Source organism: Chlorocebus sabaeus, chromosome X (assembly GCF_047675955.1).
Source record: "Chlorocebus sabaeus isolate Y175 chromosome X, mChlSab1.0.hap1, whole genome shotgun sequence".
In the NCBI taxonomy this organism is placed as follows: Eukaryota; Metazoa; Chordata; class Mammalia; order Primates; family Cercopithecidae; genus Chlorocebus; species Chlorocebus sabaeus.
This window is the reverse complement of record NC_132933.1, coordinates 94,048,210-94,192,388: the sequence shown is the minus strand read 5'-3', so window position 1 is coordinate 94,192,388 and position 144,179 is coordinate 94,048,210.

The following is a 144,179-nucleotide window of genomic DNA, read 5'->3' as shown; positions in this document are numbered from 1 at the left end:
TTAACAGAACACAAAGCAGTTTCTCAGAAAGCATCTTTCCAGTATTTAAGGGAAGATATTTCCTTTTCACCATAGCCCTCTAGGGGCTTCCAAATATCACTTTGCCAATTCCACAAAAACAGTCTTAGCGAAAGGCTTCTTCAGGGGAAAGATGTAAGTCGGTGAGCTGAATTAACAGAACACAAAGCAGATTCTCAGAAATCTTCTTTTCAGTTTTTATCTTAGGATGTTTCCTTTTTCACCATAGCCCTCTATGGGCTTCCAAATATCACTTTGCAATTTCCACAAGGACAGCCTTAGCGAAAGGCTTCTTGAGGGGAAAGCTGTAACTCTTTGGGATGAATTAACAGAACACATAGCAGTTTCTCAGAAAGCTTCTTTCCAGTTTGTAAGGGACGATATTTCCTTTTACACCATAGCCCTCTATGGGCTTCCAGGTATCACTTTGCAAATTCCACAAGAAGAGTCCTAGGGAAAGGATTCTTGAGGGGAAAGCTGTAACTCTGTGAGATGAATTAATAGAACACAAAGCCGTTTCTCAGAAAGCTTCTTTCCAGTATTTAAGTGAAGATATTTCCTTTTTCACCGTAACCCTCTATGCGCTTCCAAATATCACTTTTCGAATTCCACAAGAAAAGCCTTAGCTAAAGGCTTCTTCAGGGGAAAGCTGTATCTCTGTGAGATGAATTAACAGAACACAAGCAGTTACTCAGAAAGCTTCTTTCCAGTTTTTAACGGAAGATATTTCCTTTTTCACCATAGCCGTCCAAGGGCTTCTAAATATCACTTTGAAAATGCGACAACAACAGTCTTAGCGAAATGCTTCTTGAGGGGAAAGCTGTAACTCTGTGAGATGTATTAACAAAACACAAAGCAGTTTCTCAGAAATCTTCTTTTCAGTTTTTATCTAAGGATATTTCCTTTTTCACCATAGCACTCTATGGGCTTCAAAATATCACTTTGCAACTTCCACAAGAACAATCTTAGCGAAAGGCTTCTTGTGGGGAAAGCTGTAACTCTGTGAGATCAATTGACAGAACACAGAGTAGTTTCCCCGAAAGCTTCTTTCCAGTATTTAACTGAAGATGTTTCCTTTTTCACCGTTGCCTTCTATGGGGTTCCATATATCACTTTTGAAATTCCAAAAGAACAGTCTTAGCGAAAGGCTTCCTGAAGGGAAAGCTGTAACTCTGAGAGATGAATTATAAGAACAGAGTGCAGTTTGTGAGAAAGCTTCTTTTCAGTTTTTAACTGAAGATATTTTCTTTTTTACCATTGCCCTCTATGGGCTTCCAAATATCACTTTTCAAATTCACAGGAACAGTCTTAGCGCAAGGCTTCTTAAAGGGAAAGCTGTAACTCTGTGAGATGAATTAACAGAACAGAGTGCAGTTTCTCAGAAAGCATCTTTCAAGTTTTAAACTTAAGATGTTTCCTTTTTCACCATAGCCCTCCATGGGCTTCCAAATATCACTCTTCAAATTCCAAAAGAACAGTCTTAGCGAAAGGCTTCTTGAAGGGAAATCTTTTACTCTGTGAGATGAATTAACAGAACACAGAGCAGTTTCTCTGAATGCTTCTTTCCAGTTTTTAACTGAAGATATTTCCTTTTTCACCATTGCCCTCTATGGGCTTCCAAATATCTCTTTTCAAATTCCACAAGAACAGTCTTATCTAAAGACTTCTTAAAGGGAAAGCTGTAACTCGGTGAGATGAATTCACAGAACAGAGTGCACTTTCTCAGAAAGCTTCTTTCCAGTTTTAAAATGAAGATGTTTCCTTTTTCACCATTGCCCTCTATGGGCTTCCAAATATCACTCTTCAAATTCCACAAGAACAGTCTTAGAGAAAGGCTTCTTGAGGGGAAAGTTGTAACTCTGTGAGATGAATTAACAGAACACAGAGCAGTTTCTCAGAAAGCTTCTTTTCAGTTTTTAAATGAAGATATTTCCTTTTTCACCATTGCCCTCTATGGGCTTCCAATATAACTCTTCAAATTCCACAAGAACAGTCTTAGCGAAAGGCTTCTCGAAGGGAAATCTGTAACTCTGTGAGATGAATTAACAGAACAGAGTGAAGTTTCTCAGAAAGCTTCTTTCCAGTTTTTAACTGTAGATATTTCCTTTTTCACCATTGCCCTCTATGGGCTAACAAATATCACTCTTCAAATTCCACAGGAACCGTCTTAGCGAAAGGCTTCTTGAGGGGAAAGCTGTAACTCTGTGAGATGAATTAACAGAACAGAGTGCAGTTTCTCCGAAAGCTTCTTTTCAGTTTTTTTTGTTTGTTTTTTGTTTTTTTCGTTTTTTTTTTAAATTTATTTATTGTTATTAAACTTCAAGTTGTAGGGTACATTTGCACAACGTGCAGGTTTGCTACATATGTATACTTGTACAATGTTGGTGTTTTGCACCCATCAACTCGTCATTTACATCAGGTATAACTCCCAATGCAAACCCTCACCCCTCCCCCCTCCCCATGATAGGCCCCGGTGTGTGATGTTCCCCTTCCCGAGTCCAAGTGATCTCATTGTTCAGTTCCCGCCTATGAGTGAGAACATGCGGTGTTTGGTTTTCTGTTCTTGTGATAGTTTGCTGAGAATGATGGTTTCCAGCTGCATCCATGTCCCTACAAAGGACACAAACTCATCCTTTTTTATGGCTGCATAGTATTCCATGGTGTATATGTGCCACATTTTCTTAATCCAATCTGTCACTGATGGACATTTGGGTTGATTCCCAGTCTTTGCTATTGTGAATAGTGCTGCAATAAACATACATGTGCATGTGTCTTTATAGCAGCATAATTTATAATCCTTTGGGTATATACCCAGTAATGGGATGGCTGGGTCATATGGTACATCTAGTTCTAGATCCTTGAGGAATCGCCATACTGTTTTCCATAATGGTTAAACTAGTTTACACTCCCACCGACAGTGTAAAAGTGTTCCTATTTCTCCACATCCTCTCCAGCACCTGTTGTTTCCTGACTTTTGAATGATCGCCATTCTAACTGGTGTGAGATGGTATCTCATTGTGGTTTTGATTTGCATTTCTCTGATGGCCAGTGATGATGAGAATTTTTTCATGTGTCTGTTGGCTGTATGAATGTCTTCTTTTCAGAAATGTCTGTTCATATCCTTTGACCACTTTTTGATGGGGTTGTGTGTTTTTTTCTTGTAAATTTGTTTGAGTTCTTTGTAGGTTCTGGATATTAGCCCTTTGTCAGATGAGTAGATTGCAAACATTTTCTCCCATTCTGTAGGTTGCCAATTCACTCTGATGGTAGTTTCTTTTCAGTTTTTAACTGAAGATATTTCCTTTTTCACCATTGCCCACTATGGGATTCCAAATATCACTTTTCAAATTCCAAAAGAACAGTCTTAGCGTAAGGCTTCTTGAGGGGAAAGCTGTAACTCTGCGAGACGAATTAACAGAACAGAGTGCACTTTCTCAGAAAGCTTCTTTCCAGTTTTAAACTGAAGATGTTTCCTTTTTCACCATTGCCCTCTAAGGGATTCCAAATATCACTCTTCAAATTCCCCAAGAACAGTCTTAGCGAAAGGCATCTTGAGGGGAAAGCTGTAACTCTGTGAGATGAATTAACAGAACACAGAGCAGTTTCCCCGAAAGCTTCTTTCCAGTTTTTAACTGAAGATATTTCCTTTTTAACCATTGCCCTCTATGGGCTTCCAAATATCACTTTTCAAATTACACAGGAACAGTCTTAGCGAAAGGCTTCTTAAAGGGAAAGCTGTAACTCGGTGAGATGAATTAACAGAAGAGAGTGCAGTTTGTCAGAAAGCTTCTTTTCAGTTTTTCACTGAAGATATTTCCTTTTTCACCATAGCCCTCTATGGGATTCCAAATATCCCTTTGTCAATTCCAAAAGAACAGTCTTAGCGAAAGGCTTCTTGAGGAGAAAGCTGTAACTCTGTGAGACGAATTAACAGAACAGAGTGCAGTTTCTCAGAAAGCTTCTTTCCAGTTTTTAGCTGAAGATATTTCCTTTTTCACCATAGCCCTCTAAGGGCTTCCAAATATCGCTTTGCAAATTCCACAAGAACAGTCTTAGCAAACGGCTTCTTGACGGGAAAGATGTAACTCTGTGAGATGAGTTCACAGAACAGAGTGCAGTTTCTCAGAAAGCTTCTTTCCAGTTTTAAACTGAAGGTGTTTCCTTTTTCACCTTTGCCCTCTATGGGCTTCCAAATATCACACTTCATATTCCACAAGCACAGTCTTAGCGAAAGTCTTCTTGAGGGGAAAGCTGTAGCTCTGCGAGATGAATTAACAGGACACAGAGCAGTTTCCCCAAGGCTTCTTTCCAGTTTTTAACTGAAGATATTTCCTTTTTCACCATAGCCCTCTATGGGCTTCCAAATATCGCTTTGCAAATTCCACAAGAACAGTCTTAGCGAACGGCTTCTTGAGGGGAAAGCTGTAACTCTTTGAGATGAATTAACAGAACAGAGTGCAGTTTCTCAGGAAGCTTCTTTCCAGTTTGAAACTGAAGATGTTTCCTTTTTCAAAATTGCCCTCAATGGGCTTCAAATATCACTCTTCAAATTCCACAAGAACAGACTTAGCGAAAGGCTTCGTGAAGGGAAAGCTGTAACTCTGTGAGACGAATTAACAGAACAGAGTGCAGTTTGTCAGAAAGCTTCTTTTCAGTTTTTAACTGAAGGTATTTCCTTTTTCACCATTGCCCTGTAAGGTATTCCAAATATCGCTTTTCAAATTCAAAAAGAACAGTCATAGCGAAAGGCTTCTTGAGGGGAAAGATGTAACTTTGTGAGACGAATTAACAGAACAGAGTGCGGTTTCTCAGAAAGCTTCTTTCCAGTTTTAAACTGAAGATGTTTCCTTTTTCACCATTGCCCTCTATGGGCTTGCAAATATCACTTTCAAATTCCACAAGAGCAGTCTTAGCGAAAGGCTTCTTGAGGGGAAAGCTGTAAGTCTGTGAGATGAATTCGCAGAACTCAAAGCAGTTTCTCAGAAAGCTTCTTTCCAGTTTTTAACTGAAGATATTTCCTTTTTCACCATTTCCCTCTATGGGTTCCCAAATATCACTCTTCAAATTCCACAAGAACAGTCTTAGCGAAAGGCTTCTTGAGGGAAAGCTGTAACTCTGTGACATGAATTAACAGAACACAGAGCAGTTTTCCCGAAAGCTTCTTTCCAGTTTTTAACTGAAGATATTTCCTTTTTCACCATTGCCCTCTTTGGGCTACCAAATATCACTCTTCAAATTCCACAAGAACCGTCATAGCGAAAGGCTTCTTGAAGGAAAAGCTGTAACTCTGTGAGATGAATTAACAGAACAGAGTGCAGTTTGTCAGAAAGCTTCTTTTCACTTTTTAACCGAAGATGTCACCTTTTTCACCGTTGCCCTCTATGGGATTCAAAATATCGCTTTGCAAATTCCACAAGAACAGTCTCAGCGAACGGCTTCTTGAGGGGAAAGCTGTAACTCTGTGAGACGAATTAACAGAACAGAGTGCAGTTTCTCAGAAAGTTTCTTTCCAGTTTTTAACTGAAGATATTTCCTTTTTCACCATAGCCTTCTATGGGCTTCCAAATATCGCTTTGCAAATTCCACAAGAACACTCTTAACGAACGGCTTCTTGAGGGGAAAGATGTAACTCTGTGAGATGAATTAACAGAACACAGAGCAGTTTCTCAGAAAGCTTCTTTCCAGTTTTGAACGGAAGATATTTCCTTTTTCACCATAGCCCTCTATGGGCTTCCAAATATCACTTTGCCAATTCCACAAGAACAGCCTTAGCGAAAGGCTTCTTGAAGGGAAATATGTAACTCTGTGAGATGAATTAACAGAACCCAGACTAGTTTCTCAGAAAGCTTCTTTCCAGTTTTGAACGGAAGATATTTCCTTTTTCACCGTAGCCCTCTATGGGCTTCCAAATATCACTTTGCCAATTCCACAAGAACAGCCTTAGCGAAAGGCTTCTTGAAGGGAAATATGTAACTCTGTGAGATGAATTAACAGAACACAGAGCAGTTTCTCAGAAAGCTTCTTTCCAGTTTTGAACGGAAGATATTTCCTTTTTCACCCTAGCCCTCTATGGGCTTCCAAATATTCCTTTGCCAATTCCACAAGAACAGCCTTAGCGAAAGGCTTCTTGAAGGGAAAGATGTAACTCTGTGATATGAATTAAGAGAACACAGAGCAGTTTCTCAGAATGCTTCTTTCCAGTTTTGAATGGAAGATATTTCCTTTTTCACCATAGCCCTCTATGGGCTTCCAAATATCACTCTGCCAATTCCACAAGAACAGCCTTAGCGAAAGGCTTCTTGAAGGGAAAGATGTAACTCTGTGAGATGAATTAACAGAACACAGAGCAGTTTCTCAGAAAGCTTCTTTCCAGTTTTGAACGGAAGATATTTCCTTTTTCACCCGAGCCCTCTATGGGCTTCCAAATATCCCTAGGCCAATTCCACAAGAACACCCTTAGCGAAAGGCTTCTTGAAGGGAAAGATGTAACTTTGTGAGATGAATTAACAGAAAACAGAGCAGTTTCTCAGAAAGCTTCTTTCCAGTTTTGAACGGAAGATATTTCCTTTTTCACCATAGCCCTCTATGGGCTTCCAAATATCACTTTGCCAATTCCACAAGAACAGCCTTAGCGAAAGGCTTCTTGAAGGGAAAGATGTAACTCTGTGAGATGAATTAACAGAACACAGAGCAGTTTCTCAGAAAGCTTCTTTCCAGTTTTGAACGGAAGATATTTCCTTTTTCACCATAGCCCTCTATGGGCTTCCAAATATCACTTTGCCAATTACACAAGAACAGCCTTAGCGAAAGGCTTCTTGAAGGGAAAGATGTGACTCTGTGAGATGAATTAACAGAACACAGAGCAGTTTCTCAGAAAGCCTCTTTCCAGTTTTGAACGGAAGATAATTCCTTTTTCACCCTAGCCCTCTATGGGCTTCCAAATATCACTTTGCCAATTCCACAAGAACAGTCTTAGCGAAAGGTTTCTTGAAGGGAAATATGTAACTCTGTGAGATGAATTAACAGAACACAGAGCAGTTTCTCAGAAAGCTTCTTTCCAGTTTTGAACGGAAGATATTTCCTTTTTCACCATAGCCCTCTATGGGCTTCCAAATATCACTTTGCCAATTCCACAAGAACGCCTTAGCGAAAGGCTTCTTGAATTGAAAGATGTAACTGTGTGAGATGAATTAGCAGAACACAGAGCAGTTTCTCAGAAAGCTTCTTTCCAGTTTTTAACGGAAGATATTTCCTTTTTCACCATAGCCCTCTATGGGCTTCCAAATATCACTTTGCCAATTCCACAAGAACAGCCTTAGCGAAAGGCTTCTTGAAGGGAAAGATGTAACTCTGTGAGATGAATTAACAGAACACAGAGCAGTTTCTCAGAAAGTTTCTTTCCAGTTTTGAACGGAAGATATTTCATTTTTCACCATAGCTCTCTATGGGCTTCCAAATATCACTTTGCCAATTCCACAAGAACAGCCTGTGTCTTTATAGCAGCATAATTTATAATCTTTTGGGTATATACCTAGTAATGGGATGGTGGGTCATATGGTACATCTAGTTCTAGATGCTTGAGGAATCGCCATACTGTTTTCCATAATGGTTGAACTAGTTTACATTGCAGCACTAATCACAATAGCAAAGACTTGGAATCTACCCAAATGTCCATCAGTGACAGATTAGATTAAGAGAATGTGGCACATATACACCATGGAATACTATGCAGCCATAAAAAAGGATGAGTTTGTGTCCTTTGTAGGGACATGGATGCATCTGGAAACCTTCATTCTCAGCAAACTATCACAAGAACAGAAAACCAAACACCGCATGTTCTCACTCATAGGCGGGAACTGAACAATGAGATCACTTGGACTCTGGAAGGGGATCATCACACACCGGGGCCTATCATGGGGAGGGGGGAGGGGGGAGGGATTGCATTGGGAGTTAAACCTGATGTAAATGAGGAGTTGATGGGTGCAGCACACCAACATGGCACAAGTATACATATGTAGCAAACCTGCACGTTCTGCAGATGTACCCTACAACTTGAAGTTTAATAATAAAAAAAAAAAAAAAAAAAAACAGTCTTAGCGAAAGGCTTCTTGAAGGGAAAGATGTAACTCTGTGAGATGAATTAACAGAACACAGAGCACTTTCTCAGAAAGCTTCTTTCCAGTTTTGAACGGAAGATATTTCCTTTTTCACCATAGCCCTCTATGGGCTTCCAAGTATCCCTTTGCCAATTCCACAAGGAAAGCCTTAGCGAAAGGCTCCTTGAAGGGAATGATGTAACTCTGTGAGATGAATTAACAGAACACAGAGCAGTTTCTCAGAAAGCTTCTTTCCAGTTTTGAACGGAAGATATTTCCATTTTCACCCAAGCCCTCTCTGAGCTTCCAAATATCCCTTTGCCAATTCCACAAGAACAGCCTTAGCGAAAGGCTTCTTGAAGGGAAAGATGTAACTCTGTGAGATGAATTAACAGAACACAGAGCAGTTTCTCAGAAAGCTTCTTTCCAGTTTTGAACGGAAGATATTTCCTTTTTCACCATAGCCCTCTATGGGCTTCCAAATATCACTTTGCCAATTCCACAAGAACAGCCTTAGCGAAAGGCTTCTTTAAGGGAAAGATGTAAATCTGTGAGATGAATTAACAGAACACAGAGCAGATTCTCAGAAAGCTTCTTTCCAGTTTTCAACGGAAGATATTTCCTTTTTCACCATAGCCCTCTATGGGCTTCCAAATATCACTTTGCCAATTCCACAAGAACAGCCTTAGCGAAAGGCTTCTTGAAGAGAAAGATGTAACTCTGTGAAATGAATTAACAGAACACAGAGCAGTTTCTCAGAAAGCCTCTTTCCAGTTTTGAACGGAAGATAATTCCTTTTTCACCCTAGCCCTCTATGGGCTTCCAAATATCACTTTGCCAATTCCACAACAACAGCCTTAGCGAAAGGCTTCTTGAAGGGAAAGATGTAACTCTGTGAGATGAATTAACAGAACACAGAGCAGTTTCTCAGAAAGCTTCTTTCCAGTTTTGAACGGAAGATATTTCCTTTTTCACCATAGCCCTCTAAGGGCTTCCAAATATCACTTTGCCAATTCCACAAGAACAGCCTTAGCGAAAGGTTTCTTGAAGGGAAAGATGTAACTCTGTGAGATGAATTAACAGAACACAGAGCAGTTTCTCAGAAAGCTTCTTTCCAGTTTTGAACGGAAGATATTTCCTTTTTCACCATAGCCCTCTATGGGCTTCCAAATATCACTTTGCCAATTCCACAAGAACAGCCTGTGTCTTTATAGCAGCATAATTTATAATCCTTTGGGTATATACCTAGTAATGGGATGGCTGGGTCATATGGTTCATCTAGTTCTAGATCCTTGAGGAATCACCATACTGTTTTAAATAATGGTTGAAATAGTTTATATTGCAGCACTATTCAAAATAGCAAAGACTTGGAATCAACCCAAATGTCCATCAGTGACAGATTGGATTAAGAGAATGTGGCACATATACAACATGGAATACTATGCAGCCATAAAAAAGGATGAGTTTGTGTCCTTTGTAGGGACATGGATGCAGCTGGAAACCATCATTCTCAGCAAACTATCACAAGAACAGAAAACCGAACACCGCATGTTCTCACTCATAGGCGGGAACTGAACAATGAGATCACTTGGATTCGGGAAGGGGATCATCACACACCGGGGCCTATCATGGGGAGGGGGGAGGGGGGAGGGATTGCACTGGGAGTTATACCTGATGTAAATGACGAGTTGATGGGTGCAGCACACCAACATGGCACAAGTATCCATATGTAGCAAACCTGCACGTTCTGCACATGTACCCTACAACTTGAAGTTTAATAAAAAAAAAAAAAAAAAAAAAAAAGAGCAGCCTTAGCGAAAGGCTTCTTGAAGGGAAAGATGTAACTCTGTGAGATGAATTAACAGAACACAGAGCAGTTTCTCAGAAAGCTTCTTTCCAGTTTTGAACAGAAGATATTTCCTTTTTCACCATAGCCCTCTATGGGCTTCCAAATATCACTTTGCCAATTCCACAAGAACAGTCTTAGCGAAAGGCTTCTTTAACGGAAAGATGTAACTCTGTGAGATGAATTAACAGAACACAGAGCAGTTTCTCAGAAAGCTTCTTTCCAGTTTTGAACGAAAGATATTTCCTTTTTCACATTAGCCGTGTATGGGCTTCCAAATATCACTTTGCCAATTCCACAAGAACAGCCTTAGCGAAAGGCTTCTTGAAGGGAAAGATGTAACTCTGTGAGATGAATTAACAGAACACAGAGCAGTTTCTCAGAAAGCTTCTTTCCAGTTTTGCACGGAAGATATTTCCTTTTTCACACTAGCCCTCTATGGGCTTCCAAATATCACTTTGCGAATTCCACAAGAACAACCTTAGCAAAAGGCTTCTTGAAGGGAATGATATAACTCTGTGAGATGAATTAACAGAACACAGAGCAGTTTCTCAGAAAGCTTCTTTCCAGTTTTGAACGGAAGATATTTCCTTTTTCACCCTACCCCTCTATGGGCTTCCAAATATCACTTTGCCAATTCCACAAGAACAGCCTTACCGAAAGGCTTCTTGAAGGGAAATATGTAACTCTGTGAGATGAATTAACAGAACACAGAGCAGTTTCTCAGAAAGCTTTTTTCCAGTTTTGAACGGAAGATATTTCCTTTTTCACCATAGCCCTGTATGGGCTTCCAAATATCACTTTGCCAATTCCACAAGAACAGCCTTAGCGAAAGGCTTCTTGAAGGGAAAGATGTAACTCTGTGAGATGAATTAACAGAACACAGAGCAGTTTCTCAGAAAGCTTCTTTCCAGTTTTGAACGGAAGATATTTCCTTTTTCACCCTAGCCCTCTATGGGCTTCCAAATATTCCTTTGCCAATTCCACAAGAACAGCCTTAGCGAAAGGCTTCTTGAAGGGAAAGATGTAACTCTGTGATATGAATTAAGAGAACACAGAGCAGTTTCTCAGAATGCTTCTTTCCAGTTTTGAACGGAAGATATTTCCTTTTTCACCATAGCCCTCTATGGGCTTCCAAATATCACTCTGCCAATTCCACAAGAACAGCCTTAGCGAAAGGCTTCTTGAAGGGAAAGATGTAACTCTGTGAGATGAATTAACAGAACACAGAGCAGTTTCTCAGAAAGCTTCTTTCCAGTTTTGAACGGAAGATATTTCCTTTTTCACCATAGCCCTCTATGGGCTTCCAAATATCACTTTGCCAATTCCACAAGAACAGCCTGTGTCTTTATAGCACCATAATTTATAATCTTTTGGGTGTATACCTAGTAATGGGATGGTGGGTCATATGGTACATCAAGTTCTAGATCCTTGAGGAATCGCCATACTGTTTTCCATAATGGTTGAACTAGTTTACATTGCAGCACTATTCACAATAGCAAAGACTTGGAATCTACCCAAATGTCCATCAGTGACAGATTAGATTAAGAGAATGTGGCACATATGCACCATGGAATACTATGCAGCCATAAAAAAGGATGAGTTTATGTCCTTTGTAGGGACATGGATGCGTCTGGAAACCTTCATTCTCAGCAAACTATCAAAAGAACAGAAAACCAAACACCGCATGTTCTCACTCATAGGCGGGAACTGAACAATGAGATCACTTGGACTCGGGAAGGGGATCATCACACACCGGGGCCTATCATGGGGAGGGGGGAGGGGGGAGGGATTGCACTGGGAGTTAAACCTGATGTAAATGACGAGTTGATGGGTGCAGCACACAAACATGGCACAAGTATACATATGTAGCAAACCTGCACGTTCTGCAGATGTACCCTACAACTTGAAGTTTAATAATAATAAAAAAAAAAAAAAAAAAAAAGAACAGTCTTAGCGAAAGGCTTCTTGAAGGGAAAGATGTAACTCTGTGAGATGAATTAACAGAACACAGAGCACTTTCACAGAAAGCTTCTTTCCAGTTTTGAACGGAAGATATTTCCTTTTTCACCCTAGCCCTCTATGGGCTTCCAAATATTCCTTTGCCAATTCCACAAGAACAGCCTTAGCGAAAGGCTTCTTGAAGGGAAAGATGTAACTCTGTGATATGAATTAAGAGAACACAGAGCAGTTTCTCAGAATGCTTCTTTCCAGTTTTGAACGGAAGATATTTCCTTTTTCACCATAGCCCTCTATGGGCTTCCAAATATCACTCTGCCAATTCCACAAGAACAGCCTTAGCGAAAGGCTTCTTGAAGGGAAAGATGTAACTCTGTGAGATGAATTAACAGAACACAGAGCAGTTTCTCAGAAAGCTTCTTTCCAGTTTTGAACGGAAGATATTTCCTTTTTCACCCGAGCCCTCTATGGGCTTCCAAATATCCCTAGGCCAATTCCACAAGAACACCCTTAGCGAAAGGCTTCTTGAAGGGAAAGATGTAACTCTGTGAGATGAATTAACAGAACACAGAGCAGTTTCTCAGAAAGCTTCTTTCCAGTTTTGAACGGAAGATATTTCCTTTTTCACCATAGCCCTCTATGGGCTTCCAAATATCACTTTGCCAATTCCACAAGAACAGCCTTAGCGAAAGGCTTCTTGAAGGGAAAGATGTAACTCTGTGAGATGAATTAACAGAACACAGAGCAGTTTCTCAGAAAGCTTCTTTCCAGTTTTGAACGGAAGATATTTCCTTTTTCACCATAGCCCTCTATGGGCTTCCAAATATCACTTTGCCAATTCCACAAGAACAGCCTTAGCGAAAGGCTTCTTGAGGGGAAAGATGAAATTCTGTGAGATGAATTAACAGAACACAGAGCACTTTCTCAGAAAGCTTCTTTCCAGTTTTGAACGGAAGATATTTCCTTTTTCACCATAGCCCTCTAAGGGCTTCCAAATATCACTTTGCCAATTCCATAAGAACAGCCTTAGCGAAAGGCTTCTTGAAGGGAAAGATGTAACTCTGTGAGATGAATTAACAGAACACAGAGCAGTTACTCAGAAAGCTTCTTTCCAGTTTTGAACGGAAGATATTTCCTTTTCAACCATAGCCCTCTATGGGCTTCCAAATATCACTTTGCCAATTCCACAAGAACAGCCTGTGTCTTTATAGCACCATAATTTATAATCTTTGGGTATATACCTAGTAATGGGATGGTGGGTCATATGGTACATCTAGTTCTAGATGCTTGAGGAATCGCCATACTGTTTTCCATAATGGTTGAACTAGTTTACATTGCAGCACTAATCACAATAGCAAAGACTTGGAATCTACCCAAATGTCCATCAGTGACAGATTAGATTAAGAGAATGTGGCACATATACACCATGGAATACTATGCAGACATAAAAAAGGATGAGTTTGTGTCCTTTGTAGGGACATGGATGCATCTGGAAACCTTCATTCTCAGCAAACTATCACAAGAACAGAAAACCAAACACCGCATGTTCTCACTCATAGGCGGGAACTGAACAATGAGATCACTTGGACTCGGGAAGGGGATCATCACACACCGGGGCCTATCATGGGGAGGGGGGAGGGGGGAGGGATTGCATTGGGAGTTAAACCTGATGTAAATGAGGAGTTGATGGGTGCAGCACACCAACATGGCACAAGTATACATATGTAGCAAACCTGCACGTTCTGCAGATGTACCCTACAACTTGAAGTTTAATAATAAAAAAAAAAAAAAAAAAAAAAGAACAGTCTTAGCGAAAGGCTTCTTGAAGGGAAAGATGTAACTCTGTGAGATGAATTAACAGAACACAGAGCACTTTCTCAGAAAGCTTCTTTCCAGTTTTGAACGGAAGATATTTCCTTTTTCACCATAGCCCTCTATGGGCTTCCAAGTATCCCTTTGCCAATTCCACAAGGAAAGCCTTAGCGAAAGGCTCCTTGAAGGGAATGATGTAACTCTGTGAGATGAATTAACAGAACACAGAGCAGTTTCTCAGAAAGCTTCTTTCCAGTTTTGAACGGAAGATATTTCCATTTTCACCCAGGCCCTCTCTGAGCTTCCAAATATCCCTTTGCCAATTCCACAAGAACAGCCTTAGCGAAAGGCTTCTTGAAGGGAAAGATGTAACTCTGTGAGATGAATTAACAGAACACAGAGCAGTTTCTCAGAAAGCTTCTTTCCAGTTTTGAACGGAAGATATTTCCTTTTTCACCATAGCCCTCTATGGGCTTCCAAATATCACTTTGCCATTTCCACAAGAACAGCCTTAGCGAAAGGCTTCTTTAAGGGAAAGATGTAAATCTGTGAGATGAATTAACGGAACACAGAGCAGATTCTCAGAAAGCTTCTTTCCAGTTTTCAACGGAAGATATTTCCTTTTTCACCATAGCCCTCTATGGGCTTCCAAATATCACTTTGCCAATTCCACAAGAACAGCCTTAGCGAAAGGCTTCTTGAAGAGAAAGATGTAACTCTGTGAAATGAATTAACAGAACACAGAGCAGTTTCTCAGAAAGCCTCTTTACAGTTTTGAACGGAAGATATTTCCTTTTTCACCATAGCCCTCTATGCGCTTCCAAATATCACTTTGCCAATTCCACAACAACAGCCTTAGCGAAAGGCTTCTTGAAGGGAAAGATGTAACTCTGTGAGATGAATTAACAGAACACAGAGCAGTTTCTCAGAAAGCTTCTTTCCAGTTTTGAACGGAAGATATTTCCTTTTTCACCATAGCCCTCTAAGGGCTTCCAAATATCACTTTGCCAATTCCACAAGAACAGCCTTAGCGAAAGGTTTCTTGAAGGGAAAGATGTAACTCTGTGAGATGAATTAACAGAACACAGAGCAGTTTCTCAGAAAGCTTCTTTCCAGTTTTGAACGGAAGATATTTCCTTTTTCACCATAGCCCTCTATGGGCTTCCAAATATCACTTTGCCAATTCCACAAGAACAGCCTGTGTCTTTATAGCAGCATAATTTATAATCCTTTGGGTATATACCTAGTAATGGGATGGCTGGGTCATATGGTTCATCTAGTTCTAGATCCTTGAGGAATCGCCATACTGTTTTAAATAATGGTTGAACTAGTTTATATTGCAGCACTATTCAAAATAGCAAAGACTTGGAATCAACCCAAATGTCCATCAGTGACAGATTGGATTAAGAGAATGTGGCACATATACAACATGGAATACTATGCAGCCATAAAAAAGGATGAGTTTGTGTCCTTTGTAGGGACATGGATGCAGCTGGAAACCATCATTCTCAGCAAACTATCACAAGAACAGAAAACCGAACACCGCATGTTCTCACTCATAGGCGGGAACTGAACAATGAGATCACTTGGATTCGGGAAGGGGATCATCACACACCGGGGCCTATCATGGGGAGGGGGGAGGGGGGAGGGATTGCACTGGGAGTTATACCTGATGTAAATGACGAGTTGATGGGTGCAGCACACCAACATGGCACAAGTATACATATGTAGCAAACCTGCACGTTCTGCACATGTACCCTACAACTTGAAGTTTAATAAAAAAAAAAAAAAAAAAAAAAAAAAGAACAGCCTTAGCGAAAGGCTTCTTGAAGGGAAAGATGTAACTCTGTGAGATGAATTAACAGAACACAGAGCACTTTCTCAGAAAGCTTCTTTCCAGTTTTGAACGGAAGATATTTCCTTTTTCACCATAGCCCTCTATGGGCTTCCAAATATCCCTTTGCCAATTCCACAAGAAAAGGTTAGCGAAAGGTTCCTTGAAGGGAAAGATGTAACTCTGTGAGATGAATTAACAGAACACAGTGCACTTTCTCAGAAAGCTTCTTTCCAGTTTTGAACGGAAGACACTTCCGTTTTCACCCTGGCCCTCTATGGGCTTCCAAATATCACTTTGCCAATTCCACAAGAACAGCCTTAGCGAAAGGCTTCTTGAAGGGAAAGATGTAACTGTGTGAGATGAATTAACAGAACACAGAGCAGTTTCTCAGAAAGCTTCTTTCCAGTTTTGAACGGAAGATATTTCCTTTTTCACCATAGCCCTCTATGGACTTCCAAATATCACTTTGCCAATTCCACAAGAACAGCCCTAGCGAAAGGCTTCTTGAAGGGAAAGATGTAACTCTGTGAGATGAATTAAGAGAACACAGAGTAGTTTCTCAGAATGCTTCTTTCCAGTTTTGAACGGAAGATATTTCCTTTTTCACCATAGCCCTCTATGGGCTTCCAAATATCACTTTGCCAATTCCACAAGAACGCCTTAGCGAAAGGCTTCTTGAATTGAAAGATGTAACTCTGTGAGATGAATTAACAGAACACAGAGCAGTTTCTCAGAAAGCTTCTTTCCAGTTTTGAACGGAAGATATTTCCTTTTTCACCATAGCCCTCTATGGGCTTCCAAATATCACTTTGCCAATTCCACAAGAACAGCCTTAGCGAAAGGCTTCTTGAAGGGAAAGATGTAACTCTGTGAGATGAATTAACAGAACACAGAGCAGTTTCTCAGAAAGTTTCTTTCCAGTTTTGAACGGAAGATATTTCGTTTTTCACCATAGCTCTCTATGGGCTTCCAAATATCACTTTGCCAATTCCACAAGAACAGCCTGTGTCTTTATAGCAGCATAATTTATAAACCTTTGGGATATACCTAGTAATGGGATGGCTGGGTCATATGGTTCATCTAGTTCTAGATCCTTGAGGAATCGCCATACTGTTTTCCATAATGGTTGAACTAGTTTATATTGCAACACTATTCAAAATAGCAAAGACTTTGAGTCAACCCAAATGTCCATCAGTGACAGATTGAATTAAGAGAATGTGGCACATATACAACATGGAATACTATGCAGCCATAAAAAAGGATGAGTTTGTGTCCTTTGTAGGGACATGGATGCAGCTGGAAATCATCATTCTCAGCAAACTATCACAAGAAAAGAAAACCAAACACCGCATGTTCTCACTCATAGGCGGGAACTGAACAATGTGATCACTTGGACTCGGGAAGGGGATCATCACACACCGGGGCCTATCATGGGGAGGGGGGAGGGGGGAGGGAATGCATTGGAGTTATACCTGATGTAAATGACGAGTTGATGGGTGCAGCACACCAACATGGCACAAGTATACATATGTAGCAAACCTGCACGTTCTGCACATGTACCCTACACCTTGAAGTTTAATAAAAAAAAAAAAAAAAAAAAAAAAAGAACAGCCTTAGCGAAAGGCTTCTTGAAGGGAAAGATGTAACTCTGTGAGATGAATTAACAGAACACAGAGCAGTTTCTCAGAAAGCTTCTTTCCAGTTTTGAACGGAAGATATTTCCTTTTTCACCATAGCCCTCTATGGGCTTCCAAATATCACTTTTCCAATTCCACAAGAACAGCCTTAGCGAAAGGCTTCTTGAAGTGAAAGATGTAACTCTGTGAGATGAATTAACAGAACACAGAGCACTTTCTCAGAAAGCTTCTTTCCAGTTTTGAACGGAAGATATTTCCTTTTTCACCATAGCCCTCTATGGGCTTCCAAATATCCCTTTGCCAATTCCACAAGAAAAGCCTTAGCGAAAGGTTCCTTGAAGGGAAAGATGTAACTCTGTGAGATGAATTAACAGAACACAGAGCACTTTCTCAGAAAGCTTCTTTCCAGTTTTGAACGGAAGATACTTCCGTTTTCACCCTGGCCCTCTATGGGCTTCCAAATATCACTTTGACAATTCCACAAGAACAGCCTTAGCGAAAGGCTTCTTGAAGGGAAAGATGTAACTCTGTGAGATGAATTAACAGAACCCAGACTAGTTTCTCAGAAAGCTTCTTTCCAGTTTTGAACGGAAGATATTTCCTTTTTCACCGTAGCCCTCTATGGCTTCCAAATATCACTTTGCCAATTCCACAAGAACAGCCTTAGCGAAAGGCTTCTTGAAGGGAAAGATTTAACTCTGTGATATGAATTAAGAGAACACAGAGCAGTTTCTCAGAAAGCTTCTTTCCAGTTTTGAACGGAAGATATTTCCTTTTTCACCATAGCCCTCTATGGGCTTCCAAATATCACTTTGCCAATTCCACAAGAACAGCCTTAGAGAAAGGCTTCTTGAAGGGAAAGATGTAACTCTGTGAGATGAATTAACAGAACACAGAGCAGTTTCTCAGAAAGCTTCTTTCCAGTTTTGAACGGAACATATTTCCTTTTTCACCATAGCTCTCTATGGGCTTCCAAATATCACTTTGCCAATTCCACAAGAACAGCCTGTGTCTTTATAGCAGCATAATTTATAAACCTTTGGGTATATACCTAGTAATGCAATGGCTGGGTCATATGGTTCATCTAGTTCTAGATCCTTGAGGAATACCCATACTGTTTTCCATAATGGTTGAACTAGTTTATATTGCAACACTATTCAAAATAGCAAAGACTTGGAGTCAACCCAAATGTCCATCAGTGACAGATTGAATTAAGAGAATGTGGCACATATACAATATGGAATACTATGCAGCCATTAAAAAGGATGAGTTTGTGTCCTTTGTAGGGACATGGATGCAGCTGGAAACCATCATTCTCAGCAAACTATCACAAGAACAGAAAACCAAACACCGCATGTTCTCACTCATAGGCGGGAACGGAACAATGTGATCACTTGGACTCGGGAAGGGTATCATCACACACCGGGGCCTATCATGGGGAGGGGGGAGGGGGGAGAGAATGCATTGGGAGTTATACCTGATGTAAATGACGAGTTGATGGGTGCAGCACACCAACATGGAACAAGTATACATATGTAGCAAACCTGCACGTTCTGCACATGTACCCTACAACTTGAAGTTTAATAAAAAAAAAAAAAAAAAAAAAAAAAAGAACAGCCTTAGCGAAAGGCTTCTTGAAGGAAAAGATGTAACTCTGTGAGATGAATTAACAGAAAACAGAGCAGTTTCTCAGAAAGATTCTTTCCAGTTTTGAACGGAAGATATTTCCTTTTTCACCATAGCCCTCTATGGGCTTCCAAGTATCCCTTTGCCAATTCCACAAGAAAAGCCTTAGCGAAAGGCTCCTTGAAGGGAAAGATATAACTCTGTGAGATGAATTAACAGAACACAGAGCAGTTTCTCAGAAAGCTTCTTTCCAGTTTTGAACGGAAGATATTTCCATTTTCACCCTAGCCCTCCATGAGCTTCCAAATATCACTTTGCCAGTTAAACAGCAACAGCCTTAGCGAAAGGCTTCTTGAAGGGAAAGATGCAACTCTGTGAGATGAATTAACAGAACACAGAGCAGTTTCTCAGAAAGCTTCTTTCCCGTTTTGAACGGAAGATATTTCCTTTTTCACCCTAGCCCTCTATGGGCTTCCAAATATCACTTTTCCAATTCCATAACAACAGCCTTAGCGAAAGGCTTCTTGAAGGGAAAGATGTAAATCTGTGAGATGAATTAACAGAACACAGAGCAGTTTCTCAGAAAGCTTCTTTCCAGTTTTGAAAGGGAGATATTTCCTTTTTCACCATAGCCCTCTATGGGCTTCCAAATATCACTTTGCGAATTCCACAAGAACAGCCATAGCGAAAGGCTTCTTGAAGGGAAAGATGTAACTCTGTGAGATGAATTAACAGAACACAGAGCAGTTTCTCAGAAAGCTTCTTTCCAGTTTTGAACGGAAGATATTTCCTTTTTCACCATAGCCCTCTATGGGCTTCCAAATATCACTTTGCCAATTCCACAAGAACAGGCTTAGCGAAAGGTTTCTTGAAGGGAAATATGTAACTCTGTGAGATGAATTAACAGAACACAGAGCAGTTTAACAGAAAGCTTCTTTCCAGTTTTGAACGGAAGATATTTCCTTTTTCACCATAGCCCTCTATGGGCTTCCAAATATCACTTTGCCAATTCCATAAGAACAGCCTTAGCGAAAGGCTTCTTGAAGGGAAAGATGTAACTCTGTGAGATGAATTAACAGAACACAGAGCAGTTTCTCAGAAAGCTTCTTTCCAGTTTTGAACGGAAGATATTTCCTTTTTCACCATAGCCCTCTATGGGCTTCCAAATATCACTCTGCCAATTCCACAAGAACAGCTTTAGCGAAAGGCTTCTTGAAGGGAAAGATGTAACTCTGTGAGATGAATTAACAGAACACAGAGCAGTTTCTCAGAAAGCTTCTTTCCAGTTTTGAACGGAAGATATTTCCTTTTTCACCCTAGCCCTCTATGGGCTTCCAAATATCACTTTGCCAATTCCACAAGAACAGCCTTAGCGAAAGGCTTCTTGAAGGGAAATATGTAACTCTGTGAGATGAATTAACAGAACACAGAGCAGTTTCTCAGAAAGCTTCTTTCCAATTTTGAACGGAAGACATTTCCTTTTTCACCATAGCCCTCTGTGGGATTCCAAATATCACTTTGCCAATTCCACAAGAACAGCCTTAGCGAAAGGCTTCTTGAAGGGAAAGATGTAACTCTGTGAGATGAATTAACAGAACACAGAGCAGTTTCTCATTAAGCTTCTTTCCAGTTTTGAACGGAAGATATTTCCTTTTTCACCATAGCCCTCTATGGGCTTCCAAATATCACTTTGCCAATTCCACAAGAACAGCCTTAGCGAAAGGATTCTTGAAGGGAAAGATGTAACTCTGTGATATGAATTAAGAGAACACAGAGCAGTTTCTCAGAAAGCTTCTTTCCAGTTTTGAACGGAAGATATTTCCTTTTTCACCATAGCCCTCTATGGGCTTCCAAATATCACTCTGCCAATTCCACAAGAACAGCCTTAGCGAAAGGCTTCTTGAAGGGAAAGATGTAACTCTGTGAGATGAATTAACAGAACACAGAGCAGTTTCTCAGAAAGCTTCTTTCCAGTTTTGAACGGAAGATATTTCCTTTTTCACCCTAGCCCTCTATGGGCTTCCAAATATCACTTTGCCAATTCCACAAGAACAGCCTTAGCGAAAGGCTTCTTGAAGGGAAATATGTAACTCTGTGAGATGAATTAACAGAACACAGAGCAGTTTCTCAGAAAGCTTCTTTCCAATTTTGAACGGAAGATATTTCCTTTTTCACCATAGCCCTCTGTGGGCTTCCAAATATCACTTTGCCAATTCCACAAGAACAGCCTTAGCGAAAGGCTTCTTGAAGGGAAAGATGTAACTCTGTGAGATGAATTAACAGAACACAGAGCAGTTTCTCAGAAAGCTTCTTTCCAGTTTTGAACGGAAGATATTTCCTTTTTCACCATAGCCCTCTATGGGCTTCCAAATATCACTTTGCCAATTCCACAAGAACAGCCTTAGCGAAAGGCTTCTTGAAGGGAAAGATGTAACTCTGTGATATGAATTAAGAGAACACAGAGCAGTTTCTCAGAAAGCTTCTTTCCAGTTTTGAACGGAAGATATTTCCTTTTTCACCATAGCCCTCTATGGGCTTCCAAATATCACTCTGCCAATTCCACAAGAACAGCCTTAGCGAAAGGCTTCTTGAAGGGAAAGATGTAACTCTGTGAGATGAATTAACAGAACACAGAGCAGTTTCTCAGAAAGCTTCTTTCCAGTTTTGAACGGAAGATATTTCCTTTTTCACCCGAGCCCTCTATGGGCTTCCAAATATCCCTATGCCAATTCCACAAGAACACCCTTAGCAAAAGGCTTCTTGAAGGGAAAGATGCAACTTTGTGAGATGAATTAACAGAACACAGAGCAGTTTCTCAGAAAGCTTCTTTCCAGTTTTGAACGGAAGATATTTCCTTTTTCACCATAGCCCTCTATGGGCTTCCAAATATCACTTTGCCAATTCCACAAGAACAGCCTTAGCGAAAGGCTTCTTGAAGGGAAAGATGTAACTCTGTGAGATGAATTAACAGAACACAGAGCAGTTTCTCAGAAAGCTTCTTTCCAGTTATGAACGGAAGATATTTCCTTTTTCACACTAGCCCTCTATGGGCTTCCAAATATCACTTTGCGAATTCCACAAGAACAACCTTAGCAAAAGGCTTCTTGAAGGGAAAGATGTAACTCTGTGAGATGCATTAACAGAACACAGAGCAGTTTCTCAGAAAGCTTCTTTCCAGTTTTGAACGGAAGATATTTCCTTTTTCACCATAGCCCTCTATGGGCTTCCAAATATCACTTTGCCAATTCCACAAGAACAGCCTTAGCGAAAGGCTTCTTGAAGGGAAAGATGTAACTCTGTGAGACGAATTAACAGAACACAGAGCAGTTTCTCAGAAAGCTTCTTTCCAGTTTTGAACGGAAGATATTTCCTTTTTCAAGATAGCCCTCTATGGGTTTCCAAATATCCCTTTGCCAATTCCGCAAGAACAGCCTTAGCGAAAGGCTTCTTGAAGGGAAAGATGTAACTCTGTGAGATGAATTAACAGAACACAGAGCAGTTTCTCAGAAATCTTTTTTCCAGTTTTGAACAGAAGATATTTCCGTTTTCAACATAGCCCTCTATGGGCTACCAAATATCACTTTGCCAATTCCACAAGAACAGCCTTAGCGAAAGGCTTCTTTAACGGAAAGATGTAAATCTGTGAGATGAATTAACAGAACACAGAGCAGTTTCTCAGAAAGCTTCTTTCCAGTTTTGAACGGAAGATATTTCCTTTTTCACCATAGCCCTCTATGGGCTTCCAAATATCACTTTGCCAATTCCACAAGAACAGCCTTAGCGGAAGGCTTCTTGAAGAGAAATATGTAACTCTGTGAGATGAATTAACAGAACCCAGACTAGTTTCTCAGAAAGCTTCTTTCCAGTTTTGAACGGAAGATATTTCCTTTTTCACCGTAGCCCTCTATGGGCTTCCAAATATCACTTTGCCAATTCCACAAGAACAGACTTAGCGAAAGGCTTCTTGAAGGGAAAGATGTAACTCTGTGAGATGAATTAACAGAACACAGAGCAGTTTCTCAGAAAGCTTCTTTCCAGTTTTGAACGGAAGATATTTCCATTTTCACCGTAACCCTCTATGGGCATCCAAATATCATTTTGCCAATTCCACAAGAACTGCTTTAGCGAAAGGCTTCTTGAAGGGAAAGATGTAAATTTGTGAGATGAATTAACAGAACACACAGCAGTTTCTCAGAAAGCTTCTTTCCAGTTTTGAACGGAAGATATTTCCTTTTTCACCATAGCCCTCTACGGGCTTCCAAATATCACTTTGCCAATTCCACAAGAACAGCCTTAGCGAAAGGCTTCTTGAAGGGAAAGATGTAACTCTGTGAGACGAATTAACAGAACACAGAGCAGTTTCTCTGAAAGCTTCTTTCCAGTTTTGAACGGAAGATATTTCCTTTTTCAAGATAGCCCTCTATGGGTTTCCAAATATCCCTTTGCCAATTCCACAAGAACAGTCTTAGCGAAAGGCTTCTTGAAGGGAAAGATGTAACTCTGTGAGATGAATTAACAGAACACAGAGCAGTTTCTCAGAAATCTTTTTTCCAGTTTTCAACAGAAGATATTTCCGTTTTCAACATAGCCCTCTATGGGCTTCCAAATATCACTTTGCCAATTCCACAAGAACAGCCGTAGCGAAAGGCTTCTTGAAGGGAAATATGTAACTCTGTGAGATGAATTAACAGAACCCAGACTAGTTTCTCAGAAAGCTTCTTTCCAGTTTTGAACGGAAGACATTTCCTTTTTCACCGTAGCCCTCTATGGGCTTCCAAATATCACTCTGCCAATTCCACAAGAACAGCCTTAGCGAAAGGCTTCTTGAAGGGAAAGATGTAAATCTGTGAGATGAATTAACAGAACACAGAGCAGTTTCTCAGAAAGCTTCTTTCCAGTCTTGAACGGAAGATATTTCCTTTTTCACCATAGCCCTCTACGGGCTTCCAAATATCACTTTGCCAATTCCACAAGAACAGCCTTAGCGAAAGGCTTCTTGAAGGGAAAGATGTAACTCTGTGGGATCAATTAACAGAACACAGAGCAGTTTCTCAGAAAGCTTCTTTCCAGTTTTGAACGGAAGATATTTCCTTTTTCACCCTAGCCCTCTATGGGCTTCCAAATATCACTTTGCCAATTCCACAAGAACAGCCTTAGCGAAAGGCTTCTTGAAGGGAAATATGTAACTCTGTGAGATGAATTAACAGAACACAGAGCAGTTTCTCAGAAAGCTTTTTTCCAGTTTTGAACTGAAGATATTTCCTTTTTCACCATAGCCCTGTATGGGCTTCCAAATATCACTTTGCCAATTCCACAAGAACAGCCTTAGCGAAAGGCTTCTTGAAGGGAAAGATGTAACTCTGTGAGATGAATTAACAGAACACAGAGCAGTTTCTCAGAAAGCTTCTTTCCAGTTTTGAACGGAAGATATTTCCTTTTTCACCCTAGCACTCTATGGGCTTCCAAATATTCCTTTGCCAATTCCACAAGAACAGCCTTAGCGAAAGACTTCTTGAAGGGAAAGATGTAACTCTGTGATATGAATTAAGAGATCACAGAGCAGTTTCTCAGAATGCTTCTTTCCAGTTTTGAACGGAAGATATTTCCTTTTTCACCATAGCCCTCTATGGGCTTCCAAATATCACTCTGCCAATTCCACAAGAACAGCCTTAGCGAAAGGCTTCTTGAAGGGAAAGATGTAACTCTGTGAGATGAATTAACAGAACACAGAGCAGTTTCTCAGAAAGCTTCTTTCCAGTTTTGAACGGAAGATATTTCCTTTTTCACCCGAGCCCTCTATGGGCTTCCAAATATCCCTATGCCAATTCCACAAGAACACCCTTAGCGAAAGGCTTCTTGAAGGGAAAGATGTAACTTTGTGAGATGAATTAACAGAACACAGAGCAGTTTCTCAGAAAGCTTCTTTCCAGTTTTGAACGGAAGATATTTCCTTTTTCACCATAGCCCTCTATGGGCTTCCAAATATCCCTTTGCCAATTCCACAAGAACAGCCTTAGCGAAAGGCTTCTTGAAGGGAAAGATGTAACTCTGTGAGATGAATTAACAGAACACAGAGCAGTTTCTCAGAAAGCTTCTTTCCAGTTTTGAACGGAAGATATTTCCTTTTCAACCATAGCCCTCTATGGGCTTCCAAATATCACTTTGCCAATTCCACAAGAACAGCCTGTGTCTTTATAGCAGCATAATTTATAATCCTTTGGGTATATACCTAGTAATGGGATGGCTGGGTCATATGGTTCATCTAGTTCTAGATCCTTGAGGAATCGCCATACTGTTTTAAATAATGGTTGAACTAGTTTATATTGCAGCACTATTCAAAATAGCAAAGACTTGGAGTCAACCCAAATGTCCATCAGTGACAGATTGGATTAAGAGAATGTGGCACATATACAACATGGAATACTATGCAGCCATAAAAAAGGATGAGTTTGTGTCCTTTGTAGGGACATGGATGCAGCTGGAAACCATCATTCTCAGCAAACTATCACAAGAACAGAAAACCAAACACCGCATGTTCTCACTCATAGGCGGGAACTGAACAATGAGATCACTTGGATTCGGGAACGGGATCATCACACACCGGGGCCTATCATGGGGAGGGGGGGAGGGGGAGGGATTGCATTGGGAGTTATACCTGATGTAAATGACGAGTTGATGGGTGTAGCACAACAACATGGCACAAGTATACATATGTAGCAAACCTGCACTTTCTGCACATGTACCCTACAACTTGAAGTTTAATAATAAAAAAAAAAAAAAAAAAAAAGAACAGCCTTAGCGAAAGGCTTCTTGAAGGGAAAGATGTAACTCTGTGAGATGAATTAACAGAACACAGAGCAGTTTCTCAGAAAGCTTCTTTCCAGTTTTGAACGGAAGATATTTCCTTTTTCACCGTAACCCTCTATGGGCATCCAAATATCATTTTGCCAATTCCACAAGAACAGCTTTAGCGAAAGGCTTCTTGAAGGGAAAGATGTAAATTTGTGAGATGAATTAACAGAACACAGAGCAGTTTCTCAGAAAGCTTCTTTCCAGTTTTGAACGGAAGATATTTCCTTTTTCACCATAGCCCTCTATGGGCTTCCAAATATCACTTTGCCAATTCCACAAGAACAGCCTTAGCGAAAGGCTTCTTGAAGGGAAATATGTAACTCTGTGAGATGAATTAACAGAACCCAGACTAGTTTCTCAGAAAGCTTCTTTCCAGTTTTGAACGGAAGATATTTCCTTTTTCACCGTAGCCCCCTATGGGCTTCCAAATATCACTTTGCCAATTCCACAAGAACAGCCTTAGCGAAAGGCTTCTTGAAGGGAAAGATGTAAATCTGTGAGATGAATTAACAGAACACAGAGCAGTTTCTCAGAAAGCTTCTTTCCAGTTTTGAACGGAAGATATTTCCTTTTTCACCATAGCCCTCTACGGGCTTCCAAATATCACTTTGCCAATTCCACAAGAACAGCCTTAGCGAAAGGCTTCTTGAAGGGAAAGATGTAACTCTGTGGGATCAATTAACAGAACACAGAGCAGTTTCTCAGAAAGCTTCTTTCCAGTTTTGAACGGAAGATATTTCCTTTTTCACCCTAGCCCTCTATGGGCTTCCAAATATCACTTTGCCAATTCCACAAGAACAGCCTTAGAGAAAGGCTTCTTGAAGGGAAATATGTAACTCTGTGAGATGAATTAACAGAACACAGAGCAGTTTCTCAGAAAGCTTTTTTCCAGTTTTGAACGGAAGAGATTTCCTTTTTCACCATAGCCCTGTATGGGCTTCCAAATATCACTTTGCCAATTCCACAAGAACAGCCTTAGCGAAAGGCTTCTTGAAGGGAAAGATGTAACTCTGTGAGATGAATTAACAGAACACAGAGCAGTTTCTCAGAAAGCTTCTTTCCAGTTTTGAACGGAAGATATTTCCTTTTTCACCCTAGCACTCTATGGGCTTCCAAATATTCCTTTGCCAATTCCACAAGAACAGCCTTAGCGAAAGACTTCTTGAAGGGAAAGATGTAACTCTGTGATATGAATTAAGAGAACACAGAGCAGTTTCTCAGAATGCTTCTTTCCAGTTTTGAACGCAAGATATTTCCTTTTTCACCATAGCCCTCTATGGGCTTGCAAATATCACTCTGCCAATTCCACAAGAACAGCCTTAGCGAAAGGCTTCTTGAAGGGAAAGATGTAACTCTGTGAGATGAATTAACAGAACACAGAGCAGTTTCTCAGAAAGATTCTTTCCAGTTTTGAACGGAAGATATTTCCTTTTTCACACGAGCCCTCTATGGGCTTCCAAATATCCCTATGCCAATTCCACAAGAACACCCTTAGCGAAAGGCTTCTTGAAGGGAAAGATGTAACTTTGTGAGATGAATTAACAGAACACAGAGCAGTTTCTCAGAAAGCTTCTTTCCAGTTTTGAACGGAAGATATTTCCTTTTTCACCATAGCCCTCTATGGGCTTCCAAATATCACTTTGCCAATTCCACAAGAACAGCCTTAGCGAAAGGCTTCTTGAAGGGAAAGATGTAACTCTCTGAGATGAATTAACAGAACACAGAGCAGTTTCTCAGAAAGCTTCTTTCCAGTTTTGAACGGAAGATATTTCCTTTTTCACCATAGCCCTCTATGGGCTTCCAAATATCACTTTGCCAATTCCACAAGTACAGCCTTAGCGAAAGGCTTCTTGAGGGGAAAGATGAAATTCTGTGAGATGAATTAACAGAACACAGAGCACTTTCTCAGAAAGCTTCTTTCCAGTTTTGAACGGAAGATATTTCCTTTTTCACCATAGCCCTCTAAGGGCTTCCAAATATCACTTTGCCAATTCCACAAGAACAGCCTTAGCGAAAGGCTTCTTGAAGGGAAAGATGTAACTCTGTGAGATGCATTAACAGAACACAGAGCAGTTTCTCAGAAAGCTTCTTTCCAGTTTTGAACGGAAGATATTTCCTTTTTCACCATAGCCCTCTATGGGCTTCCAAATATCACTTTGCCAATTCCACAAGAACAGCCTTAGCGAAAGGCTTCTTGAAGGGAAAGATGTAACTCTGTGAGATGAATTAACAGAACACAGAGCAGTTTCTCAGAAAGCTTCTTTCCAGTTTTGAACGGAAGATATTTCCTTTTCAACCATAGCCCTCTATGGGCTTCCAAATATCACTTTTCCAATTCCACAAGAACAGCCTGTGTCTTTATAGCAGCATAATTTATAATCCTTTGGGTATATACCTAGTAATGGGATGGCTGGGTCATATGGTTCATCTAGTTCTAGATCCTTGAGGAATCGCCATACTGTTTTAAATAATGGTTGAACTAGTTTATATTGCAGCACTATTCAAAATAGCAAAGACTTGGAGTCAACCCAAATGTCCATCAGTGACAGATTGGATTAAGAGAATGTGGCACATATACAACATGGAATACTATGCAGCCATAAAAAAGGATGAGTTTGTGTCCTTTGTAGGGACATGGATGCAGCTGGAAACCACCATTCTTAGCAAACTATCACAAGAACAGAAAACCAAACACCGCATGTTCTCACTCATAGGCGGGAAATGAACAATGAGATCACTTGGATTCGGGAAGGGGATCATCACAAACCGGGGCCTATCATGGGGAGGGGGGAGGGGGGAGGGATTGCATTGGGAGTTATACCTGATGTAAATGACGAGTTGATGGGTGCAGCACACCAACATGGCACAAGTATACATATGTAGCAAACCTGCACGTTCTGCACATGTACCCTACAACTTGAAGTTTAATAAAAAAAAAAAAAAAAAAAAAAAAAGAACAGCCTTAGCGAAAGGCTTCTTGAAGGGAAAGATGTAACTCTGTGAGATGAATTAACAGAACACAGAGCAGTTTCTCAGAAAGCTTCTTTCCAGTTTTGAACGGAAGATATTTCCTTTTTCACCATAGCCCTCTATGGGCTTCCAAATATCACTTTGCCAATTCCACAAGAACAGCCTGTGTCTTTATATCAGCATAATTTATAATCCTTTGGGTATATACCTAGTAATGGGATGGCTGGGTCATATGGTTCATCTAGTTCTAGATCCTTGAGGAATCGCCATACTGTTTTAAATAATGGTTGAACTAGTTTATATTGCAGCACTCTTCAAAATAGCAAAGACTTGGAGTCAACCCAAATGTCCATTAGTGACAGATTGGATTAAGAGAATGTGGCACATATACAACATGGAATACTATGCAGCCATAAAAAAGGATGAGTTTGTGTCCTTTGTAGGGACATGGATGCAGCTGGAAACCATCATTCTCAGCAAACTATCACAAGAACAGAAAACCAAACACCGCATGTTCTCACTCATAGGCGGGAACTGAACAATGAGATCACTTGGATTCGGGAAGGGGATCATCACACACCGGGGCCTATCATGGGGAGGGGGCAGGGGGGAGGGATTGCATTGGGAGTTATACCTGATGTAAATGACGAGTTGATGGGTGCAGCACAACAACATGGCACAAGTATACATATGTAGCAAACCTGCACTTTCTGCACATGTACCCTACAACTTGAAGTTTAATAATAAAAAAAAAAAAAAAAAAAAAAGAACAGCCTTAGCGAAAGGCTTCTTGAAGGGAAAGATGTAACTCTGTGAGATGAATTAACAGAACACAGAGCAGTTTCTCAGAAAGCTTCTTTCCAGTTTTGAACGGAAGATATTTCCTTTTTCACCGTAGCCCTCTATGGGCATCCAAATATCATTTTGCCAATTCCACAAGAACTGCTTTAGCGAAAGGCTTCTTGAAGGGAAAGACGTAAATTTGTGAGATGAATTAACAGAACACACAGCAGTTTCTCAGAAAGCTTCTTTCCAGTTTTGAACGGAAGATATTTCCTTTTTCACCATAGCCCTCTACGGGCTTCCAAATATCACTTTGCCAATTCCACAAGAACAGCCTTAGCGAAAGGCTTCTTGAAGGGAAAGATGTAACTCTGTGAGACGAATTAACAGAACACAGAGCAGTTTCTCAGAAAGCTTCTTTCCAGTTTTGAACGGAAGATATTTCCTTTTTCAAGATAGCCCTCAATGGGTTTCCAAATATCCCTTTGCCAATTCCACAAGAACAGCCTTAGCGAAAGGCTTCTTGAAGGGAAAGATGTAACTCTGTGAGATGAATTAACAGAACACAGAGCAGTTTCTCAGAAATCTTTTTTCCAGTTTTGAACAGAAGATATTTCCGTTTTCAACATAGCCCTCTATGGGCTTCCAAATATCACTTTGCCAATTCCACAAGAACAGCCTTAGCGAAAGGCTTCTTTAACGGAAAGATGTAAATCTGTGAGATGAATTAACAGAACACAGAGCAGTTTCTCAGAAAGCTTCTTTCCAGTTATGAACGGAAGATATTTCCTTTTTCACACTATCCCTCTACGGGCTTCCAAATATCACTTTGCGAATTCCACAAGAACAACCTTAGCAAAAGGCTTCTTGAAGGGAATGATGTAACTCTGTGAGATGAATTAACAGAACACAGAGCAGTTTCTCAGAAAGCTTCTTTCCAGTTTTGAACGGAAGATATTTCCTTTTTCACCCTAGCCCTCTATGGGCTTCCAAATAACACTTTGCCAATTCCACAAGAACAGCCTTAGCGAAAGGCTTCTTGAAGGGAAATATGTAAGTCTGTGAGATGAATTAACAGAACACAGAGCAGTTTCTCAGAAAGCTTCTTTCCAGTTTTGAACGGAAGATATTTCCTTTTTCACCATAGCCCTCTATGGGCTTCCAAATATCACTTTGCCAATTCCACAAGAACAGCCTTAGCGAAAGGCTTCTTGAAGGGAAATATGTAACTCTGTGAGATGAATTAACAGAACCCAGACTAGTTTCTCAGAAAGCTTCTTTCCAGTTTTGAACGGAAGATATTTCCTTTTTCACCGTAGCCCCCTATGGGCTTCCAAATATCACTTTGCCAATTCCACAAGAACAGCCTTAGCGAAAGGCTTCTTGAAGGGAAAGATGTAAATCTGTGAGATGAATTAACAGAACACAGAGCAGTTTCTCAGAAAGCTTCTTTCCAGTTTTGAACGGAAGATATTTCCTTTTTCACCATAGCCCTCTATGGGCTTCCAAATATCACTTTGCCAATTCCACAAGAACAGCCTTAGCGAAAGGCTTCTTGAAGGGAAAGATGTAACTCTCTGAGATGAATTAACAGAACACAGAGCAGTTTCTCAGAAAGCTTCTTTCCAGTTTTGAACGGAAGATATTTCCTTTTTCACCATAGCCCTCTATGGGCTTCCAAATATCACTTTGCCAATTCCACAAGTACAGCCTTAGCGAAAGGCTTCTTGAGGGGAAAGATGAAATTCTGTGAGATGAATTAACAGAACACAGAGCACTTTCTCAGAAAGCTTCTTTCCAGTTTTGAACGGAAGATATTTCCTTTTTCACCATAGCCCTCTAAGGGCTTCCAAATATCACTTTGCCAATTCCACAAGAACAGCCTTAGCGAAAGGCTTCTTGAAGGGAAAGATGTAACTCTGTGAGATGCATTAACAGAACACAGAGCAGTTTCTCAGAAAGCTTCTTTCCAGTTTTGAACGGAAGATATTTCCTTTTTCACCATAGCCCTCTATGGGCTTCCAAATATCACTTTGCCAATTCCACAAGAACAGCCTTAGCGAAAGGCTTCTTGAAGGGAAAGATGTAACTCTGTGAGATGAATTAACAGAACACAGAGCAGTTTCTCAGAAAGCTTCTTTCCAGTTTTGAACGGAAGATATTTCCTTTTCAACCATAGCCCTCTATGGACTTCCAAATATCACTTTGCCAATTCCACAAGAACAGCCTGTGTCTTTATAGCAGCATAATTTATAATCCTTTGGGTATATACCTAGTAATGGGATGGCTGGGTCATATGGTTCATCTAGTTCTAGATCCTTGAGGAATCGCCATACTGTTTTAAATAATGGTTGAACTAGTTTATATTGCAGCACTATTCAAAATAGCAAAGACTTGGAGTCAACCCAAATGTCCATCAGTGACAGATTGGATTAAGAGAATGTGGCACATATACAACATGGAATACTATGCAGCCATAAAAAAGGATGAGTTTGTGTCCTTTGTAGGGACATGGATGCAGCTGGAAACCACCATTCTTAGCAAACTATCACAAGAACAGAAAACCAAACACCGCATGTTCTCACTCATAGGCGGGAAATGAACAATGAGATCACTTGGATTCGGGAAGGGGATCATCACAAACCGGGGCCTATCATGGGGAGGGGGGAGGGGGGAGGGATTGCATTGGGAGTTATACCTGATGTAAATGACGAGTTGATGGGTGCAGCACACCAACATGGCACAAGTATACATATGTAGCAAACCTGCACGTTCTGCACATGTACCCTACAACTTGAAGTTTAATAAAAAAAAAAAAAAAAAAAAAAAAGAACAGCCTTAGCGAAAGGCTTCTTGAAGGGAAAGATGTAACTCTGTGAGATGAATTAACAGAACACAGAGCAGTTTCTCAGAAAGCTTCTTTCCAGTTTTGAACGGAAGATATTTCCTTTTTCACCATAGCCCTCTATGGGCTTCCAAATATCACTTTGCCAATTCCACAAGAACAGCCTGTGTCTTTATATCAGCATAATTTATAATCCTTTGGGTATATACCTAGTAATGGGATGGCTGGGTCATATGGTTCATCTAGTTCTAGATCCTTGAGGAATCGCCATACTGTTTTAAATAATGGTTGAACTAGTTTATATTGCAGCACTCTTCAAAATAGCAAAGACTTGGAGTCAACCCAAATGTCCATTAGTGACAGATTGGATTAAGAGAATGTGGCACATATACAACATGGAATACTATGCAGCCATAAAAAAGGATGAGTTTGTGTCCTTTGTAGGGACATGGATGCAGCTGGAAACCATCATTCTCAGCAAACTATCACAAGAACAGAAAACCAAACACCGCATGTTCTCACTCATAGGCGGGAACTGAACAATGAGATCACTTGGATTCGGGAAGGGGATCATCACACACCGGGGCCTATCATGGGGAGGGGGCAGGGGGGAGGGATTGCATTGGGAGTTATACCTGATGTAAATGACGAGTTGATGGGTGCAGCACAACAACATGGCACAAGTATACATATGTAGCAAACCTGCACTTTCTGCACATGTACCCTACAACTTGAAGTTTAATAATAAAAAAAAAAAAAAAAAAAAGAACAGCCTTAGCGAAAGGCTTCTTGAAGGGAAAGATGTAACTCTGTGAGATGAATTAACAGAACACAGAGCAGTTTCTCAGAAAGCTTCTTTCCAGTTTTGAACGGAAGATATTTCCTTTTTCACCGTAGCCCTCTATGGGCATCCAAATATCATTTTGCCAATTCCACAAGAACTGCTTTAGCGAAAGGCTTCTTGAAGGGAAAGACGTAAATTTGTGAGATGAATTAACAGAACACACAGCAGTTTCTCAGAAAGCTTCTTTCCAGTTTTGAACGGAAGATATTTCCTTTTTCAAGATAGCCCTCAATGGGTTTCCAAATATCCCTTTGCCAATTCCACAAGAACAGCCTTAGCGAAAGGCTTCTTGAAGGGAAAGATGTAACTCTGTGAGATGAATTAACAGAACACAGAGCAGTTTCTCAGAAATCTTTTTTCCAGTTTTGAACAGAAGATATTTCCGTTTTCAACATAGCCCTCTATGGGCTTCCAAATATCACTTTGCCAATTCCACAAGAACAGCCTTAGCGAAAGGCTTCTTTAACGGAAAGATGTAAATCTGTGAGATGAATTAACAGAACACAGAGCAGTTTCTCAGAAAGCTTCTTTCCAGTTATGAACGGAAGATATTTCCTTTTTCACACTATCCCTCTACGGGCTTCCAAATATCACTTTGCGAATTCCACAAGAACAACCTTAGCAAAAGGCTTCTTGAAGGGAATGATGTAAATCTGTGAGATGAATTAACAGAACACAGAGCAGTTTCTCAGAAAGCTTCTTTCCAGTTTTGAACGGAAGATATTTCCTTTTTCACCCTAGCCCTCTATGGGCTTCCAAATAACACTTTGCCAATTCCACAAGAACAGCCTTAGCGAAAGGCTTCTTGAAGGGAAATATGTAAGTCTGTGAGATGAATTAACAGAACACAGAGCAGTTTCTCAGAAAGCTTCTTTCCAGTTTTGAACGGAAGATATTTCCTTTTTCACCATAGCCCTCTATGGGCTTCCAAATATCACTTTGCCAATTCCACAAGAACAGCCTTAGCGAAAGGCTTCTTGAAGGGAAAGATGTAACTCTGTGAGATGAATTAACAGAACCCAGACTAGTTTCTCAGAAAGCTTCTTTCCAGTTTTGAACGGAAGATATTTCCTTTTTCACCGTAGCCCCCTATGGGCTTCCAAATATCACTTTGCCAATTCCACAAGAACAGCCTTAGCGAAAGGCTTCTTGAAGGGAAAGATGTAAATCTGTGAGATGAATTAACAGAACACAGAGCAGTTTCTCAGAAAGCTTCTTTCCAGTTTTGAACGGAAGATATTTCCTTTTTCACCATAGTCCTCTACGGGCTTCCAAATATCACTTTGCCAATTCCACAAGAACAGCCTTAGCGAAAGGCTTCTTGAAGGGAAAGATGTAACTCTGTGGGATCAATTAACAGAACACAGAGCAGTTTCTCAGAAAGCTTCTTTCCAGTTTTGAACGGAAGATATTTCCTTTTTCACCCTAGCCCTCTATGGGCTTCCAAATATCACTTTGCCAATTCCACAAGAACAGCCTTAGCGAAAGGCTTCTTGAAGGGAAATATGTAACTCTGTGAGATGAATTAACAGAACACAGAGCAGTTTCTCAGAAAGCTTTTTTCCAGTTTTGAACGGAAGATATTTCCTTTTTCACCATAGCCCTGTATGGGCTTCCAAATATCACTTTGCCAATTCCACAAGAACAGCCTTAGCGAAAGGCTTCTTGAAGGGAAAGATGTAACTCTGTGAGATGAATTAACAGAACACAGAGCAGTTTCTCAGAAAGCTTCTTTCCAGTTTTGAACGGAAGATATTTCCTTTTTCACCTTGGCACTCTATGGGCTTCCAAATATTCCTTTGCCAATTCCACAAGAACAGCCTTAGCGAAAGACTTCTTGAAGGGAAAGATGTAACTCTGTGATATGAATTAAGAGAACACAGAGCAGTTTCTCAGAATGCTTCTTTCCAGTTTTGAACGGAAGATATTTCCTTTTTCACCATAGCCCTCTATGGGCTTCCAAATATCACTCTGCCAATTCCACAAGAACAGCCTTAGCGAAAGGCTTCTTGAAGGGAAAGATGTAACTCTGTGAGATGAATTAACAGAACACAGAGCAGTTTCTCAGAAAGCTTCTTTCCAGTTTGGAACGGAAGATATTTCCTTTTTCACCCGAGCCCTCTATGGGCTTCCAAATATCCCTATGCCAATTCCACAAGAACACCCTTAGCGAAAGGCTTCTTGAAGGGAAAGATGTAACTTTGTGAGATGAATTAACAGAACACAGAGCAGTTTCTCAGAAAGCTTCTTTCCAGTTTTGAACGGAAGATATTTCCTTTTTCACCATAGCCCTCTATGGGCTTCCAAATATCACTTTGCCAATTCCACAAGAACAGCCTTAGCGAAAGGCTTCTTGAAGGGAAAGATGTAACTCTCTGAGATGAATTAACAGAACACAGAGTAGTTTCTCAGAAAGCTTCTTTCCAGTTTTGAACGGAAGATATTTCCTTTTTCACCATAGCCCTCTATGGGCTTCCAAATATCACTTTGCCAATTCCACAAGTACAGCCTTAGCGAAAGGCTTCTTGAGGGGAAAGATGAAATTCTGTGAGATGAATTAACAGAACACAGAGCACTTTCTCAGAAAGCTTCTTTCCAGTTTTGAACGGAAGATATTTCCTTTTTCACCATAGCCCTCTAAGGGCTTCCAAATATCACTTTACCAATTCCACAAGAACAGCCTTAGCGAAAGGCTTCTTGAAGGGAAAGATGTAACTCTGTGAGATGCATTAACAGAACACAGAGCAGTTTCTCAGAAAGCTTCTTTCCAGTTTTGAACGGAAGATATTTCCTTTTTCACCATAGCCCTCTATGGGCTTCCAAATATCACTTTGCCAATTCCACAAGAACAGCCTTAGCGAAAGGCTTCTTGAAGGGAAAGATGTAACTCTGTGAGACGAATTAACAGAACACAGAGCAGTTTCTCAGAAAGCTTCTTTCCAGTTTTGAAGGGAAGATATTTCCTTTTTCAAGATAGCCCTCTATGGGTTTCCAAATATCCCTTTGCCAATTCCGCAAGAACAGCCTTAGCGAAAGGCTTCTTGAAGGGAAAGATGTAACTCTGTGAGATGAATTAACAGAACACAGAGCAGTTTCTCAGAAATCTTTTTTCCAGTTTTGAACAGAAGATATTTCCGTTTTCAACATAGCCCTCTATGGGCTTCCAAATATCACTTTGCCAATTCCACAAGAACAGCCTTAGCGAAAGGCTTCTTTAACGGAAAGATGTAAATCTGTGAGATGAATTAACAGAACACAGAGCAGTTTCTCAGAAAGCTTCTTTCCAGTTTTGAACGGAAGATATTTCCTTTTTCACCATAGCCCTCTATGGGCTTCCAAATATCACTTTGCCAATTCCACAAGAACAGCCTTAGCGAAACGCTTCTTGAAGGGAAATATGTAACTCTGTGAGATGAATTAACAGAACCCAGACTAGTTTCTCAGAAAGCTTCTTTCCAGTTTTGAACGGAAGATATTTCCTTTTTCACCGTAGCCCTCTATGGGCTTCCAAATATCACTTTGCCAATTCCACAAGAACAGCCTTAGCGAAAGGCTTCTTGAAGGGAAAGATGTAAATCTGTGAGATGAATTAACAGAACACAGAGCAGTTTCTCAGAAAGCTTCTTTCCAGTTTTGAACGGAAGATATTTCCTTTTTCACCATAGCCCTCTACGGGCTTCCAAATATCACTTTGCCAATTCCACAAGAGCAGCCTTAGCGAAAGGCTTCTTGAAGGGAAAGATGTAACTCTGTGGGATCAATTAACAGAACACAGAGCAGTTTCTCAGAAAGCTTCTTTCCAGTTTTGAACGGAAGATATTTCCTTCTTCACCCTAGCCCTCTATGGGCTTCCAAATATCACTTTGCCAATTCCACAAGAACAGCCTTAGCGAAAGGCTTCTTGAAGGGAAATATGTAACTCTGTGAGATGAATTAACAGAACACAGAGCAGTTTCTCAGAAAGCTTTTTTCCAGTTTTGAACGGAAGATATTTCCTTTTTCACCATAGACCTGTATGGGCTTCCAAATATCACTTTGCCAATTCCACAAGAACAGCCTTAGCGAAAGGCTTCTTGAAGGGAAAGATGTAACTCTGTGAGATGAATTAACAGAACACAGAGCAGTTTCTCAGAAAGCTTCTTTCCAGTTTTGAACGGAAGATATTTCCTTTTTCACCCTAGCACTCTATGGGCTTCCAAATATTCCTTTGCCAATTCCACAAGAACAGCCTTAGCGAAAGACTTCTTGAAGGGAAAGATGTAACTCTGTGATATGAATTAAGAGATCACAGAGCAGTTTCTCAGAATGCTTCTTTCCAGTTTTGAACGGAAGATATTTCCTTTTTCACCATAGCCCTCTATGGGCTTCCAAATATCACTCTGCCAATTCCACAAGAACAGCCTTAGCGAAAGGCTTCTTGAAGGGAAAGATGTAACTCTGTGAGATGAATTAACAGAACACAGAGCAGTTTCTCAGAAAGCTTCTTTCCAGTTTTGAACGGAAGATATTTCCTTTTTCACCCGAGCCCTCTATGGGCTTCCAAATATCCCTATGCCAATTCCACAAGAACACCCTTAGCGAAAGGCTTCTTGAAGGGAAAGATGTAACTTTGTGAGATGAATTAACAGAACACAGAGCAGTTTCTCAGAAAGCTTCTTTCCAGTTTTGAACGGAAGATATTTCCTTTTTCACCATAGCCCTCTATGGGCTTCCAAATATCACTTAGCCAATTCCACAAGAACAGCCTTAGCGAAAGGCTTCTTGAAGGGAAAGATGTAACGCTGTGAGATGAATTAACAGAACACAGAGCAGTTTCTCAGAAAGCTTCTTTCCAGTTTTGAACGGAAGATATTTCCTTTTCAACCATTGCCCTCTATGTGCTTCCAAATATCACTTTGCCAATTCCACAAGAACAGCCTGTGTCTTTATAGCAGCATAATTTATAATCCTTTGGGTATATACCTAGTAATGGGATGGCTGGGTCATATGGTTCATCTAGTTCTAGATCCTTGAGGAATCGCCATACTGTTTTAAATAATGGTTGAACTAGTTTATATTGCAGCACTATTCAAAATAGCAAAGACTTGGAGTCAACCCAAATGTCCATCAGTGACAGATTGGATTAAGAGAATGTGGCACATATACAACATGGAATACTATGCAGCCATAAAAAAGGATGAGTTTGTGTCCTTTGTAGGGACATGGATGCAGCTGGAAACCATCATTCTCAGCAAACTATCACAAGAACAGAAAACCAAACACCGCATGTTCTCACTCATAGGCGGGAACTGAACAATGAGATCACTTGGATTCGGGAAGGGGATCATCACACACCGGGGCCTATCATGGGGAGGGGGGAGGGGGGAGGGATTGCATTGGGAGTTATACCTGATGTAAATGACGAGTTGATGGGTGCAGCACAACAACATGGCACAAGTATACATATGTAGCAAACCTGCACTTTCTGCACATGTACCCTACAACTTGAAGTTTAATAATAAAAAAAAAAAAAAAAAAAAAAAGAACAGCCTTAGCGAAAGGCTTCTTGAAGGGAAAGATGTAACTCTGTGAGATGAATTAACAGAACACAGAGCAGTTTCTCAGAAAGCTTCTTTCCAGTTTTGAACGGAAGATATTTCCTTTTTCACCGTAGCCCTCTATGGGCATCCAAATATCATTTTGCCAATTCCACAAGAACTGCTTTAGCGAAAGGCTTCTTGAAGGGAAAGACGTAAATTTGTGAGATGAATTAACAGAACACACAGCAGTTTCTCAGAAAGCTTCTTTCCAGTTTTGAACGGAAGATATTTCCTTTTTCACCATAGCCCTCTACGGGCTTCCAAATATCACTTTGCCAATTCCACAAGAACAGCCTTAGCGAAAGGCTTCTTGAAGGGAAAGATGTAACTCTGTGAGATGAATTAACAGAACACAGAGCAGTTTCTCAGAAAGCTTCTTTCCAGTTTTGAACGGAAGATATTTCCTTTTTCAAGATAGCCCTCAATGGGTTTCCAAATATCCCTTTGCCAATTCCACAAGAACAGCCTTAGCGAAAGGCTTCTTGAAGGGAAAGATGTAACTCTGTGAGATGAATTAACAGAACACAGAGCAGTTTCTCAGAAATCTTTTTTCCAGTTTTGAACAGAAGATATTTCCGTTTTCAACATAGCCCTCTATGGGCTTCCAAATATCACTTTGCCAATTCCACAAGAACAGCCTTAGCGAAAGGCTTCTTTAACGGAAAGATGTAAATCTGTGAGATGAATTAACAGAACACAGAGCAGTTTCTCAGAAAGCTTCTTTCCAGTTATGAACGGAAGATATTTCCTTTTTCACACTAGCCCTCTATGGGCTTCCAAATATCACTTTGCGAATTCCACAAGAACAACCTTAGCAAAAGGCTTCTTGAAGGGAATGATGTAACTCTGTGAGATGAATTAACAGAACACAGAGCAGTTTCTCAGAAAGCTTCTTTCCAGTTTTGAACGGAAGATATTTCCTTTCTCACCCTAGCCCTCTATGGGCTTCCAAATAACACTTTGCCAATTCCACAAGAACAGCCTTAGCGAACGGCTTCTTGAAGGGAAAAATGTAACTCTGTGAGATGAATTAACAGAACACAGAGCAGTTTCTCAGAAAGCTTTTTTCCAGTTTTGAACGGAAGATATTTCCTTTTTCACCATAGCCCTGTATGGGCTTCCAAATATCACTTTGCCAATTCCACAAGAACAGCCTTAGCGAAAGGCTTCTTGAAGGGAAAGATGTAACTCTGTGAGATGAATTAACAGAACACAGAGCAGTTTCTCAGAAAGCTTCTTTCCAGTTTTGAACGGAAGATATTTCCTTTTTCACCCTAGCACTCTATGGGCTTCCAAATATTCCTTTGCCAATTCCACAAGAACAGCCTTAGCGAAAGACTTCTTGAAGGGAAAGATGTAACTCTGTGATATGAATTAAGAGAACACAGAGCAGTTTCTCAGAATGCTTCTTTCCAGTTTTGAACGGAAGATATTTCCTTTTTCACCATAGCCCTCTATGGGCTTCCAAATATCACTCTGCCAATTCCACAAGAACAGCCGTAGCGAAAGGCTTCTTGAAGGGAAAGATGTAACTCTGTGAGATGAATTAACAGAACACAGAGCAGTTTCTCAGAAAGCTTCTTTCCAGTTTTGAACGGAAGATATTTCCTTTTTCACCCGAGCCCTCTATGGGCTTCCAAATATCCCTATGCCAATTCCACAAGAACACCCTTAGCGAAAGGCTTCTTAAAGGGAAAGATGTAACTTTGTGAGATGAATTAACAGAACACAGAGCAGTTTCTCAGAAAGCTTCTTTCCAGTTTTGAACGGAAGATATTTCCTTTTTCACCATAGCCCTCTATGGGCTTCCAAATATCACTTTGCCAATTCCACAAGAACAGCCTTAGCGAAAGGCTTCTTGAAGGGAAAGATGTAACTCTCTGAGATGAATTAACAGAACACAGAGCAGTTTCTCAGAAAGCTTCTTTCCAGTTTTGAACGGAAGATATTTCCTTTTTCACCATAGCCCTCTATGGGCTTCCAAATATCACTTTGCCAATTCCACAAGTACAGCCTTAGCGAAAGGCTTCTTGAGGGGAAAGATGAAATTCTGTGAGATGAATTAACAGAACACAGAGCAGTTTCTCAGAAAGCTTCTTTCCAGTTTTGAACGGAAGATATTTCCTTTTTCACCATAGCCCTCTAAGGGCTTCCAAATATCACTTTGCCAATTCCACAAGAACAGCCTTAGCGAAAGGCTTCTTGAAGGGAAAGATGTAACTCTGTGAGATGCATTAACAGAACACAGAGCAGTTTCTCAGAAAGCTTCTTTCCAGTTTTGAACGGAAGATATTTCCTTTTTCACCATAGCCCTCTATGGGCTTCCAAATATCACTTTGCCAATTCCACAAGAACAGCCTTAGCGAAAGGCTTCTTGAAGGGAAAGATGTAACTCTGTGAGATGAATTAACAGAACACAGAGCAGTTTCTCAGAAAGCTTCTTTCCAGTTTTGAACGGAAGATATTTCCTTTTCAACCATAGCCCTCTATGGGCTTCCAAATATCACTTTGCCAATTCCACAAGAACAGCCTGTGTCTTTATAGCAGCATAATTTATAATCCTTTGGGTATATACCTAGTAATGGGATGGCTGGGTCATATGGTTCATCTAGTTCTAGATCCTTGAGGAATCGCCATACTGTTTTAAATAATGGTTGAACTAGTTTATATTGCAGCACTATTCAAAATAGCAAAGACTTGGAGTCAACCCAAATGTCCATCAGTGACAGATTGGATTAAGAGAATGTGGCACATATACAACATGGAATACTATGCAGCCATAAAAAAGGATGAGTTTGTGTCCTTTGTAGGGACATGGATGCAGCTGGAAACCATCATTCTTAGCAAACTATCACAAGAACAGAAAACCAAACACCGCATGTTCTCACTCATAGGCGGGAAATGAACAATGAGATCACTTGGATTCGGGAAGGGGATCATCACAAACCGGGGCCTATCATGGGGAGGGGGGAGGGGGGAGGGATTGCATTGGGAGTTATACCTGATGTAAATGACGAGTTGATGGGTGCAGCACACCAACATGGCACAAGTATACATATGTAGCAAACCTGCACGTTCTGCACATGTACCCTACAACTTGAAGTTTAATAAAAAAAAAAAAAAAAAAAAAAGAACAGCCTTAGCGAAAGGCTTCTTGAAGGGAAAGATGTAACTCTGTGAGATGAATTAACAGAACACAGAGCAGTTTCTCAGAAAGCTTCTTTCCAGTTTTGAACGGAAGATATTTCCTTTTTCACCATAGCCCTCTATGGGCTTCCAAATATCACTTTGCCAATTCCACAAGAACAGCCTGTGTCTTTATAGCAGCATAATTTATAATCCTTTGGGTATATACCTAGTAATGGGATGGCTGGGTCATATGGTTCATCTAGTTCTAGATCCTTGAGGAATCGCCATACTGTTTTAAATAATGGTTGAACTAGTTTATATTGCAGCACTCTTCAAAATAGCAAAGACTTGGAGTCAACCCAAATGTCCATCAGTGACAGATTGGATTAAGAGAATGTGGCACATATACAACATGGAATACTATGCAGCCATAAAAAAGGATGAGTTTGTGTCCTTTGTAGGGACATGGATGCAGCTGGAAACCATCATTCTCAGCAAACTATCACAAGAACAGAAAACCAAACACCGCATGTTCTCACTCATAGGCGAGAACTGAACAATGAGATCACTTGGATTCGGGAAGGGGATCATCACACACCGGGGCCTATCATGGGGAGGGGGGAGGGGGGAGGGATTGCATTGGGAGTTATACCTGATGTAAATGACGAGTTGATGGGTGCAGCACACCAACATGGCACAAGTATACATATGTAGCAAACCTGCACTTTCTGCACATGTACCCGACAACTTGAAGTTTAATAATAAAAAAAAAAAAAAAAAAAAAAGAACAGCCTTAGCGAAAGGCTTCTTGAAGGGAAAGATGTAACTCTGTGAGATGAATTAACAGAACACAGAGCAGTTTCTCAGAAAGCTTCTTTCCAGTTTTGAACGGAAGATATTTCCTTTTTCACCCTAGCACTCTATGGGCTTCCAAATATTCCTTTGCCAATTCCACAAGAACAGCCTTAGCGGAAGACTTCTTGAAGGGAAAGATGTAACTCTGTGATATGAATTAAGAGAACACAGAGCAGTTTCTCAGAATGCTTCTTTCCAGTTTTGAACGGAAGATATTTCCTTTTTCACCATAGCCCTCTATGGGCTTCCAAATATCACTCTGCCAATTCCACAAGAACAGCCTTAGCGAAAGGCTTCTTGAAGGGAAAGATGTAACTCTGTGAGATGAATTAACAGAACACAGAGCAGTTTCTCAGAAAGCTTCTTTCCAGTTTTGAACGGAAGATATTTCCTTTTTCACCCGAGCCCTCTATGGGCTTCCAAATATCCCTATGCCAATTCCACAAGAACACCCTTAGCGAAAGGCTTCTTGAAGGGAAAGATGTAACTTTGTGAGATGAATTAACAGAACACAGAGCAGTTTCTCAGAAAGCTTCTTTCCAGTTTTGAACGGAAGATATTTCCTTTTTCACCATAGCCCTCTATGGGCTTCCAAATATCACTTTGCCAATTCCACAAGAACAGCCTTAGCGAAAGGCTTCTTGAAGGGAAAGATGTAACTCTCTGAGATGAATTAACAGAACACAGAGCAGTTTCTCAGAAAGCTTCTTTCCAGTTTTGAACGGAAGATATTTCCTTTTTCACCATAGCCCTCTATGGGCTTCCAAATATCACTTTGCCAATTCCACAAGTACAGCCTTAGCGAAAGGCTTCTTGAGGGGAAAGATGAAATTCTGTGAGATGAATTAACAGAACACAGAGCAGTTTCTCAGAAAGCTTCTTTCCAGTTTTGAACGGAAGATATTTCCTTTTTCACCATAGCCCTCTAAGGGCTTCCAAATATCACTTTGCCAATTCCACAAGAACAGCCTTAGCGAAAGGCTTCTTGAAGGGAAAGATGTAACTCTGTGAGATGCATTAACAGAACACAGAGCAGTTTCTCAGAAAGCTTCTTTCCAGTTTTGAACGGAAGATATTTCCTTTTTCACCATAGCCCTCTATGGGCTTCCAAATATCACTTTGCCAATTCCACAAGAACAGCCTTAGCGAAAGGCTTCTTGAAGGGAAAGATGTAACTCTGTGAGATGAATTAACAGAACACAGAGCAGTTTCTCAGAAAGCTTCTTTCCAGTTTTGAACGGAAGATATTTCCTTTTCAACCATAGCCCTCTATGGGCTTCCAAATATCACTTTGCCAATTCCACAAGAACAGCCTGTGTCTTTATAGCAGCATAATTTATAATCCTTTGGGTATATACCTAGTAATGGGATGGCTGGGTCATATGGTTCATCTAGTTCTAGATCCTTGAGGAATCGCCATACTGTTTTAAATAATGGTTGAACTAGTTTATATTGCAGCACTATTCAAAATAGCAAAGACTTGGAGTCAACCCAAATGTCCATCAGTGACAGATTGGATTAAGAGAATGTGGCACATATACAACATGGAATACTATGCAGCCATAAAAAAGGATGAGTTTGTGTCCTTTGTAGGGACATGGATGCAGCTGGAAACCATCATTCTTAGCAAACTATCACAAGAACAGAAAACGAAACACCGCATGTTCTCACTCATAGGCGGGAAATGAACAATGAGATCACTTGGATTCGGGAAGGGGATCATCACAAACCGGGGCCTATCATGGGGAGGGGGGAGGGGGGAGGGATTGCATTGGGAGTTATACCTGATGTAAATGACGAGTTGATGGGTGCAGCACACCAACATGGCACAAGTATACATATGTAGCAAACCTGCACGTTCTGCACATGTACCCTACAACTTGAAGTTTAATAAAAAAAAAAAAAAAAAAAAAAGAACAGCCTTAGCGAAAGGCTTCTTGAAGGGAAAGATGTAACTCTGTGAGATGAATTAACAGAACACAGAGCAGTTTCTCAGAAAGCTTCTTTCCAGTTTTGAACGGAAGATATTTCCTTTTTCACCATAGCCCTCTATGGGCTTCCAAATATCACTTTGCCAATTCCACAAGAACAGCCTGTGTCTTTATAGCAGCATAATTTATAATCCTTTGGGTATATACCTAGTAATGGGATGGCTGGGTCATATGGTTCATCTAGTTCTAGATCCTTGAGGAATCGCCATACTGTTTTAAATAATGGTTGAACTAGTTTATATTGCAGCACTCTTCAAAATAGCAAAGACTTGGAGTCAACCCAAATGTCCATCAGTGACAGATTGGATTAAGAGAATGTGGCACATATACAACATGGAATACTATGCAGCCATAAAAAAGGATGAGTTTGTGTCCTTTGTAGGGACATGGATGCAGCTGGAAACCATCATTCTCAGCAAACTATCACAAGAACAGAAAACCAAACACCGCATGTTCTCACTCATAGGCGAGAACTGAACAATGAGATCACTTGGATTCGGGAAGGGGATCATCACACACCGGGGCCTATCATGGGGAGGGGGGGAGGGGGGAGGGATTGCATTGGGAGTTATACCTGATGTAAATGACGAGTTGATGGGTGCAGCACAACAACATGGCACAAGTATACATATGTAGCAAACCTGCACTTTCTGCACATGTACCCGACAACTTGAAGTTTAATAATAAAAAAAAAAAAAAAAAAAAAAAAGAACAGCCTTAGCGAAAGGCTTCTTGAAGGGAAAGATGTAACTCTGTGAGACGAATTAACAGAACACAGAGCAGTTTCTCAGAAAGCTTCTTTCCAGTTTTGAACGGAAGATATTTCCTTTTTCAAGATAGCCCTCAATGGGTTTCCAAATATCCCTTTGCCAATACCACAAGAACAGCCTTAGCGAAAGGCTTCTTGAAGGGAAAGATGTAACTCTGTAAGATGAATTAACAGAACACAGAGCAGTTTCTCAGAAATCTTTTTTCCAGTTTTGAACAGAAGATATTTCCGTTTTCAACATAGCCCTCTATGGGCTTCCAAATATCACTTTGCCAATTCCACAAGAACAGCCTTAGCGAAAGGCTTCTTTAACGGAAAGATGTAAATCTGTGAGATGAATTAACAGAACACAGAGCAGTTTCTCAGAAAGCTTCTTTCCAGTTATGAACGGAAGATATTTCCTTTTTCACACTAGCCCTCTACGGGCTTCCAAATATCACTTTGCGAATTCCACAAGAACAACCTTAGCAAAAGGCTTCTTGAAGGGAATGATGTAACTCTGTGAGATGAATTAACAGAACACAGAGCAGTTTCTCAGAAAGCTTCTTTCCAGTTTTGAACGGAAGATATTTCCTTTTTCACACTGCCCTCTATGGGCTTCCAAATAACACTTTGCCAATTCCACAAGAACAGCCTTAGCGAAAGGCTTCTTGAAGGGAAATATGTAAGTCTGTGAGATGAATTAACAGAACACAGAGCAGTTTCTCAGAAAGCTTCTTTCCAGTTTTGAACGGAAGATATTTCCTTTTTCACCATAGCCCTCTATGGGCTTCCAAATATCACTTTGCCAATTCCACAAGAACAGCCTTAGCGAAAGGCTTCTTGAAGGGAAATATGTAACTCTGTGAGATGAATTAACAGAACCCAGACTAGTTTCTCAGAAAGCTTCTTTCCAGTTTTGAACGGAAGATATTTCCTTTTTCACCGTAGCCCCCTATGGGCTTCCAAATATCACTTTGCCAATTCCACAAGAACAGCCTTAGCGAAAGGCTTCTTGAAGGGAAAGATGTAAATCTGTGAGATGAATTAACAGAACACAGAGCAGTTTCTCAGAAAGCTTCTTTCCAGTTTTGAACGGAAGATATTTCCTTTTTCACCATAGTCCTCTACGGGCTTCCAAATATCACTTTGCCAATTCCACAAGAACAGCCTTAGCGAAAGGCTTCTTGAAGGGAAAGATGTAACTCTGTGGGATCAATTAACAGAACACAGAGCAGTTTCTCAGAAAGCTTCTTTCCAGTTTTGAACGGAAGATATTTCCTTTTTCACCCTAGCCCTCTATGGGCTTCCAAATATCACTTTGCCAATTCCACAAGAACAGCCTTAGCGAAAGGCTTCTTGAAGGGAAATATGTAACTCTGTGAGATGAATTAACAGAACACAGAGCAGTTTCTCAGAAAGCTTTTTTCCAGTTTTGAACGGAAGATATTTCCTTTTTCACCATAGCCCTGTATGGGCTTCCAAATATCACTTTGCCAATTCCACAAGAACAGCCTTAGCGAAAGGCTTCTTGAAGGGAAAGATGTAACTCTGTGAGATGAATTAACAGAACACAGAGCAGTTTCTCAGAAAGCTTCTTTCCAGTTTTGAACGGAAGATATTTCCTTTTTCACCCTAGCACTCTTTGGGCTTCCAAATATTCCTTTGCCAATTCCACAAGAACAGCCTTAGCGAAAGACTTCTTGAAGGGAAAGATGTAACTCTGTGATATGAATTAAGAGGACACAGAGCAGTTTCTCAGAATGCTTCTTTCCAGTTTTGAACGGAAGATATTTCCTTTTTCACCATAGCCCTCTATGGGCTTCCAAATATCACTCTGCCAATTCCACAAGAACAGCCTTAGCGAAAGGCTTCTTGAAGGGAAAGATGTAACTCTCTGAGATGAATTAACAGAACACAGAGCAGTTTCTCAGAAAGCTTCTTTCCAGTTTTGAACGGAAGATATTTCCTTTTTCACCCGAGCCCTCTATGGGCTTCCAAATATCCCTATGCCAATTCCACAAGAACACCCTTAGCGAAAGGCTTCTTGAAGGGAAAGATGTAACTTTGTGAGATGAATTAACAGAACACAGAGCAGTTTCTCAGAAAGCTTCTTTCCAGTTTTGAACGGAAGATATTTCCTTTTTCACCATAGCCCTCTATGGGCTTCCAAATATCACTTTGCCAATTCCACAAGAACAGCCTTAGCGAAAGGCTTCTTGAAGGGAAAGATGTAACTCTCTGAGATGAATTAACAGAACACAGAGCAGTTTCTCAGAAAGCTTCTTTCCAGTTTTGAACGGAAGATATTTCCTTTTTCACCATAGCCCTCTATGGGCTTCCAAATATCACTTTGCCAATTCCACAAGAACAGCCTTAGCGAAAGGCTTCTTGAGGGGAAAGATGAAATTCTGTGAGATGAATTAACAGAACACAGAGCACTTTCTCAGAAAGCTTCTTTCCAGTTTTGAACGGAAGATATTTCCTTTTTCACCATAGCCCTCTAAGGGCTTCCAAATATCACTTTGCCAATTCCACAAGAACAGCCTTAGCGAAAGGCTTCTTGAAGGGAAAGATGTAACTCTGTGAGATGCATTAACAGAACACAGAGCAGTTTCTCAGAAAGCTTCTTTCCAGTTTTGAACGGAAGATATTTCCTTTTTCACCATAGCCCTCTATGGGCTTCCAAATATCACTTTGCCAATTCCACAAGAACAGCCTTAGCGAAAGGCTTCTTGAAGGGAAAGATGTAACTCTGTGAGATGAATTAACAGAACACAGAGCAGTTTCTCAGAAAGCTTCTTTCCAGTTTTGAACGGAAGATATTTCCTTTTCAACCATAGCCCTCTATGGGCTTCCAAATATCACTTTGCCAATTCCACAAGAACAGCCTGTGTCTTTATAGCAGCATAATTTATAATCCTTTGGGTATATACCTAGTAATGGGATGGCTGGGTCATATGGTTCATCTAGTTCTAGATCCTTGAAGAATCGCCATACTGTTTTAAATAATGGTTGAACTAGTTTATATTGCAGCACTATTCAAAATAGCAAAGACTTGGAGTCAACCCAAATGTCCATCAGTGACAGATTGGATTAAGAGAATGTGGCGCATATACAACATGGAATACTATGCAGCCATAAAAAAGGATGAGTTTGTGTCCTTTGTAGGGACATGGATGCAGCTGGAAACCATCATTCTTAGCAAACTATCACAAGAACAGAAAACCAAACACGGCATGTTCTCACTCATAGGCGGGAAATGAACAATGAGATCACTTGGATTCGGGAAGGGGATCATCACAAACCGGGGCCTATCATGGGGAGGCGGGAGGGGGGAGGGATTGCATTGGGAGTTATACCTGATGTAAATGACGAGTTGATGGGTGCAGCACACCAACATGGCACAAGTATACATATGTAGCAAACCTGCACGTTCTGCACATGTACCCTACAACTTGAAGTTTAATAAAAAAAAAAAAAAAAAAAAAAAAAAAGAACAGCCTTAGCGAAAGGCTTCTTGAAGGGAAAGATGTAACTCTGTGAGATGAATTAACAGAACACAGAGCAGTTTCTCAGAAACCTTCTTTCCAGTTTTGAACGGAAGATATTTCCTTTTTCACCATAGCCCTCTATGGGCTTCCAAATATCACTTTGCCAATTCCACAAGAACAGTCTTAGCGAAAGGCTTCTTTAATGGAAAGATGTAACTCTGTGAGATGAATTAACAGAACACAGAGCAGTTTCTCAGAAAGCTTCTTTCCAGTTTTGAACGAAAGATATTTCCTTTTTCACATTAGCCCTGTATGGTCTTCCAAATATCACTTTGCCAATTCCACAAGAACAGCCTTAGCGAAAGGATTCTTGAAGGGAAAGATGTAACTCTGTGAGATGAATTAACAGAACACAGAGCAGTTTCTCAGAAAGCTTCTTTCCAGTTTTGCACGGAAGATATTTCCTTTTTCACCATAGCCCTCTATGGGCTTCCAAATATCACTTTGCCAATTCCACAAGAACAGCCTTAGCGAAAGGCTTCTTTAACGGAAAGATGTAAATCTGTGAGATGAATTAACAGAACACAGAGCAGTTTCTCAGAAAGCTTCTTTCCAGTTTTGAAGGGAAGATATTTCCATTTTCACCCTAGACCTCTATGGGCTTCCAAATATCACTTTGCCAATTCCACAAGAACAGCCTTAGCGAAAGGCTTCTTGCAGGGAAAGATGTAACTCTGTGAGATGAATTAACAGAACACAGAGCAGATTCTCAGACAGCTTCTTTCCAGTTTTGAACGGAAGATATTTCCTTTTTCACCCGAGCCCTCTATGGGTTTCCAAATATCCCTATGCCAATTCCACAAGAACACCCTTAGCAAAAGGCTTCTTGAAGGGAAAGATGTAACTTTGTGAGATGAATTAACAGAACACACAGCAGTTTCTCAGAAAGCTTCTTTCCAGTTTTGAACGGAAGATATTTCCTTTTTCACCATAGCCCTGTATGGGCTTCCAAATATCACTTTGCCAATTCCACAAGAACAGCCTTAGCGAAAGGCTTCTTGAAGGGAAAGATGTAACTCTGTGAGATGAATTAACAGAACACAGAGCAGTTTCTCAGAAAGCTTCTTTCCAGTTTTGAACGGAAGATATTTCCTTTTTCACCATAGCCCTCTATGGGCTTCCAAATATCACTTTGCCAATTCCACAAGAACAGCCTTAGCGAAAGGCTTCTTCAAGAAAAAGATGTAACTCTGTGAGATGAATTAACAGAACACAGAGCACTTTCTCAGACAGCTTCTTTCCAGTTTTGAACGGAAGATATTTCCTTTTTCACACTAGCCCTCTATGGGCTTCCAAATATCACTTTGGGAATTCCACAAGAACAACCTTAGCAAAAGGCTTCTTGAAGGGAATGATGTAACTCTGTGAGATGAATTAACAGAACACAGAGCAGTTTCTCAGAAAGCTTCTTTCCAGTTTTGAACGGAAGATATTTCCTTTTTCACCCTAGCCCTCTATGGGCTTCCAAATAACACTTTGCCAATTCCACAAGAACAGCCTTAGCGAAAGGCTTCTTGAAGGGAAATATGTAACTCTGTGAGATGAATTAACAGAACACAGAGCAGTTTCTCAGAAAGCTTCTTTCCAGTTTTGAACGGAAGATATTTCCTTTTTCACCATAGTCCTCTATGGGCTTCCAAATATCACTTTGCCAATTCCACAAGAACAGCCTTAGCGAAAGGCTTCTTGAAGGGAAAGATGTAACTCTGTGAGATGAATTAACAGAACACAGAGCAGTTTCTCAGAAAGCTTCTTTCCAGTTTTGAACGGAAGATATTTCCTTTTCAACCATAGCCCTCTATGGGCTTCCAAATATCACTTTGCCAATTCCACAAGAACAGCCTGTGTCTTTATAGCAGCATAATTTATAATCCTTTGGGTATATACCTAGTAATGGGATGGCTGGGTCATATGGTTCATCTAGTTCTAGATCCCTGAGGAATCGCCATACTGTTTTAAATAATGGTTGAACTAGTTTATATTGCAGCACTATTCAAAATAGCAAAGACTTGGAGTCAACCCAAATGTCCATCAGTGACAGATTGGATTAAGAGAATGTGGCACATATACAACATGGAATACTATGCAGCCATAAAAAAGGATGAGTTTGTGTCCTTTGTAGGGACACGGATGCAGCTGGAAACCATCATTCTCAGCAAACTATCACAAGAACAGAAAACCAAACACCGCATGTTCTCACTCATAGGCGGGAACTGAACAATGACATCACTTGGATTCGGGAAGGGGATCATCACACACCGGGGCCTATCATGGGGAGGCGGGAGTGGGGAGGGATTGCATTGGGAGTTATACCTGATGTCAATGACGAGTTGATGGGTGCAGCACACCAACATGGCACAAGTATACATATGTAGCAAACCTGCACTTTCTGCACAAGTACCCTACAACTTCAAGTTTAATAATAAAAAAAAAAAAAAAAAAAAAAGAACAGCCTTAGCGAAAGGCTTCTTGAAGGGAAAGATGTAACTCTGTGAGATGAATTAACAGAACACAGAGCAGTTTTTCAGAAAGCTTCTTTCCAGTTTTGAACGGAAGATATTTCCTTTTTCACCGTAGCCCTCTATGGGCTTCCAAATATCATTTTGCCAATTCCACAAGAACTGCTTTAGCGAAAGGCTTCTTGAAGGGAAAGATGTAAATTTGTGAGATGAATTAACAGAACACACAGCAGTTTCTCAGAAAGCTTCTTTCCAGTTTTGAACGCAAGGTATTTCCTTTTTCACCATAGCCCTCTACGGGCTTCCAAATATCACTTTGCCAATTCCACAAGAACAGCCTTAGCGAAAGGCTTCTTGAAGGGAAAGATGTAACTCTGTGAGATAAATTAACAGAACACAGAGCAGTTTCTCAGAAAACTTCTTTCCAGTTTTGAACGGAAGATATTTCCTTTTTCACCATAGCCCTCTATGGGCTTCCAAATATCACTTTGCCAATTCCACAAGAACAGCCTTAGCGAAAGGATTCTTGAAGGGAAAGATGCAACTCTGTGAGATGAATTAACAGAACACAGAGCAGTTTCTCAGAAAGCTTTTTTCCAGTTTTGAACGGAAGATATTTCCTTTTTCACCATAGCCCTCTATGGGCTTCCAAATATCACTTTGCCAATTTCACAAGAACAGCCTTAGCGAATGTCTTCTTTAACGGAAAGATGTAACTCTGTGAGATGAATTAACAGAACACAGAGCAGTTTCTCAGAATGCTTCTTTCCAGTTTTGAACGAAAGATATTTCCTTTTTCACATTAGCCCTGTATAGGCTTCCAAATATCACTTTGCCAATTCCACAAGAACAGCCTTAGCGAAAGGCTTCTTGAAGGGAAAGATGTAACTCTGTGAGATGAATTAACAGAACACAGAGCAGTTTCTCAGAAAGCTTCTTTCCAGTTTTGCACGGAAGATATTTCCTTTTTCACCATAGCCCTCTATGGGCTTCCAAATATCACTTTGCCAATTCCACAAGAACAGCCTTAGCGAAAGGCTTCTTTAACGGAAAGATGTAAATCTGTGAGATGAATTAACAGAACACAGAGCAGTTTCTCAGAAAGCTTCTTTCCAGTTTTGAACGGAAGATATTTCCTTTTTCACCATAGCCATCTATGGGCTTCCAAATATCTCTCTGCCAATTCCACAAGAACAGCCTTAGCGAAAGGCTCCTTGAAGGGAAAGATGCAACTCTGTGAGATGAATTAACAGAACACACAGCAGTTTCTCAGAAAGCTACTTTCCAGTTTTGAACGGAAGATATTTCCTTTTTCACCGTAGCCCTCTATGGGCTTCCAAGTATCACTTTGCTAATTCCACAGGAACAGCCTTAGCGAAAGACTTCTTGAAGGGAAAGATGTAACTCTGTGAGATGAGTTAACAGAACACAGAGCAGTTTCTCAGAAAGCTTCTTTCCAGTTTTGAACGGAAGATATTTCCTTTTTCACCATAGCCCTCTATGGGCTTCCAAATATCACTTTGCCAATTCCACAAGAACAGCCTTAGCGAAAGGCTTCTTGAAGGGAAAGATGTAACTCTGTGAGATGAATTGACAGAACACAGAGCAGTTTCTCAGAAAGCTTCTTTCCAGTTTTGCACGGAAGATATTTCCTTTTTCACCATAGCCCTCTATGGGCTTCCAAATATCACTTTGCCAATTCCACAAGAACAGCCTTAGCGAAAGGCTTCTTTAACGGAAAGATGCAACTCTGTGGGATGAATTAACAGAACACAGAGCAGTTTCTCAGAAAGCGTCTTTCCAGTTTTGAACGGAAGATATTTCCTTTTTCACCATAGCCCTCTATGGGCTTCCAAATATCACTTTGCCAATTCCACAAGAACAGCCTTAGCGAAAGGCTTCTTCAAGAAAAAGATGTAACTCTGTGAGATGAATTAACAGAACACAGAGCACTTTCTCAGAAAGCTTCTTTCCAGTTTTGAACGGAAGATACTTCCTTTTTCACCATAGCCCTCTATGGGCTTCCAGATATCCCTATACCAATTCCGCAAGAAAAGCCTTAGCGAAAGGCTCCTTGAAGGGAAAGATGTAACTCTGTGAGATGAATTAACAGAACACAGAGCAGTTTCTCAGAAAGCTTCTTTCCAGTTTTGAAGGGAAGATATTTCCATTTTCACCCTAGACCTCTATGGGCTTCCAAATATCACTTTGCCAATTCCACAAGAACAGCCTTAGCGAAAGGCTTCTTGCAGGGAAAGATGTAACTCTGTGAGATGAATTAACAGAACACAGAGCAGATTCTCAGACAGCTTCTTTCCAGTTTTGAACGGAAGATATTTCCTTTTTCACCCGAGCCCTCTATGGGTTTCCAAATATCCCTATGCCAATTCCACAAGAACACCCTTAGCAAAAGGCTTCTTGAAGGGAAAGATGTAACTTTGTGAGATGAATTAACAGAACACACAGCAGTTTCTCAGAAAGCTTCTTTCCAGTTTTGAACGGAAGATATTTCCTTTTTCACCATAGCCCTGTATGGGCTTCCAAATATCACTTTGCCAATTCCACAAGAACAGCCTTAGCGAAAGGCTTCTTGAAGGGAAAGATGTAACTCTGTGAGATGAATTAACAGAACACAGAGCAGTTTCTCAGAAAGCTTCTTTCCAGTTTTGAACGGAAGATATTTCCTTTTTCACCATAGCCCTCTATGGGCTTCCAAATATCACTTTGCCAATTCCACAAGAACAGCCTTAGCGAAAGGCTTCTTCAAGAAAAAGATGTAACTCTGTGAGATGAATTAACAGAACACAGAGCACTTTCTCAGACAGCTTCTTTCCAGTTTTGAACGGAAGATATTTCCTTTTTCACACTAGCCCTCTATGGGCTTCCAAATATCACTTTGGGAATTCCACAAGAACAACCTTAGCAAAAGGCTTCTTGAAGGGAATGATGTAACTCTGTGAGATGAATTAACAGAACACAGAGCAGTTTCTCAGAAAGCTTCTTTCCAGTTTTGAACGGAAGATATTTCCTTTTTCACCCTAGCCCTCTATGGGCTTCCAAATAACACTTTGCCAATTCCACAAGAACAGCCTTAGCGAAAGGCTTCTTGAAGGGAAATATGTAACTCTGTGAGATGAATTAACAGAACACAGAGCAGTTTCTCAGAAAGCTTCTTTCCAGTTTTGAACGGAAGATATTTCCTTTTTCACCATAGTCCTCTATGGGCTTCCAAATATCACTTTGCCAATTCCACAAGAACAGCCTTAGCGAAAGGCTTCTTGAAGGGAAAGATGTAACTCTGTGAGATGAATTAACAGAACACAGAGCAGTTTCTCAGAAAGCTTCTTTCCAGTTTTGAACGGAAGATATTTCCTTTTCAACCATAGCCCTCTATGGGCTTCCAAATATCACTTTGCCAATTCCACAAGAACAGCCTGTGTCTTTATAGCAGCATAATTTATAATCCTTTGGGTATATACCTAGTAATGGGATGGCTGGGTCATATGGTTCATCTAGTTCTAGATCCCTGAGGAATCGCCATACTGTTTTAAATAATGGTTGAACTAGTTTATATTGCAGCACTATTCAAAATAGCAAAGACTTGGAGTCAACCCAAATGTCCATCAGTGACAGATTGGATTAAGAGAATGTGGCACATATACAACATGGAATACTATGCAGCCATAAAAAAGGATGAGTTTGTGTCCTTTGTAGGGACACGGATGCAGCTGGAAACCATCATTCTCAGCAAACTATCACAAGAACAGAAAACCAAACACCGCATGTTCTCACTCATAGGCGGGAACTGAACAATGACATCACTTGGATTCGGGAAGGGGATCATCACACACCGGGGCCTATCATGGGGAGGCGGGAGTGGGGAGGGATTGCATTGGGAGTTATACCTGATGTCAATGACGAGTTGATGGGTGCAGCACACCAACATGGCACAAGTATACATATGTAGCAAACCTGCACTTTCTGCACAAGTACCCTACAACTTCAAGTTTAATAATAAAAAAAAAAAAAAAAAAAAAAGAACAGCCTTAGCGAAAGGCTTCTTGAAGGGAAAGATGTAACTCTGTGAGATGAATTAACAGAACACAGAGCAGTTTTTCAGAAAGCTTCTTTCCAGTTTTGAACGGAAGATATTTCCTTTTTCACCGTAGCCCTCTATGGGCTTCCAAATATCATTTTGCCAATTCCACAAGAACTGCTTTAGCGAAAGGCTTCTTGAAGGGAAAGATGTAAATTTGTGAGATGAATTAACAGAACACACAGCAGTTTCTCAGAAAGCTTCTTTCCAGTTTTGAACGCAAGGTATTTCCTTTTTCACCATAGCCCTCTACGGGCTTCCAAATATCACTTTGCCAATTCCACAAGAACAGCCTTAGCGAAAGGCTTCTTGAAGGGAAAGATGTAACTCTGTGAGATAAATTAACAGAACACAGAGCAGTTTCTCAGAAAACTTCTTTCCAGTTTTGAACGGAAGATATTTCCTTTTTCACCATAGCCCTCTATGGGCTTCCAAATATCACTTTGCCAATTCCACAAGAACAGCCTTAGCGAAAGGATTCTTGAAGGGAAAGATGCAACTCTGTGAGATGAATTAACAGAACACAGAGCAGTTTCTCAGAAAGCTTTTTTCCAGTTTTGAACGGAAGATATTTCCTTTTTCACCATAGCCCTCTATGGGCTTCCAAATATCACTTTGCCAATTTCACAAGAACAGCCTTAGCGAATGTCTTCTTTAACGGAAAGATGTAACTCTGTGAGATGAATTAACAGAACACAGAGCAGTTTCTCAGAATGCTTCTTTCCAGTTTTGAACGAAAGATATTTCCTTTTTCACATTAGCCCTGTATAGGCTTCCAAATATCACTTTGCCAATTCCACAAGAACAGCCTTAGCGAAAGGCTTCTTGAAGGGAAAGATGTAACTCTGTGAGATGAATTAACAGAACACAGAGCAGTTTCTCAGAAAGCTTCTTTCCAGTTTTGCACGGAAGATATTTCCTTTTTCACCATAGCCCTCTATGGGCTTCCAAATATCACTTTGCCAATTCCACAAGAACAGCCTTAGCGAAAGGCTTCTTTAACGGAAAGATGTAAATCTGTGAGATGAATTAACAGAACACAGAGCAGTTTCTCAGAAAGCTTCTTTCCAGTTTTGAACGGAAGATATTTCCTTTTTCACCATAGCCATCTATGGGCTTCCAAATATCTCTCTGCCAATTCCACAAGAACAGCCTTAGCGAAAGGCTCCTTGAAGGGAAAGATGCAACTCTGTGAGATGAATTAACAGAACACACAGCAGTTTCTCAGAAAGCTACTTTCCAGTTTTGAACGGAAGATATTTCCTTTTTCACCGTAGCCCTCTATGGGCTTCCAAGTATCACTTTGCTAATTCCACAGGAACAGCCTTAGCGAAAGACTTCTTGAAGGGAAAGATGTAACTCTGTGAGATGAGTTAACAGAACACAGAGCAGTTTCTCAGAAAGCTTCTTTCCAGTTTTGAACGGAAGATATTTCCTTTTTCACCATAGCCCTCTATGGGCTTCCAAATATCACTTTGCCAATTCCACAAGAACAGCCTTAGCGAAAGGCTTCTTGAAGGGAAAGATGTAACTCTGTGAGATGAATTAACAGAACACAGAGCAGTTTCTCAGAAAGCTTCTTTCCAGTTTTGCACGGAAGATATTTCCTTTTTCACCATAGCCCTCTATGGGCTTCCAAATATCACTTTGCCAATTCCACAAGAACAGCCTTAGCGAAAGGCTTCTTTAACGGAAAGATGCAACTCTGTGGGATGAATTAACAGAACACAGAGCAGTTTCTCAGAAAGCGTCTTTCCAGTTTTGAACGGAAGATATTTCCTTTTTCACCATAGCCCTCTACGGGCTTCCAAATATCACTTTGCCAATTCCACAAGAACAGCCTTAGCGAAAGGCTTCTTGAAGGGAAAGATGTAACTCTGTGAGACGAATTAACAGAACACAGAGCAGTTTCTCAGAAAGCTTCTTTCCAGTTTTGAACGGAAGGTATTTCCTTTTTCAAGATAGCCCTCTATGGGTTTCCAAATATCCCTTTGCCAATTCCACAAGAACAGCCTTAGCGAAAGGCTTCTTGAAGGGAAAGATGTAACTCTGTGAGATGAATTAACAGAACACAGAGCAGTTTCTCAGAAATCTTTTTTCCAGTTTTGAACAGAAGATATTTCCGTTTTCAACATAGCCCTCTATGGGCTTCAAAATATCACTTTGCCAATTCCACAAGAACAGCCTTAGCGAAAGGCTTCTTTAACGGAAAGATGTAAATCTGTGAGATGAATTAACAGAACACAGAGCAGTTTCTCAGAAAGCTTCTTTCCAGTTTTGAACGGAAGATATTTCCTTTTTCACCCTAGCCCTCTATGGGCTTCCAAATAACACTTTGCGAATTCCACAAGAACAACCTTAGCAAAAGGCTTCTTGAAGGGAATGATGTAACTCTGTGAGATGAATTAACAGAACACAGAACAGTTTCTCAGAAAGCTTCTTTCCAGTTTTGAACGGAAGATATTTCCTTTTTCACCCTAGCCCTCTATGGGCTTCCAAATAACACTTTGCCAATTCCACAAGAACAGCCTTAGCGAAAGGCTTCTTGAAGGAAAATATGTAACTCTGTGAGATGAATTAACAGAACACAGAGCAGTTTCTCAGAAAGCTTCTTTCCAGTTTTGAACGGAAGATATTTCCTTTTTCACCATAGCCCTCTATGGGCTTCCAAATATCACTTTGCCAATTCCACAAGAACAGCCTTAGCGAAAGGCTTCTTGAAGGGAAAGATGTAACTCTGTGAGATGAATTAACAGAACACAGAGCAGTTTCTCAGAAAGCTTCTTTCCAGTTTTGAACGGAAGATATTTCCTTTTCAACCATAGCCCTCTATGGGCTTCCAAATATCACTTTGCCAATTCCACAAGAACAGCCTGTGTCTTTATAGCAGCATAATTTATAATCCTTTGGGTATATACCTAGTAATGGGATGGCTGGGTCATATGGTTCATCTAGTTCTAGATCCCTGAGGAATCGCCATACTGTTTTAAATAATGGTTGAACTAGTTTATATTGCAGCACTATTCAAAATAGCAAAGACTTGGAGTCAACCCAAATGTCCATCAGTGACAGATTGGATTAAGAGAATGTGGCACATATACAACATGGAATACTATGCAGCCATAAAAAAGGATGAGTTTGTGTCCTTTGTAGGGACATGGATGCAGCTGGAAACCATCATTCTCAGCAAACTATCACAAGAACAGAAAACCAAACACCGCATGTTCTCACTCATAGGCGGGAACTGAACAATGAGATCACTTGGATTCGGGAAGGGGATCATCACACACCGGGGCCTATCATGGGGAGGGGGGAGTGGGGAGGGATTGCATTGGGAGTTATACCTGATGTAAATGACGAGTTGATGGGTGCAGCACAACAACATGGCACAAGTATACATATGTAGCAAACCTGCACTTTCTGCACATGTACCCTACAACTTCAAGTTTAATAATAAAAAAAAAAAAAAAAAAAAAAAAGAACAGCCTTAGCGAAAGGCTTCTTGAAGGGAAAGATGTAACTCTGTGAGATGAATTAACAGAACACAGAGCAGTTTCTCAGAAAGCTTCTTTCCAGTTTTGAACGGAAGATATTTCCTTTTTCACCGTAGCCCTCTATGGGCATCCAAATATCATTTTGCCAATTCCACAAGAACTGCTTTAGCGAAAGGCTTCTTGAAGGGAAAGATGTAAATTTGTGAGATGAATTAACAGAACACACAGCAGTTTCTCAGAAAGCTTCTTTCCAGTTTTGAACGGAAGATATTTCCTTTTTCACCATAGCCCTCTACGGGCTTCCAAATATCACTTTGCGAATTCCACAAGAACAGACTTAGCGAAAGGCTTCTGAAGGGAAAGATGTAACTCTGTGAGATGAATTAACAGAACACAGAGCAGTTTCTCAGAAAACTTCTTTAAAGTTTTGAACGGAAGGTATTTCCTTTTTCATCATAGCCCTCTATGGGCTTCCAAATATCACTTTGCCAATTCCACAAGAACAGCCTTAGCGAAAGGCTTCTTGAAGGGAAAGATGCAACTCTGTGACATGAATTAACAGAACACAGAGCAGTTTCTCAGAAAGCTTTTTTCCAGTTTTGAACGGAAGATATTTCCTTTTTCACCATAGCCCTCTATGGGCTTCCAAATATCACTTTGCCAATTCCACAAGAACAGCCTTAGCGAAAGGCTTCTTTAACGGAATGATGTAACTCTGTGAGATGAATTAACAGAACACAGAGCAGTTTCTCAGAAAGCTTCTTTCCAGTTTTGAACGAAAGATATTTCCTTTTTCACATTAGCCCTGTATGGGCTTCCAAATATCACTTTGCCAATTCCACAAGAACAGCCTTAGCGAAAGGCTTCTTGAAGGGAAAGATGTAACTCTGTGAGATGAATTAACAGAACACAGAGCAGTTTCTCAGAAAGCTTCTTTCCCGTTTTGCACGGAAGATATTTCCTTTTTCACCATAGCTCTCTATGGGCTTCCAAATATCCCTTTGCCAATTCCACAAGAACAGCCTTAGCGAAAGGCTTCTTTAACGGAAAGATGTAACTCTGTGAGATGAATTAACAGAGCACAGAGCAGTTTCTCAGAAAGCTTCTTTCCAGTTTTGAACGAAAGATATTTCCTTTTTCACATTAGCCCTGTATGGGCTTCCAAATATCACTTTGCCAATTCCACAAGAACAGCCTTAGCGAAAGGCTTCCTGAAGGGAAAGATGTAACTCTGTGAGATGAATTAACAGAACACAGAGCAGTTTCTCAGAAAGCTTCTTTCCAGTTTTGCACGGAAGATATTTCCTTTTTCACCATAGCCCTCTATGGGCTTCCAAATATCACTTTGCCAATTCCACAAGAACAGCCTTAGCGAAAGGCTTCTTTAACGGAAAGATGTAAATCTGTGAGATGAATTAACAGAACACAGAGCAGTTTCTCAGAAAGCTTCTTTCCAGTTTTGAACGGAAGATATTTCCTTTTTCACCATAGCCCTCTATGGGCTTCCAAATATCACTTTGCCAATTCCACAAGAACAGCCTTAGCGAAAGGCTTCTTCAAGAAAAAGATGTAACTCTGTGAGATGAATTAACAGAACACAGAGCACTTTCTCAGAAAGCTTCTTTCCAGTTTTGAACGGAAGATACTTCCTTTTTCACTATAGCCCTCTATGGGCTTCCAAATATCCCTATACCAATTCCGCAAGAAAAACCTTAGCGAAAGGCTCCTTGAAGGGAAAGATGCAACTCTGTGAGATGAATTAACAGAACACAGAGCAGTTTCTCAGAAAGCTTCTTTCCAGTTTTGAACGGAAGATATTTCCTTTTTCACCATAGCCCTCTACGGGCTTCCAAATATCACTTTGCCAATTCCACAAGAACAGCCTTAGCGAAAGGCTTCTTGAAGGGAAAGATGTAACTCTGTGAGACGAATTAACAGAACACAGAGCAGTTTCTCAGAAAGCTTCTTTCCAGTTTTGAACGGAAGGTATTTCCTTTTTCAAGATAGCCCTCTATGGGTTTCCAAATATCCCTTTGCCAATTCCACAAGAACAGCCTTAGCGAAAGGCTTCTTGAAGGGAAAGATGTAACTCTGTGAGATGAATTAACAGAACACAGAGCAGTTTCTCAGAAATCTTTTTTCCAGTTTTGAACAGAAGATATTTCCGTTTTCAACATAGCCCTCAATGGGCTTCCAAATATCACTTTGCCAATTCCACAAGAACAGCCTTAGCGAAAGGCTTTTTAACGGAAAGATGTAAATCTGTGAGATGAATTAACAGAACACAGAGCAGTTTCTCAGAAAGCTTCTTTCCAGTTTTGAACGGAAGATATTTCCTTTTTCACACTAGCCCTCTATGGGCTTCCAAACATCACTTTGCGAATTCCACAAGAACAACCTTAGCAAAAGGCTTCTTGAAGGGAATGATGTAACTCTGTGAGATGAATTAACAGAACACAGAACAGTTTCTCAGAAAGCTTCTTTCCAGTTTTGAACGGAAGATATTTCCTTTTTCACCGTAGCCCTCTATGGGCTTCCAAATAACACTTTGCCAATTCCACAAGAACAGCCTTAGCGAAAGGCTTCTTGAAGCAAAATATGTACCTCTGTGAGATGAATTAACAGAACACAGAGCAGTTTCTCAGAAAGCTTCTTTCCAGTTTTGAACGGAAGATATTTCCTTTTTCACCATAGCCCTCTATGGGCTTCCAAATATCACTTTGCCAATTCCACAAGAACAGCCTTAGCGAAAGGCTTCTTGAAGGGAAAGATGTAACTCTGTGAGATGAATTAACAGAACACAGAGCAGTTTCTCAGAAAGCTTCTTTCCAGTTTTGAACGGAAGATATTTCCTTTTCAACCATAGCCCTCTATGGGCTTCCAAATATCACTTTGCCAATTCCACAAGAACAGCCTGTGTCTTTATAGCAGCATAATTTATAATCCTTTGGGTATATACCTAGTAATGGGATGGCTGGGTCATATGGTTCATCTAGTTCTAGATCCTTGAGGAATCGCCATACTGTTTTAAATAATGGTTGAACTAGTTTATATTGCAGCACTATTCAAAATAGCAAAGACTTGGAGTCAACCCAAATGTCCATCAGTGACAGATTGGATTAAGAGAATGTGGCACATATACAACATGGAATACTATGCAGCCATAAAAAAGGATGAGTTTGTGTCCTTTGTAGGGACATGGATGCAGCTGGAAACCATCATTCTCAGCAAACTATCACAAGAACAGAAAACCAAACACCGCATGTTCTCACTCATAGGCGGGAACTGAACAATGAGATCACTTGGATTCGGGAAGGGGATCATCACACACCGGGGCCTATCATGGGGAGGGGGGAGGGGGGAGGGATTGCATTGGGAGTTATACCTGATGTCAATGACGAGTTGATGGGTGCAGCACACCAACATGGCACAAGTATACATATGTAGCAAACCTGCACTTTCTGCACAAGTACCCTACAACTTCAAGTTTAATAATAAAAAAAAAAAAAAAAAAAAAGAACAGCCTTAGCGAAAGGCTTCTTGAAGGGAAAGATGTAACTCTGTGAGATGAATTAACAGAACACAGAGCAGTTTCTCAGAAAGCTTCTTTCCAGTTTTGAACGGAAGATATTTCCTTTTTCACCGTAGCCCTCTATGGGCTTCCAAATATCATTTTGCCAATTCCACAAGAACTGCTTTAGCGAAAGGCTTCTTGAAGGGAAAGATGTAAATTTGTGAGATGAATTAACAGAACACACAGCAGTTTCTCAGAAAGCTTCTTTCCAGTTTTGAACGCAAGGTATTTCCTTTTTCACCATAGCCCTCTACGGGCTTCCAAATATCACTTTGCCAATTCCACAAGAACAGCCTTAGCGAAAGGCTTCTTGAAGGGAAAGATGTAACTCTGTGAGATAAATTAACAGAACACAGAGCAGTTTCTCAGAAAACTTCTTTCCAGTTTTGAACGGAAGATATTTCCTTTTTCACCATAGCCCTCTATGGGCTTCCAAATATCACTTTGCCAATTCCACAAGAACAGCCTTAGCGAAAGGATTCTTGAAGGGAAAGATGCAACTCTGTGAGATGAATTAACAGAACACAGAGCAGTTTCTCAGAAAGCTTTTTTCCAGTTTTGAACGGAAGATATTTCCTTTTTCACCATAGCCCTCTATGGGCTTCCAAATATCACTTTGCCAATTTCACAAGAACAGCCTTAGCGAATGTCTTCTTTAACGGAAAGATGTAACTCTGTGAGATGAATTAACAGAACACAGAGCAGTTTCTCAGAATGCTTCTTTCCAGTTTTGAACGAAAGATATTTCCTTTTTCACATTAGCCCTGTATAGGCTTCCAAATATCACTTTGCCAATTCCACAAGAACAGCCTTAGCGAAAGGCTTCTTGAAGGGAAAGATGTAACTCTGTGAGATGAATTAACAGAACACAGAGCAGTTTCTCAGAAAGCTTCTTTCCAGTTTTGCACGGAAGATATTTCCTTTTTCACCATAGCCCTCTATGGGCTTCCAAATATCACTTTGCCAATTCCACAAGAACAGCCTTAGCGAAAGGCTTCTTTAACGGAAAGATGTAAATCTGTGAGATGAATTAACAGAACACAGAGCAGTTTCTCAGAAAGCTTCTTTCCAGTTTTGAACGGAAGATATTTCCTTTTTCACCATAGCCATCTATGGGCTTCCAAATATCTCTCTGCCAATTCCACAAGAACAGCCTTAGCGAAAGGCTCCTTGAAGGGAAAGATGCAACTCTGTGAGATGAATTAACAGAACACACAGCAGTTTCTCAGAAAGCTACTTTCCAGTTTTGAACGGAAGATATTTCCTTTTTCACCGTAGCCCTCTATGGGCTTCCAAGTATCACTTTGCTAATTCCACAGGAACAGCCTTAGCGAAAGACTTCTTGAAGGGAAAGATGTAACTCTGTGAGATGAGTTAACAGAACACAGAGCAGTTTCTCAGAAAGCTTCTTTCCAGTTTTGAACGGAAGATATTTCCTTTTTCACCATAGCCCTCTATGGGCTTCCAAATATCACTTTGCCAATTCCACAAGAACAGCCTTAGCGAAAGGCTTCTTGAAGGGAAAGATGAAACTCTGTGAGATGAATTAACAGAATACAGAGCAGTTTCTCAGAAAGCTTCTTTCCAGTTTTGCACGGAAGATATTTCCTTTTTCACCATAGCCCTCTATGGGCTTCCAAATATCACTTTGCCAATTCCACAAGAACAGCCTTAGCGAAAGGCTTCTTTAACGGAAAGATGTAAATCTGTGGGATGAATTAACAGAACACAGAGCAGTTTCTCAGAAAGCGTCTTTCCAGTTTTGAACGGAAGATATTTCGTTTTTCACCAAAGCCCTCTATGGGCTTCCAAATATCACTTTGCCAATTCCACAAGAACAGCCTTAGCGAAAGGCTTCTTCAAGAAAAAGATGTAACTCTGTGAGATGAATTAACAGAACACAGAGCACTTTCTCAGAAAGCTTCTTTCCAGTTTTGAATGGAAGATACTTCCTTTTTCACTATAGCCCTCTATGGGCTTCCAAATATCCCTATACCAATTCCGCAAGAAAAGCCTTAGCGAAAGGCTCCTTGAAGGGAAAGATGCAACTCTGTGAGATGAATTAACAGAACACAGAGCAGTTTCTCAGAAAGCTTCTTTCCAGTTTTGAACGGAAGATATTTCCTTTTTCACCATAGCCCTCTACGGGCTTCCAAATATCACTTTGCCAATTCCACAAGAACAGCCTTAGCGAAAGGCTTCTTGAAGGGAAAGATGTAACTCTGTGAGACGAATTAACAGAACACAGAGCAGTTTCTCAGAAAGCTTCTTTCCAGTTTTGAACGGAAGGTATTTCCTTTTTCAAGATAGCCCTCTATGGGTTTCCAAATATCCCTTTGCCAATTACACAAGAACAGCCTTAGCGAAAGGCTTCTTGAAGGGAAAGATGAAACTCTGTGAGATGAATTAACAGAACACAGAGCAGTTTCTCAGAAATCTTTTTTCCAGTTTTGAACAGAAGGTATTTCCGTTTTCAACATAGCCCTCTATGGGCTTCAAAATATCACTTTGCCAATTCCACAAGAACAGCCTTAGCGAAAGGCTTCTTTAACGGAAAGATGTAAATCTGTGAGATGAATTAACAGAACACAGAGCAGTTTCTCAGAAAGCTTCTTTCCAGTTTTGAACGGAAGATATTTCCTTTTTCACACTAGCCCTCTATGGGCTTCCAAATAACACTTTGCGAATTCCACAAGAACAACCTTAGCAAAAGGCTTCTTGAAGGGAATGATGTAACTCTGTGAGATGAATTAACAGAACACAGAACAGTTTCTCAGAAAGCTTCTTTCCAGTTTTGAACGGAAGATATTTCCTTTTTCACCCTAGCCCTCTATGAGCTTCCAAATAACACTTTGCCAATTCCACAAGAACAGCCTTAGCGAAAGGCTTCTTGAAGGAAAATATGTAACTCTGTGAGATGAATTAACAGAACACAGAGCAGTTTCTCAGAAAGCTTCTTTCCAGTTTTGAACGGAAGATATTTCCTTTTTCACCATAGCCCTCTATGGGCTTCCAAATATCACTTTGCCAATTCCACAAGAACAGCCTTAGCGAAAGGCTTCTTGAAGGGAAAGATGTAACTCTGTGAGATGAATTAACAGAACACAGAGCAGTTTCTCAGAAAGCTTCTTTCCAGTTTTGAACGGAAGATATTTCCTTTTCAACCATAGCCCTCTATGGGCTTCCAAATATCACTTTGCCAATTCCACAAGAACAGCCTGTGTCTTTATAGCAGCATAATTTATAATCCTTTGGGTATATACCTAGTAATGGGATGGCTGGGTCATATGGTTCATCTAGTTCTAGATCCTTGAGGAATCGCCATACTGTTTTAAATAATGGTTGAACTAGTTTATATTGCAGCACTATTCAAAATAGCAAAGACTTGGAGTCAACCCAAATGTCCATCAGTGACAGATTGGATTAAGAGAATGTGGCACATATACAACATGGAATACTATGCAGCCATAAAAAAGGATGAGTTTGTGTCCTTTGTAGGGACATGGATGCAGCTGGAAACCATCATTCTCAGCAAACTATCACAAGAACAGAAAACCAAACACCGCATGTTCTCACTCATAGGCGGGAACTGAACAATGAGATCACTTGGATTCGGGAAGGGGATCATCACACACCGGGGCCTATCATGGGGAGGGGGGAGGGGGGAGGGATTGCATTGGGAGTTATACCTGATGTCAATGACGAGTTGATGGGTGCAGCACACCAACATGGCACAAGTATACATATGTAGCAAACCTGCACTTTCTGCACAAGTACCCTACAACTTCAAGTTTAATAATAAAAAAAAAAAAAAAAAAAAAAGAACAGCCTTAGCGAAAGGCTTCTTGAAGGGAAAGATGTAACTCTGTGAGATGAATTAACAGAACACAGAGCAGTTTCTCAGAAAGCTTCTTTCCAGTTTTGAACGGAAGATATTTCCTTTTTCACCGTAGCCCTCTATGGGCTTCCAAATATCATTTTGCCAATTCCACAAGAACTGCTTTAGCGAAAGGCTTCTTGAAGGGAAAGATGTAAATTTGTGAGATGAATTAACAGAACACACAGCAGTTTCTCAGAAAGCTTCTTTCCAGTTTTGAACGCAAGGTATTTCCTTTTTCACCATAGCCCTCTACGGGCTTCCAAATATCACTTTGCCAATTCCACAAGAACAGCCTTAGCGAAAGGCTTCTTGAAGGGAAAGATGTAACTCTGTGAGATAAATTAACAGAACACAGAGCAGTTTCTCAGAAAACTTCTTTCCAGTTTTGAACGGAAGATATTTCCTTTTTCACCATAGCCCTCTATGGGCTTCCAAATATCACTTTGCCAATTCCACAAGAACAGCCTTAGCGAAAGGATTCTTGAAGGGAAAGATGCAACTCTGTGAGATGAATTAACAGAACACAGAGCAGTTTCTCAGAAAGCTTTTTTCCAGTTTTGAACGGAAGATATTTCCTTTTTCACCATAGCCCTCTATGGGCTTCCAAATATCACTTTGCCAATTTCACAAGAACAGCCTTAGCGAATGTCTTCTTTAACGGAAAGATGTAACTCTGTGAGATGAATTAACAGAACACAGAGCAGTTTCTCAGAATGCTTCTTTCCAGTTTTGAACGAAAGATATTTCCTTTTTCACATTAGCCCTGTATAGGCTTCCAAATATCACTTTGCCAATTCCACAAGAACAGCCTTAGCGAAAGGCTTCTTGAAGGGAAAGATGTAACTCTGTGAGATGAATTAACAGAACACAGAGCAGTTTCTCAGAAAGCTTCTTTCCAGTTTTGAACGGAAGATATTTCCTTTTTCACCATAGCCCTCTATGGGCTTCCAAATATCACTTTGCCAATTCCACAAGAACAGCCTTAGCGAAAGGCTTCTTTAACGGAAAGATGTAAATCTGTGAGATGAATTAACAGAACACAGAGCAGTTTCTCAGAAAGCTTCTTTCCAGTTTTGAACGGAAGATATTTCCTTTTTCACCATAGCCATCTATGGGCTTCCAAATATCTCTCTGCCAATTCCACAAGAACAGCCTTAGCGAAAGGCTCCTTGAAGGGAAAGATGCAACTCTGTGAGATGAATTAACAGAACACACAGCAGTTTCTCAGAAAGCTACTTTCCAGTTTTGAACGGAAGATATTTCCTTTTTCACCGTAGCCCTCTATGGGCTTCCAAGTATCACTTTGCTAATTCCACAGGAACAGCCTTAGCGAAAAACTTCTTGAAGGGAAAGATGTAACTCTGTGAGATGAGTTAACAGAACACAGAGCAGTTTCTCAGAAAGCTTCTTTCCAGTTTTGAACGGAAGATATTTCCTTTTTCACCATAGCCCTCTATGGGCTTCCAAATATCACTTTGCCAATTCCACAAGAACAGCCTTAGCGAAAGGCTTCTTGAAGGGAAAGATGTAACTCTGTGAGATGAATTAACAGAATACAGAGCAGTTTCTCAGAAAGCTTCTTTCCAGTTTTGCACGGAAGATATTTCCTTTTTCACCATAGCCCTCTATGGGCTTCCAAATATCACTTTGCCAATTCCACAAGAACAGCCTTAGCGAAAGGCTTCTTTAACGGAAAGATGTAAATCTGTGGGATGAATTAACAGAACACAGAGCAGTTTCTCAGAAAGCGTCTTTCCAGTTTTGAACGGAAGATATTTCGTTTTTCACCAAAGCCCTCTATGGGCTTCCAAATATCACTTTGCCAATTCCACAAGAACAGCCTTAGCGAAAGGCTTCTTCAAGAAAAAGATGTAACTCTGTGAGATGAATTAACAGAACACAGAGCACTTTCTCAGAAAGCTTCTTTCCAGTTTTGAACGGAAGATACTTCCTTTTTCACTATAGCCCTCTATGGGCTTCCAAATATCCCTATACCAATTCCGCAAGAAAAGCCTTAGCGAAAGGCTCCTTGAAGGGAAAGATGCAACTCTGTGAGATGAATTAACAGAACACAGAGCAGTTTCTCAGAAAGCTTCTTTCCAGTTTTGAACGGAAGATATTTCCTTTTTCACCATAGCCCTCTACGGGCTTCCAAATATCACTTTGCCAATTCCACAAGAACAGCCTTAGCGAAAGGCTTCTTGAAGGGAAAGATGTAACTCTGTGAGACGAATTAACAGAACACAGAGCAGTTTCTCAGAAAGCTTCTTTCCAGTTTTGAACGGAAGGTATTTCCTTTTTCAAGATAGCCCTCTATGGGTTTCCAAATATCCCTTTGCCAATTCCACAAGAACAGCCTTAGCGAAAGGCTTCTTGAAGGGAAAGATGTAACTCTGTGAGATGAATTAACAGAACACAGAGCAGTTTCTCAGAAATCTTTTTTCCAGTTTTGAACAGAAGGTATTTCCGTTTTCAACATAGCCCTCTATGGGCTTCAAAATATCACTTTGCCAATTCCACAAGAACAGCCTTAGCGAAAGGCTTCTTTAACGGAAAGATGTAAATCTGTGAGATGAATTAACAGAACACAGAGCAGTTTCTCAGAAAGCTTCTTTCCAGTTTTGAACGGAAGATATTTCCTTTTTCACACTAGCCCTCTATGGGCTTCCAAATAACACTTTGCGAATTCCACAAGAACAACCTTAGCAAAAGGCTTCTTGAAGGGAATGATGTAACTCTGTGAGATGAATTAACAGAACACAGAACAGTTTCTCAGAAAGCTTCTTTCCAGTTTTGAACGGAAGATATTTCCTTTTTCACCCTAGCCCTCTATGGGCTTCCAAATAACACTTTGCCAATTCCACAAGAACAGCCTTAGCGAAAGGCTTCTTGAAGGAAAATATGTAACTCTGTGAGATGAATTAACACAACACAGAGCAGTTTCTCAGAAAGCTTCTTTCCAGTTTTGAACGGAAGATATTTCCTTTTTCACCATAGCCCTCTATGGGCTTCCAAATATCACTTTGCCAATTCCACAAGAACAGCCTTAGCGAAAGGCTTCTTGAAGGGAAAGATGTAACTCTGTGAGATGAATTAACAGAACACAGAGCAGTTTCTCAGAAAGCTTCTTTCCAGTTTTGAACGGAAGATATTTCCTTTTCAACCATAGCCCTCTATGGGCTTCCAAATATCACTTTGCCAATTCCACAAGAACAGCCTGTGTCTTTATAGCAGCATAATTTATAATCCTTTGGGTATATACCTAGTAATGGGATGGCTGGGTCATATGGTTCATCTAATTCTAGATCCCTGAGGAATCGCCATACTGTTTTAAATAATGGTTGAACTAGTTTATATTGCAGCACTATTCAAAATAGCAAAGACTTGGAGTCAACCCAAATGTCCATCAGTGACAGATTGGATTAAGAGAATGTGGCACATATACAACATGGAATACTATGCAGCCATAAAAAAGGATGAGTTTGTGTCCTTTGTAGGGACATGGATGCAGCTGGAAACCATCATTCTCAGCAAACTATCACAAGAACAGAAAACCAAACACCGCATGTTCTCACTCATAGGCGGGAACTGAACAATGAGATCACTTGGATTCGGGAAGGGGATCATCACACACCGGGGCCTATCATGGGGAGGGGGGGAGGGGGGGAGGGATTGCATTGGGAGTTATACCTGATGTAAATGACGAGTTGATGGGTGCAGCACACCAACAGGGCACAAGTATACATATGTAGCAAACCTGCACTTTCTGCACATGTACCCTACAACTTCAAGTTTAATAATAAAAAAAAAAAAAAAAAAAAGAACAGCCTTAGCGAAAGGCTTCTTGAAGGGAAAGATGTAACTCTGTGAGATGAATTAACAGAACACAGAGCAGTTTCTCAGAAAGCTTCTTTCCAGTTTTGAACGGAAGATATTTCCTTTTTCACCGTAGCCCTCTATGGGCTTCCAAATATCATTTTGCCAATTCCACAAGAACTGCTTTAGCGAAAGGCTTCTTGAAGGGAAAGATGTAAATTTGTGAGATGAATTAACAGAACACACAGCAGTTTCTCAGAAAGCTTCTTTCCAGTTTTGAAAGGAAGATATTTCCTTTTTCACCATAGCCCTATACGGGCTTCCAAATATCACTTTGCCAATTCCACAAGAACAGCCTTAGCGAAAGGCTTCTTGAAGGGAAAGATGTAACTCTGTGAGATGAATTAACAGAACACAGAGCAGTTTCTCAGAAAACTTCTTTCCAGTTGTGAACGGAAGATATTTCCTTTTTCACCATAGCCCTCTATGGGCTTCCAAATATCACTTTGCCAATTCCACAAGAAGAGCCTTAGCGAAAGGCTTCTTGAAGGGAAAGATGCAACTCTGTGAGATGAATTAACAGAACACAGAGCAGTTTCTCAGAAAGCTTTTTTCCAGTTTTGAACGGAAGATATTTCCTTTTTCACCATAGCCCTCTATGGGCTTCCAAATATCACTTTGCCAATTCCACAAGAACAGCCTTAGCGAAAGTCTTCTTTAACGGAAAGATGTAACTCTGTGAGATGAATTAACAGAACACAGAGCAGTTTCTCAGAAAGCTTCTTTCCAGTTTTGAACGAAAGATATTTCCTTTTTCACATTAGTCCTGTATGGGCTTCCAAATATCACTTTGCCAATTCCACAAGAACAGCCTTAGCGAAAGGCTTCTTGAAGGGAAAGATGTAACTCTGTGAGATGAATTAACAGAACACAGAGCAGTTTCTCAGAAAGCTTCTTTGCAGTTTTGCACGGAAGTTATTTCCTTTTTCACCATAGCCCTCTATGGGCTTCCAAATATCACTTTGCCAATCCACAAGAACAGCCTTAGCGAAAGGCTTCTTTAACGGAAAGATGTAAATCGGTGAGATGAATTAACAGAACACAGAGCAGTTTCTCAGAAAGCTTCTTTCCAGTTTTGAACGGAAGATATTTCCTTTTTCACCATAGCCATCTATGGGCTTCCAAATATCACTCTGCCAATTCCACAAGAACAGCCTTAGCGAAAGTCTTCTTTAACGGAAAGATGTAACTCTGTGAGATGAATTAACAGAACACAGAGCACTTTCTCAGAAAGCTTCTTTCCAGTTTTGAACGGAAGATACTTCCTTTTTCACCATAGCCCTCAATGGGCTTCCAAATATTCCTATACCAATTCCGCAAGAAAAGCCTTAGCGAAAGGCTCCTTGAAGGGAAAGATGCAACTCTGTGAGATGAATTAACAGAACACACAGCAGTTTCTCAGAAAGCTTCTTTCCAGTTTTGAACGGAAGATATTTCCTTTTTCACCATAGCCCTCTATGGGCTTCCAAATATCACTTTGCCAATTCCACAAGAACAGCCTTAGCGAAAGGCTTCTTGAAGGGAAAGATGTAACTCTGTGAGATGAATTAACAGAACACAGAGCAGTTTCTCAGAAAGCTTCTTCCCAGTTTTGAACGGAAGATATTTCCTTTTTCACCATAGCCCTCTATGGGCTTCCAAATATTCCTTTGCCAATTCCACAAGAACAGCCTTAGCGAAAGGCTTCTTGAAGGGAAAGATGTAACTCTGTGATATGAATTAAGAGAACACAGAGCAGTTTCTCAGAAAGCTTCTTTCCAGTTTTGAACGGAAGATATTTCCTTTTTCACCATAGCCCTCTATTTGCTTCCAAATATCACTCTGCCAATTCCACAAGAACAGCCTTAGCGAAAGGCTTCTTGAAGGGAAAGATGTATCTCTGTGAGATGAATTAACAGAACACAGAGCAGTTTCTCAGAAAGCTTCTTTCCAGTTTTGAACGGAAGATATTTCCTTTTTCACCCTAGCCCTCTATGGGCTTCCAAATATCACTTTGCCAATTCCACAAGAACACCCTTAGCGAAAGGCTTCTTGAAGGGAAAGATGTAACTCTGTGAGATGAATTAACAGAACACACAGCAGTTTCTCAGAAAGCTTCTTTCCAGTTTTGAACGGAAGATATTTCCTTTTTCACCATAGCCCTCTACGGGCTTCCAAATGTCACTTGGCGAATTCCACAAGAACAGCCTTAGCGAAAGGCTTCTTGAAGGGAAAGATGTAACTCTGTGAGATGAATTAACAGAACACAGAGCAGTTTCTCAGAAAGCTGCTTTCCAGTTTTGAACGGAAGATATTTCCTTTTTCACCATAGCCCTCTATGGGCTTCCAAATAACACTTTGCCAATTCCACAAGAACGGCCTTAGCGAAAGGTTTCTTGAAGGGAAGGATGTAACTCTGTGAGATGAATTAACAGAACACAGAGCAGTTTCTCAGAAAACTTCTTTCCAGTTTTGAACGGAAGATATTTCCTTTTTCACCCGCGCCCTCTATGGGTTTCCAAATATCCCTATGCCAATTCCACAAGAACACCGTTAGCAAAAGGCTTCTTGACGGGAAAGATGTAACTCTGTGAGATGAATTAACAGAACACAGAGCAGTTTCTCAGAAAGCTTCTTTCCAGTTTTGAACGGAAGATATTTCCTTTTTCACCATAGCCCTCTATGGGCTTCCAAATATCACTTTGCCAATTCCACAAGAACAGCCTTAGCGAAAGGCTTCTTGAAGGGAAAGATGTAACTCTGTGAGATGAATTAACAGAACACAGAGCAGTTTCTCAGAAAGTTCTTTCCAGTTTTGAACGGAAGATATTTCCTTTTTCACCCTAGCCCTCTATGGGCTTCCAAATATCACTTTGCCAATTCCACAAGAACAGCCTTAGCGAAAGGCTTCTTGAAGGGAAAGATGTCACTGTGTGAGATGAATTAACAGAACACACAGCAGTTTCTCAGAAAGCTTCTTTCCAGTTTTGAACGGAAGATATTTCCTTTTTCACCATAGCCCTCTACGGGCTTCCAAATATCACTTGGCGAATTCCACAAGAACAGCCTTAGCGAAAGGCTTCTTGAAGGGAAAGATGTAACTCTGTGAGATGAATTAACAGAACACAGAGCAGTTTCTCAGAAAGCTTCTTTCCAGTTTTGAACGGAAGATATTTCCTTTTTCACCATAGCCCTCTATGGGCTTCCAAATAACACTTTGCCAATTCCACAAGAACAGCCTTAGCGAAAGGTTTCTTGAAGGGAAAGATGTAACTCTGTGAGATGAACTAACAGAACACAGAGCAGTTTCTCAGAAAACTTCTTTCCAGTTTTGAACGGAAGATATTTCCTTTTTCACCCGCGCCCTCTATGGGTTTCCAAATATCCCTATGCCAATTCCACAAGAACACCCTTAGCAAAAGGCTTCTTGACGGGAAAGATGTAACTCTGTGAGATGAATTAACAGAACACAGAGCAGTTTCTCAGAAAGCTTCTTTCCAGTTTTGAACGGGAGATATTTCCTTTTTCACCATAGCCCTCTATGGGCTTCCAAATATCACTTTGCCAATTACACAAGAACAGCCTTAGCGAAAGGCTTCTTGAAGGGAAAGATGTAACTCTCTGAGATGAATTAACAGAACACAGAGCAGTTTCTCAGAAAGGTTCTTTCCAGTTTTGAACGGAAGATATTTCCTTTTTCACCATAGCCCTCTATGGGCTTCCAAATATCACTTTGCCAATTCCACAAGAACAGCCTTAGCGAAAGGCTTCTTGAAGGGAAAGATGAAATTCTGTGAGATGAATTCACAGAACACAGAGCAGTTTCTCAGAAAGCTTCTTTCCAGTTTTGCACGGAAGATATTTCCTTTTTCACCATAGCCCTCTATGGGCTTCCAAATATCCCTATGCCAATTCCACAAGAACACCCTTAGCAAAAGGCTTCTTGAAGGGAAAGATGTAACTCTGTGAGATGAATTAACAGAACACAGAGCAGTTTCTCAGAAAGCTTCTTTCCAGTTTTGAACGGAAGATATTTCCTTTTTCACCATAGCCCTCTATGGGCTTCCAAATATCACTTTGCCAATTCCACAAGAACAGCCTTAGCGAAAGGCTTCTTGAAGGGAAAGATGTAACTCTGTGAGATGAATTAACAGAACACAGAGCAGTTTCTCAGAAAGGTTCTTTCCAGTTTTGAACGGAAGATATTTCCTTTTTCACCATAGCCCTCTATGGGCTTCCAAATATCACTTTGCCAATTCCACAAGAACAGCCTTAGCGAAAGGCTTCTTGAAGGGAAAGATGAAATTCTGTGAGATGAATTCACAGAACACAGAGCAGTTTCTCAGAAAGCTTCTTTCCAGTTTTGAAGGGAAGATAATTCCTTTTTCACCATAGCCCTCTATGGGCTTCCAAATATCACTTTGCCAATTCCACAAGAACAGCCTTAGCGAAAGGTTTCTTGAAGGGAAAGATGTAACTCTGTGAGATGAATTAACAGAACTCAGAGCAGTTTCTCAGAAAGCTTCTTTCCAGTTTTGAACGGAAGATATTTCCTTTTCAAACATAGCCCTCTATGGGCTTCCAAATATCACTTTGCCAATTCCACAAGAACAGCCTGTGTCTTTATAGCAGCATAATTTATAATCCTTTGGGTATATACCTAGTAATGGGATGGCTGGGTCATATGGTTCATCTAGTTCTAGATCCTTGAGGAATCGCCATACTGTTTTAAATAATGGTTGAAATAGTTTATATTGCAGCACTATTCAAAATAGCAAAGACTTGGAGTCAACCCAAATGTCCATCAGTGACAGATTGGATTAAGAGAATGTGGCACATATACAACATAGAATACTATGCAGCCATAAAAAAGGATGAGTTTGTGTCCTTTGTAGGGACATGGATGCAGCTGGAAACCATCATTCTCAGCAAACTATCAAAAGAACAGAAAACCAAACACCGCATGTTCTCACTCATAGGCGGGAACTGAACAATGAGATCACTTGGACTCGGGAAGGGGATCATCACACACCGGGGCCTATCATGGGGAGGGGGGAGGGGGGAGGGATTGCATTGGGAGTTATACCTGACGTAAATGACGAGTTGATGGGTGCAGCACACCAACATGGCACAAGTATACATATGTAGCAAACCTGCACTTTCTGCACATGTACCCTACAACTTGAAGTGTAATAATTAAAAAAAAAAAAAAAAAAAAAGAACAGCCTTAGCGAAAGGCTTCTTGAAGGGAAATATGTAACTCTGTGAGATGAATTAACAGATCACAGAGCAGTTTCTCAGAAAGCTTCTTTCCAGTTTTGAACGGAAGATATTTCCTTTTTCACCATAGGCCTCTATGGGCTTCCAAGTATCCCTTTGCCAATTCCACAAGAATAGCCTTAGCGAAAGGCTCCTTGAAGGGAAAGATGTAACTCTGTGAGATGAATTAACAGAACACAGAGCAGTTTCTCAGAAAGCTTCTTTCCAGTTTTGAACGGAAGTTATTTCCTTTTTCACCATAGCACTCTATGGGCTTCCAAATATCACTTTGCCGTTTCCACAAGAACAGCCTTAGCTAAAGGCTTCTTGAAGGGAAAGATGTAACTCTGTGAGATGAATTAACAGAACACAGAGCAGTTTCTCAGAAAGCTTCTTTCCAGTTTTGAACGGAAGATATTTCCTGTTTCACCATAGCCCTCTAAGGGCTTCCAAATATCAATTTGCCAATTCCACAAGAACAGCCTTAGCGAAAGGCTTCTTGAAGGGAAAGATGTAACTCTGTGAGATGAATTAAGAGAACACAGAGCAGTTTCTCAGAAAGCTTCTTTCCAGTTTTGAACGGAAGATATTTCCTTTTTCACCATAGCCCTCTATGGCCTCTCAAATATCACTTTGCCAATTCCACAAGAAGAGCCTTAGCGAAAGGCTTCTTGAAGGGACAGATGTAACTCTGTGAGATGAATGAACAGAACACAGAGCACTTTCTCAGAAAGCTTCTTTCCAGTTTTGAACTTAAGATATTTCCTTTTTCACCGTAGCCCTCTATGGGCTTCCAAATATCAATATACCAATTCCACAAGAAAAGCCTTAGCGAAAGGCTCCTTGAAGGGAAAGATGTAACTCTGTGAGATGAATTAACAGAACACAGAGCAGTTTCTCAGAAAGCTTCTTTCCAGTTTTGAACGGAAGATATTTCTTTTTTCACCATAGCCCTCTATGGGCTTCCAAATATCCCTTTGCCAATTCCTCAAGAACATCCTTAGCGAAAGGATTCTTGAAGGGAAAGATGTAACTCTGTGAGATGAATTAACAGAACACGGAGCAGTTTCTCAGAAAGCTTCTTTCCAGTTTTGAACGAAAGATATTTCCTTTTTCACCCTAGTCCTCTATGGGCTTCCAAATATCACTTTGCCAATTCCACAAGAACAGCCTTAGCGAAAGGATTCTTGAAGGGAAAGATGTAACTCTGTGAGATGAATTAACACAACACAGAGCAGTTTCTCAGAAAGCTTCTTTCCAGTTTTGAACGGAAGATATTTCCTTTTTCACCATAGCCCTCTATGGGCTTCCAAATATCACTTTGCCAATTCCACAAGAACAGCCTTAGCGAAAGGCTTCTTGAAGGGAAAGATGTAACTCTGTGAGATGAATTAACAGAACACAGAGCAGTTTCTCAGAAAGCTTCTTTCCAGTTTTGAACGGAAGATATTTCCTTTTCAACCATAGCCCTCTATGGGCTTCCAAATATCACTTTGCCAATTCCACAAGAACAGCCTGTGTCTTTATAGCAGCATAATTTATAATCCTTTGGGTATATACCTAGTAATGGGATGGCTGGGTCATATGGTTCATCTAGTTCTAGATCCTTGAGGAATCGCCATACTGTTTTAAATAATGGTTGAACTAGTTTATATTGCAGCACTATTCAAAATAGCAAAGACTTGGAGTCAACCCAAATGTCCATCAGTGACAGATTGGATTAAGAGAATGTGGCACATATACAACATGGAATACTATGCAGCCATAAAAAAGGATGAGTTTGTGTCCTTTGTAGGGACATGGATGCAGCTGGAAACCATCATTCTCAGCAAACTATCACAAGAACAGAAAACCAAACACCGCATGTTCTCACTCATAGGCGGGAACTGAACAATGAGATCACTTGGACTCGGGAAGGGGATCATCACACACCGGGGCCTATCATGGGGAGGGGGGAGGGGGGAGGGATTGCATTGGGAGTTATACCTGACGTAAATGACGAGTTGATGGGTGCAGCACACCAACATGGCACAAGTATACATATGTAGCAAACCTGCACTTTCTGCACATGTACCCTACAACTTGAAGTGTAATAATAAAAAAAAAAAAAAAAAAAAGAACAGCCTTAGCGAAAGGCTTCTTGAAGGGAAAGATGCAACTCTGTGAGATGAATTAACAGAACACAGAGCAGTTTCTCAGAAAGCTTTTTTCCAGTTTTGAACGGAAGATATTTCCTTTTTCACCATAGCCCTCTATGGGCTTCCAAATATCACTTTGCCAATTCCACAAGAACAGCCTTAGCGAAAGTCTTCTTTAACGGAAAGATGTAACTCTGTGAGATGAATTAACAGAACACAGAGCAGTTTCTCAGAAAGCTTCTTTCCAGTTTTGAACGAAAGATATTTCCTTTTTCACATTAGCCCTGTATGGGCTTCCAAATATCACTTTGCCAATTCCAAAAGAACAGCCTTAGCGAAAGGCTTCTTGAAGGGAAAGATGTAACTCTGTGAGATGAATTAACAGAACACAGAGCAGTTTCTCAGAAACCTTCTTTCCAGTTTTGCACGGAAGTTATTTCCTTTTTCACCATAGCCCTCTATGGGCTTCCAAATATCACTTTGCCAATTCCACAAGAACAGCCTTAGCGAAAGGCTTCTTTAACGGAAAGATGTAAATCTGTGAGATGAATTAACAGAACACAGAGCAGTTTCTCAGAAAGCTTCTTTCCAGTTTTGAACGGAAGATATTTCCTTTTTCACCGTAGCCATCTATGGGCTTCCAAATATCACTCTGCCAATTCCACAAGAACAGCCTTAGCGAAAGTCTTCTTTAACGGAAAGATGTAACTCTGTGAGATGAATTAACAGAACACAGAGCACTTTCTCAGAAAGCTTCTTTCCAGTTTTGAACGGAAGATACTTCCTTTTTCACCATAGCCCTCAATGAGCTTCCAAATATCCCTATACCAATTCCGCAAGAAAAGCCTTAGCGAAAGGCTCCTTGAAGGGAAAGATGCAACTCTGTGAGATGAATTAACAGAACACAGAGCAGTTTCTCAGAAAGCTTCTTTCCAGTTTTGAACGGAAGGTATTTCCTTTTTCACCATAGCCCTCTATGGGCTTCCAAATATCACTTTGCCAATTCCACAAGAACAGCCTTAGCGAAAGGCTTCTTGAAGGGAAAGATGTAACTCTGTGAGATGAATTAACAGAACACAGAGCAGTTTCTCAGAAAGCTTCTTTCCAGTTTTGCACGGAAGATATTTCCTTTTTCACCATAGCCCTCTATGGGCTTCCAAATATCCCTATGCCAATTCCACAAGAACACCCTTAGCAGAAGGCTTCTTGAAGGGAAAGATGTAACTCTGTGAGATGAATTAACAGAACACAGAGCAGTTTCTCAGAAAGCTTCTTTCCAGTTTTGAACGGAAGATATTTCCTTTTTCACCATAGCCCTCTATGGGCTTCCAAATATCACTTTGCCAATTCCACAAGAACAGCCTTAGCGAAAGGCTTCTTGAAGGGAAAGATGTAACTCTGTGAGATGAATTAACAGAACACAGAGCAGTTTCTCAGAAAGGTTCTTTCCAGTTTTGAACGGAAGATATTTCCTTTTTCACCATAGCCCTCTATGGGCTTCCAAATATCACTTTGCCAATTCCACAAGAACAGCCTTAGCGAAAGGCTTCTTGAAGGGAAATATGTAACTCTGTGAGATGAATTAACAGATCACAGAGCAGTTTCTCAGAAAGCTTCTTTCCAGTTTTGAACGGAAGATATTTCCTTTTTCACCATAGGCCTCTATGGGCTTCCAAGTATCCCTTTGCCAATTCCACAAGAATAGCCTTAGCGAAAGGCTCCTTGAAGGGAAAGATGTAACTCTGTGAGATGAATTAACAGAACACAGAGCAGTTTCTCAGAAAGCTTCTTTCCAGTTTTGAACGGAAGTTATTTCCTTTTTCACCATAGCACTCTATGGGCTTCCAAATATCACTTTGCCGTTTCCACAAGAACAGCCTTAGCTAAAGGCTCCTTGAAGGGAAAGATGCAAGTCTGTGATATGAATTAAGAGAACACAGAGCAGTTTCTCAGAAAGCTTCTTTCCAGTTTTGAACGGAAGATATTTCCTTTTTCACCATAGCCCTCTATTTGCTTCCAAATATCACTCTGCCAATTCCACAAGAACAGCCTTAGCGAAAGGCTTCTTGAAGGGAAAGATGTAACTCTGTGAGATGAATTAACAGAACACAGAGCAGTTTCTCAGAAAACTTCTTTCCAGTTTTGAACGGAAGATATTTCCTTTTTCAAGATAGCCTTCTATGGGTTTCCAAATATCCCTATGCCAATTCCACAAGAACACCCTTAGCAAAAGGCTTCTTGAAGGGAAAGATGTAACTCTGTGAGATGAATTAACAGAACACAGAGCAGTTTCTCAGAAAGCTTCTTTCCAGTTTTGATCGGAAGATATTTCCTTTTTCACCATAGCCCTCTATGGGCTTCCAAATATCACTTTGCCAATTCCACAAGAACAGCCTTAGCGAAAGGCTTCTTGAAGGGAAAGATGTAACTCTGTGAGATGAATTAACAGAACACAGAGCAGTTTCTCAGAAAGGTTCTTTCCAGTTTTGAACGGAAGATATTTCCTTTTTCACCATAGCCCTCTATGGGCTTCCAAATATCACTTTGCCAATTCCACAAGAACAGCCTTAGCGAAAGGCTTCTTGAAGGGAAAGATGAAATTCTGTGAGATGAATTCACAGAACACAGAGCAGTTTCTCAGAAAGCTTCTTTCCAGTTTTTAACGGAAGATAATTCCTTTTTCACCATAGCCCTCTATGGGCTTCCAAATATCACTTTGCCAATTCCACAAGAACAGCCTTAGCGAAAGGTTTCTTGAAGGGAAAGATGTAACTCTGTGAGATGAACTAACAGAACTCAGAGCAGTTTCTCAGAAAGCTTCTTTCCAGTTTTGAACGGAAGATATTTCCTTTTCAACCATAGCCCTCTATGGGCTTCCAAATATCACTTTGCCAATTCCACAAGAACAGCCTGTGTCTTTATAGCAGCATAATTTATAATCCTTTGGGTATATACCTAGTAATGGGATGGCTGGGTCATATGGTTCATCTAGTTCTAGATCCTTGAGGAATCGCCATACTGTTTTAAATAATGGTTGAACTAGTTTATATTGCAGCACTATTCAAAATAGCAAAGACTTGGAGTCAACCCAAATGTCCATCAGTGACAGATTGGATTAAGAGAATGTGGCACATATACAACATGGAATACTATGCAGCCATAAAAAAGGATGAGTTTGTGTCCTTTGTAGGGACATGGATGCAGCTGGAAACCATCATTCTCAGCAAACTATCACAAGAACAGAAAACCAAACACCGCATGTTCTCACTCATAGGCGGGAACTGAACAATGAGATCACTTGGACTCGGGAAGGGGATCATCACACACCGGGGCCTATCATGGGGAGGGGGGAGGGGGGAGGGATTGCATTGGGAGTTATACCTGACGTAAATGACGAGTTGATGGGTGCAGCACACCAACATGGCACAAGTATACATATGTAGCAAACCTGCACTTTCTGCACATGTACCCTACAACTTGAAGTGTAATAATAAAAAAAAAAAAAAAAAAAAAAGAACAGCCTTAGCGAAAGGCTTCTTGAAGGGAAAGATGCAACTCTGTGAGATGAATTAACAGAACACAGAGCAGTTTCTCAGAAAGCTTTTTTCCAGTTTTGAACGGAAGATATTTCCTTTTTCACCATAGCCCTCTATGGGCTTCCAAATATCACTTTGCCAATTCCACAAGAACAGCCTTAGCGAAAGTCTTCTTTAACGGAAAGATGTAACTCTGTGAGATGAATTAACAGAACACAGAGCAGTTTCTCAGAAAGCTTCTTTCCAGTTTTGAACGAAAGATATTTCCTTTTTCACATTAGCCCTGTATGGGCTTCCAAATATCACTTTGCCAATTCCAAAAGAACAGCCTTAGCGAAAGGCTTCTTGAAGGGAAAGATGTAACTCTGTGAGATGTATTAACAGAACACAGAGCAGTTTCTCAGAAACCTTCTTTCCAGTTTTGCACGGAAGTTATTTCCTTTTTCACCATAGCCCTCTATGGGCTTCCAAATATCACTTTGCCAATTCCACAAGAACAGCCTTAGCGAAAAGCTTCTTTAACGGAAAGATGTAAATCTGTGAGATGAATTAACAGAACACAGAGCAGTTTCTCAGAAAGCTTCTTTCCAGTTTTGAACGGAAGATATTTCCTTTTTCACCGTAGCCATCTATGGGCTTCCAAATATCACTCTGCCAATTCCACAAGAACAGCCTTAGCGAAAGTCTTCTTTAACGGAAAGATGTAACTCTGTGAGATGAATTAACAGAACACAGAGCACTTTCTCAGAAAGCTTCTTTCCAGTTTTGAACGGAAGATACTTCCTTTTTCACCATAGCCCTCAATGAGCTTCCAAATATCCCTATACCAATTCCGCAAGAAAAGCCTTAGCGAAAGGCTCCTTGAAGGGAAAGATGCAACTCTGTGAGATGAATTAACAGAACACAGAGCAGTTTCTCAGAAAGCTTCTTTCCAGTTTTGAACGGAAGGTATTTCCTTTTTCACCATAGCCCTCTCTGGGCTTCCAAATATCACTTTGCCAATTCCACAAGAACAGCCTTAGCGAAAGGCTTCTTGAAGGGAAAGATGTAACTCTGTGAGATGAATTAACAGAACACAGAGCAGTTTCTCAGAAAGCTTCTTTCCAGTTTTGCACGGAAGATATTTCCTTTTTCACCATAGCCCTCTATGGGCTTCCAAATATCCCTATGCCAATTCCACAAGAACACCCTTAGCAGAAGGCTTCTTGAAGGGAAAGATGTAACTCTGTGAGATGAATTAACAGAACACAGAGCAGTTTCTCAGAAAGTTTCTTTCCAGTTTTGAACGGAAGATATTTCCTTTTTCACCATAGCCCTCTATGGGCTTCCAAATATCACTTTGCCAATTCCACAAGAACAGCCTTAGCGAAAGGCTTCTTGAAGGGAAAGATGTAACTCTGTGAGATGAATTAACAGAACACAGAGCAGTTTCTCAGAAAGGTTCTTTCCAGTTTTGAACGGAAGATATTTCCTTTTTCACCATAGCCCTCTATGGGCTTCCAAATATCACTTTGCCAATTCCACAAGAACAGCCTTAGCGAAAGGCTTCTTGAAGGGAAATATGTAACTCTGTGAGATGAATTAACAGATCACAGAGCAGTTTCTCAGAAAGCTTCTTTCCAGTTTTGAACGGAAGATATTTCCTTTTTCACCATAGGCCTCTATGGGCTTCCAAGTATCCCTTTGCCAATTCCACAAGAATAGCCTTAGCGAAAGGCTCCTTGAAGGGAAAGATGTAACTCTGTGAGATGAATTAACAGAACACAGAGCAGTTTCTCAGAAAGCTTCTTTCCAGTTTTGAACGGAAGTTATTTCCTTTTTCACCATAGCACTCTATGGGCTTCCAAATATCACTTTGCCGTTTCCACAAGAACAGCCTTAGCTAAAGGCTTCTTGAAGGGAAAGATGTAACTCTGTGAGATGAATTAACAGAACACAGAGCAGTTTCTCAGAAAGCTTCTTTCCAGTTTTGAACGGAAGATATTTCCTGTTTCACCATAGCCCTCTAAGGGCTTCCAAATATCAATTTGCCAATTCCACAAGAACAGCCTTAGCGAAAGGCTTCTTGAAGGGAAAGATGTAACTCTGTGAGATGAATTAAGGGAACAAGGAGCAGTTTCTCAGAAAGCTTCTTTCCAGTTTTGAACGGAAGATATTTCCTTTTTCACCATAGCCCTCTATGGCCTCTCAAATATCACTTTGCCAATTCCACAAGAAGAGCCTTAGCGAAAGGCTTCTTGAAGGGACAGATGTAACTCTGTGAGATGAATGAACAGAACACAGAGCACTTTCTCAGAAAGCTTCTTTCCAGTTTTGAACTTAAGATATTTCCTTTTTCACCGTAGCCCTCTATGGGCTTCCAAATATCAATATACCAATTCCACAAGAAAAGCCTTAGCGAAAGGCTCCTTGAAGGGAAAGATGTAACTCTGTGAGATGAATTAACAGAACACAGAGCAGTTTCTCAGAAAGCTTCTTTCCAGTTTTGAACGGAAGATATTTCTTTTTTCACCATAGCCCTCTATGGGCTTCCAAATATCCCTTTGCCAATTCCTCAAGAACATCCTTAGCGAAAGGATTCTTGAAGGGAAAGATGTAACTCTGTGAGATGAATTAACAGAACACAGAGCAGTTTCTCAGAAAGCTTCTTTCCAGTTTTGAACGGAAGATATTTCCTTTTTCACCCTAGTCCTCTATGGGCTTCCAAATATCACTTTGCCAATTCCACAAGAACAGTCTTAGCGAAAGGCTTCTTGAATGGAAAGATGTAACTCTGTGAGATGAATTAACAGAACACAGAGCAGTTTCTCAGAAAGCTTCTTTCCAGTTTTTAACGGAAGATATTTCCTTTTTCACCATAGCCCTCCACGGGCTGCCAAATATCACTTTGCCAATTCCACAAGAACAGCCTTAGCGAAAGGATTCTTGAAGGGAAAGATGTACCTCTGTGAGATGAATTAACAGAACACAAAGCAGTTTCTCAGAAATCTTCTTTCCAGTTTTGAACGGAAGATATTTCCTTTTCAACCATAGCCCTCTATGGGCTTCCAAATATCACTTTGCCAATTCCACAAGAACAGCCTGTGTCTTTATAGCAGCATAATTTATAATCCTTTGGGTATATACCTAGTAATGGGATGGCTGGGTCATATGGTTCATCTAGTTCTAGATCCTTGAGGAATCGCCATACTGTTTTAAATAATGGTTGAACTAGTTTATATTGCAGCACTATTCAAAATAGCAAAGACTTGGAGTCAACCCAAATGTCCATCAGTGACAGATTGGATTAAGAGAATGTGGCACATATACAACATGGAATACTATGCAGCCATAAAAAAGGATGAGTTTGTGTCCTTTGTAGGGACATGGATGCAGCTGGAAACCATCATTCTCAGCAAACTATCACAAGAACAGAAAACCAAACACCGCATGTTCTCACTCATAGGCGGGAACTGAACAATGAGATCACTTGGATTCGGGAAGGGGATCATCACACACCGGGGCCTATCATGGGGAGGCGGGAGGGGGGAGGGATTGCATTGGGAGATATACCTGATGTCAATGACGAGTTGATGGGTGCAGCACACCAACATGGCACAAGTATACATATGTAGCAAACCTGCACTTTCTGCACATGTACCCTACAACTTCAAGTTTAATAATAAAAAAAAAAAAAAAAAAAGAACAGCCTTAGCGAAAGGCTTCTTGAAGGGAAAGATGTAACTCTGTGAGATGAATTAACAGAACACAGAGCAGTTTCTCAGAAAGCTTCTTTCCAGTTTTGAACGGAAGATATTTCCTTTTTCACCGTAGCCCTCTATGGGCTTCCAAATATCATTTTGCCAATTCCACAAGAACTGCTTTAGCGAAAGGCTTCTTGAAGGGAAAGATGTAAATTTGTGAGATGAATTAACAGAACACACAGCAGTTTCTCAGAAAGCTTCTTTCCAGTTTTGAACGCAAGATATTTACTTTTTCACCATAGCCCTATACGGGCTTCCAAATATCACTTTGCCAATTCCACAAGAACAGCCTTAGCGAAAGGCTTCTTGAAGGGAAAGATGTAACTCTGTGAGATGAATTAACAGAACACAGAGCAGTTTCTCAGAAAACTTCTTTCCAGTTTTGAACGGAAGATATTTCCTTTTTCACCATAGCCCTCTATGGGCTTCCAAATATCACTTTGCCAATTCCACAAGAACAGCCTTAGCAAAAGGCTTCTTGAAGGGAAAGATGCAACTCTGTGAGATGAATTAACAGAACACAGAGCAGTTTCTCAGAAAGCTTTTTTCCAGTTTTGAACGGAAGATATTTCCTTTTTCACCATAGCCCTCTATGGGCTTCCAAATATCACTTTGCCAATTCCACAAGAACAGCCTTAGCGAAAGTCTTCTTTAACGGAAAGATGTAACTCTGTGAGATGAATTAACAGAACACAGAGCAGTTTCTCAGAAAGCTTCTTTCCAGTTTTGAACGAAAGATATTTCCTTTTTCACATTAGCCCTGTATGGGCTTCCAAATATCACTTTGCCAATTCCACAAGAACAGCCTTAGCGAAAGGCTTCTTGAAGGGAAAGATGTAACTCTGTGAGATGAATTAACAGAACACAGAGCAGTTTCTCAGAAACCTTCTTTCCAGTTTTGCACGGAAGTTATTTCCTTTTTCACCATAGCCCTCTATGGGCTTCCAAATATCACTTTGCCAATTCCACAAGAACAGCCTTAGCGAAAGGCTTCTTTAACGGAAAGATGTAAATCTGTGAGATGAATTAACAGAACACAGAGCAGTTTCTCAGAAAGCTTCTTTCCAGTTTTGAACGGAAGATATTTCCTTTTTCACCATAGCCCTCTATGGGCTTCCAAATATCACTTTGCCAATTCCACAAGAACAGCCTTAGCGAAAGGCTTCTTGAAGGGAAAGATGTAACTCTGTGAGATGAATTAACAGAACACAGAGCAGTTTCTCAGAAAGCTTCTTTCCAGTTTTGAACGGAAGATATTTCCTTTTTCACCATAGCCCTCTATGGGCTTCCAAATATTCCTTTGCCAATTCCACAAGAACAGCCTTAGCGAAAGGCTTCTTGAAGGGAAAGATGTAAGTCTGTGATATGAATTAAGAGAACACAGAGCAGTTTCTCAGAAAGCTTCTTTCCAGTTTTGAACGGAAGATATTTCCTTTTTCACCATAGCCCTCTATTTGCTTCCAAATATCACTCTGCCAATTCCACAAGAACAGCCTTAGCGAAAGGCTTCTTGAAGGGAAAGATGTAACTCTGTGAGATGAATTAACAGAACACAGAGCAGTTTCTCAGAAAACTTCTTTCCAGTTTTGAACGGAAGATATTTCCTTTTTCAAGATAGCCCTCTATGGGTTTCCAAATATCCCTATGCCAATTCCACAAGAACACCCTTAGCAAAAGGCTTCTTGAAGGGAAAGATGTAACTCTGTGAGATGAATTAACAGAACACAGAGCAGTTTCTCAGAAAGCTTCTTTCCAGTTTTGATCGGAAGATATTTCCTTTTTCACCATAGCCCTCTATGGGCTTCCAAATATCACTTTGCCAATTCCACAAGAACAGCCTTAGCGAAAGGCTTCTTGAAGGGAAAGATGTAACTCTGTGAGATGAATTAACAGAACACAGAGCAGTTTCTCAGAAAGGTTCTTTCCAGTTTTGAACGGAAGATATTTCCTTTTTCACCATAGCCCTCTATGGGCTTCCAAATATGACTTTGCCAATTCCACAAGAACAGCCTTAGCGAAAGGCTTCTTGAAGGGAAAGATGAAATTCTGTGAGATGAATTCACAGAACACAGAGCAGTTTCTCAGAAAGCTTCTTTCCAGTTTTTAACGGAAGATAATTCCTTTTTCACCATAGCCCTCTATGGGCTTCCAAATATCACTTTGCCAATTCCACAAGAACAGCCTTAGCGAAAGGTTTCTTGAAGGGAAAGATGTAACTCTGTGAGATGAACTAACAGAACTCAGAGCAGTTTCTCAGAAAGCTTCTTTCCAGTTTTGAACGGAAGATATTTCCTTTTCAACCATAGCCCTCTATGGGCTTCCAAATATCACTTTGCCAATTCCACAAGAACAGCCTGTGTCTTTATAGCAGCATAATTTATAATCCTTTGGGTATATACCTAGTAATGGGATGGCTGGGTCATATGGTTCATCTAGTTCTAGATCCTTGAGGAATCGCCATACTGTTTTAAATAATGGTTGAACTAGTTTATATTGCAGCACTATTCAAAATAGCAAAGACTTGGAGTCAACCCAAATGTCCATCAGTGACAGATTGGATTAAGAGAATGTGGCACATATACAACATGGAATACTATGCAGCCATAAAAAAGGATGAGTTTGTGTCCTTTGTAGGGACATGGATGCAGCTGGAAACCATCATTCTCAGCAAACTATCACAAGAACAGAAAACCAAACACCGCATGTTCTCACTCATAGGCGGGAACTGAACAATGAGATCACTTGGACTCGGGAAGGGGATCATCACACACCGGGGCCTATCATGGGGAGGGGGGAGGGGGGAGGGATTGCATTGGGAGTTATACCTGACGTAAATGACGAGTTGATGGGTGCAGCACACCAACATGGCACAAGTATACATATGTAGCAAACCTGCACTTTCTGCACATGTACCCTACAACTTGAAGTGTAATAATAAAAAAAAAAAAAAAAAAAAAGAACAGCCTTAGCGAAAGGCTTCTTGAAGGGAAATATGTAACTCTGCGAGATGAATTAACAGAACACAGAGCAGTTTCTCAGAAAGCTTCTTTCCAGTTTTGAACGGAAGATATTTCCTTTTTCACCATAGCCCTCCACGGGCTGCCAAATATCACTTTGCCAATTCCACAAGAACAGCCTTAGCGAAAGGATTCTTGAAGGGAAAGATGTAACTCTGTGAGATGAATTAACAGAACACAGAGCAGTTTCTCAGAAAGCTTCTTTCCATTTTTGAACGGAGGATATTTCCTTTTTCAAGATAGCCCTCTATGGGCTTCCAAATATCCCTTTGCCAATTCCACAAGAAAAGCCTTAGCGAAAGTCTTCTTGAAGGGAAAGATGTAACTCTGTGAGATGAATTAACAGAACACAGAGCAGTTTCTCAGAAAACTTCTTTCCAGTTTTGAACGGAAGATATTTCCTTTTCCACCATAGCCCTCTATGGGCTTCCAAATATCACTTTGCCAATTCCACAAGAACAGCCGTAGCGAAAGGCTTCTTTAACGGAAAGATGTAACTCTTTGAGATGAATTAACAGAACACAGAGCAGTTTCTCAGAAAGCTTCTTTCCAGTTTTGAACGAAAGATATTTCCTTTTTCACATTAGCCCTGTATGGGCTTCCAAATATCACTTTGCCAATTCCACAAGAACAGCCTTAGCGAAAGGCTTCTTGAAGGGAAAGATGTAACTCTGTGAGATGAATTTACAGAACACAGAGCAGTTTCTCAGAAAGCTTCTTTCCAGTTTTGCACGGAAGATATTTCCTTTTTCACCATAGCCCTGTATGGGGTTCCAAATATCACTTTGCCAATTCCACAAGAACAGCCTTAGCGAAAGGCTTCTTTAACGGAAAGATGTAAATCTGTGAGATGAATTAACAGAACACAGAGCAGTTTCTCAGAAAGCTTCTTTCCAGTTTTGAACGGAAGATATTTCCTTTTTCACCATAGCCCTCTATGGGCTACCAAATATCACTTTGCCAATTCCACAAGAACAGCCTTAGCGAAAGGCTTCTTCAAGAAAAAGATGTAACTCTGTGAGATGAATTAACAGAACAAAGAGCACTTTCTCAGAAAGCTTCTTTCCAGTTTTGAACGGAAGATACTTCCTTTTTCACCATAGCCCTCTATGGGCTTCCAAATATCCCTATACCAATTCCGCAAGAAAAGCCTTAGCGAAAGGCTCCTTGAAGGGAAAGATGCAACTCTGTGAGATGAATTAACAGAACACAGAGTAGTTTCTCAGAAAGCTTCTTTCCAGTTTTGCACGGAAGATATTTCCTTTTTCACCCTAGCCCTCTATGGGCTTCCAAATAACACTTTGCCAATTCCACAAGAACAGCCTTAGCGAAAGGCTTCTTGAAGGGAAATATGTAACTCTGTGAGATGAATTAACAGAACACAGAGCACTTTCTCAGAAAGCTTCTTTCCAGTTTTGAACGGAAGATATTTCCTTTTTCACCATAGCCCTCTATGGGCTTCCAAATATCACTTTGCCAATTCCACAAGAACAGCCTTAGCGAAAGGCTTCTTGAAGGGAAAGATGTAACTCTTTGAGATGAATTAACAGAACACAGAGCATTTTCTCAGAATGCTTCTTTCCAGTTTTGAACGGAAGATATTTCCTTTTTCACCATAGCCCTCTATGGGCTTCCAAATATCACTTTGCCAATTCCACAAGAACAGCCTTAGCGAAAGGCTTCTTTAACGGAAAGATGTAACTCTGTGAGATGAATTCACAGAACACAGAGCTCTTTCTCAGAAAGCTTCTTTGCAGTTTTGAACGAAAGATATTTCCTTTTTCACATTAGCCCTGTATGGGCTTCCAAATATCACTTTGCCAATTCCACAAGAACAGCCTTAGCGAAAGGCTTCTTTTAGGGAAAGATGTAACTCTGTGAGATGAATTAACAGAACACAGAGCAGTTTCTCAGAAAGCTTCTTTCCAGTTTTGAACGGAAGATATTTCCTTTTTCACCATAGCCCTCTATGGGCTTCCAAATATCACTTTGCCAATTCCACAAGAACAGCCTTAGCGAAAGGCTTCTTGAAGGGAAAGATGAAATTCTGTGAGATGAATTCACAGAACACAGAGCAGTTTCTCAGAAAGCTTCTTTCCAGTTTTGAAGGGAAGATAATTCCTTTTTCACCATAGCCCTCTATGGGCTTCCAAATATCACTTTGCCAATTCCACAAGAACAGCCTTAGCGAAAGGTTTCTTGAAGGGAAAGATGTAACTCTGTGAGATGAATTAGCAGAACTCAGAGCAGTTTCTCAGAAAGCTTCTTTCCAGTTTTGAACGGAAGATATTTCCTTTTCAAACATAGCCCTCTATGGGCTTCCAAATATCACTTTGCCAATTCCACAAGAACAGCCTGTGTCTTTATAGCAGCATAATTTATAATCCTTTGGGTATATACCTAGTAATGGGATGGCTGGGTCATATGGTTCATCTAGTTCTAGATCCTTGAGGAATCGCCATACTGTTTTAAATAATGGTTGAACTAGTTTATATTGCAGCACTATTCAAAATAGCAAAGACTTGGAGTCAACCCAAATGTCCATCAGTGACAGATTGGATTAAGAGAATGTGGCACATATACAACATAGAATACTATGCAGCCATAAAAAAGGATGAGTTTGTGTCCTTTGTAGGGACATGGATGCAGCTGGAAACCATCATTCTCAGCAAACTATCAAAAGAACAGAAAACCAAACACCGCATGTTCTCACTCATAGGCGGGAACTGAACAATGAGATCACTTGGACTCGGGAAGGGGATCATCACACACCGGGGCCTATCATGGGGAGGGGGGAGGGGGGAGGGATTGCATTGGGAGTTATACCTGACGTAAATGACGAGTTGATGGGTGCAGCACACCAACATGGCACAAGTATACATATGTAGCAAACCTGCACTTTCTGCACATGTACCCTACAACTTGAAGTGTAATAATAAAAAAAAAAAAAAAAAAAAGAACAGCCTTAGCGAAAGGCTTCTTGAAGGGAAATATGTAACTCTGTGAGATGAATTAACAGATCACAGAGCAGTTTCTCAGAAAGCTTCTTTCCAGTTTTGAACGGAAGATATTTCCTTTTTCACCATAGGCCTCTATGGGCTTCCAAGTATCCCTTTGCCAATTCCACAAGAATAGCCTTAGCGAAAGGCTCCTTGAAGGGAAAGATGTAACTCTGTGAGATGAATTAACAGAACACAGAGCAGTTTCTCAGAAAGCTTCTTTCCAGTTTTGAACGGAAGTTATTTCCTTTTTCACCATAGCACTCTATGGGCTTCCAAATATCACTTTGCCGTTTCCACAAGAACAGCCTTAGCTAAAGGCTTCTTGAAGGGAAAGATGTAACTCTGTGAGATGAATTAACAGAACACAGAGCAGTTTCTCAGAAAGCTTCTTTCCAGTTTTGAACGGAAGATATTTCCTGTTTCACCATAGCCCTCTAAGGGCTTCAAAATATCAATTTGCCAATTCCACAAGAACAGCCTTAGCGAAAGGCTTCTTGAAGGGAAAGATGTAACTCTGTGAGATGAATTAAGAGAACACAGAGCAGTTTCTCAGAAAGCTTCTTTCCAGTTTTGAACGGAAGATATTTCCTTTTTCACCATAGCCCTCTATGGCCTCTCAAATATCACTTTGCCAATTCCACAAGAAGAGCCTTAGCGAAAGGCTTCTTGAAGGGACAGATGTAACTCTGTGAGATGAATGAACAGAACACAGAGCACTTTCTCAGAAAGCTTCTTTCCAGTTTTGAACTTAAGATATTTCCTTTTTCACCGTAGCCCTCTATGGGCTTCCAAATATCACTTTGCCAATTCCACAAGAACAGCCTTAGCGAAAGGCTTCTTGAAGGGAAAGATGTAACTCTGTGAGATGAATTAACAGAACACAGAGCAGTTTCTCAGAAAGCTTCTTTCCAGTTTTGCACGGAAGATATTTCCTTTTTCACCATAGCCCTCTATGGGCTTCCAAATATCACTTTGCCAATTCCACAAGAACAGCCTTAGCGAAAGGCTTCTTGAAGGGAAATATGTAACTCTGTGAGATGAATTAACAGATCACAGAGCAGTTTCTCAGAAAGCTTCTTTCCAGTTTTGAACGGAAGATATTTCTTTTTTCACCATAGCCCTCTATGGGCTTCCAAATATCCCTTTGCCAATTCCTCAAGAACATCCTTAGCGAAAGGATTCTTGAAGGGAAAGATGTAACTCTGTGAGATGAATTAACAGAACACAGAGCAGTTTCTCAGAAAGCTTCTTTCCAGTTTTGAACGGAAGATATTTCCTTTTTCACCCTAGTCCTCTATGGGCTTCCAAATATCACTTTGCCAATTCCACAAGAACAGTCTTAGCGAAAGGCTTCTTGAATGGAAAGATGTAACTCTGTGAGATGAATTAACAGAACACAGAGCAGTTTCTCAGAAAGCTTCTTTCCAGTTTTGAACGGAAGATATTTCCTTTTTCACCATAGCCCTCCACGGGCTGCGAAATATCACTTTGCCAATTCCACAAGAACAGCCTTAGCGAAAGGATTCTTGAAGGGAAAGATGTACCTCTGTGAGATGAATTAACAGAACACAGAGCAGTTTCTCAGAAATCTTCTTTCCAGTTTTGAACGGAAGATATTTCCTTTTCAACCATAGCCCTCTATGGGCTTCCAAATATCACTTTGCCAATTCCACAAGAACAGCCTGTGTCTTTATAGCAGCATAATTTATAATCCTTTGGGTATATACCTAGTAATGGGATGGCTGGGTCATATGGTTCATCTAGTTCTAGATCCTTGAGGAATCGCCATACTGTTTTAAATAATGGTTGAACTAGTTTATATTGCAGCACTATTCAAAATAGCAAAGACTTGGAGTCAACCCAAATGTCCATCAGTGACAGATTGGATTAAGAGAATGTGGCACATATACAACATGGAATACTATGCAGCCATAAAAAAGGATGAGTTTGTGTCCTTTGTAGGGACATGGATGCAGCTGGAAACCATCATTCTCAGCAAACTATCACAAGAACAGAAAACCAAACACCGCATGTTCTCACTCATAGGCGGGAACTGAACAATGAGATCACTTGGATTCGGGAAGGGGATCATCACACACCGGGGCCTATCATGGGGAGGCGGGAGGGGGGAGGGATTGCATTGGGAGTTATACCTGATGTCAATGACGAGTTGATGGGTGCAGCACACCAACATGGCACAAGTATACATATGTAGCAAACCTGCACTTTCTGCACATGTACCCTACAACTTCAAGTTTAATAATAAAAAAAAAAAAAAAAAAAAAAAAGAACAGCCTTAGCGAAAGGCTTCTTGAAGGGAAAGATGTAACTCTGTGAGATGAATTAACAGAACACAGAGCAGTTTCTCAGAAAGCTTCTTTCCAGTTTTGAACGGAAGATATTTCCTTTTTCACCGTAGCCCTCTATGGGCTTCCAAATATCATTTTGCCAATTCCACAAGAACTGCTTTAGCGAAAGGCTTCTTGAAGGGAAAGATGTAAATTTGTGAGATGAATTAACAGAACACACAGCAGTTTCTCAGAAAGCGTCTTTCCAGTTTTGAACGCAAGATATTTACTTTTTCACCATAGCCCTATACGGGCTTCCAAATATCACTTTGCCAATTCCACAAGAACAGCCTTAGCGAAAGGCTTCTTGAAGGGAAAGATGTAACTCTGTGAGATGAAATAACAGAACACAGAGCAGTTTCTCAGAAAACTTCTTTCCAGTTTTGAACGGAAGATATTTCCTTTTTCACCATAGCCCTCTATGGGCTTCCAAATATCACTTTGCCAATTCCACAAGAACAGCCTTAGCGAAAGGCTTCTTGAAGAGAAAGATGCAACTCTGTGAGATGAATTAACAGAACACAGAGCAGTTTCTCAGAAAGCTTTTTTCCAGTTTTGAACGGAAGATATTTCCTTTTTCACCATAGCCCTCTATGGGCTTCCAAATATCACTTTGCCAATTCCACAAGAACAGCCTTAGCGAAAGTCTTCTTTAACGGAAAGATGTAACTCTGTGAGATGAATTAACAGAACACAGAGCAGTTTCTCAGAAAGCTTCTTTCCAGTTTTGAACGAAAGATATTTCCTTTTTCACATTAGCCCTGTATGGGCTTCCAAATATCACTTTGTCAATTCCACAAGAACAGCCTTAGCGAAAGGCTTCTTGAAGGGAAAGATGTAACTCTGTGAGATGAATTAACAGAACACAGAGCAGTTTCTCAGAAACCTTCTTTCCAGTTTTGCACGGAAGTTATTTCCTTTTTCACCATAGCCCTCTATGGGCTTCCAAATATCACTTTGCCAATTCCACAAGAACAGCCTTAGCGAAAGGCTTCTTTAACGGAAAGATGTAAATCTGTGAGATGAATTAACAGAACACAGAGCAGTTTCTCAGAAAGCTTCTTTCCAGTTTTGAACGGAAGATATTTCCTTTTTCACCGTAGCCATCTATGGGCTTCCAAATATCACTCTGCCAATTCCACAAGAACAGCCTTAGCGAAAGGCTTCTTGAAGGGAAAGATGTAACTCTGTGAGATGAATTAACAGAACACGGAGCACTTTCTCAGAAAGCTTCTTTCCAGTTTTGAACGGAAGATACTTCCTTTTTCACCATAGCCCTCAATGAGCTTCCAAATATCCCTATACCAATTCCGCAAGAAAAGCCTTAGCGAAAGGCTCCTTGAAGGGAAAGATGCAAGTCTGTGATATGAATTAAGAGAACACAGAGCAGTTTCTCAGAAAGCTTCTTTCCAGTTTTGAACGGAAGATATTTCCTTTTTCACCATAGCCCTCTATTTGCTTCCAAATATCACTCTGCCAATTCCACAAGAACAGCCTTAGCAAAAGGCTTCTTGAAGGGAAAGATGTAACTCTGTGAGATGAATTAACAGAACACAGAGCAGTTTCTCAGAAAACTTCTTTCCAGTTTTGAACGGAAGATATTTCCTTTTTCAAGATAGCCTTCTATGGGTTTCCAAATATCCCTATGCCAATTCCACAAGAACACCCTTAGCAAAAGGCTTCTTGAAGGGAAAGATGTAACTCTGTGAGATGAATTAACAGAACACAGAGCAGTTTCTCAGAAAGCTTCTTTCCAGTTTTGATCGGAAGATATTTCCTTTTTCACCATAGCCCTCTATGGGCTTCCAAATATCACTTTGCCAATTCCACAAGAACAGCCTTAGCGAAAGGCTTCTTGAAGGGAAAGATGTAACTCTGTGAGATGAATTAACAGAACACAGAGCAGTTTCTCAGAAAGGTTCTTTCCAGTTTTGAACGGAAGATATTTCCTTTTTCACCATAGCCCTCTATGGGCTTCCAAATATCACTTTGCCAATTCCACAAGAACAGCCTTAGCGAAAGGCTTCTTGAAGGGAAAGATGAAATTCTGTGAGATGAATTCACAGAACACAGAGCAGTTTCTCAGAAAGCTTCTTTCCAGTTTTTAACGGAAGATAATTCCTTTTTCACCATAGCCCTCTATGGGCTTCCAAATATCACTTTGCCAATTCCACAAGAACAGCCTTAGCGAAAGGTTTCTTGAAGGGAAAGATGTAACTCTGTGAGATGAACTAACAGAACTCAGAGCAGTTTCTCAGAAAGCTTCTTTCCAGTTTTGAACGGAAGATATTTCCTTTTCAACCATAGCCCTCTATGGGCTTCCAAATATCACTTTGCCAATTCCACAAGAACAGCCTGTGTCTTTATAGCAGCATAATTTATAATCCTTTGGGTATATACCTAGTAATGGGATGGCTGGGTCATATGGTTCATCTAGTTCTAGATCCTTGAGGAATCGCCATACTGTTTTAAATAATGGTTGAACTAGTTTATATTGCAGCACTATTCAAAATAGCAAAGACTTGGAGTCAACCCAAATGTCCATCAGTGACAGATTGGATTAAGAGAATGTGGCACATATACAACATGGAATACTATGCAGCCATAAAAAAGGATGAGTTTGTGTCCTTTGTAGGGACATGGATGCAGCTGGAAACCATCATTCTCAGCAAACTATCACAAGAACAGAAAACCAAACACCGCATGTTCTCACTCATAGGCGGGAACTGAACAATGAGATCACTTGGACTCGGGAAGGGGATCATCACACACCGGGGCCTATCATGGGGAGGGGGGAGGGGGGAGGGATTGCATTGGGAGTTATACCTGACGTAAATGACGAGTTGATGGGTGCAGCACACCAACATGGCACAAGTATACATATGTAGCAAACCTGCACTTTCTGCACATGTACCCTACAACTTGAAGTGTAATAATAAAAAAAAAAAAAAAAAAAAGAACAGCCTTAGCGAAAGGCTTCTTGAAGGGAAAGATGCAACTCTGTGAGATGAATTAACAGAACACAGAGCAGTTTCTCAGAAAGCTTTTTTCCAGTTTTGAACGGAAGATATTTCCTTTTTCACCATAGCCCTCTATGGGCTTCCAAATATCACTTTGCCAATTCCACAAGAACAGCCTTAGCGAAAGTCTTCTTTAACGGAAAGATGTAACTCTGTGAGATGAATTAACAGAACACAGAGCAGTTTCTCAGAAAGCTTCTTTCCAGTTTTGAACGAAAGATATTTCCTTTTTCACATTAGCCCTGTATGGGCTTCCAAATATCACTTTGCCAATTCCAAAAGAACAGCCTTAGCGAAAGGCTTCTTGAAGGGAAAGATGTAACTCTGTGAGATGAATTTACAGAACACAGAGCAGTTTCTCAGAAAGCTTCTTTCCAGTTTTGCACGGAAGATATTTCCTTTTTCACCATAGCCCTCTATGGGCTTCCAAATATCACTTTGCCAATTCCACAAGAACAGCCTTAGCGAAAGGCTTCTTTAACGGAAAGATGTAAATCTGTGAGATGAATTAACAGAACACAGAGCAGTTTCTCAGAAAGCTTCTTTCCAGTTTTGAACAGAAGATATTTCCTTTTTCACCATAGCCATCTATGGGCTTCCAAATATCACTTTGCCAATTCCACAAGAACAGCCTTAGCGAAAGGCTTCTTGAAGGGAAAGATGTAACTCTGTGAGATGAATTAACAGAACACAGAGCAGTTTCTCAGAAAGCTTCTTTCCAGTTTTGAAAGGAAGATATTTCCTTTTTCACCATAGCCCTCTATGGGCTTCCAAATATCACTTTGCCAATTCCACAAGAACAGCCTTAGCGAAAGGCTTCTTGAAGGGAAAGATGTAACTCTGTGAAATGAATTAACAGAACACAGAGCAGTTTCTCAGAAAGCTTCTTTCCAGTTTTGAACGGAAGATATTTCCTTTTCAACCATAGCCCTCTATGGGCTTCCAAATATCACTTTGCCAATTCCACAAGAACAGCCTGTGTCTTTATAGCAGCATAATTTATAATCCTTTGGGTATATACCTAGTAATGGGATGGCTGGGTCATATGGTTCATCTAGTTCTAGATCCTTGAGGAATCGCCATACTGTTTTAAATAATGGTTGAACTAGTTTATATTGCAGCACTATTCAAAAGAGCAAAGACTTGGCGTCAACCCAAATGTCCATCAGTGACAGATTGGATTAAGAGAATGTGGCACATATACAACATGGAATACTATGCAGCCATAAAAAAGGATGAGTTTGTGTCCTTTGTAGGGACATGGATGCAGCTGGAAACCATCATTCTCAGCAAACTATCACAAGAACAGAAAACCAAACACCGCATGTTCTCACTCATAGGCGGGAACTGAACAATGAGATCACTTGGATTCGGGAAGGGGATCATCACACACCGGGGCCTATCATGGGGAGGGGGGAGGGGGGAGGGATTGCATTGGGAGTTATACCTGATGTAAATGACGAGTTGATGGGTGCAGCACACCAACATGGCACAAGTATACATATGTAGCAAACCTGCATTTTCTGCACATGTACCCTACAACTTCAAGTTTAATAATAAAAAAAAAAAAAAAAAAAAAAAGAACAGCCTTAGCGAAAGGCTTCTTGAAGGGAAAGATGTAACTCTGTGAGATGAATTAACAGAACACAGAGCAGTTTCTCAGAAAGCTTCTTTCCAGTTTTGAACGGAAGATATTTCCTTTTTCACCGTAGCCCTCTATGGGCTTCCAAATATCATTTTGCCAATTCCACAAGAACTGCTTTAGCGAAAGGCTTCTTGAAGGGAAAGATGTAAATTTGTGAGATGAATTAACAGAACACACAGCAGTTTCTCAGAAAGCTTCTTTCCAGTTTTGAACGGAAGATATTTCCTTTTTCACCACAGCCCTCTACGGGCTTCCAAATATCACTTTGCCAATTCCACAAGAACAGCCTTAGCGAAAGGCTTCTTGAAGGGAAAGATGTAACTCTGTGAGATGAATTAACAGAACACAGAGCAGTTTCTCAGAAAGCTTTTTTCCAGTTTTGAACGGAAGATATTTCCTTTTTCACCATAGCCCTCTATGGGCTTCCAAATATCACTTTGCCAAATCCACAAGAACAGCCTTAACGAAAGGCTTCTTTAACGGAAAGATGTAACTCTGTGAGATGAATTAACAGAACACAGAGCACTTTCTCAGAAAGCTTCTTTCCAGTTTTGAACGAAAGATATTTCCTTTTTCACATTAGCCCTGTATGGGCTTCCAAATATCACTTTGCCAATTACACAAGAACAGCCTTAGCGAAAGGCTTCTTGAAGGGAAAGATGTAACTCTGTGAGATGAATTAACAGAACACAGAGCAGTTTCTCAGAAAGCTTCTTTCCAGTTTTGCACGGAAGATATTTCCTTTTTCACCATAGCCCTCTATGGGCTTCCAAATATCACTTTGCCAATTCCACAAGAACAGCCTTAGCGAAAGGCTTCTTTAACGGAAAGATGTAACTCTGTGAGATGAATTAACAGAACACAGAGCAGTTTCTCAGAAAGTTTCTTTCCAGTATTGAACGGAAGATATTTCCTTTTTCCCATAACCCTCTATGGGCTTCCAAATATCACTTTGCCAATTCCACAAGAACAGCCTTAGCGAAAGGCTTCTTGAAGGGAAAGATGTAACTCTGTGAGATGAATTAACAGAACACAGAGCAGTTTCTCAGAAAGCTTCTTTCCAGTTTTGAACGGAAGATATTTCCTTTTTCACCATAGCCCTCTAAGGGCTTCCAAATATCAATTTGCCAATTCCACAAGAACAGCCTTAGCGAAAGTCTTCTTGAAGGGAAAGATGTAACTCTGTGAGATGAATTAACAGAACACAGAGCAGTTTCTCAGAAAGCTTCTTTCCAGTTTTCAACGGAAGATATTTCTTTTTTCACCATAGCCCTCTATGGGCTTCCAAATATCACTTTGCCAATTCCACAAGAATAGCCTTAGCGAAAGGCTTCTTGAAAGGAAAGATGTAACTCTGTGAGATGCATTAACAGAACACAGAGCATTTTCTCAGAAAGCTTCTTTCCAGTTTTGAACGGAAGATATTTCCTTTTTCACCATAGCCCTCTACGGGCGTCAAAATATCACTTTGCCAATTACACATGAACAGCCTTAGCGAAAGGCTTCTTGAAGGGAAAGATGTAACTCTGTGAGATGAATTAACAGAACCCAGACTAGTTTCTCAGAAAGCTTCTTTCCAGTTTTGAACGGAAGATATTTCCTTTTTCACCATAGCCCTCTATGGGCTTCCAAAAATCTCATTGCCAATTCCACAAGAACAGCCTTAGCGAAAGGCTTCTTGAAGGGAAAGATGTAACTCTGTGAGATGAATTAACAGAACACAGAGCAGTTTCTCAGAAAGCTTCTTTCCAATTTTGAACGGAAGATATTTCCTTTTTCACACTAGCCCTCTATGGGCTTCCAAATATAACTTTGCGAATTCCACAAGAACAGCCTTAGCGAAAGGCTTCTTGAAGGGAAAGATGTAACTCTGTGAGATGAATTAACAGAACACAGAGCAGTTTCTCAGAAAGCTTCTTTTCAGTTTTGCACGGAAGATATTTCCTTTTTCACCATAGCCCTCTATGGTTTCCAAATATCACTTTGCCGTTTCCACAAGAACAGCCTTAGCGAAAGGCTTCTTTAACGGAAAGATGTAACTCTGTGAGATGAATTAACAGAACACAGAGCAGTTTCTCATAAAGCTTCTTTCCAGTTTTGAACGGAAGATATTTCCTTTTTCACCATAGCCCTCTAGGGGCTTCCAAATATCACTTTGCCATTTCCACAAGAACACCCTTTGCTAAAAGCTTCTTTAACGGGAAGATGTAAGTCTGTGAGATGAATTAACAGAATACAGAGCAGTTTCTCAGAAAGCTTCTTTCCAGTTTTGAACGGAAGATATTTCCTTTTTCACAATGGCCCTCTATGGGCTTCCAAATATCACTTTGCCAATTCCACAAGAACAGCCTTAGCGAAAGGCTTCTTCAAGAGAAAGATGTAACTCTGTGAGATGAATTAACAGAACACAGAGCAGTTTCTCAGAAAGCTTCTTTCCAGTTTTGAACGGAAGATACATCCTTTTTCACTATAGCCCTCTATGGGCTTCCAAATATCCCTTTGCCAATTCCACAAGAAAAGCCTTAGCGAAAGATTCCTTGAAGGGAAAGATGTAACTCTGTGAGATGAATTAACAGAACACAGAGCCGTTTCTCAGAAAGCTTCTTTCCAGTTTTGAACGGAAGATATTTCCGTTTTCACCCTAGCCCTCTATGGGCTTCCAAATATCATTTTGCCGATTCCACAAGAACAGCCTTAGCGAAAGGCTACTTGAAGGAAAAGATGTAACTCTGTGAGATGAATTAACAGAACACAGAGCAGTTTCTCAGAAAGCTTCTTTCCAGTTTTGAACGGAAGATATTTCCTTTTTCACCATAGCCCTCTATGGGCTTCCAAATATCACTTTGCCAATTCCACAAGAACAGCCTTAGCGAAAGGCTTCTTGAAGGGAAAGATGTAACTCTGTGAGATGAATTAACAGAACACAGAGCAGTTTCTCAGAAAGGTTCTTTCCAGTTTTGAACGGAAGATATTTCCTTTTTCACCATAGCCCTCTATGGGCTTCCAAATGTTCCTTTGCCAATTCCACAAGAACAGCCTTAACGAAAGGCTTCTTGAAGGGAAAGATGTAACTCTGTGAGATGAATTAAGAGAACACAGAGCAGTTTCTCAGAATGCTTCTTTCCAGTTTTGAACGGAAGATATTTCCTTTTTCACCATAGCCCTCTATGGGCTTCCAAATATCACTCTGCCAATTCCACAAGAACAGCCTTAGCGAAAGGCTACTTGAAGGGAAAGATGTAACTCTGTGAGATGAATTAACAGGACACAGAGCAGTTTCTCAGAAAGCTTCTTTCCAGTTTTGGACGGAAGATATTTCCTTTTCCACCCGAGCCCTCTATGGGTTTCCAAATATCCCTATGCCAATTCCACAAGAACACCCTTAGCAAAAGGCTTCTTGAAGGGAAAGATGTAACTTTGTGAGATGAATTAACAGAACACAGAGCAGTTTCTCAGAAAGCTTCTTTCCAGTTTTGAACGGAAGTTATTTCCTTTTTCACAATAGCCCTCTATGGGCTTCCAAATATCACTTTGCCAATTCCACAAGAACAGCCTGTGTCTTTATGGCAGCATAATTTATAATCCTTTGGGTATATACCTAGTAATGGGATGGCTGGGTCATATGGTTCATCTAGTTCTAGATCCTTGAGGAATCGCCATACTGTTTTCCATAATGGTTGAACTAGTTTATATTGCAGCACTATTCAAAATAGCAAAGACTTGGAGTCAACCCAAATGTCCATCAGTGACAGATTGGATTAAGAGAATGTGGCACATATACAACATGGAATACTATGCAGCCATAAAAAAAGGATGAGTTTGTGTCCTTTGTAGGGACATGGCTGCAGCTGGAAACCCTTATTCTCAGCAAACTATCACAAGAACAGAAAACCAAACACCGCATGTTCTCACTCATAGGCGGGAACTGAAAAATGAGATCACTTGGACTCGGGAAGGGGATCATCACACACCGGGGACTATCATGGGTAGGGGTGAGGGGGTGGGATTGCATTGGGAGTTATACCTGACGTAAATGACGAGTTGATGGGTGCAGCACACCAACATGGCACAAGTATACATATGTAGAAAACCTGCACGTTCTGCACATGTACCCTACAACTTGAAGTTTAATAAAAAAAAAAAAGAAAGAACAGCCTTAGCGAAAGGCTTCTTGAAGGGAAAGATGTAACTCTGTGAGATGAATTAACAGAACACAGAGCAGTTTCTCAGAAAGCTTCTTTCCAGTTTTGAACGGAAGATATTTCCTTTTTCACCGTAGCCCTCTATGGGCTTCCAAATATCACTATACCAATTCCACAAGAAAAGCCTTAGCGAAAGGCTCCTTGAAGGGAAAGATGTAACTCTGTGAGATGAATTAACAGAACACAGAGGAGTTTCTCAGAAAGCTTCTTTCCAGTTTTGAACGGAAGATATTTCCATTTTCACCCTAGACCTCTATGGGCTTCCAAATATCACTTTGCCAATTCCACAAGAACAGCCTTAGCGAAAGGCTTCTTGAAGGGAAAGATGTAACTCTGTGAGATGAATTAACAGAACACAGAGCAGTTTCTCAGAAAGCTTCTTTCCAGTTTTGAACGGAAGATATTTCCTTTTTCACCCTAGCCCTCTATGGGCTTCCAAATATCACTTTGCCAATTACACAAGAACAGCCTTAGCGAAAGGCTTCTTGAAGGGAAACATGTAACTACGTGAGATGAATTAACAGAACACAGAGCAGTTTCTCAGAAAGCTTCTCTCCAGTTTTGAACGGAAGATATTTCCTTTTTCACCATAGCCCTCTATGGGCTTCCAAATATCACTCTGCCAATTCCACAAGAACAGCCTTAGCGAAAGGCTTCTTGAAGCAAAAGATGTAACTCTGTGAGATGAATTAACAGAACACAGAGCAGTTTCTCAGAAAGCTTCTTTCCAGTTTTGAACGGAAGATATTTCCTTTTTCACCCGCGCCCTCTATGGGCTTCCAAATATTCCTTTGCCAATTCCACAAGAACAGCCTTAGCGAAAGGCTTCTTGAAGGGAAAGATATAACTCTGAGATATGAATTAAGAGAACACAGAGCAGTTTCTCAGAATGCTTCTTTCCAGTTTTGAACGGAAGATATTTCCTTTTTCACCATAGCCCTCTAAGGGCTTCCAAATTTCACTTTGCCAATTCCACAAGAACAGCCTTTGTCTTTATAGCAGCATAATTTATAATCCTTTGGGTATATACCTAGTAATGGGATGGCTGGGTCATATGGTTCATCTAGTTCTAGATCCTTGAGGAATCGCCATACTGTTTTAAATAATGGTTGAACTAGATTATATTGCAGCACTATTCAAAATATCAAAGACTTGGAGTCAACCCAAATGTCCATCAGTGACAGATTGGATTAAGAGAATGTGGCACATATACAACATGGAATACTATGCAGCCATAAAAAAGGATGAGTTTGTGTCCTTTGTAGGGACATGGATGCAGCTGGAAACCATCATTCTCAGCAAACTATCACAAGAACAGAAAACCAAACACCGCATGTTCTCACTCATAGGCGGGAACTGAACAATGAGATCACTTGGACTCGGGAAGGGGATCATCACACACCGGGGCCTATCATGGGGAGGGGGGAGGGGGGAGGGATTGCATTGGGAGTTATACCTGATGTAAATGACGAGTTGATGGGTGCAGCACACCAACATGGCACAAGTATACATATGTAGCAAACCTGCACTTTCTGCACATTTACCCTACAACTTGAAGTTTAATAATAAAAAAAAAAGAAAAAAAAGAACAGCCTTAGCGAAAGGCTTCTTGAAGGGAAATATGTAACTCTGTGAGATGAATTAACAGATCACAGAGCAGTTTCTCAGAAAGCTTCTTTCCAGTTTTGAACGGAAGATATTTCCTTTTTCACCATAGCACTCTTTGGGCTTCCAAGTATCCCTTTGCCAATTCCACAAGAATAGCCTTAGCGAAAGGCTCCTTGAAGGGAAAGATGTAACTCTGTGAGATGAATTAACAGAACACAGAGCAGTTTCTCAGAAATCTTCTTTCCAGTTTTGAACGGAAGATATTTCCATTTTCACCCTAGCCCTCTATGGGCTTCCAAATATCCCTTTGCCAATTCCACAAGAACAGCCTTAGCGAAAGGCTTCTTGAAGGGAAAGATGTAACTCTGTGAGATGAATTAATAGAACACAGAGCAGTTTCTCAGAAAGCTTCTTTCCAGTTTTGAACGGAAGATATTTCCTTTTTCACCATAGCCCTCTATGGGCTTCCAAATATCACTTTGCCAATTCAATAAGAACAGCCTTAGCGAAAGGCTTCTTGAAGGGAAAGATGTAACTCTGTGAGATGAATTAACAGAACACAGAGCAGTTTCTCAGAAAGCTTCTTTCCAGTTTTGAACAGAAGATATTTCCTTTTTCAACATAGCCCTCTATGGGCTCCCAAATATCACTTTGCCAATTCCACAAGAAGAGCCTTAGCGAAAGGCTTCCTGAAGGGAAAGATGTAACTCTGTGAGATGAATTAACAGAACACAGAGCACTTTCTCAGAAAGCTTCTTTCCAGTTTTGAACTTAAGATATTTCCTTTTTCACCGTAGCCCTCTATGGGCTTCCAAATATCCCTATACCAATTCCACAAGAAAAGCCTTAGCGAAAGGCTCCTTGAAGGGAAAGATGTAACTCTGTGAGATGAATTAACAGAACACAGAGCAGTTTCTCAGAAAGCTTCTTTCCAGTTTTGAACGGAAGATATTTCCATTTTCACCCTAGTCCTCTATGGGCTTCCAAATATCACTTTGCCAATTCCACAAGAACAGGCTTAGCGAAAGGCTTCTTGAAGGGAAAGATGTAACTCTGTGAGATGAATTAACAGAACACATAGCAGTTTCACACAAAGCTTCTTTCCACTTTTGAACGGAAGATATTTCCTTTTTCACCATAGCCCTCTATGGGCTTCCAAATATCACTTTGCCAATTCCACAAGAACAGCCTTAGTGAAAGGCTTCTTGAAGGGAAAGATGAAATACTGTGAGATGAATTAACAGAACTGAGAGCAGTTTCTCAGAAAGCTTCTTTCCAGTTTTGAACGGAAGATATTTCCTTTTTCACCATAGCCCTCTATGGGCTTCCAAATATCACATTGCCAATTCCACAAGAACAGCCTTAGCGAAAGGCTTCTTGAAGGGAAAGATGTAACTCTGTGAGATGAATTAACAGATCACGGAGCAGTTTCTCAGAAAGCTTTTTTCCAGTTTTGAACAGAAGATATTTCCTTTTTCACCATAGCCTTCTATGGGCTTCCAAATATCACTTTGCCAATTCAACAAGAACAGCCTTAGCGAAAGGCTTCTTTAATGGAAAGATGTAAATCTGTGAGATGAATAAACAGAACACAGAGCAGTTTCTCAGAAAGCTTCTTTCCAGTTTTGAATGGAAGATATTTCCTTTTTCACACTAGCCCTCTATGGGCTTCAAAATATCACTTTGCGAATTCCACAAGAACAGCCTTAGCGAAAGGCTTCATGAAGGGAAGGATGTAACTCTGTGAGATGAATTAACAGAACACAGAGCAGTTTCTCAGAAAGCTTCTTTCCAGTTTTGAACGGAAGATATTTCCTTTTTCACCCTAGCCCTCTATGGGCTTCCAAATATCACTTTGCCAATTCCACAAGAATAGCCTTAGCGAAAGGCTCCTTGACGGGAAAGTTGTAACTCTGTGAAATGAATTAACAGAACACAGAGCAGTTTCTCAGAAAGCTTCTTTCCAGTTTTGAACGGAAGATATTTCCATTTTCACCCTAGCCCTCTATGAGCTTCCAAATATCCCTTTGCCAATTCCACAAGAACAGCCTTAGCGAAAGGCTTCTTGAAGGGAAAGATGTAACTCTGTGAGATGAATTAACAGAACACAGAGCAGTTTCTCAGAAAGCTTCTTTCCAGTTTTGAACGGAAGATATTTCCTTTTTCACCATAGCCCTCTCTGGGCTTCCAAATATCACATTGCAAATTCCATAAGAACAGCCTTAGCGAAAGGCTTCTTGAAGGGAAAGATGTAACTCTGTGAGATGAATTAACAGAACACAGAGCAGTTTCTCAGAAAGCTTCTTTCCAGTTTTGAACGGAAGATATTTCCTTTTTCACCATAGCCCTCTACGGGCGTCAAAATATCACTTTGCCAATTACACATGAGCAGCCTTAGCGAAAGGCTTCTTGAAGGGAAAGATGTAACTCTGTGAGATGAATTAACAGAACACAGAGCAGTTTCTCAGAAAGCTTCTTTTCAGTTTTGCACGGAAGATATTTCCTTTTTCACCATAGCCCTCTATGGTTTCCAAATATCACTTTGCCGTTTCCACAAGAACAGCCTTAGCGAAAGGCTTCTTTAACGGAAAGATGTAACTCTGTGAGATGAATTAACAGAACACAGAGCAGTTTCTCATAAAGCTTCTTTCCAGTTTTGAACGGAAGATATTTCCTTTTTCACCATAGCCTTCTAGGGGCTTCCAAATATCACTTTGCCATTTCCACAAGAACACCCTTAGCTAAAAGCTTCTTTAACGGAAAGATGTAAGTCTGTGAGATGAATTAACAGAATACAGAGCAGTTTCTCAGAAAGCTTCTTTCCAGTTTTGAACGGAAGATATTTCCTTTTTCACAATGGCCCTCTATGGGCTTCCAAATATCACTTTGCCAATTCCACAAGAACAGCCTTAGCGAAAGGCTTCTTCAAGAGAAAGATGTAACTCTGTGAGATGAATTAACAGAACACAGAGCAGTTTCTCAGAAAGCTTCTTTCCAGTTTTGAACGGAAGATACATACTTTTTCACTATAGCCCTCTATGGGCTTCCAAATATCCCTTTGCCAATTCCACAAGAAAAGCCTTAGCGAAAGGTTCCTTGAAGGGAAAGATGTAACTCTGTGAGATGAATTAACAGAACACAGAGCAGTTTCTCAGAAAGCTTCTTTCCAGTTTTGAACGGAAGATATTTCCTTTTTCACCCTAGCCCTCTATGGGCTTCCAAATATCATTTTGCCGATTCCACAAGAACAGCCTTAGCGAAAGGCTACTTGAAGGAAAAGATGTAACTCTGTGAGATGAATTAACAGAACACAGAGCAGTTTCTCAGAAAGCTTCTTTCCAGTTTTGAACGGAAGATATTTCCTTTTTCACCATAGCCCTCTATGGGCTTCCAAATATCACTTTGCCAATTCCACAAGAACAGCCTTAGCGAAAGGCTTCTTGAAGGGAAAGATGTAACTCTGTGAGATGAATTAACAGAACACAGAGCACTTTCTCAGAAAGCTTCTTTCCAGTTTTGAACGGAAGATATTTCCTTTTTCACCGTAGCCCTCTATGGGCTTCCAAATGTTCCTTTGCCAATTCCACAAGAACAGCCTTAACGAAAGGCTTCTTGAAGGGAAAGATGTAACTCTGTGAGATGAATTAAGAGAACACAGAGCAGTTTCTCAGAATGCTTCTTTCCAGTTTTGAACGGAAGATATTTCCTTTTTCACCATAGCCCTCTATGGGCTTCCAAATATCACTCTGCCAATTCCACAAGAACAGCCTTAGCGAAAGGCTACTTGAAGGGAAAGATGTAACTCTGTGAGATGAATTAACAGGACACAGAGCAGTTTCTCAGAAAGCTTCTTTCCAGTTTTGGACGGAAGATATTTCCTTTTCCACCCGAGCCCTCTATGGGTTTCCAAATATCCCTATGCCAATTCCACAAGAACACCCTTAGCAAAAGGCTTCTTGAAGGGAAAGATGTAACTTTGTGAGATGAATTAACAGAACACAGAGCAGTTTCTCAGAAAGCTTCTTTCCAGTTTTGAACGGAAGTTATTTCCTTTTTCACAATAGCCCTCTATGGGCTTCCAAATATCACTTTGCCAATTCCACAAGAACAGCCTGTGTCTTTATGGCAGCATAATTTATAATCCTTTGGGTATATACCTAGTAATGGGATGGCTGGGTCATATGGTTCATCTAGTTCTAGATCCTTGAGGAATCGCCATACTGTTTTCCATAATGGTTGAACTAGTTTATATTGCAGCACTATTCAAAATAGCAAAGACTTGGAGTCAACCCAAATGTCCATCAGTGACAGATTGGATTAAGAGAATGTGGCACATATACAACATGAAATACTATGCAGCCATAAAAAAAGATGAGTTTGTGTCCTTTGTAGGGACATGGATGCAGCTGGAAACCATTATTCTCAGCAAACTATCACAAGAACAGAAAACCAAACACCGCATGTTCTCACTCATAGGCGGGAACTGAAAAATGAGATCACTTGGACTCGGGAAGGGGATCATCACACACCGGGGACTATCATGGGTAGGGGTGAGGGGGTGGGATTGCATTGGGAGTTATTCCTGACGTAAATGACGAGTTGATGGGTGCAGCACACCAACATGGCACAAGTATAGATATGTAGAAAACCTGCACGTTCTGCACATGTACCCTACAACTTGAAGTTTAATAAAAAAAAAAAAAAGAAAGAACAGCCTTAGCGAAAGGCTTCTTGAAGGGAAAGATGTAACTCTGTGAGATGAATTAACAGAACACAGAGCAGTTTCTCAGAAAGCTTCTTTCCAGTTTTGAACGGAAGATATTTCCTTTTTCACCGTAGCCCTCTATGGGCTTCCAAATATCCCTATACCAATTCCACAAGAAAAGCCTTAGCGAAAGGCTCCTTGAAGGGAAAGATGTAACTCTGTGAGATGAATTAACAGAACACAGAGCAGTTTCTCAGAAAGCTTCTTTCCAGTTTTGAACGGAAGATATTTCCATTTTCACCCTAGACCTCTATGGGCTTCCAAATATCACTTTGCCAATTCCACAAGAACAGCCTTAGCGAAAGGCTTCTTGAAGGGAAAGATGTAACTCTGTGAGATGAATTAACAGAACACAGAGCAGTTTCTCAGAAAGCTTCTTTCCAGTTTTGAACGGAAGATATTTCCTTTTTCACCCTAGACCTCTATGGGCTTCCAAATATCCCTTTGCCAATTCCACAAGAACATCCTTAGCGAAAGGCTTCTTGAAGGGAAAGATGTAACTCTGTGAGATGAATTAACAGAACACAGAGCAGTTTCTCAGAAAGCTTCTTTCCAGTTTTGAACGGAAGATATTTCCATTTTCATCCTAGCCCTCTATGGGCTTCCAAATATCACTTTGCCAATTCCACAAGAACAGCCTTAGCGAAAGGCTTCTTGAAGGGATAGATGTAACTCTGTGAGATGAATTAACAGAACACAGAGCAGTTTCTCAGAAAGCTTCTTTCCAGTTTTGAACGGAAGATATTTCCTTTTTCACCATAGCCCTCTAAGGGCTTCCAAATATCACTTTGCCAGTTCCACAAGAACAGCCTGAGCGAAAGGCTTCTTGAAGGGAAAGATGTAACTCTGTGAGATGAATTAACAGAACACAGAGCAGTTTCTCAGAAAGCTTCTTTCCAGTTTTGAACGGAAGATATTTCCTTTTTCACCCTAGCCCTCTAGGGGCTTCCAAATATCACTTTGCCAATTCCACAAAAACAGCCTTAGCGAAAGGCTTCTTGAAGGGAAACATGTAACTATGTGAGATGAATTAACAGAACACAGAGCAGTTTCTCAGAAAGCTTCTCTCCAGTTTTGAACGGAAGATATTTCCTTTTTCACCATAGCCCTCTATGGGCTTCCAAATATCACTCTGCCAATTCCACAAGAACAGCCTTAGCGAAAGGCTTCTTGAAGGGAAAGATGTAACTCTGTGAGATGAATTAACAGAACACAGAGCATTTTCTCAGAAAGCTTCTTTCCAGTTTTGAACGGAAGATATTTCGTTTTTCACCCGCGCCCTCTATGGGCTTCCAAATATTCCTTTGCCAATTCCACAAGAACAGCCTTAGCGAAAGGCTTCTTGAAGGGAAAGATATAACTCTGAGATATGAATTAAGAGAACACAGAGCAGTTTCTCAGAATGCTTCTTTCCAGTTTTGAACGGAAGATATTTCCTTTTTCACCATAGCCCTCTATGGGCTTCCAAATATCACTTTACCAATTCCACAAAAACAGCCTTAGCGAAAGGCTTCTTTAACGGAAAGATGTAACTCTGTGAGATGAATTAACAGAACACAGAGCAGTTTCTCAGAAAGCTTCTTTCCAGTTTTGAACGGAAGATATTTCCTTTTTCACCCTAGCCCTCTATGGGCTTCCAAATATCACTTTGCCAATTCCACAAGAACAGCTTAGCGAAAGGCTTCTTGAAGGGAAATATGTAACTCTGTGAGATGAATTAACAGAACACAGAGCAGTTTAACAGAAAGCTTCTTTCCAGTTTTGAACGGAAGATATTTCCTTTTTCACCATAGCCCTCTATGGGCTTCCAAATATCACTTTGCCAATTCCAGAAGAACAGCCTTAGCGAAAGGCTTCTTGAAGGGAAAGATGTAACTCTGTGAGATGAATTAACAGAACACAGAGCAGTTTCTCAGAAAGCTTCTTTCCAGTTTTGAACGGAAGATATTTCCTTTTTCACCATAGCCCTCTATGGCCTTCCAAATGTTCCTTTGCCAATTCCACAAGAACAGCCTTAGCGAAAGGCTTCTTGAAGGGAAAGATGTAACTCTGTGATATGAATTAAGAGAACACAGAGCAGTTTCTCAGAATGCTTCTTTCCAGTTTTGATCGGAAGATATTTCGTTTTTCACCATAGCCATCTCTGGGCTTCCAAATAATACTCTGCCAAATCCACAAGAACAGCCTTAGCGAAAGGCTTCTTGAAGGGAAAGATGTAACTCTGTGAGATGAATTAACAGAACACAGAGCAATTTCTCAGATAGCTTCTTTCCAGTTTTGAACGGAGATATTTCCTTTTTCACCCGAGCCCTCTATGGGTTTCCAAATATCCCTATGCCAATTCTACAAGAACACCCTTAGCAAAAGGCTTCTTGAAGGGAAAGATGTAACTTTGTGAGATGAATTAACAGAACACAGAGCAGTTTCTCAGAAAGCTTCTTTCCAGTTTTGAACGGAAGATATTTCCTTTTTCACCATAGCCCTCTATGGGCTTCCAAATATCACTTTGCCAATTCCACAAGAACAGCCTGTGTCTTTATAGCAGCATAATTTATAATCCTTTGGGTATATACCTAGTAATGGGATGGCTGGGTCATATGGTTCATCTAGTTCTAGATCCTTGAGGAATCGCCATACTGTTTTCCATAATGGTTGAACTAGTTTATATTGCAGCACTATTCAAAATAGCAAAGACTTGGAGTCAACCCAAATGTCCATCAGTGACAGATTGGATTAAGAGAATGTGGCACATATACAACATGAAATACTATGCAGCCATTAAAAAAGATGAGTTTGTGTCCTTTGTAAGGACATGGATGCAGCTGGAAACCATTATTCTCAGCAAACTATCACAAGAACAGAAAACCAAACACCGCATGTTCTCACTCATAGGCGGGAACTGAACAATGAGATCACTTGGACTCGGGAAGGGGATCATCACACACCGGGGACTATCATTGGGAGTGGGGAGGGAGGTGGGATTGCATTGGGAGTCATACCTGATGTAAATGACGAGTTGATGGGTGCAGCACACCAACATGGCACAAGTATACATATGTAGCAAACCTGCACGTTCTGCACATGTACCCTACAACTTGAAGTTTAATAAAAAAAAAAAAAAAAAAAAAAGAACAGCCTTAGCGAAAGGCTTCTTGAAGGAAAAGATGTAACTCTGTGAGATGAATTAACAGATCACAGAGCAGTTTCTCAGAAAGCTTCTTTCCAGTTTTGAACGGAAGATATTTCCTTTTTCACCATAGCACTCTTTGGGCTTCCAAGTATCCCTTTGCCAATTCCACAAGAATAGCCTTAGCGAAAGGCTCCTTGAAGGGAAAGATGTAACTCTGTGAGATGAATTAACAGAACACAGAGCAGTTTCTCAGAAATCTTCTTTCCAGTTTTGAACGGAAGATATTTCCATTTTCACCCTAGCCCTCTATGGGCTTCCAAATATCCCTTTGCCAATTCCACAAGAACAGCCTTAGCGAAAGGCTTCTTGAAGGGAAAGATGTAACTCTGTGAGATGAATTAATAGAACACAGAGCAGTTTCTCAGAAAGCTTCTTTCCAGTTTTGAACGGAAGATATTTCCTTTTTCACCATAGCCCTCTATGGGCTCCCAAATATCACTTTGCCAATTCCACAAGAAGAGCCTTAGCGAAAGGCTTCTTGAAGGGAAAGATGTAACTCTGTGAGATGAATTAAGAGAACACAGAGCACTTTCTCAGAAACCTTCTTTCCAGTTTTGAACTTAAGATATTTCCTTTTTCACCGTAGCCCTCTATGGGCATCCAAATATCCCTATACCAATTCCACAAGAAAAGCCTTAGCGAAAGGCTCCTTGAAGGGAAAGATGTAACTCTGTGAGATGAATTAGCAGAACACAGAGCAGTTTCTCAGAAAGCTTCTTTCCAGTTTTGAACGGAAGATATTTCCATTTTCACCCTAGTCCTCTATGGGCTTCCAAATATCACTTTGCCAATTCCACAAGAACAGCCTTAGCGAAAGGCTTCTTGAAGGGAAAGATGTAACTCTGTGAGATGAATTAACAGAACACAGAGCAGTTTCACAGAAAGCTTCTTTCCACTTTTGAACGGAAGATATTTCCTTTTTCACCATAGCCCTCTATGGGCTTCCAAATATCACTTTGCCAATTCCACAAGAACAGCCTTAGTGAAAGGCTTCTTGAAGGGAAAGATGAAATACTGTGAGATGAATTAACAGAACTGAGAGCAGTTTCTCAGAAAGCTTCTTTCCAGTTTTGAACGGAAGATATTTCCTTTTTCACCATAGCCCTCTATGGGCTTCCAAATATCACTTTGCCAATTCCACAAGAACAGCCTTAGCGAAAGGCTTCTTGAAGGGAAAGATGTATCTCTGTGAGATGAATTAACAGAACACAGAGCAGTTTCTCAGAAAGATTCTTTCCAGTTTTGAACGGAAGATATTTCCTTTTTCAAGATAGCCCTCTATGGGCTTCCAAATATCCCTTTGCCAATTCCACAAGAAAAGCCTTAGCGAAAGGCTTCTTGAAGGGAAAGATGTAACTCTGTGAGATGAATTAACAGAACACAGAGCTGTTTCTCAGAAAGCTTCTTTCCAGTTTTGAACGGAAGATATTTCCTTTTTCACCATAGCCCTCTATGGGCTTCCAAATATCCCTTTGCCAAATCCACAAGAAAAGCCTTAGGGAATGATTCCTTGAAGGGAAAGATGTAACTCTGTGAGATGAATTAACAGAACACACAGCAGTTTCTCAGAAAGCTTCTTTCCAGTTTTGAACGGAAGATATTTCCATTTTCACCCTAGCCCTCTATGGGCTTCCAAATACCACTTTGCCAATTCCACAAGAACAGCCTTAGCGAAAGGCTTCTTGAAGGGAAAGATGTAACTTTGTGAGAAGAATTAACAGAACACAGAGCACTTTCTCAGAAAGCTTCTTTCCAGTTTTGAACCTAAGGTATTTCCTTTTTCACCGTAGCCCTCTACGGGCTTCCAAATATCAATTTGCCAATTCCAGAAGAACAGCCTTAGCGAAAGGCTTCTTGAAGGGAAAGATGTAACTATGTGAGATGAATTAACAGAACACAGAGCAGTTTCTCAGAAAGCTTCTTTCCAGTTTTGAACGGAAGATATTTCCTTTTTCACCCTAGCCCTCTATGGGCTTCCAAATATCACTTTGCCACTTCCACAAGAACAGACTTAGCGAAAGGCTTCTTGAAGGGAAAGATGTAACTTTGTGAGATGAATTAACAGAAAACAGAGCAGTTTCTCAGAAAGCTTCTTTCCAGTTTTGAACGGAAGATATTTTCTTTTTCACCATAGCCCTCTACGGGCTTCCAAATATCAATTTGCCAGTTCCACAAAAACAGCCTTAGCGAAAGGCTTCTTGAAGGGAAAGATGTAACTCTGTGAGATGAATTAACAGAACACAGAGCAGTTTCTCAGAAATCTTCTTTCCAGTTTTGAACGGAAGATATTTCCATTTTCACCCTAGCCCTCTATGGGCTTCCAAATATCCCTTTGCCAATTCCACAAGAACAGCCTTAGCGAAAGGCTTCTTGAAGGGAAAGATGTAACTCTGTGAGATGAATTAATAGAACACAGAGCAGTTTCTCAGAAAGCTTCTTTCCAGTTTTGAACGGAAGATATTTCCTTTTTCACCATAGCCCTCTATGGGCTCCCAAATATCACTTTGCCAATTCCACAAGAAGAGCCTTAGCGAAAGGCTTCTTGAAGGGAAAGATGTAACTCTGTGAGATGAATTAAGAGAACACAGAGCACTTTCTCAGAAACCTTCTTTCCAGTTTTGAACTTAAGATATTTCCTTTTTCACCGTAGCCCTCTATGGGCATCCAAATATCCCTATACCAATTCCACAAGAAAAGCCTTAGCGAAAGGCTCCTTGAAGGGAAAGATGTAACTCTGTGAGATGAATTAGCAGAACACAGAGCAGTTTCTCAGAAAGCTTCTTTCCAGTTTTGAACGGAAGATATTTCCATTTTCACCCTAGTCCTCTATGGGCTTCCAAATATCACTTTGCCAATTCCACAAGAACAGCCTTAGCGAAAGGCTTCTTGAAGGGAAAGATGTAACTCTGTGAGATGAATTAACAGAACACAGAGCAGTTTCACAGAAAGCTTCTTTCCACTTTTGAACGGAAGATATTTCCTTTTTCACCATAGCCCTCTATGGGCTTCCAAATATCACTTTGCCAATTCCACAAGAACAGCCTTAGTGAAAGGCTTCTTGAAGGGAAAGATGAAATACTGTGAGATGAATTAACAGAACTGAGAGCAGTTTCTCAGAAAGCTTCTTTCCAGTTTTGAACGGAAGATATTTCCTTTTTCACCATAGCCCTCTATGGGCTTCCAAATATCACTTTGCAAATTCCACAAGAACAGCCTTAGCGAAAGGCTTCTTGAAGGGAAAGATGTATCTCTGTGAGATGAATTAACAGAACACAGAGCAGTTTCTCAGAAAGATTCTTTCCAGTTTTGAACGGAAGATATTTCCTTTTTCAAGATAGCCCTCTATGGGCTTCCAAATATCCCTTTGCCAATTCCACAAGAAAAGCCTTAGCGAAAGGCTTCTTGAAGGGATAGATGTAACTCTGTGAGATGAATTAACAGAACACAGAGCAGTTTCTCAGAAAGCTTCTTTCCAGTTTTGAACGGAAGATATTTCCTTTTTCACCATAGCCCTCTATGGGCTTCCAAATATCACTTTACGAATTCCACAAGAACAGCCTTAGCGAAAGGCTACTTGAAGGGAAAGATGTAACTCTGTGAGATGAATTAACAGAACACAGAGCAGTTTCTCAGAAAGCTTCTTTCCAGCTTTGAACGGAAGATATTTCCTTTTTCACCATAGCCCTCTATGGCCTTCCAAATGTTCCTTTGCCAATTCCACAAGAACAGCCTTAGCAAAAGGCTTCTTGAAGGGAAAGATGTAACTCTGTGATATGAATTAAGAGAACACAGAACAGTTTCTCAGAATGCTTCTTTCCAGTTTTGAACGGAAGATATTTCCTTTTTCACCATAGCCATCTATGGGCTTCCAAATATCACTTTGCCAATTCCACAAGAACAGCCTTAGCGAAAGGCTTCTTGAAGGGAAAGATGTAACTCTGTGAGATGAATTAACAGAACACAGAGCAATTTCTCATAAAGCTTCTTTCCAGTTTTGAACGGAGATATTTCCTTTTTCACCCGAGCCCTCTATGGGTTTTCAAATATCCCTATGCCAATTCCACAAGAACACCCTTAGCAAAAGGCTTCTTGAATGGAAAGATGTAACTCTGTGAGATGAATTAACAGAACACAGAGCAGTTTCTCAGAAAGCTTCTTTCCAGTTTTGAACGGAAGATATTTCCTTTTTCACCATAGCCCTCTATGGGCTTCCAAATGTCACTTTGCCAATTCCACAAGAACAGCCTGTGTCTTTATAGCAGCATAATTTATAATCCTTTGGGTATATACCTAGTAATGGGATGGCTGGGTCATATGGTTCATCTAGTTCTAGATCCTTGAGGAATCGCCATACTGTTTTCCATAATGGTTGTACTAGTTTATATTGCAGCACTATTCAAAATAGCAAAGACTTGGAGTCAACCCAAATGTCCATCAGTGACAGATTGGATTAAGAGAATGTGGCACATATACAACATGAAATACTATGCAGCCATAAAAAAAGATGAGTTTGTGTCCTTTGTAGGGACATGGATGCAGCCGGAAACCATTATTCTCAGCAAACTATCACAAGAACAAAAACCAAACACCGCATGTTCTCACTCATAGGCGGGAACTGAACAATGAGATCACTTGGACTCGGGAAGGGGATCATCACACACCGGGGACTATCATGGGGAGGGGGGAGGGGGGTGGGATTGCATTGGGAGTTATACCTGATGTAAATGACGAGTTGATGGGTGCAGCACACCAACATGGCACAAGTATACATATGTAGCAAACCTGCACGTTCTGCACATGTACACTACAACTTGAAGTTTAATAAAAAAAAAAAAAAAAAGAACAGCCTTAGCGAACGGCTTCTTGAAGGAAAAGATGTAACTCTGTGAGATGAATTAACAGATCACAGAGCAGTTTCTCAGAAAGCTTCTTTCCAATTTTGAACGGAAGATATTTCCTTTTTCACCATAGCACTCTTTGGGCTTCCAAGTATCCCTTTGCCAATTCCACAAGAACAGCCTTAGCGAAAGGCTCCTTGAAGGGAAAGATGTAACTCTGTGAGATGAATTAACAGAACACAGAGCAGTTTCTCAGAAATCTTCTTTCCAGTTTTGAACGGAAGATATTTCCATTTTCACCCTTGCCCTCTATGGGCTTCCAAATATCCCTTTGCCAATTCCACAAGAACAGCCTTAGCGAAAGGCTTCTTGAAGGGAAAGATGTAACTCTGTGAGATGAATTAATAGAACACTGAGCAGTTTCTCAGAAAGCTTCTTTCCAGTTTTGAACGGAAGATATTTCCTTTTTCACCATAGCCCTCTATGGGCTTCCAAATATCACTTTGCCAATTCCATAAGAACAGCCTTAGCGAAAGGCTTCTTGAAGGGAAAGATGTAACTCTGTGAGATGAATTAACAGAACACAGAGCAGTTTCTCAGAAAGCTTCTTTCCAGTTTTGAACAGAAGATATTTCCTTTTCACCATAGCCCACAATGGGCTCCCAAATATCACTGTGCCAATTCCACAAGAAGAGCCTTAGCGAAAGGCTTCTTGAAGGGACAGATGTAACTCTGTGAGATGAATTAACAGAACACAGAGCACTTTCTCAGAAAGCTTCTTTCCAGTTTTGAACTTAAGATATTTCCTTTTTCACCGTAGCCCTCTATGGGCTTCCAAATATCCCTGTACCAATTGCACAAGAAAAGCCTTAGCGAAAGGCTCCTTGAAGGGAAAGATGTAACTCTGTGAGATGAATTAACAGAACACAGAGCAGTTTCTCAGAAAGCTTCTTTCCAGTTTTGAACTTAAGATATTTCCATTTTCACCCTAGTCCTCTATGGGCTTCCAAATATCACTTTGCCAATTCCACAAGAACAGCCCTAGCGAAAGGCTTCTTGAAGGGAAAGATGTAACTCTGTGAGATGAATTAACAGAACACAGAGCAGTTTCACAGAAAGCTTCTTTCCACTTTTGAACGGAAGATATTTCCTTTTTCACTATAGACCTCTATGGGCTTCCAAATATCACTTTGCCAATTCCACAAGAACAGCCTTAGTGAAAGGCTTCTTGAAGGGAAAGATGAAATACTGTGAGACGAATTAACAGAACTGAGAGCAGTTTCTCAGAAAGCTTCTTTCCAGTTTTGAACGGAAGATATTTCCTTTTTCACCATAGCCCTCTATGGGCTTCCAAATATCACTTTGCCAATTCCACAAGAACAGCCTTAGCGAAAGGCTTCTTGAAGGGAAAGATGTAACTCTGTGAGATGAATTAACAGAACACAGAGCAGTTTCTCAGAAAGCTTTTTTCCAGTTTTGAACAGAAGATATTTCCTTTTTCACCATAGCCTTCTATGGGCTTCCAAATATCACTTTGCCAATTCAACAAGAACAGCCTTAGCGAAAGGCTTCTTTAACGGAAAGATGTAAATCTGTGAGATGAATTAACAGAACACAGAGCAGTTTCTCAGAAAGATTCTTTCCAGTTTTGAACGGAAGATATTTCCATTTTCAAGATAGCCCTCTATGGGCTTCCAAATATCCCTTTGCCAATTCCACAAGAAAAGCCTTAGCGAAAGGCTTCTTGAAGGGATAGATGTAACTCTGTGAGATGAATTAACAGAACACAGAGCAGTTTCTCAGAAAGCTTCTTTCCACTTTTGAACGGAAGATATTTCCTTTTTCACCATAGCCCTCTATGGGCTTCCAAATATCACTTTACCAATTCCACAAGAACAGCCTTAGCGAAAGGCTTCTTTAACGGAAAGATGTAAATCTGTGAGATGAATTAACAGAACACAGAGCAGTTTCTCAGAAAGCTTCTTTCCAGTTTTGAACGGAAGATATTTCCTTTTTCACACTAGCCCTCTATGGGCTTCAATATATCACTTTGCGAATTCCACAAGAACAGCCTTAGCGAAAGGCTTCATGAAGGGAAAGATGTAACTCTGTGAGATGAATTAACAGAACACAGAGCAGTTTCTCAAAGAGCTTCTTTCCAGTTTTGAACGAAGATATTTCCTTTTTCACCCTAGCCCTCTATGGGCATCCAAATATCACTTTGCCAATTCCACAAGAACAGCCTTAGCGAAAGGCTTCTTGAAGGGAAAGATGTAACTCTGTGAGATGAATTAACAGAACACAGAGCAGTTTCACAGAAAGCTTCTTTCCACTTTTGAACGGAAGATATTTCCTTTTTCACCATAGCCCTCTATGGGCTTCCAAATATCACTTTGCCAATTCCACAAGAACAGCCTTAGCGAAAGGCTTCTTGAAGGGAAAGATGAAATACTGTGAGATGAATTAACAGAACTGAGAGCAGTTTCTCAGAAAGCTTCTTTCCAGTTTTGAACGGAAGATATTTCCTTTTTCACCATAGCCCTCTATGGGCTTCCAAATATCACTTTGCCAATTCCACAATAACAGCCTTAGCGAAAGGCTTCTTGAAGGGATAGATGTAACTCTGTGAGATGAATTAACAGAACACATAGCAGTTTCTCAGAAAGCTTTTTTCCAGTTTTGAACAGAAGATATTTCCTTTTTCACCATAGCCTTCTATGGGCTTCCAAATATCACTTTGCCAATTCAACAAGAACAGCCTTAGCGAAAGGCTTCTTTAACGGAAAGATGTAAATCTGTGAGATGAATTAACAGAACACAGAGCAGTTTCTCAGAAAGCTTCTTTCCAGTTTTGAACGGAAGATATTTCCTTTTTCACACTAGCCCTCTATGGGCTTCAAAATATCACTTTGCGAATTCCACAAGAACAGCCTTAGCGAAAGGCTTCATGAAGGGAAAGATGTAACTCTGTGAGATGAATTAACAGAACACAGAGCAGTTTCTCAGAAAGCTTCTTTCCAGTTTTGAACGGAAGATATTTCCTTTTTCACCCTAGCCCTCTATGGGCTTCCAAATATCACTTTGCCAATTCCACAAGAACAGCCTTAGCGAAAGGCTTCTTGAAGGGAAAGATGTAACTCTGTGATATGTATTAAGAGAACACAGAGCAGTTTCTCAATGCTTCTTTCCAGTTTTGAACGGAAGATATTTCCTTTTTCACCATAGCCCTCTATGGGCTTCCAAATATCACTTTGCCAATTCCATAAGAACAGCCTTAGCGAAAGGCTTCTTGAAGGGAAAGATGTAACTCTGTGAGATGAATTAACAGAACACAGAGCAGTTTCTCAGAAATCTTCTTTCCAGTTTTGAACGGAAGATATTTCCTTTTTCACCATAGCCGTCTATGGGCTTCCAAATATTCCTTTGCCAATTCCACAAGAAGAGCCTTAGCGAAAGGCTTCTTGAAGGGAAAGATGTAACTCTGTGATATGAATTAAGAGAACACAGAGCAGTTTCTCAAAAAGCTTCTTTCCACTTTTGAACGGAAGATATTTCCTTTTTCACCATAGCCCTCTATGGGCTTCCAAATATCACTTTGCCAAATCCACAAGAACAGCCTTAGCGAAAGGCTTCTTGAAGGGAAAGATGAAATACTGTGAGATGAATTAACAGAACTGAGAGCAGTTTCTCAGAAAGCTTCTTTCCAGTTTTGAACGGAAGATATTTCCTTTTTCACCATAGCCCTCTATTGGCTTCCAAATATCACTTTGCCAATTCCACAAGAACTGCCTGTGTCTTTATAGCAGCATAATTTTTAATCCTTTGGGTATATAAATAGTAATGGGATGGCTGGGTCATATGGTTCATCTAGTTCTAGATCCTTGAGGAATCGCCATACTGTTTTCCATAATGGTTGAACTAGTTTATATTGCAGCACTGTTCAAAATAGCAAAGACTTGGAGTCAACCCAAATGTCCATCAGTGACAGATTGGATTAAGAGAATGTGGCGCATATACAACATGGAATACTATGCAGCCATAAAAAAGGATGAGTTTGTGTCCTTTGTAGGGACATGGAGGCAGCTGGAAACCATTATTCTCAGCAAACTATCACAAGAACAGAAAACCAAACACCGCATGTTCTCACTCATAGGCGGGAACTGAGCAATGAGATCACTTGGACTCGGGAAGGGGATCATCACACACCGGGGACTATCATGGGGAGGGGGGAGGGGGGTGTAATTGCATTGGGAGTTATACCTGATGTAAATGACGAGTTGATGGGTGCAGCACACCAACATGGCAGAAGTATACATATGTAGCAAACCTGCACGTTCTGCACCTGTATCCTACAACTTGAAGTTTAATCAAAAAAAAAAAAAAAAAAAAAGAACAGCCTTAGCGAAAGGCTTCTTGAAGGAAAAGATGTAACTCTGTGAGATGAATTAACAGATCACAGAGCAGTTTCTCAGAAAGCTTCTTTCCAGTTTTGAACGGAAGTTATTTCCTTTTTCACCATAGCCCTCTATGGGCTTCCAAGTATCCCTTTGCCAATTCCACAAGAATAGCCTTAGCGAAAGGCTCCTTGAAGGGAAAGATGTAAATCTGTGAGATGAATTAACAGAACACAGAGCAGTTTCTCAGAAAGCTTCTTTCCAGTTTTGAACGGAAGATATTTCCATTTTCACCCTAGCCCTCTATGGGCTTCCAAATATCCCTTTGCCAATTCCACAAGAACAGCCTTAGCGAAAGGCTTCTTGAATCGAAAGATGTAACTCTGTGAGATGAATTAACAGAACACAGAGCAGTTTCTCAGAAAGCTTCTTTCCAGTTTTGAACGGAAGATATTTCCTTTTTCACCCTAGCCCTCTATGGGCTTCCAAATAACACTTTGCCAATTCCACAAGAACAGCCTTAGCGAAAGGCTTCTTGAAGGGAAAGATGTAACTCTGTGATATGAATTAAGAGAACACAGAGCAGTTTCTCAGAAAGCTTCTTTCCAGTTTTGAACGGAAGATATTTCCTTTTTCACCATAGCCCTCTATTTGCTTCCAAATATCACTCTGCCAATTCCACAAGAACAGCCTTAGCGAAAGGCTTCTTGAAGGGAAAGATGTAACTCTGTGAGATGAATTAACAGAACACAGAGCAGTTTCTCAGAAAGCTTCTTTCCAGTTTTGAACGGAAGATATTCCCTTTTTCACCCGCGCCCTCTATGTGTTTCCAAATATCCCTATGCCAATTCCACAAGAACACCCTTAGCAAAAGGCTTCTTGAAGGGAAAGATGTAACTCTGTGAGATGAATTAACAGAACACAGAGCAGTTTCTCACAAAGCTTCTTTCCAGTTTTGAACGGAAGATATTTCCTTTTTCACCATAGCCCTCTATGGGCTTCCAAATATCACTTTGCCAATTCCACAAGAACAGCCTTAGCGAAAGGCTTCTTGAAGGGAAAGATGTAACTCTGTGAGATGAATTAACAGAACACAGAGCAGTTTCTCAGAAAGCTTCTTTCCAGTTTTGCACGGAAGATATTTCCTTTTTCACCATAGCCCTCTATGGGCTTCCAAATATCACTTTGACAATTCCACAAGAACAGCCTTAGCGAAAGGCTTCTTGAAGGGAAAGATGAAATTCTGTGAGATGAATTAACAGAACACAGAGCAGTTTCTCAGAAAGCTTCTTTCCAGTTTTTAACGGAAGATAATTCCTTTTTCACCCTAGACGTCTATGGGCTTCCAAATATCACTTTGCCAATTCCACAAGAACAGCCTTAGCGAAACGTTTCTTGAAGGGAAAGATGTAACTCTGTGAGATGAATTAACAGAACACAGAACAGTTTCTCAGAAAGCTTCTTTCCAGTTTTGAACGGAAGATATTTCCTTTATCACCATAGCCCACTATGGGCTTCCAAATATCACTTTGCCAATTCCACAAGAACAGCCTGTGTCTTTATAGCAGCATAATTTATAATCCTTTGGGTATATACCTAGTAATGGGATGGCTGGGTCATATGGTTCATCTAGTTCTAGATCCTTGAGGAATCGCCATACTGTTTTAAATAATGGTTGAACTAGTTTATATTGCAGCACTATTCAAAATAGCAAAGACTTGGAGTCAACCCAAATGTCCATCAGTGACAGATTGGATTAAGAGAATGTGGCACATATACAACATGGAATACTATGCAGCCATAAAAAATGATGAGTTTGTGTCCTTTGTAGGGACATGGATGCAGCTGGAAACCATCATTCTCAGCAAACTATCACAAGAACAGAAAACCAAACACCGCATGTTCTCACTCATAGGCGGGAACTGAACAATGAGATCACTTGGACTCGGGAAGGGGATCATCACACACCGGGACCTATCATGGGGAGAGGGGAGGGGGGAGGGATTGCATTGGGATTTATACCTGATGTAAATGACGAGTTGATGGGTGCAGCACACCAACATTGCACAAGAATACATATGTAGCAAACCTGCACTTTCTGCACATGTACCCTACAACTTGAAGTGTAATAATAAAAAAAAAAAAAAAAAAAAAGAACAGCCTTAGCGAAAGGCTTCTTGAAGGGAAAGATGTAACTCTGTGAGATGAATTAACAGATCACAGAGCAGTTTCTCAGAAAGATTCTTTCCAGTTTTCAACGGAAGATATTTCCTTTTTCACCATAGCCCTCTATGGGCTTCCAAGTATCCCTTTGCCAATTCCACAAGAATAGCCTTAGCGAAAGGCTCCTTGAAGGGAAAGATGTAACTCTGTGAGATGAATTAACAGAACACAGAGCAGTTTCTCAGAAAGCTTCTTTCCGGTTTTGAACGGAAGATATTTCCATTTTCACCCTAGCCCTCTATGAGCTTCCAAATATCCCGTTGCCAATTCCACAAGAACAGCCTTAGCGAAAGGCTTCTTGAAGGGAAAGATTTAACTCAGTGAGATGAATTAACAGAACACAGAGCAGTTTCTCAGAAAGCTTCTTTCCACTTTTGAACGGAAGATATTTCCTTGTTCACCATAGCCCTCTATGGGCTTCCAAATATCACTTTGCCAATTCCATAAGAACAGCCTTAGCGAAAGGCTTCTTGAAGGGAAAGATGTAATTCTGTGAGATGAATTAACAGAACACAGAGCAGTTTCTCAGAAAGCTCCTTTCCAGTATTGAACGGAAGATATTTCCTTTTTCACCATAGTCCTCTATGGGCTTCCAAATATCCCTTTGCCAATTCCACAAGAACAGCCTTAGCGAAAGGTTCCTTGAAGGGAAAGATGTAACTCTGTGAGATGAATTAACAGAACCCAGAGCAGTTACTCAGAAAGCTTCTTTCCAGTTTTGAACGGAAGAGATTTCCATTTTCACCCTAGACCTCTATGGGCTTCCAAATATCACTTTGCCAATTCCACAAGAACAGACTTAGCGAAAGGCTTCTTCAAGGGAAAGATGTAACTCTGTGAGATGAATTAACAGAACACAGAGCACTTTTTCAGAAAGCTTCTTTCCAGTATTGAACGGAAGATATTTCCTTTTTCACCATAGTCCTCTATGGGCTTCCAAATATCCCTTTGCCAATTCCACAAGAACAGCCTTAGCGAAAGGTTCCTTGAAGGGAAAGATGTAACTCTGTGAGATGAATTAACAGAACCCAGAGCAGTTACTCAGAAAGCTTCTTTCCAGTTTTGAACGGAAGAGATTTCCATTTTCACCCTAGACCTCTATGGGCTTCCAAATATCACTTTGCCAATTCCACAAGAAAAGCCTTAGCGAAAGGCTTCTTGAAGGGAAAGATGTAACTCTGTGAGATGAATTAACAGAACACAGAGCTGTTTCTCAGAAAGCTTCTTTCCAGTTTTGAACGGAAGATATTTCCTTTTTCACCATAGCCCTCTATGGGCTTCCAAATATCCGTTTGCCAAATCCACAAGAAAAGCCTTAGGGAATGATTCCTTGAAGGGAAAGATGTAACTCTGTGAGATGAATTAACAGAACACACAGCAGTTTCTCAGAAAGCTTCTTTCCAGTTTTGAACGGAAGATATTTCCATTTTCACCCTAGCCCTCTATGGGCTTCCAAATACCACTTTGCCAATTCCACAAGAACAGCCTTAGCGAAAGGCTTCTTGAATGGAAAGATGTAACTTTGTGAGATGAATTAACAGAACACAGAGCACTTTCTCAGAAAGCTTCTTTCCAGTTTTGAACCTAAGGTATTTCCTTTTTCACCGTAGCCCTCTACGGGCTTCCAAATATCAATTTGCCAATTCCAGAAGAACAGCCTTAGCGAAAGGATTCTTGAAGGGAAAGATGTAACTCTGTGAGATGAATTAACAGAACACAGAGCAGTTTCTCAGAAAGCTTCTTTCCAGTTTTGAACGGAAGATATTTCCTTTTTCACCCTAGCCCTCTATGGGCTTCCAAATATCACTTTGCCAATTCCAGAAGAACAGCCTTAGCGAAAGGCTTCTTGAAGGGAAAGATGTAACTCTGTGAGATGAATTAACAGAACACAGAGCAGTTTCTCAGAAAGCTTCTTTCCAGTTTTGAACGGAAGATGTTTGCTTTTTCACCATAGCCCTCTATGGGCTTACAAATGTTCCTTTGCTAATTCCACAAAACAGTCTTAGTGAAAGGCTTCTTGAAGGGAAACATGTAACTCTGTGATATGAATTAAGAGAACACAGAGCAGTTTCTCAGAATGCTTCTTTCCAGTTTTGAACGGAAGATATTTCCTTTTTCACCATAGCCCTCTATGGGCTTCCAAATATCACTTTGCCAATTCCACAAGAACAGCCTTAGCGAAAGGCTTCTTGAAGGAAAAGATGTAACTCTGTGAGATGAATTAACAGATCACAGAGCAGTTTCTCAGAAAGTTTCTTTCCAGTTTTGAACGGAAGATATTTCCTTTTTCACCATAGCCCTCTATGGGCTTCCAAGTATCCCTTTGCCAATTCCACAAGAATAGCCTTAGCGAAAGGCTCCTTGAATGGAAAGATGTACCTCTGTGAGATGAATTAACAGAACACAGAGCAGATTCTCAGAAAGCTTCTTTCCGGTTTTGAACGGAAGTTATTTCCATTTTCACCCTAACCCTCTATGGGCTTCCAAATATCCCTTTGCCAATTCCACAAGAACAGCCTTAGCGAAAGGCTTCTTGAAGGGAAAGATGTAACTCTGTGAGATGAATTAATAGAACACAGAGCAGTTTCTCAGAAAGCTTCTTTCCAGTTTTGAACGGAAGATATTTCCTTTTTCACCATAGCCCTCTATGGGCTTCCAAATATCACTTTGCCAATTCCATAAGAACAGCCTTAGCGAAAGGCTTCTTGAAGGGAAAGATGTAACTCTGTGAGATGAATTAACAGAACACAGAGCAGTTTCTCAGAAAGCTTCTTTCCAGTTTTGAACGGAAGATATTTCCTTTTTCACCATAGCCCTCTATGGGCTTCCAAATGTTCCTTTGCCAATTCCACAAGAACAGTCTTAGCGAAAGGCTTCTTGAAGGGAAAGATGTAACTCTGTGATATGAATTAAGAGAACACAGAGCAGTTTCTCAGAAAGCTTCTTTCCAGTTTTGAACGGAAGATATTTCCTTTTTCACCATAGCCCTCTATGGGCTTCCAAATATCACTCTGCCAATTCCACAAGAACAGCCTTAGCGAAAGGCTTCTTGAAGGGAAAGATGTAACTCTGTGAGATGAATTAACAGAACACAGAGCAATTTCTCAGAAAGCTTCTTTCCAGTTTTGAACGGAAGATATTTCCTTTTTCACCCGAGCCCTCTAAGGGTTTCCAAATATCCCTATGCCAATTCCACAAGAACACACTTAGCAAAAGGCTTCTTGAAGGGAAAGATGTAACTTTGTGAGATGAATTAACAGAACACAGAGCAGTTTCTCAGAAAGCTTCTTTCCAGTTTTGAACGGAAGATATTTCCTTTTTCACCATAGCCCTCTATTGGCTTCCAAATATCACTTTGCCAATTCTACAAGAACAGCCTGTGTCTTTATAGCTGCATAATTTATAATCCTTTGGGTATATACCTAGTAATGGGATGGCTGGGTCATATGGTTCATCTAGTTCTAGATCCTTGAGGAATCGCCATACTGTTTTCCATAATGGTTGAACTAGTTTATATTGCAGCACTATTCAAAATAGGAAAGACTTGGAGTCAACCCAAATGTCCATCAGTGACAGACTGGATTAAGAGAATGTGGCACATATACAACATGGAATACTATGCAGCCATAAAAAAGGATGAGTTTGTGTCCTTTGTAGGGACATGGATGCAGCTGGAAACATCACCCACCGGGGACTCTCATGGGGAGGGGGGAGGGGGGTGGGATTGCAATGGGAGTTATACCTGATGTAAATGACGAGTTGATGGGTGCAGCACACCAACATGGCACAAGTATACATATGTAGCAACCCTGCACGTTCTGCACATGTACCCTACAACTTGAAGTTTAATAAAAAAAAAAAAAAAAAAAAAGAACAGCCTTAGCGAAAGGCTTCTTGATGGAAAAGATGTAACTCTGTGAGATGAATTAACAGATCACAGAGCAGTTTCTCAGAAAGCTTCTTTCCAGTTTTGAACGGAAGATATATCCTTTTTCACCATAGCCCTCTATGGGCTTCCAAATATCACTTTGCCAATTCCACAAGAACAGCCTTAGCGAAAGGCTTCTTGAAGGGAAAGATGAAATACAGTGAGATGAATTAACAGAACTGAGAGCAGTTTCTCAGAAAGCTTCTTTCCAGTTTTAAACGGAAGATATTTCCTTTTTCACCATAGCCCTCTATGGGCTTCCAAATATCACTTTGCCAATTCCACAAGAACAGCCTTAGCGAAAGGCTTCTTGAAGGGAAAGATGTAACTCTGTGAGATGAATTAACAGAACACAGAGCAGTTTCTCAGAAAGCTTTTTTCCAGTTTTGAACAGAAGATATTTCCTTTTTCACCATAGCCTTCTATGGGCTTCCAAATATCACTTTGCCATTTCAACAAGAACAGCCTTAGCTAAAGGCTTCTTTAACGGAAAGATGTAAATCTGTGAGATGAATTAACAAAACACAGAGCAGTTTCTCAGAAAGCTTCTTTCCAGTTTTGAACGGAAGATATTTCCTTTTTCACACTAGCCCTCTATGGGCTTCAAAATATCACTTTGCGAATTCCACAAGAACAGCCTTAGCGAAAGGCTTCATGAAGGGAAAGATGTAACTCTGTGAGATGAATTAACAGAACACAGAGCAGTTTCTCAGAAAGCTTCTTTCCAGTTTTGAACGGAAGATATTTCCTTTTTCACCCTAGCCCTCTATGGGCTTCCAAATATCACTTTGCCAATTCCACAAGAACAGGCTTAGAAAGGCTTCTTGAATGGAAATATGTAACTCTGTGACATGAATTAACAGAACACAGAGCAGTTTAACAGAAAGCTTCTTTCCAGTTTTGAACGGAAGATATTTCCTTTTTCACCATAGCCCTCTATGGGCTTCCAAATATCACTTTGCCAATTCCATAAGAACAGCCTTAGCGAAAGGCTTCTTGAAGGGAAAGATGTAACTCTGTGAGATGAATTAACACAACACTGAGCAGTTTCTCAGTAAGCTACTTTCCAGTTTTGAACGGAAGATATTTCCTTTTTCACCATAGCCCTCTATGGGCTTCCAAATGTTCCTTTGCCAATTCCACAAGAAGAGCCTTAGCGAAAGGCTTCTTGAAGGAAAAGATGTAACTCTGTGAGATGAATTAACAGAACACAGAGCAGTTTCTCAGAAAGCTTCTTTCCAGTTTTGAACGGAAGATATTTCCTTTATCACCATAGCCCACTATGGGCTTCCAAATATCACTTTGCCAATTCCACAAGAACAGCCTGTGTCTTTATAGCAGCATAATTTATAATCCTTTGGGTATATACCTAGTAATGGGATGGCTGGGTCATATGGTTCATCTAGTTCTAGATCCTTGAGGAATCGCCATACTGTTTTAAATAATGGTTGAACTAGTTTATATTGCAGCACTATTCAAAATAGCAAAGACTTGGAGTCAACCCAAATGTCCATCAGTGACAGATTGGATTAAGAGAATGTGGCACATATACAACATGGAATACTATGCAGCCATAAAAAAGGATGAGTTTGTGTCCTTTGTAGGGACATGGATGCAGCTGGAAACCATCATTCTCAGCAAACTATCACAAGAACAGAAAACCAAACACCGCATGTTCTCACTCATAGGCGGGAACTGAACAATGAGATCACTTGGACTCGGGAAGGGGATCATCACACACCGGGGCCTATAATGGGGAGGGGGGAGGGGGGAGGGATTGCATTGGGAGTTATACCTGATGTAAATGACGAGTTGATGGGTGCAGCACACCAACATTGCACAAGTATACATATGTAGCAAACCTGCACTTTCTGCACATGTACCCTACAACTCGAAGTGTAATAATAAAAAAAAAAAAAAAAAAAAAAAGAACAGCCTTAGCGAAAGGCTTCTTGAAGGGAAATATGTAACTCTGTGAGATGAATTAACAGATCACAGAGCAGTTTCTCAGAAAGCTTCTTTCCAGTTTTCAACGGAAGATATATCCTTTTTCACCATAGCCCTCTATGGGCTTCCAAGTATCCCTTTGCCAATTCCACAAGAATAGCCTTAGCGAAAGGCTCCTTGAAGGGAAAGATGTAACTCTGTGAGATGAATTAACAGAACACAGAGCAGTTTCTCAGAAAGCTTCTTTCCAGTTTTGAACGGAAGATATTTCCATTTTCACCCTAGCCCTCTATGAGCTTCCAAATATCCCTTTGCCAATTCCACAAGAACAGCCTTAGCGAAAGGCTTCTTGAAGGGAAAGATTTAACTCTGTGAGATGAATTAACAGAACACAGAGCTGTTTCTCAGAAAGCTTCTTTCCAGTTTTGAACGGAAGATATTTCCTTATTCACCATAGCCCTCTATGGGCTTCCAAATATCACTTTGCCAATTCCATAAGAACAGCCTTAGCGAAAGGCTTCTTGAAGGGAAAGATGTAACTCTGTGAGATGAATTAACAGAACACAGAGCAGTTTCTCAGAAAGCTTCTTTCCAGTTTTGAACGGAAGATATTTCCTTTTTCACCATTGCCCTCTATGGGCTTCCAAATATCACTTTGCCAATTCCACAAGAACAGCCTTAGCGAAAGGCTTCTTGAAGGGAAAGATGTAACTCTGTGAGATGAATTAACAGAACACAGAGCACTTTCTCAGAAAGCTTCTTTCCAGTTTTGAACGGAAGATATTTCCTTTTTCACCATAGCCCTCTATGGGCTTCCAAATATCCCTTTGCCAATTCCACAAGAAAAGCCTTAGCGAAAGGCTTCTTGAAGGGAAAGATGTAACTCTGTGAGATGAATTAACAGAACACAGAGCAGTTTCTCAGAAAGCTTCTTTCCACTTTTGAACGGAAGGTATTTCCTTTTTCACCATAGCCCTCTATGGGCTTCCAAATATCACCTTGCCAATTCCACAAGAACAGCCTTAGCGAAAGGCTTCTTGAAGGGAAAGATGAAATACTGTGAGATGAATTAACAGAACTGAGAGCAGTTTCTCAGAAAGCTTCTTTCCAGTTTTGAACGGAAGATATTTCCTTTTTCACCCTAGCCCTCTATGGGCTTCCAAATATCACTTTGCCAATTCCACAAGGACAGCCTTAGCGAAAGGCTTCTTGAAGGGAAAGATGTAACTCTGTGAGATGAATTAACGGAACACAGAGCAGTTTCTCAGAAAGCTTCTTTCCAGTTTTGAGCGGAAGATATTTCCTTTTTCACCCTAGTCCTCTATGGGCTTCCAAATATCACTTTGCCAATTCCACAAGAACAGCCTTAGCGAAAGGCTTCTTGAAGGGAAAGATGTAACTCTGTGATATGAATTAACAGAACACAGAGCAGTTTCTCAGAAAGCTTCTTTCAACTTTTGAACGGAAGATATTTCCTTTTTCACCATAGCCCTCCACGAGCTGCCAAATATCACTTTGCCAATTCCACAAGAACAGCCTTAGCGAAAGGATCCTTGAAGGGAAAGATGTAACTCTGTGAGATGAATTAACAGAACACAGAGCAGTTTCTCAGAAAGCTTCTTTCCAATTTTGAACGGAAGATATTTCCTTTTTCAAGATAGCCCTCTATGGGCTTCCAAATATCCCTTTTCCAATTCCACAAGAAAAGCCTTAGCGAAAGGCTTCTTGAAGGGAAAGATGTAACTCTGTGAGATGAATTAACAGAACACAGAGCAGTTTCTCAGAAAGCTTCTTTCCACTTTTGAACGGAAGATATTTCCTTTTTCACCATAGCCCTCTATGGGCTTCCAAATATCACCTTGCCAAATCCACAAGAACAGCCTTAGCGAAAGGCTTCTTGAAGGGAAGGATGAAATACTGTGAGATGAATTAACAGAACTGAGAGCAGTTTCTCAGAAACCTTCTTTCCAGTTTTGAACGGAAGATATTTCTTTTTTCACCCTAGCCCTCTATGGGCTTCCAAATATCACTTTGCCAATTCCACAAGGACAGCCTTAGCGAAAGGCTTCTTGAAGGGAAACATGTAACTCTGCGAGATGAATTAACAGAACACAGAGCAGTTTCTCAGAAAGCTTCTTTCCAGTTTTGAACGGAAGATATTTCCTTTTTCACCCTGGCCCTCTATGGGCTTCCAAATAACACTTTGCCAATTCCACAAGAACAGCCTTAGCGAAAGGCTTCTTGAAGGGAAAGATGTAACTCTGTGAGATGAATTAACAGAACACAGAGAAGTTTCTCAGAAAGCTTCTTTCCAGTTTTGAACGGAAGATATTTCCTTTTTCACCATAGCCCTCTATGGGCTTCCAAATATCACTTTGCCAATTCCACAAGAACAGTCTTAGCGAAAGGCTTCTTGAAGGGAAAGATGTAACTCTGTGAGATGAATTAACAGAACACAGAGCAGTTTCTCAGAAAGCTTCTTTCCAGTTTTGAACGGAAGATATTTCCTTTTTCACCATAGCCCTCTATGGGCTTCCAAATATTGCTTTGCCAATTCCACAAGAACAGCCTTAGCGAAAGGCTTCTTGAAGGTAAAGATGTAACTCTGTAATATGAATTAAGAGAACACAGAGCAATTTCTCAGAAAGCTTCTTTCCAGTTTTGAACGGAAGATATTTCCTTTTTCACCATAGCCCTCTATTTGCTTCCAAATATCACTCTGCCAATTCCACATGAAAAGCCTTAGCGAAAGGCTTCTTGAAGGGAAAGATGTAACTCTGTGAGATGAATTAAGAGAACACAGAGCAGTTTCTCAAAAAGCTTCTTTCCAGTTTTGAACGGAAGATATTTCCTTTTTCACCCGCGCCCTCTATGGGTTTCCAAATATCCCTATGCCAATTCCACAAGAACACCCTTAGCAAAAGGCATCTTGAAGGGAAAGATGTAACTTTGTAGATGAATTAACAGAACACAGAGCAGTTTCTCAGAAAGCTTCTTTCCAGTTTTGAACGGAAGATATTTCCTTTTTCACCATAGTCCTCTATGGGTTTCCAAATATCACTTTGCCAATTCCATAAGAACAGCCTTAGCGAAAGGCTTCTTGAAGGGAAAGATGTAACTCTGTGAGATGAATTAACAGAACACAGAGCAGTTTCTCAGAAAGCTTCTTTCCAGTTTTGAACGGAAGATATTTCCTTTTTCACCATAGCCCTCTATGGGCTTCCAAATATGACTTTGCCGTTTCCACAAGAACAGCGTTAGCGAAAGGCCTCTTGAAGGGAAAGATGTAACTCTGTGAGATGAATTAACAGAACACAGAGCAGTTTCTCAGAAAGTTTCTTTCCAGTATTGAACGGAAGATATTTCCTTTTTCACCATAACCCTCTAAGGGCTTCCAAATATCACTTTGCCAATTCCACAAGAACAGCCTTAGCGAAAGGCTTCTTGAAGGGAAAGATGTAACTCTGTGAGATGAATTAACAGAACACAGAGCAGTTTCTCAGAAAGCTTCTTTCCAGTTTTGAACGGAAGATATTTCCATTTTCAACCTAGTCCTCTATGGGCTTCCAAATATCACTTTGCCAATTCCACAAGAACAGCCTTAGCGAAAGGCTTCTTCAAGGGAAAGATGTAACTCTGTGAGATGAATTAACAGAGCACAGAGCAGTTTCTCAGAAAGCTTCTTTACAGTTTTGAACGGAAGATATTTCCTTTTTCACCATAGCCCTCCACGGGCTTCCGAATATCACTTTGCCAAATCCACAAGAACAGCCTTAGCGAAAGGATTCTTGAAGGGAAAGATGTAACTCTGTGAGATGAATTAACAGAACACAGAGCAGTTTCTCAGAGAGCTTCTTTCCAGTTTTGAACGGAAGATATTTCCTTTTTCAAGATAGCCCTCTATGGGCTTCCAAATATCAATTTGCCAATTCCACAACAAAAGCCTTAGCGAAAGGCTTCTTGAAGGGATAGATGTAACTCTGTGAGATGAATTAACAGAACACAGAGCAGTTTCTCAGAAAGCTTCTTTCCACTTTTGAACGGAAGATATCTCCTTTTTCACCGTAGCCCTCTATGGGCTTCCAAATATCACTTTGCCAATTCCACAAGAACAGCCTTAGCGAAAGGCTTCTTGAAGGGAAAGATGTAACTCTGTGAGATGAATTAACAGAACACAGAGCAGTTTCTCAGAAAGCTTCTTTCCAGTTTTGCACGGAAGATATTTCTTTTTTCACCGTAGCCCTCTATGGGCTTCCAAATATCACTTTGCCATTTCCAAAAGAACAGCCTTAGCGAAAGGCTTCTTTAACGGAAAGATGTAAATCTGTGAGATGAATTAACAAAACACAGAGCAGTTTCTCACAAAGCTTCTTTCCAGTTTTGAACGGAAGATATTTCCTTTTTCACCATAGCCCTCTATGGGCTTCCAAATATCCCTTTGCCAATTCCACAAGAAAAGCCTTAGCGAAAGGCTTCTTGAAGGGATAGATGTAACTCTGTGAGATGAATTAACAGAACACAGAGCAGTTTCTCAGAAAGCTTCTTTCCACTTTTGAACGGAAGATATTTCCTTTTTCACCATAGCCCTCTATGGGCTTCCAAATATCACTTTGCCAATTCCACAAGAACAGCCTTAGCGAATGGCTTCTTGAAGGGAAAGATGTAACTCTGTGAGATCAACTAACAGATCACAGAGCAGTTTCTCAGAAAGCTTCTTTCCAGTTTTGCACGGAAGATATTTCCTTTTTCACCATAGCCCTCTATGGGCTTCCAAATATCACTTTGCCATTTCCACAAGAACAGCCGTAGCGAAAGGCTTCTTTAACGGAAAGATGTAAATCTGTGAGATGAATTAACAGAACACAGAGCAGTTTCTCAGAAAGCTTCTTTCCAGTTTTGAACGGAAGATATTTCCTTTTTCACCATAGCCCTCTATGGGCTTCCAAATATCACTTTGCCAATTCCACAAGAACAGCCTTAGCGAAAGGCTTCTTCAACAGAAAGATGTAACTCTGTGAGATGAATTAACAGAACACAGAGCAGTTTCTCAGAATGCTTCTTTCCAGTTTTGAACGGAAGATATTTCCTTTTTCACCCTAGCCCTCTATGGGCTTCCAAATATCCCTTTGCCAATTCCACAAGAAAAGCCTTAGCGAAAGGTTCCTTGAAGCGAAAGATGTAACTCTGTGAGATGAATTAACAGAACACAGAGCAGTTTCTCCGAAAGCTTCTTTCCAGTTTTGAACGGAAGATATTTCCTTTTTCACCCTAGACATCTATGGGCTTCCAAATATCACTTTGCCAATTCCACAAGAACAGACTTAGCGAAAGGCTTCTTGAAGGGACAGATGTAACTCTGTGAGATGAATTAACAGAACACAGAGCAGTTTCTCAGAAAGCTTCTTTCCAGTTTTGAACCGAAGATATTTCCTTTTTCACCGTAGCCCTCTATGGGCTTCCAAATATCCCTATACCAATTCCACAAGAACAGCCTTAGCGAAAGGCTCCTTGAAGGGAAAGATGTAACTCTGTGAGATGAATTAACAGAACACAGAGCAGTTTCTCAGGAAGCTTCTTTCCAGTTTTGAACGGAAGATATTTCCATTTTCACCCTAGACCTCTATGGGCTTCCAAATATCACTTTGCCAATTCCACAAGAACAGCTTTAGCGAAAGGCTTCTTGAAGGGAAAGATGTAACTCTGTGAGATGAATTAACAGAACACAGAGCAGTTTCTCAGAAAGCTTCTTTCCAGTTTTGAACGGAAGATATTTCCTTTTTCACCCTAGCCCTCTATGGACTTCCAAATATCCCTCTGCCAATTCCACAAGAACATCCTTAGCGAAAGGCTTCTTGAAGGGAAAGATGTAACTCTGTGAGATGAATTAACAGAACACAGAGCAGTTTCTCAGAAAGCTTCTTTCCAGTTTTGAACGGAAGATATTTCCATTTTCATCCTAGCCCTCTATGGCCTTCCAAATATCACTTTGCCAATTCCACAAGAACAGCCTTAGCGAAAGGCTTCTTGAAGGGAAAGATGTAACTCTGTGAGATGAATTAACAGAACACAGAGCACTTTCTCAGAAAGCTTCTTTCCAGTTTTGAACGGAAGATATTTCCTTTTTCACCATAGCCCTCTATGGGCTTCCAAATATCCCTTTGCCAATTCCACAAGAAAAGCCTTAGCGAAAGGTTCCTTGAAGGGAAAGATGTAACTCTGTGAGATGAATTAACAGAACACAGAACAGTTTCTCAGAAAGCTTCTTTCCAGTTTTGAACGGAAGATATTTCCATTTTCACCCTAGCCCTCTATGGATATCCAAATATCACTTTGCCAATTCCATAAGAACAGACTTAGCGAAAGGCTTCTTGAAGGGAAAGATGTAACTCTGTGAGATGAATTAAGAGAACACAGAGCAGTTTCTCAGAAAGCTTCTTTCCAGTTTTGAACGGAAGATATTTCCTTTTTCACCATAGCCCTCTATGGCCTTTCAAATATCACTTTGCCAATTCCACAAGAACAGCCTTAGCGAAAGGCTTCTTGAAGGGACAGATGTAACTCTGTGAGATGAATGAACAGAACACAGAGCACTTTCTCAGAAAGCTTCTTTCCAGTTTTGAACTTAAGATATTTCCTTTTTCACCGTAGCCCTCTATGGGCTTCCAAATATCCCTATACCAATTCCACAAGAAAAGCCTTAGCGAAAGGCTCCTTGAAGGGAAAGATGTAACTCTGTGAGATGAATTAACAGAACACAGAGCAGTTTCTCAGAAAGCTTCTTTCCAGTTTTGAACGGATGATATTTCTTTTTTCACCATAGCCCTCTATGGGCTTCCAAATATCCCTTTGCCAATTCCTCAAGAACATCCTTAGCGAAAGGCTTCTTTAAGGGAAAGATGTAACTCTGTGAGATGAATTAACAGAACACAGAGCAGTTTCTCAGAAAGCTTCTTTCCAGTTTTGAACGGAAGATATTTCCTTTTTCACCCTAGTCCTCTATGGGCTTCCAAATATCACTTTGCCAATTCCACAAGAACAGCCGTAGCGAAAGGCTTCTTGAAGGGAAAGATGTAACTCTGTGAGATGAATTAACAGAACACAGAGCAGTTTCTCAGAAAGCTTCTTTCCAGTTTTGAACGGAAGATATTTCCTTTTTCACCATAGCCCTCCACGGGCTGCCAAATGTCACTTTGCCAATTCCACAAGAACAGCCTTAGCGAAAGGCTTCTTGAAGGGAAAGATGTAACTCTGTGAGTTGAATTAACAGAACACAGAGCAGTTTCTCAGAAAGCTTCTTTCCACTTTTGAACGGAAGGTATTTCCTTTTTCACCATAGCCCTCTATGGGCTTCCAAATATCACCTTGCCAATTCCACAAGAACAGCCTTAGCGAAAGGCTTCTTGAAGGGAAAGATGAAATACTGTGAGATGAATTAACAGAACTGAGAGCAGTTTCTCAGAAAGCTTCTTTCCAGTTTTGAACGGAAGATATTTCCTTTTTCACCCTAGCCCTCTATGGGCTTCCAAATATCACTTTGCCAATTCCACAAGGACAGCCTTAGCGAAAGGCTTCTTGAAGGGAAAGATGTAACTCTGTGAGATGAATTAACGGAACACAGAGCAGTTTCTCAGAAAGCTTCTTTCCAGTTTTGAACGGAAGATATTTCCTTTTTCACCCTAGTCCTCTATGGGCTTCCAAATATCACTTTGCCAATTCCACAAGAACAGCCTTAGCGAAAGGCTTCTTGAAGGGAAAGATGTAACTCTGTGATATGAATTAACAGAACACAGAGCAGTTTCTCAGAAAGCTTCTTTCCAGTTTTGAACGGAAGATATTTCCTTTTTCACCATAGCCCTCCACGGGCTGCCAAATATCACTTTGCCAATTCCGCAAGAACAGCCTTAGCGAAAGGATTCTTGAAGGGAAAGATGTAACTCTGTGAGATGAATTAACAGAACACAGAGCAGTTTCTCAGAAAGCTTCTTTCCAATTTTGAACGGAAGATATTTCCTTTTTCAAGATAGCCCGCTATGGGCTTCCAAATATCCCTTTGCCAATTCCACAAGAAAAGCCTTAGCGAAAGGCTTCTTGAAGGGAAAGATGTAACTCTGTGAGATGAATTAACAGAACACAGAGCAGTTTCTCAGAAAGCTTCTTTCCACTTTTGAACGGAAGATATTTCCTTTTTCACCATAGCCCTCTTTGGGCTTCCAAATATCACCTTGCAAATTCCACAAGAACAGCCTTAGCGAAAGGCTTCTTGAAGGGAAGGATGAAATACTGTGAGATGAATTAACAGAACTGAGAGCAGTTTCTCAGAAAGCTTCTTTCCAGTTTTGAACGGAAGATATTTCCTTTTTCACCCTAGCCCTCTATGGGCTTCCAAACATCACTTTGCCAATTCCACAAGGACAGCCTTAGCGAAAGGCTTCTTGAAGGGAAAGATGTAACTCTGCGAGATGAATTAACAGAACACAGAGCAGTTTCTCAGAAAGCTTCTTTCCAGTTTTGAACGGAAGATATTTCCTTTTTCACCCTGGGCCTCTATGGGCTTCCAAATAACACTTTGCCAATTCCACAAGAACAGCCTTAGCGAAAGGCTTCTTGAAGGGAAAGATGTAACTCTGTGAGATGAATTAACAGAACACAGAGAAGTTTCTCAGAAAGCTTCTTTCCAGTTTTGAACGGAAGATATTTCCTTTTTCACCATAGCCCTCTATGGGCTTCCAAATATCACTTTGCCAATTCCACAAGAACAGTCTTAGCGAAAGGCTTCTTGAAGGGAAAGATGTAACTCTGTGAGATGAATTAACAGAACACAAAGCAGTTTCTCAGAAGGCTTCTTTCCAGTTTTGAACGGAAGATATTTCCTTTTTCACCATAGCCCTCTATGGGCTTCCAAATATTGCTTTGCCAATTCCACAAGAACAGCCTTAGCGAAAGGCTTCTTGAAGGTAAAAATGTAACTCTGTGATATGAATTAAGAGAACACAGAGCAATTTCTCAGAAAGCTTCTTTCCAGTTTTGAACGGAAGATATTTCCTTTTTCACCATAGCCCTCTATTTGCTTCCAAATATCACTCTGCCAATTCCACATGAAAAGCCTTAGCGAAAGGCTTCTTGAAGGGAAAGATGTAACTCTGTGAGATGAATTAACAGAACACAGAGCAGTTTCTCAAAAAGCTTCTTTCCAGTTTTGAACGGAAGATATTTCCTTTTTCACCCGCGCCCTCTATGGGTTTCCAAATATCCCTATGCCAATTCCACAAGAACACCCTTAGCAAAAGGCATCTTGAAGGGAAAGATGTAACTTTGTAGATGAATTAACAGAACACAGAGCAGTTTCTCAGAAAGCTTCTTTCCAGTTTTGAACGGAAGATATTTCCTTTTTCACCATAGTCCTCTATGGGCTTCCAAATATCACTTTGCCAATTCCATAAGAACAGCCTTAGCGAAAGGCTTCTTGAAGGGAAAGATGTAACTCTGTGAGATGAATTAACAGAACACAGAGCAGTTTCTCAGAAAGCTTCTTTCCAGTTTTGAACGGAAGATATTTCCTTTTTCACCATAGCCCTCTATGGGCTTCCAAATATGACTTTGCCGTTTCCACAAGAACAGCGTTAGCGAAAGGCTTCTTGAAGGGAAAGATGTAACTCTGTGAGATGAATTAACAGAACACAGAGCAGTTTCTCAGAAAGTTTCTTTCCAGTATTGAACGGAAGATATTTCCTTTTTCACCATAACCCTCTAAGGGCTTCCAAATATCACTTTGCCAATTCCACAAGAACAGCCTTAGCGAAAGGCTTCTTGAAGGGAAAGATGTAACTCTGTGAGATGAATTAACAGAACACAGAGCAGTTTCTCAGAAAGCTTCTTTCCAGTTTTGAACGGAAGATATTTCCATTTTCAACCTAGTCCTCTATGGGCTTCCAAATATCACTTTGCCAATTCCACAAGAACAGCCTTAGCGAAAGGCTTCTTCAAGGGAAAGATGTAACTCTGTGAGATGAATTAACAGAACACAGAGCAGTTTCTCAGAAAGCTTCTTTCCAGTTTTGAACGGAAGATATTTCCTTTTTCACCATAGCCCTCTATGGGCTTCCAAATATCACTTTGCCAATTCCACAAGAGCAGCCTTAGCGAAAGGCTTCTTCAAGAGAAAGATGTAACTCTGTGAGATGAATTAACAAAACACAGAGCAGTTTCTCAGAAAGTTTCTTTCCAGTATTGAACGGAAGATATTTCCTTTTTCACCATAACCCTCTAAGGGCTTCCAAATATCACTTTGCCAATTCCACAAGAACAGCCTTAGCTAAAGGCTTCTTGAAGGGAAAGATGTAACTCTGTGAGATGAATTAACAGAACACAGAGCAGTTTCTCAGAAAGCTTCTTTCCAGTTTTGAACGGAAGATATTCCCATTTTCAACCTAGTCCTCTATGGGCTTCCAAATATCACTTTGCCAATTCCACAAGAACAGCCTTAGCGAAAGGCTTCTTCAAGGGAAAGATGTAACTCTGTGAGATGAATTAACAGAGCACAGAGCAGTTTCTCAGAAGGCTTCTTTACAGTTTTGAACGGAAGATATTTCCTTTTTCACCATAGCCCTCCACGGGCTTCCAAATATCACTTTGCCAAATCCACAAGAACAGCCTTAGCGAAAGGATTCTTGAAGGGAAAGATGTAACTCTGTGAGATGAATTAACAGAACACAGAGCAGTTTCTCAGAAAGCTTCTTTACAGTTTTGAACGGAAGATATTTCCTTTTTCAAGATAGCCCTCTATGGGCTTCCAAATATCCCTTTGCCAATTCCAGAAGAAAAGCCTTAGCGAAAGGCTTCTTGAAGGGATAGATGTAACTCTGTGAGATGAATTAACAGAACACAGAGCAGTCTCTCAGAAAGCTTCTTTCCACTTTTGAACGGAAGATATTTCCTTTTTCACCATAGCCCTCTATGGGCTTCCAAATATCACTTTGCCAATTCCACAAGAACAGCCTTAGCGAATGGCTTCTTGAAGGGAAAGATGTAACTCTGTGAGATCAACTAACAGATCACAGAGCAGTTTCTCAGAAAGCTTCTTTCCAGTTTTGCACGGAAGATATTTCCTTTTTCACCATAGCCCTCTATGGGCTTCCAAATATCACTTTGCCATTTCCACAAGAACAGCCGTAGCGAAAGGCTTCTTTAACGGAAAGATGTAAATCTGTGAGATGAATTAACAGAACACAGAGCAGTTTCTCAGAAAGCTTCTTTCCAGTTTTGAACGGAAGATATTTCCTTTTTCACCATAGCCCTCTATGGGCTTCCAAATATCACTTTGCCAATTCCACAAGAACAGCCTTAGCGAAAGGCTTCTTCAAGAGAAAGATGTAACTCTGTGAGATGAATTAACAGAACACAGAGCAGTTTCTCAGAAAGCTTCTTTCCAGTTTTGAACGGAAGATATTTCCTTTTTCACCCTAGCCCTCTATGGGCTTCCAAATATCCCTTTGCCAATTCCACAAGAAAAGCCTTAGCGAAAGGTTCCTTGAAGGGAAAGATGTAACTCTGTGAGATGAATTAACAGAACACAGAGCAGTTTCTCAGAAAGCTTCTTTCCAGTTTTGAACGGAAGATATTTCCTTTTTCAAGATAGCCCTCTATGGGCTTCCAAATATCCCTTTGCCAATTCCACAAGAATAGCCTTAGCGAAAGGCTTCTTGAAGGGATAGATGTAACTCTGTGAGATGAATTAACAGAACACAGAGCAGTTTCTCAGAGAGCTTCTTTCCACTTTTGAACGGAAGATATTTCATTTTTCACCATAGCCCTCTATGGGCTTCCAAATATCACTTTGCCAATTCCACAAGAACAGCCTTAGCGAAAGGCTTCTTGAAGGGAAAGATGTAACTCTGTGAGATGAATTAACAGAACACAGAGCAGTTTCTCAGAAAGCTTCTTTCCAGTTTTGCACGGAAGATATTTCTTTTTTCACCATAGCCCTCTATGGGCTTCCAAATATCACTTTGCCATTTCCACAAGAACAGCCTTAGCGAAAGGCTTCTTTAACGGAAATAGGTAAATCTGTGAGATGAATTAACAGAACACAGAGCAGTTTCTCAGAAAGCTTCTTTCCAGTTTTGAACGGAAGATATTTCCTTTTTCACCATAGCCCTCTATTTGCTTCCAAATATCACTTTGCCAATTCCACAAGAACAGCCCTAGCGAAAGGCTTCTTCAAGAGAAAGATGTCACTCTGTGAGATGAATTAACAGAACACAGAGCAGTTTCTCAGAAAGCTTCTTTCCAGTTTTGAACGGAAGATATTTCCTTTTTCACCCTAGTCCTCTATGGGCTTCCAAATATCCCTTTGCCAATTCCACAAGAAAAGCCTTAGCGAAAGGTTCCTTGAAGGGAAAGATGTAACTCTGTGAGATGAATTAACAGAACACAGAGCAGTTTTTCAGAAAGCTTCTTTCCAGTTTTGAACGGAAGATATTTCCATTTTCACCCTAGCCCTCTATGGGCTTCCAAATATCACTTTGCCAATTCCACAAGAACAGACTTAGCGAAAGGCTTCTTGAAGGGACAGATGTAACTCTGTGATATGAATTAACAGACACAGAGCAGTTTCTCAGAAAGCTTCTTTCCAGTTTTGAACGGAAGATATTTCCTTTTTCACCGTAGCCCTCTATGGGCTTCCAAATATCCCTATACCAATTCCACAAGAACAGCCTTAGCGAAAGGCTTCTTGAAGGGAAAGATGTAACTCTGTGAGATGAATTAACAGAACACAGAGCAGTTTCTCAGAAAGCTTCTTTCCAGTTTTGAACGGAAGATATTTCCTTTTTCACCCTAGCCCTCTATGGGCTTCCAAATATCAGTTTGCCAATTCCACAAGAACAGCCTTAGCGAAAGGCTTCTTGAAAGGAAACATGTAACTATGTAGATGAATTAACAGAACACAGAGCAGTTTCTCAGAAAGCTTCTTTCCAGTTTTGAACGGAAGATATTTCATTTTTCACCATAGCCCTCTATGGGCTTCCAAATATCACTCTGCCAATTCCACAAGAACAGCCTTAGCGAAAGGCTTCTTGAAGGGAAAGATGTAACTCTGTGAGATGAATTAACAGAACACAGAGCAGTTTCTCAGAAAGCTTCTTTCCAGTTTTGAACGGAAGATATTTCCTTTTTCACCATAGCCCTCTATGGGCTTCCAAATATTCCTTTGCCAATTCCACAAGAACAGCCTTAGCGAAAGGCTTCTTGAAGGGAAAGATATAACTCTGAGATATGAATTAAGAGAACACAGAGCAGTTTCTCAGAATGCTTCTTTCCAGTTTTGAACGGAAGATATTTCCTTTTTCACCATAGCCCTCTAAGGGCTTCCAAATTTCACTTTGCCAATTCCACAAGAACAGCCTTTGTCTTTATAGCAGCATAATTTATAATCCTTTGGGTATATACCTTGTAATGGGATGGCTGGGTCATATGGTTCATCTAGTTCTAGATCCTTGAGGAATCGCCATACTGTTTTAAATAATGGTTGAACTAGTTTATATTGCAGCACTATTCAAAATAGCAAAGACTTGGAGTCAACCCAAATGTCCATCAGTGACAGATTGGATTAAGAGAATGTGGCACATATACAACATGGAATACTATGCAGCCATAAAAAAGGATGAGTTTGTGTCCTTTGTAGGGACATGGATGCAGCTGGAAACCATCATTCTCAGCAAACTATCACAAGAACAGAAAACCAAACACCGCATGTTCTCACTCATAGGCGGGAACTGAACAATGAGATCACTTGGACTCGGGAAGGGCATCATAACACACCGGGGCCTATCATGGGGAGGGGGGAGCGGGGAGGGATTGCATTGGGAGTTATACCTGATGTAAATGACGAGTTGATGGGTGCAGCACACCAACATGGCACAAGTATACATATGTAGCAAACCTGCACTTTCTGCACATGTACCCTACAACTTGAAGTTTAATAAAAAAAAAAAAAAAAAAAAAAGAACAGCCTTAGCGAAAGGCTTCTTGAAGGGAAATATGTAACTCTGTGAGATGAATTAACAGATCACAGAGCAGTTTCTCAGAAAGCTTCATTCCAGTTTTGAACGGAAGATATTTCCTTTTTCACCATAGCCCTCTATGGGCTTCCAAGTATCCCTTTGCCAATTCCACAAGAATAGCCTTAGCGAAAGGCTCCTTGAAGGGAAAGTTGTAACTCTGTGAGATGAATTAACAGAACACAGAGCAGTTTCTCAGAAAGCTTCTTTCCAGTTTTGAACGGACGATATTTCCATTTTCACCCTAGCCCTCTATGAGCTTCCAAATATCCCTTTGCCAATTCCACAAGAACAGCCTTAGCGAAAGGCTTCTTGAAGGGACAGATGTAACTCTGTGAGATGAATTAACAGAACACAGAGCACTTTCTCAGAAAGCTTCTTTCCAGTTTTGAACTTTAGATATTTCCTTTTTCAACTTAGCCCTCTATGGGCTTCCAAATATCCCTATACCAATTCCTCAAGAAAAGCCTTAGCGAAAGGCTCCTTGAAGGGAAAGATGTAACTCTGTTGGATGAATTAACAGAACACAGAGCAGTTTCTCAGAAAGCTTCTTTCCAGTTTTGAACGGAAGATATTTCCATTTTCACCCTAGACCTCTATGGGCTTCCAAATATCCCTTTGCCAATTCCACAAGAACAGCCTTAGCAAAAGGCTTCTTGAAGGGAAAGATGTAACTCTGTGAGATGAATTAACAGAACACAGAGCAGTTTCTCAGAAAGCTTCTTTCCAGTTTTGAACGGAAGATATTTCTTTTTTCACCATAGCCCTCTATGGGCTTCCAAATATCCCTTTGCCAATTCCAGAAGAACATGCTTAGCGAAAGGCTTCTTGAAGGGAAAGATGTAACTCTGTGAGATGAATTAACAGAACACAGAGCAGTTTCTCAGAAAGCTTCTTTCCAGTTTTAAACGGAAGACATTTCCTTTTTCACCATAGCCCTCCACGGGCTTCCAAATATCACTTTGCCAAATCCACAAGAA